Source organism: Ochlerotatus camptorhynchus, unplaced genomic scaffold (assembly GCF_037179485.1).
Source record: "Ochlerotatus camptorhynchus isolate MF236.1 unplaced genomic scaffold, CSIRO-AGI_Acam_v1.1 ptg000063l, whole genome shotgun sequence".
NCBI classification, from domain to species: domain Eukaryota; kingdom Metazoa; phylum Arthropoda; class Insecta; order Diptera; family Culicidae; genus Ochlerotatus; species Ochlerotatus camptorhynchus.
In genome coordinates, this window is record NW_027040553.1 from 464,072 (window position 1) to 597,796 (window position 133,725).

The 133,725-nt window shown below is 41.3% G+C and overlaps 4 protein-coding genes across 5 annotated transcripts; 1 reads left to right on the forward strand and 3 right to left on the reverse strand.

Annotated features, from left to right (window-relative positions):
* Positions 1-12,975: 12,975 nt before the first annotated feature.
* Gyf (Gigyf) lies at positions 12,976-102,189 on the reverse strand. Of its 2 annotated transcripts, none has more exons than XM_065216466.1 (8): positions 101,998-102,189; positions 21,352-22,210; positions 21,140-21,295; positions 18,879-21,075; positions 16,239-18,524; positions 16,100-16,174; positions 15,856-16,010; positions 12,976-15,655 (listed from the first exon to the last, which is right to left on the reverse strand). In XM_065216466.1, the coding sequence occupies exons 2-8, from the start codon at positions 21,829-21,831 to the stop codon at positions 15,542-15,544; spliced, it is 5,463 nt and encodes a 1,820-aa protein (XP_065072538.1). In that variant the 5' UTR covers positions 21,832-22,210; positions 101,998-102,189; the 3' UTR covers positions 12,976-15,541. The 2 variants fall into 2 exon arrangements, with proteins under 2 accessions (XP_065072538.1, XP_065072537.1); XM_065216465.1 differs by having other exon boundaries at positions 12,976-15,667.
* On the reverse strand, positions 45,436-48,697 carry LOC135696920 (organic cation transporter protein-like). The gene has a single exon (XM_065216454.1). It carries the CDS (start codon positions 47,675-47,677, stop codon positions 45,926-45,928), a length of 1,752 nt encoding a protein of 583 aa, XP_065072526.1. The 5' UTR covers positions 47,678-48,697; the 3' UTR covers positions 45,436-45,925.
* A 20,605-nt stretch (positions 102,190-122,794) lies between the features above and the next one.
* Positions 122,795-123,920, forward strand: LOC135696888 (transcriptional adapter 1-like). Its single transcript, XM_065216427.1, has 2 exons — positions 122,795-123,631; positions 123,697-123,920. The coding sequence occupies exons 1-2, from the start codon at positions 122,838-122,840 to the stop codon at positions 123,821-123,823; spliced, it is 921 nt and encodes a 306-aa protein (XP_065072499.1). The 5' UTR covers positions 122,795-122,837; the 3' UTR covers positions 123,824-123,920.
* Positions 123,921-123,974: 54 nt separating this feature from the next.
* LOC135696887 (delta(3,5)-Delta(2,4)-dienoyl-CoA isomerase, mitochondrial) lies at positions 123,975-126,393 on the reverse strand. The gene is made up of 3 exons (XM_065216426.1): positions 126,253-126,393; positions 126,135-126,179; positions 123,975-124,874 (listed from the first exon to the last, which is right to left on the reverse strand). The coding sequence occupies exons 1-3, from the start codon at positions 126,299-126,301 to the stop codon at positions 124,015-124,017; spliced, it is 954 nt and encodes a 317-aa protein (XP_065072498.1). The 5' UTR covers positions 126,302-126,393; the 3' UTR covers positions 123,975-124,014.
* Positions 126,394-133,725: the final 7,332 nt, after the last annotated feature.

The following is a 133,725-nucleotide window of genomic DNA, read 5'->3' on the forward strand; positions in this document are numbered from 1 at the left end:
CCGAACAATGCATTAGCTCTTAAGTAACATTGACCGATTCTCTTCGTAGATTTTCTCTTTGCATCCCCACGGCCATTTATAGACACTTCCAGCTATTTTCAGCACATAGTTCGATAAAATAAGCTAATATCTATCATCTAATATGGCAAACACGGCAAATAACAGTTATGTAGCCAATAATCGATCAATGTTAACTTAGTACCTAATGCATTGTTGGGCTTGATAGTTTATCGAATTTTTCGTGACATTTACTCATATACGTGTGACATCACTCATATTTAAGCAAAAAGAGTAAATTTTTACTCAAATATGAGTTATGTCACTCATATATGAGTAAATATCACTCAAAAATGAGTGAAATGTATTCATATTTGATAAAAATTTACTAATTCTATGAGTGGCCTACGCTTTTGCAAATATGAGTGAACGGTACTCAAATATGAGTCAGATTCATTTGCCTTTTAGTTTGTTTTCACGCTATTTCTAAGCAACCCAAATTTGAGTAGGATTTACTCATATCCGTCAAAAGTAGAGCTACTCAAAATTGAGTAAACAATATTGAAATTGACAAGATTACATTGTTCGAATCTAGGACGATGTTGTCCATTCGTCATCTTATCAGTCCCAACTTTGTTTACTCAATTTTTGGTTGATCTACTTTTGACGGATATGAGTATGGTTGGTATGGGTTGTTTAGAAATAGCGTGTGTACCGTTGCGACCAGTGATGCAAAATATCATAACACTCACGTGACACTCGTCTTCGCATCAACCGACTATCGCTGACAGATCGTTTTGTCACGCAGTGAGAGCTAGAGCCATGGCAAACAACAATCACCAGTAATGGTCGCTGCTCACAAGCAAACCGTTACACTCGCTGCTGATAATGAAAAGCACTACGAAAACAGTGAAGACTTCTGCAGTACGATCATGAGAAAAAGCGAAACGACAGAAGAAAATGAAAACAATGCCTACGCACTCCAAGTTCGTCTCGGCAGGCGCGACAGTGTGAGTTACAAACAAAGCAGGCAACATAAAACGGAAGCTGTTGGGCTCACTCACCAACACACTCACATATGCAAGCAAAGCAGCAACTGCTTCAAAACGAGCACAGATGAGTGTCGTGATTATCAGGAATGACCAGATCGGTGATGGATCACAACAGAAGACGACATTTACCAGTTGCTTTTTACTTCTTTCGTCAACTTGATGCATGGTCATGGAGAGAGCTTCGACGAGCAAATTGATAGGAATGTACAAAGCGTTACTACCATCAGCTGTTTGATGATCGTGATTGTGATAGGTCGCAACTCTGGTTGCGACCCGTCCTTTATTAAGAAGAAAATAGAAACGATGTGGTATGCCTCACGAATAAACTGACATTTACTTATGGCGTTTTCCTATAGGAGTTAAGAGTTGCAGTCGTCGTCAACGTGAATGGTTTTACCAACACCAATACAAAGTTATCAAATAAAGTTCTTAATTAAGGCCTTAATTAAGAACTCATCTCAAATTGACGTCCCTAATGTTCGGCCCATTTTTTTTTTAAATTATAGTCTCTTTAACGCTCTTGAGTCATTCGTGGCTTGTCCGGGGGTGAAATTTGAACTCGAGACTTTGGCGTGAGAGGTATGGATGCTAACCACTACGCCGGAGGCGCCCCCTCGGCCTATAATTATAAAGCGCAAATAGCGTTGAATCTTCTAAATGAATAATTACAGTGAAAACTGTGATATTTCTTTATTACGCTAGCATGTTACAAAAAGGTAAGTCCATACAATGCATACTATTATCAGGTTTTTTATGGCCACCGCATTGTAGATTTTTGTTAGTGCAATAATAAGGCAAGATAATGGCGCCTAGAATACGAAAAATATGGTAATTTCACTTAACTTTTTCCTTAAAAAAGAGCAGACTTGTTATTAGTTTTTCATTACTGTTCGGATGGTAGAACGATGCGATAAGGCCGAACTCCTGTCGTTCGATATGCGGTTCCCGATCATTTTACCAAGGGACAGTGCTGTAACCGAACTTCTAGTGCGACATTACCATCTTTAGACTCCACGTTACCAAAGTAGCAGCGTGGGATCTTCAAGTCGGCTATTTCTGGCAATGTTGTAATCCACGCTGTTCGTTTTCGACCAATTTGGGCCTATTGGCGCCATTCACAACGCTGGGGAAAATGCTGGTACAGGACCTCTGGCGTCCCGGATGCGACTGCGACGCAGAAAGCGACGATGAGTCGCACAAGAAATTGACAGCGTGGATTAGAACATTGCCATAAATAGCCGACTTGAAGATCCCATGCTGCTACTTTGGTAACGTAAGATTTTGAACCGGTGCAGTTGCGTATTGTAGTCGATGGATGTAGTGTTTGCTCGTGATGGCGCGCTCAAAGGTGGCCCCTTTGAAGCAGCTCACTATTCCCCGCCTAGAACTACAAGCACCTGTATGAACAATCAATACGAAACTAACGATTTTAAATTGGCTCACTACTTGACTAGCCTATTGATCCCAAGCAAACGATTAACTTACCCCATTCTAGTCGAAATGCTACTACTACACAATGTTTGTTTTGATTCGCTATGAAAGTTTGACAGATAAAATGAGGGGTTAGTAGATTTTTCCATGTTTCGAGGGGTGAATCGATTAGCTTGGGACCGAAGAGAGTACCAGAGCTGAGCCAAAAAGTTGATCACGTTATTTCGGGACCTTCTTGTCTTAGAGTTACCTCTATGCCTGTATTGGGCCGTCCTGTCATGGATAAGTTCAGACCGAAAGCGCTACAAACAGTTTGTCAGCTTCAGAAATCGGAGAGATACTAAGCCTGACGAAGCTGTCGGAATGGTGATGGGTACCCTCGAGGATGAATGTTGCGGACTATCTAACTAATTGGAGGACCGACTCCGGACTGTCTCCCGTGTGGTTCCACGGACCAAGTTTTCTTCCCCAGACAACTGGCCACAACAACAGTTTTCTCCTGCTAACACCGAATCCAAACTACGAGCCGTACACTTATTCCACGACGTGGCGCTTACAGCAAAGTTGATCGGTGAAAGCCGATTTTCCAAGTGGAATATTCTTGCGAGATCGGTGGCTTGCGTGCTTCGGTTTATCTCGAATTGTCAACGGAAGGTACGTGGAGAGCCCATCGAAACTCTCAAGCTCGGTTAATCAACGGAAGATGAGTAGGGTTAACTACCTGATTTCCGGCCTATTAAACACAACCCAATTTTAGTCTTTCTTAATCTAGCGCAGTTTAGCACCAAACGAAATGTTATTATTACTGATGGCTTCCAAATTTATTTAACTTTCCGTACGTACCGTAAGATTTGATAAAGAGAAACCAATCGTTGCGATATTGTCAAAAGTCTAACACTGCTTCTTGACGCCAAACTCGGCCTACGGATTCTAAACTCGGCCTATCGGATAATGATAAAAATTGATTCGGGCGCAGCGCTTCTTTTGTTTTTGGGAATAATAGGTGCAAACCTTCATACCACGCGTTCTTATTAACTTCGTTCGGTAGCATTTGATCTAAAGTATCGGACCAAACGCATAATTGACTTGTTCACGCTGAAATCATGGATTTAATTGATGTTTTCTGCTCGATAGGCCCAAAATGGGCGATTAGGCCGAAGTAGTTCTCTACCCTACCGACGAGCCGAAAACAGTCTGTTCAGTTCTGCGCAGAATGACACTTATAAAGATGAGATCAAGATTCTCAAGAAAAATCAGTAGTTGGAAGCATCGCGATGGATTCCCCTGGAGAAGGACAGCCAGCTCTATAGGCTGACGCCGCCTTTAGATGGTGGAGAGGTGCTACGGGTGGAAGGACGATGCGATAAGGCCGAACTCCTGCCGTTCGATATGCGGTTCTCAATCATTTTACCAAGGGACAGTGCTGTAACCGAACTTCTAGTGCGACATTACGAACGTGATCAAGCAACGGTTCCTCATCTTTAATCTGAGCTCAGTGGTAGCAAAGGTTGGACTAAGCTGCATTTGGTGTAAGGTACACAAGAATCGGCCAACGTTCCCCAGAATGGCCGGTACAAGAGTTGACCCCTTACCAGCGACGCTTCACATTCGTAGGTATTGATTACCTTGGACCTAGATCCATCGTTCTATTTACCTGCTTGGTTGTACGAGCAGTCCATCTCGAAGGCAATCCGACGATTCATCACTCGCTGGGGTCCGACCGCTGAATATTTCTCGGACAACGGAACTAACCTTAAAGCCGCGAGCAAGGAGTTTGTTCAGCAAGTGCAGAATATTGGATACAAGTGTGCAGATACATTCACAGATGCTCGGTCGAAGTGGCATTACAACCCTCCAGCGGCTCCCCATATGGGGGCATTTGGAGGTCCTGGACGACGGGCGTAAACTAACAGACGAGATCCTCTTGACCACCGTGGTTGAAATTGGGGACATGATTAACAGTCGCCCACTATTCTACGCTCCGCAAGGCTCACGTCAGGAAGGGCTTACTCCCAATCACTTTCTTCGGGGAATAGCTGCAAATGAACCTCAGGAAGTACTGCCCTCCACGAATCCTGCGCTGGCACTTTGTGACGCATATCAACGTTCAGTGGAGCTTGCGAACAACTTTTGGGATCGCTGGATAAAAGAATACGTTCCCAACATAAACCGCCGCAGTAAATGGCGAATCGACACCGCTGAAGAAGGGGGACTTAGTGTTGGGACCCATGGATATCCCTAGTCCACGAAACAGAATCCATCGACCAGCTGAGCTCACTGTTGGCAGACCACCCTGTCTCCAGTCGATGCTACCGAACAGCGAGAAACGTCATCGGCAGTTTTTATATTGAGAAATGAAACAGCGTGTTTTACACACGAAGCATAATTTGTGTTTTACATGCTAAAGTTTTATTTTAATTGTTTTTATCTCTCGCGCATTACATACATCCGATGTCACGGTCACCTAAGTGGCACGAGTCGTAAAAAAGATTTTGAAGGAGAAGATTTTGGTCAATATGTGGCAAACGGCGCACATCCCCCGACACCAGGATCACCTCTACCACCACCGGGAGGAAACAATCAACATATTCCGCCGCCAAATCCAGGAAATCCGCTTTTTCGTCCTCCAGTGCACCGGGGAAACCAACCTCAAATGCAGCAGCAACAATTGCCCATTCAAGCCGACCCGATGATGCTGCAGATCCTGTACCGCTGCACCAATTGCAGCAGCAGCAAGTAGCAATCAAGGAATCGGCACAGCAGCCGCAGCAGGCATTTTTAAAGCAGCACGAGCAGGTAATCCGGTCAACAATGTCAGCTTTCGGTCAGCCACCAACGCATCCGGAACAGATTCTCGACTCGCTCGCCAACAACATCGTCGAGTTTCGATGCGAACCGGATAGTGGCGTCACGTTCGCCGCCTGGTATACGCGGTACGATGGCCTGTTTTCGAACGATGCCGTTCGCCTGGATGATGAGGCGAAGGTCCGCCTACTACTTCGGGAACTAGGACCGTCGGAACATGAACGATACGTAAGCTACATTCTGCCGAAAACTACGAAGGAGGTGAATTTCACGGATACATTGGCGAAGCTGAAAAGCTTGTTTGGCACGGTGGAATCGCTCATCAGCCGGCGTTATCGTTGCCTCCAGATTCTCAAGCAGTCTGGCGAGGATTACAAGACGTACGCTTGCCGGTTGAATCGACTTTGCGTCGAGTTTGCGTTAGCGAAAATGAGCGAGGAGCAGTTTAAACGTTTGCTTTTCGTATGCGGTCTGGAATCGGAAGGAGATGGCAAGATCCGGACATGATTGTTGACCCAGCAGTCACACTGGAACAAATCTCCGACGAATGTCAACGACTGCTCACGATCAAGCACGATACAGCCATGATCGAATCGTCAGCAACCATCAAGGCACTCCGGCGTAAGCAGCCCTTCCGAAAGCAGCAGTTCAAGCAAGATATGGGGCACTCCGCGTCGAAACCAGGCAAGCCCGATGGAACTGGTCCAGCTACACCATGTTGGAACTGCGGTTCCATGCACTATGCACGGGATTGCACCTACGGCAAGCACAGGTGCCTCGAATGCGGCCAGTTTGGCCATTGGTCAGCCACCGTTGAAGCCAGCAACGATAAATGCGTCTACAGCATCCGGTCATCCACTGAGTCGGAGATTTCGTGTGAGGTCTCGATAGGCGGAGTCACTCGCAACGGTCGATTTAACGTCGTGAAGCAACGTTGCATCTGTTGGACATCGATCTTATCGACACATTCAATCTGTGGTCGGTCCCAGTCGGCCAGCAGTTCTCCGTCAAACATTGACGCCCTCAAGCAAGCGTTTCCCTCGACATTCTCCAATGCACCGGGGTTGTGCACGAAAGCGAAGATCCGGTGCAGCCTGAAGGAAGGCAACCTCCAACCGCATCAATATCCACTTCCTCTCCCACAGGACATCTTTGCAAAGCTGGCCAATTGCAAAATTTTCAGCCAAATCGACCTGTCATACGCCTACCTGCAAGTCGAAGTAGACGAAGCCTCAAGCATACCTCAGGTTACATTGATGACGTGATTGTAGGAGGAGTGGATGAAGCGGATCAACGAAACCTGCAAGCAGTTCTTCAGCGCATCCAAGAATATGGCTTCACCATCAAGATGGAGAAGTGTTATTTTCGGCAGCGACAAATAAAGTACCTTGGGCATTAGACTGATGCAAAATTTGAAATTTTCGCTCCACAGTGCTCAAATGGTTCCAAATTGGGCCCTGATTAGCCTCCCAAAATTTGAACTCATTTAGTTAGAAACTGACTTGGCACAAACCATTTGAAGTTTATATGGGAATAACTATGGAGAAACCATAATTTCAGTTCATGTCTATCTCAAAATTCACCAGTTCACTCTACTTTAGAAAATGGTAGCTGAGCTTGTTGAAAATTTTCTCAGCTACAACTTTGTTGAAAACCACTTTTCGATCAAATGTAAGGAACAAACATTATTAATGATTCAAGTCACTGATGTCTTATGATTATGCTCAATCAACTGTTCAGCAGGCAACATTGGTGTTTCTGGTGCGAGGAATAGAGCACAAATATCAAGGCTACTATGTCACACTGCAGAATACAGTGTTGCCCACAATATAGTTGCTTAATCTTGCCATAAGATTATCAATCTCTTAAACAATTAATAACTATTTAATTTGACGTTTAGCTGAAAAATGATCTCCTGCAAAGTTGTAACTGATAAAAATTCCCATAAGAATAGCAATAGAATTTGTTAACAGTACAATATGTAAAAAGGCTAGAAGACAATGAACAAAACGTTTTGTTTTCCCATATTAATTTCCATGTAAACTTCAAATGGTTTGTGCCAAGTCAGTTTCTTATCAAATGAGTTTTCACTTTTGGAGGCTAATCAGGACCCGATTTGGCACCGTTTGAGCACTGTGGAGCGAAAATTTCAAATTTTGCATCAGTCTATTGGGCATCTCATCGACGGACGAGGATTGCGACCGGATGCAGCCAAAATCCAAGCCATCCGGGAATTGCCAGCTCCTACGGATGTGTCCGGCGTTCGCTCATTCCTTGGGCGATCAACTATTACGGTAAATTCATCTCAGGAATGCGGACTTTGCGATATCCTCTCGATGAATTGTTGAAGGCCGGCAAGAAGTTTGAGCGTTCCAAATGCCAGAATGCCAAAAATCCTTCGACAAATTCAAGCAGCTTTTGTCATCTGATCTATTGTTGACGCACTACAAACCAGGACTGCCGATCATTGTTTCGGCTGATGCGTCTTCAGTGGGAGTTGGTAGCTACGCCTGATGGATCCGTCAAGGTCGTGCAGCACGCTTCTCGTGCACGAGCACCGGCAGAGCAAGGGTACGGTCAACCAGATCGTTGAGGCCTTGCGATCGTGTCGGTCACCTAAGTCGCGCGAGTCCTAAAACATAGTTTACGTCGTCTGTGGTGAGCGGCGTAAGGCATGGGTCAGAGGAGAAGAACCAATTGTGTCGAATCTAGCCAAATCTTTGTCGAAAGAGTGACGGAAGATAACTCTCGGTTTGAAAAAGGAGGGTGAAGAAAAACTTGTTGTAAATTTATTAAACTAATATAAAATCTAAACCAATCTGAATTGTTATAATAAAACCTATTTCAGTTTCAAGCTGTCCAAAACAAGACTGCTCTGAGGAAGTTGCTTTCATTTATCCGAACAATTTCTGTTGTGTATTATTGCAGAATAAATGATTTATTTGCACCGAAGTGAGGAGCTAGGCTGACATTACATCCCGTAACCCTATTTGATATTTTACAAACACATTCAATACTGATCTGATTCTACCTCTATTCAGTATATGACATTTTTTTTTCAATTGATAAAGTCTGTTCCAATTAGTATTTGACCGCTTCATTTTAATTACTGTAGTGCCTCTAGTTGTCGTGGCAAGAAACTATTGACAGTGTTTTAATCCGACAGGATTGTTTATATGGTAGTGAAATCATCAGGATTCATATACCGTATGCGTGATAATGTTTGCACCATTGAGCAATGCCAAAATTAAAAAAAAATTCTCAAAAATTTCGTTTTTGAGTTTTTTTTTATTTATTTAAAGGGGGATGTTTCTCAGAGTCTTAAACTATGTTAATCATCGATCGAGTTTCCACTTGCTGCAATTACGGCCTCCACACGCTTCCGGAATGCACGGCAGGTTCTAATAATGTAGTCTGGATCCATTTCTCTCCAGGTACGGGTCAACGTTTGTCTGAGGCTTGCTGTACTCGGGTGGCGTTTAGAACAGGCCTTGGCCTTCATGACGCGCCATATTGAGTAATCCAGCGGATTAAGATCGGGGCTGGATGGCGGCCACATATCCTTCGCTCAGAACGGAAGATGTTCCTGACCACCACTTCTGAGTGCGGTTCGAGGTGTGGCACGGAGCCCCATCTTGTTGAAATACAACATTTGGCTTCGGACCGTACTGTTCTTTGATCCTTGGAAGAACATACTTACTTAAAATCCCGGTGTAGACCTCCGTGTTGACCTTGTCGCCTTCTGGAATGAACACTGGGTCAATTTTTTTGCCATCGGAAGCCACCAATCCAAACACCATAACGCTAGCAGGATGCTTGGTCAGATACACGTTCTTGTGCTCGTCGGCCACGTCTTTTACCGGAAGAGAACTAATATACCGGTTGGTTCTGGAATTTGATACGGGATCGACGGTAAACTTGCTCTCGTCGGTGAACAGGATTACCGGATTTTTTTCGCTTAAGGAAGTTCAATATTTTCTTGCATCGTTCGACTCGTAGCTCCCGGATGCGGTTGGTAATCATGTGAGTTTTTTTCCGTGCCCTCGACTTCGCCCCGCAATTTTCCTTTACGATCTTCCGTGCCGTAAAGTCACTGATCCCGTGTTCCTTTGCCATTTCCTTATTGAACGCACTGGATTCACCCGAATCTTCCTTTTGATAGCAGACAGACAGCTGACCTCGGACGACCTGTGGCCACCTTCGCAGATAGTTGTCCCTTTCTTTTCTCGGTCTAAAACCCTTTTGACGGTCCACCGGGACACTCCCACGGCGATTGAAATACCTTTTTGCGACATTTGCGCGTGGGACAAATCACGAATACGCTGCCACTTCGTCATGGTGTGACTGTCAAACTAAGTAAATCATTTTTTTTTATACACAGCCTACTACGGTGTGAGCTATAGGTTACGTGCATGCAAAGAAAACCAAGGCATTGTATGCACAGGTTAAACGGGAACCTTATTTGTACGATGGTGCAAACATTATCACGCATACGTTACTTGTTCAAAAGTTATCGAAGATGGAACGTGACAGACGTGAAAAAATTCTGCACACTCACATTTTGATGGACGATGAAACTTACGTAAAAATAGACCAAAAATTTTACTTTGCTAAGCGTAAGGAGGATGCTCCGGATAAATTCAAATTTCATCACTGGAGCGACTATGAATGGACAACTTTACAAGGAGGAGTGTCTCCAGAACATAATTTTGCCGTTCATTCAAAGATCCCGTAAAGTTCTGGCCTGACTTAGCCAGCTGCCATTACAGCCACTATGTCATAGAATGGTATAAGCAGAATAATGTCGATTTTATTGAGAAAAGTATCAATCCACCAAATTGTACAGATTTTCGTCCCATTGAAAAAATTTGGGCAATTATCAAGCGCAAATTGAAGAAATGTGGCAAAACAATCAAAACACCATCTGATTTGGAGAAGTGGTGGAAAAGGATGGTAGATGAGGTTGACAGTACTACTGTGCAAGACATGAAGAGAGGTATTCCGCGAAAAGTTCGAAAATTCATCCGAAAAGCTGACGAATACATTTTGTTGTATTTTTCCCTTAAAACTAAATAAAAATCCTACGAAATGATACCTTTAGCTTTTTTGTACATTATTTCCCCTTGGAGAAATAACCTATTTTGTGCGGCCTAATTCTAAATGGAACAGACTTTAGCTGTTGATAAACTAGACTGTTTTTAGAAGTTTTAAACCCCCTCCCCTCCTCCTGCGTAGACGATTGCCCGTAAAAAATTTTGGAAATGTAAGTGTAGACAATCGTCAACTCGCTCCATTAGAACATGTTTGACTATGTTCTCTACGGACGCTGTCTTGCTCGTGTAGAGCACATAAAGGATCTCGGCGGTACCTTGGACTGCAGACTCACTTTCAGAATCCACTACAAGGACATCATCTCCAGAGCTAATCGACAATTGGGATTTATTTTCAAAATTGCTGACGAGTTCCGTGACCCGCTATGCCTCAGGTCACTCTTCTACTGCTCGCTTGTGCGATCCTTATTCGAGTCAAGTTTGGTTGTTTGGTGCCCTTTCCATGCTAGCTGGATCACTAGAATTGAATCCGTTCAACGCAAGTTTGTGAGATATGCTCTTCGTTTCGTCAACTGGCGTGACCCAGTAAACTTGCCACCGCAAGAGGAGCGTTGCCGTCTCCTGGGAATCGAACCAACGCGACTTTCTGTTTTTGGAACCACGGCGCCGAAATTATACACAACACGAGCCAATTCGAGCAATCAGCCGGCAATTAAACAACTTCTTTTATATGTTCGACTTAAATGTATCAGCTGACGTGTTTCGTCATCGGTTACTTGGCCTTTTCCGTACCGTTGACCGTAACTATTTAGTTTAAGTTTTATTCATTTAGACAATAATTGTCAGTTGAATTTTTCAATATACAAATAAACAAATGAGACTGTACCGCCCTACAGAAGTGTATGGAATCAACGAGCCCACCGCCTTGGTTATGTAAGCTGGGCAGGACTGACTTCGAAGAGACCAGAGCTAGGATTCGCATTACATCTTGAACCATAACGCACCACTACAAGGTGATCTACCCACGTTACGGGCGACCTTTTCAATCGTCTACAAATAATTAAGTGAACGTATTTGGCTGAAGCAGCATTCCTTGTCGCCATGGTAGAATTTATCACATTAAATTCAGAGCACTGACGTACTTCCTGTGTAGCGTAGTAGCTAAATTAAGCTATTGCTGCTCGTAATTTCGATTTGTAAAATAGATCTAAGGTTCAAGCAAGCGCGGGAGCGGTTTATTCTCAATGGAATAGCTGTTTACGAGACGATTTGACGAATGAATGAAAGCACCATTACCTACCGGACAAAGGACCAATTTAACGCGGCATTTTCATTTGCGATATCATCTCGTTCGAATCGTCTGTTTGGCTGGCTTGCTAGACGATGAGTACAAATGCACTCCAACTGGGTCAAGTTTAGCAGGGCGTTTCTTTCGTTTCCATCCTCGAATCAGCTGCCCAATAGAAATATGTTTGTTTTAATTTTCCAAGGATATATAACTTCTAATTTTTATTCCTTTTTTATATACGAAATTATGTAAATTATCATTTTCTGTTGTTCCTCTTCTTCTCGGTTTTCTGTCTCTTAATTACAGTGTTTCTTTTTCTTACTTTTCTCTGTTTTTTTTTGTGTTCTCCTCAAGTTTTTGCGCTTTCCGTGCGCTGCTTGTTCTTCTTCTCTTTTTTTTTCGCTTCTTAACGCGAGCCCTTCCGCATCGCCGCCTCTAAAGAAACATCATTTCAATAGAAAGGAAAGTGGTCGGTGTATAATAAGGGTAATATTTTCTTTTTTTAAACAAATACAGTAAAACGATCAATCATCAGCATCAGTATCAATCATCATAGTCGTCGCCGTCATAATCATCAGCGTTGTAATAAGTGTTATGTTTCAATGTAATATAATAGAATAATTCATCAGCTTTCCTCGCATTCGGGATTGAACAATAAGATTCCTTTCTGTCTAATTTAAATGTCTCTGATGCAGCAGCCCCCCCGCCGTTTCCCTAGTAGAGTTTCGAATGATCGAATGAAAAGAAAAGAAAACAATAGTTTTTTCATTCGTCGTCAGGGGTGTGTCAACCAACGTGTAACGCCTTCTTCTTCTTCTTTTGCCCTGCTGTTTAACGAGTTTCGCAACGCCGCCCTTTGTTCTTCATCGATCTCTCTCTGTGTGTGTGTGTGTGTGTGGAAGCTCATCATATTTGGTTTTTAGCTGCTACTGCTGATGCCTTCGCTTCTCACTGGTGCAACTCGTTCAATTCTCTCTCTCTCTCTACGGTAAGGGTCCGGAGCGGTCCATTTGAAGTGTGGTTTCCGGACCAGGCCCAAACCGCTCAGAAGGTGCAGCTCGATTGAATGGCTAGGCTAGTTTTCCAGAGTGCTTGCCGCATCGCATTGTCTTAAGACTTAACTATGATTTTCTGTTGTTTTCCTTTAGAGCTAGGTTTAGGTTTTCTGTTTGTTGGTTTGTTTGTGTTTAACAGCTTATTGTTTTCAATGTTTATTTACTTATCGAAACTGGGTTCTATGATTTTCTTCCACTTACCTAACAATAGTTGTAGTAGACCGCCTCCTGGCGGCGGATGGGAAAACACACAATCCGCAGTTTTTCTCTCTGTTCGACCGGTAGATGGGTGTTTATTTTTCTGCTAGCATTTTAACAGTAATTTGGTAGGTTCATGTATTCTAATTTTGGATACGATACTTGTGGTTTTTTGTTTTGCTAAATTTTGACTATAGTCTGACTTATGGTTTCTCTTGATTTATCTGTTATATATGCTGATTATTTATCAGTGTTATGAATTCTATATAATTTTAAAACATAATTTACACACACAAATTAATTTACTTTAAAAAAAACACACAGGCGTTTGATGATCATCTTAAAATTCATACTATGTAGTAACGAAGACAGCATATTAAGAACACTGGTCAATCGCAAGCATTCGGTACACAATCCCGCCATCTACAACTCAGAGGAAAAAGCTCCGAACGAATTTGATAGCGAAGCAGTCAACCAAAGTAGAAAGGTTTACGTCTTCGCTTATGTTTGTATGCGGTGGTTCTATCTTTGCTCGAGTGCAGCGCACCTGCATTTGACGCTGTGGATTCTGGCAGGCTTGCCAGAAGTTTTCTTGATATATTGTCTTCGGTAGTAACTTGAATTCGTTCGTTTGGAAGTTATGTGTTTCGTCAAACTAATTAGAAGTGGTTTCACTTTTAGCAAAGAGTTGGTCAATCGGAAATTCCATAAGTGGGCTGCGTTTTGCTTTCTTAAATTCTTCCACTTTTAAAGATAAAATCTGGTTATTTTCAGAAAAAATTATAGAAATCCATCCTAGCTTCTGGACACCAGCTTAGAGAAGTCTCTTAATACATTCACAGGAAAAACTTTGGATGCCTCCAGAGGAAAAACTCTGACTACCCCCAGAAGATAGCTTCTGGAGACCACTTGAAGATAACTTCTAGATACCTGGTGGTTCTTGAAAAATACTTTTGGACACCTGTAGATCCCACTAAGATTTATCATATAAGACTTCTTCCAGTAACTATCCCAGAGCATAAGCTAGGTTTATGACTCATCCCGGGGGACCTTGAAAGGAGGTCTTCGTGCAGGAATTTTTGGATCATACTCATTGGTGTTACAAATATTTCTTGAAAAGGTCCGCTTTTTTTAATCTATTTGGGACCCCGGCAGATTTCTCCCTATGAACTTATGGAGATAGTTTCAACGCTTATTTTTCACTCATTATTGGAAGTCTTGAGTTATAAAAAAGAACTGTGCATTTGGGTAATCCACTTGTGCCTTCGGAATCCTATCTGGACCTAACCTGACGATAGGAGACACTCAATTGACCCCTCATTTTAATTTAACATTTCTCGATTACTTTTTCGAATGGACGTATCTGCTTTTGTAAACAATGCATTTGATGATCCGTTTGGCGTAACCCCTATTTGATGGTAGTGTTAGAGCTACCAGTTACGCCAAATCAACGATCAAATGCATTGCTTACAAAACCTGATACGTCCATTCGAAAAAGTAATCCAAAATTGCTTTTGAGAAAATGGTTTTTGGAATATTAAAATGATGAAATGCTTCGTAAACTTCGGAAAAATGCTCCTTTACTAATGCTACTCAGATTTACTGTTCTGCCTGCGTAATTAGTCAGGGAAGCAGAGCGACGGACAAGCGTCGATAATGAGCTTCTAATAGAAGCTTCTTCTGGAAGCTCATTCTCGACGCTTGCCCGTCGCTCTGCTCCTCTGATCAAGACAAAAACACGGACAGGACAGTAAATCTGAGTAGCTACGCATTAAAGGAGCATTTTTCCAAGGTTTAAGAAGCATTTATCGCTTAAATATTACGTTCCCTTAGCTGCCCTTTTGGTTTAACATACCTGATATACGATTACGATAGTTCTTAGAAGTCCCCGCAGATCAGATTAATACAGCAGTTGGCAAGCTTCAACAACAGTCCTTTCTCGTTTCATACATATTTATATACATAATCACAAATCTTACATCATACCGGCTTCCGGTTTTTTGCTAACAATTCGAAATCAATTCACAATTCCATTCAGAACGAATATTAATTCAGAAAACGTAGCAAGAAGTAGCGACCAAATCACCTTCGCTTCGATGAACAGTGAAACAGTAATAATGGGTGCAAGGGCAATAACGGGGTAACGAAACACACAAAACTTTTCCTAAACTCATCTACACACCACATCCTTTTGTCGGCTACTAACTTTCTCAAAACGCAGTTCCGCAGTGGATCCTCCTCGTAAATCGGCTGCGTGTGCATCTGGCGGTGTCCTCCTATTGTAATTCCGATTAATTTTCTGATATTCGCGTGGTTAAATGTGTGTATGTTATGATCTATCATGTGTTCTTATGCAACAAGGAACGCCAAAAATGTATGTTTTTCATCATTTTCCTATAGTACTTGCTTGTAGAATGAAAACCACCGCAAATCGGTTATACTTGCTTGCCTATCTTGTCGTGCCATCGAAAGCGCACCGTTTTGCACTTTTCGGAGAAAACCAAAATCCTATGCTTCCTCTAAACCTGTACGCGTGTATGTATATATGTGTGTGTGTGGGTGTGTGTTTCAAAATGTGTGTTCTCACCACCATCCAGGCCAAGAGCAATGTGTGTTTTCCCATCAACGTCGGTCCTACCTTTGCGAGTTTCTTCTGCCTGCCGATTAGGCATTGTCGCCGTAGTCGCGGTCGCCAACGTTTAGACGGTCCGGGGCAGCGGTCACCGAGAAGCCCAGGCAGCGATTGTCGAGCTTGGTCATCTTGTTTTTCTTCACCTTCTTATTTTTGCCCTGTTAAGAAGGTGGACAAATTTTTAAGGATGGGAAATCGGAAAGAAATGACCTGGGTTTGCCGTAACGTAGGACTACGACGCATTGGTTCAACTCCGAAAAATATCTTCTACGACAGCTTTAAAAACAAGTGCTTCATATATAGCCGACGTGTAGTCCTACGTTAGAACAAAATCAGAAAAAAATACCTTGATCTCCATGAAGTCATTCGACGACGGATTGATGGCCGGAGCCGGCTTGCACATGTCGTCGATGTGGGCATTCTTCTGGCGCATCTGGTTCTTGTACTTGGAGCGTCTTTCCAGGAACTGTTTGGCAAATTCAGCGCATTCCTTCGTTTCACCTACGTAAATTGATCGCACACACACACACACACGCACGCACACATAGTTCAGTTTGAGGCAAAATTTTCCATCGAACAATCACACTTACCGAGATAGAGCCGGATGTAGTCCTTCACCTCGAACGGGGATTCAATGTCCTGCAAGAAGCCAACGAACGTCGGAACTGAAATTTGGGGGGAAACGTGAAATTGAAACTGCTTTCGCACACTAATTTACCCCGCACTCACTATCAACATTGCTGTTCAGCGAGGTCAGCGCACGGGTACACCAACTGGTGAACTCGTTGGTTGGCTCGCCGCCGTGGCCACGTTCCTTTCGATCGCCACCAGCGCCGGAAGCTCCGCCCGAGTTCTTGCCAGCACCAGCACCGGAAGAACCCTTGGCAGTGTTCTTATTCTGTGGGTGCTGTTGTTGGTGCATCTGGTTCTTCTGCTGCTGCTGCTGTTGCTTGGCAGCGGCAACGGCATTCGAAGACGAAGTAGTCGAAATGCTACCCATTGTCTTGCTCTTGCTCAGCAGCTGCTTCTGATTCTGTGCCTGCTGATGCTGTTGCTGCTGTTGGGCAGATTGCTGATGGTTCTGCTTATGACGGCCGTTCTTGTTCGAGGGATTTGGTTCCTCCCAGAAACCTCCGGAGCTAACATTGTTCTGCTCATCGCCCGAATTGGCCCACAGTTTGGCCGTGTTCCAGGTCAGGACGCTGCCTTGGCTCTGCCAAACGGCTGTTCCGAGCAGATCTTCCTTCTTTGGAGCTTTCGCAACGGAAGCAGCAATGGAAGCCGCAGTCAGAGCAGCGACATTCTTCTCGCGAGTACGTTCCGCGGATGCCGCTTCTTCGGCCTGGATTTCCGCCAGGGATTTCACATTCTGCGGACCCAGGTTCTGGGCATTCCACTTGAGCTTGCTATCCAGGTGCGATTGCAGCTCTATGATCTCCTGCTGCTGCTGTTGCTCTCGGAGTGATTGCTCCTGGCGAACCAAGGCAGCACGCCGTTCGCGCTCGGCTTTCTGAATCTCGTCCAGACTGGGTCCGCTGTTGACCGTTTCGGCAACCGAAGCGGACCACGGAGCAACCTTCGTAGCGGGACGCGGCTGTTGCTGCTGTTCTTGAATCTTGATCGCTTCGCGACGCTGCACCTCCAAAAGTTTGGCCTTCTTCTGTGCTTCCATCTCCTCTTGCTTCTTCTTCTCCTCGAGCTGCTTGCGCTTCAGCTCCTCTTGCTGTTGCTTTTTCAGCTCCTTTTGGCGCTTCTTCTCCTCCATCTCTTTCTTCACGTTGATGAACTCACCTTGATCGTCGTCGGGATGCTGCTGCTTATGCTGTTGATTCGACTGCTGTTGCTTCTTGTTACCCTTTTGCTGTGGAAATTTACCAGCTGGCTGTTGTTGTTGTTGCTGTTGTTGTTGCTGCTGTTGTTGCTGTTGAGCTTGTTGCTCTTCAACGTCAATGTTGTTGACTGCCTTCGGCTGGCTTGGTTTCGGTTGTTTTTCCTGTTTGGTTGACTGTTGGAAATGCCGTTGTTGCATTTGTTGTTGTTGTTGTTGTTGTTGCTGCTGCTGCTGCTGCTGTTGCAGTTGCTGTTGAGCAAGATGCTCCAGCTCCTTTCTATCTTCTTTCGAAGGTTTCTGGGCAAATTGCTGCTGCTGCTGTTGTTGTTGTTGTTGTTGCTGCTGCTGCTGCTGCTGTTGTTGCTGAGTAACGGCATTCTCAATCTGCTGCTGCTTCTGGTGAGTACGTTCGAAAAGTTGTTGCTGATGATTGCCTTGCTGTGGCTGTTGTTGCTGATGATTATGATGCTGAGTTTGTTGTTGTTGTTGTTGCTGCAATTGTTGTTGATGTTGCAGTTGTTGTAAATGTTGCTGCTGTTGATGAGATTCAGGAACCAGTTTCTCCTGGTTCTGCTTCTCGGTCTGCTGATGATGCTTGAACAGCGATACAACCGACGGTGCCTGGGGCTCGCTGGCAGCAGAGCTGGCATTGACCAGTGGATGACCACCTAGATGCTGTGGCTGTGGCTGAGATGACGGTGGCTGTTGTTGTTGCAGAAGCGAGCCAAAAGAGGCACTCGTTGGAGGCAGATCGCCCCAACCGCTGATCAACGGACGCAGGCCCGGTTGCAGCGGTTGTTGCGGTGGCATCGATTGCGTTTGCAACCACGGAGACATTAGCTCCACCGGTGTTTTCGATGGCTGTGGCGGTTGCTGTTGCTGTTGTTTATGCATCGACAGCTGCATCAACAACGACTGGATTGGATCGCTTTCAATGTTCGGTTTTGGTACTTGCGGCTGTTGCGATGGCTGTTGTTGATGTTGCTGTTGTTGTTGTTGCTGCTGCTGTTGTTGTTGTTGCTGCTGCTGTTGCTGCGGCGTCAGATTGCCTATTAGGTTATGCTTCAACAACATATTGGAGCCGAGTGGAAGGTTTTGTACTGGAGGTTGATGATTAAAGTTAATGTTGTGGATCAGTTGCCCCAGGTGGTCGTGACCGGCAGTGGGATCGACGTTCAGATTGCCTGAAATTTGAAAGAGGAAGGTTGTACATCTGCGATTACCCTCACCTAAGAGCAGGGACACTTTGCGATTTTGATAAAACTTTGCGGATACGTTTGTAATGCCGGTGCTGAATATCGGCCTAATATATGAATGCATTGAATACCAGCCATAAGAATATCTTTCTCCCAAAAACAGCGAAAAAACTAATTGAATTTTTGAATCAACCTTCTCCGGTTTGTATGAAACTATACGTTATTGTTTGTTATGGGCAATGATTCATAGTTTTGTTAAAATTCACAAAGAGAATAAAGAAGACAAACGTCCGTCGATATGGCCTGCAAGCAAACCTATTCAAATTACCATTATAAACTTACCAAGCATCGGTCGTCCGGGTTGCGGCTGTCCAAAGTCGGACAGTTGCATCTTCTGGAACGCATTGCTAAGACTGTTGGACTTTTGCAGCTGTTCCAACACCGGATGCTGACCAGGCTGCGACTGTTGCTGCTGCTGAGCTTGAACCTGTTGTGCTTGCTGTTGCTGCTGATGCTGCGCCTGTTTGAGATTGACTAGCGAATCCTGCGGTGGCACGACACCACCGAAAATACTTGCCGGGTTCGGCGGATTCGATGAGCTGGTAGGCGTCGGAAGCGAGGGTGATATCAACATACTGTCGGTCAGCTGCAACTGCGCCATATGCTGGGCAATGATGGCATTCTGTTGTTCCTGCGAGAGCAGTGGCCAACCGTCGGTCGAGCTCAGCTTCTGCATGATCAGGCTGTGTTGGCGCAACTGGTGGAGCTTTTTGGTAAACTGCAACTGAACCGACAGATCCGAATCCAGAGGCGGAGCTTGCTGCTGCTGCTGCTGCTGAAGATGCTGTAGAGTGGAGGCAGGTTTCTGTTGTTGGAATGAGCTAGTTGGAGCTTGAGGAGGCTGAGGTTGCTGCTGCTGCTGTTGCTGTTGCTTCGCGTTAATACTACTACTCTTAATCGGTGGTATACTCATCGAGTTCAAAAATGGAATGGCACCGCCGCAGAGAGCTACAAGCGTCCCCAAGGTCGTGTAGATTTCATCGCATGCCCGACGCACCGAGAGGGAGTCATCGAAGTAACCGGCTCGATACCACTCGGTCATCTCCGAAGCCGGGAACGGACCTTGAACCTTGCCCTGTGGATCCCTGTAGTACCAGATATCCGTCCCCGGATGGTGGATCGGTGGTATTTGAGGACCCACACCATGCAACATCGATCGATTAACATCCGAGAGAAGCATGTTCCGATTGCCACTACCTGCGCTGCTGTTTCCAAACAGTTGCTGCATCGCGACGGGTTCCTTCGAAAGCAGTAAGTTGATTGGAATTTGAGCACCCAGTACGGGAGACTTGTCCAGAGATCGCGGCACTGGTGTGGGATCAGCTTCACCAGTGCCCGTATATTCGTCGTCCATGATCAACTGAGCCACCATATCGTCAGCAACTTCCTGCATACGATCCACACTCGAACTGGAAGCAGACTTCTTCGGCATATCCCTGGACTGCGTATCACGACCCCTGCTTGGACTCTCGCTAGGCTTAGCACTCGTGTCAATGGTACTGCTGTTGGCGGCCGGTTTCGGGATCTCAATTTCAGCCGCCATTTCATGCGTTGTCTTTGGAGGATCTACCGAAGAAGGATGTGAACTAATGGACTCTCGCGACGATGACAGTACCTTTACGCTAACACAATCCTCTTTCGGTTTACTGGACTCAGTTTCCTCTTTTTGGTCGAGCACTTTCTGCTCTTCACGCTTACCACCTTTCTGGGAGTCATTTACCGGCTCTTGCTTTTCCAACAAATGATTCGGCAGCACCTCTTTTGTCGCACTTCCTTCTTTCGAAGAAGTACTCTTCCTGGAACTCGCTGTTGACCCTTCCTTTCTGTCCACATGATTCTGCTTGACGCCGTCGTCGTCCAGCCGACCATCGACGTCGTTATCGGAGTCATGGAACGCTCCACTGGCATCGAAACTTCCTCCGTAATCGGAAGGATTCTCCGTCGCCCACTCAGGAAGTTGGTCTTCCGTATCCCAGTTGCGCCTCAGTGCACTCATCGGTCCGGTACCACCGGAACCTCCACTGGAACTCATATCCCCAGCGCCACCAGCCCCACTCAGCGCCGACAGACGAGGCTTGTAGGCACCCGAAGTCGATATCATCCGTTCGCTGCTAGACGACGGATGTAAGCCACCCAACCCAGGCCGACCTAAACCGGAGCCATCGTTTGTACCACCGTCCTCTTCGCGCCAGCTGGTAGAACGGGACCACTTGTCCCGCAAGCCTGACCCGGACAGACCACCACTACCACCAGCACCACCACTGGTGTTCAGGCTGCCACTGCGCCAGTCCGTAGCGCTCGGTTCGTCATCCGGACGGGCCCGACGCCAACTTTCCATGTTGGCCGTCCTAGCCCGTACCCCGAACTCCTTCCGGGGTGACGAAGAGGAACTGTTCCAATCCACCTCGCCACCGCCGGCACCCCCGCTGCCACCGAGGGGTCCACCGGTACCGTTGCGTTCCAGCCATGGTCGTTCACCCTACGAGATATTCAAGTTTTTACTCCTGAATACCACCACTCATACTAGCGCTATCGATACTTACTCTCCCCACGCTTCTGGACTCGTCGTCGTAGAAAGAGGTTGACCGTTGATAACCGAGATAGATGCCTCTACCACGACCTCTTCCTCGATCAACGGAACCACCACGGGCGCCACGCCCTGGCACACCCAACGAAATGCTCCTCGTTTGCCATGTACGCTGAAAGAGAGATCATTTTTCATTTCCTCGGAACCGGAAAGTAAACCCACACTTACCCTAGTATCTGGTTCCGGTACCACGTCATCGTCGGTGCAAGGGGTCAATGCCAGAGGACACTGCACCTTGTCAACGAACAAGTTTTTGAAGTTGACCAGTATCTCTGGCGTTTTGACCGCTTTCACGTCGAATAGTGCCAACATCTCCTCCCGCCCATACCGGAACTCGGCCAGTGCGTAACGGGTGGTCGTGGAAGCTGCCGCCGCCGCTGCTGCTGCTGCTGCCGCTGCGTTGGCAGCCGCCAGGGCTGCCGAACTGCCACCACCACCCCCACCACCGCCGCCAGCTGAACCGGAGCTGCTGCTGTTGTTATTGTTGTTACTGTTGGTCTGATTATTGCTGGTGCTGGAGCTGCTGCTGCTACTGGTGTTGTTGTTGTTATTACTATGGGGGGGTCCACCAATGCTGCTCACAGCGTTACTATCGAAGGTAGCAACTTTGCGCAGCCACGCAGGTCCAAAGTTGATAGCGTCACCCATGCTGCTGTTGTTGTTGTTGCTGCTGCTGATGTTCTTCTTGTTACTGTGTTTACAAAGCACCACACGGTATTACGATTACTGATTTGTTGCAGAGTAGTACTCGCTCTGATTTTTTGTCTGATCTTCCTTTTTTTTGTCAGGAGTTGACACTCCTACCTCTTATTACACGTCCGCTCTTCCGAGGCTCTGTGCTCAGACCTCAGAAGGTAGGTACCGCTTCTTCCGCACTTGGGACAACTACGAAAACGACGACACGACGAATGCCCTGCACTAGGAAGCTTGCGCCCACAACCAAACCGCAATGGTTCTACTTCTTCTTCTTCTTCCGGACCGGTGAAATCCGGTGAGAAACGAATCGAACACACCCTCAGCTGGAAATCTGAAATTGAGAGAAGTAGGCACAAATTAGAACTTGATTAATTACGATTCCATCCGTAACTAGCTGGTTTGAATATTCAAAAAGACTCAACCGAAGCATGAACGGTCGCTGTAACTTCGTAACCCTTCTGACGGCGGGGGGTTCATATTTTCTGTTTATTAAACGATTGTCGGACGATGCGTTTTGCCGGTGGTCAGCAAAAAAAAATGCATTCTAATAAAAATGTGTCCACGGTGGCCGGCCGTCGAGTTGTGTTGAGTTTGTTGTTTTTTTTTTTTTCGTTCGATTGGATCGCGTGCTGGTCTACATCGGGTCTAGTCGATTGGTTGATGGGTGGTGTTTGCTTTGTTCAATTGGGTTCAATTGCTGCTGGTCGAACCACCAAAGATGAGAGAAGTAACCGACAAGTGGTGGCGTGATTTCATCATAGAAACCGATCTGTTGACCAATGTTGAAGAAGGCATCGTATGATGTCGAACCACTAAATAATACTAAACCGGGAGTGCCTGTTTCATGATGTTCGGATGTCTATAATTTCGGTGGGGTATTGCAGCATTTGAGTGGATTACTGTATTGTATGACATTCGCCCTATAGTCGTGCACCAGAATGTCATTCCCCAGAATGGACTGTTTCCCAGAAAATCGCTCTCCAGAAAACCATTTAAAAAGAATGGCACTTTCAGGTCTGAATGCTACTAAACCATGCAGCGCCCATTACGGAACCATTAAAGTAACCTACTTTATACAGTCAAGATTCCTATAGTACGGTTAATAGGGACCGCACTATAGGAACCGGCAATAACGAATACACGTAGCATATAGGATTAGAGCTAATTGGGGACAAACGTTTATTGTAGGGTAATTTGAAGAGATAACTTCCTGGTGTCTCCTGCATAGTTATTAAACATAAAACCTTTTGGGAACATTTAGCATCTGGAAAGTCACGAGTCTGATCCTCCGAAAGACCCGGGAAATCCGTAAAAGTGCTCAATTCATGAATCTGATCCTGGAGCTCCGCGGTTTTTTCGAAACAGCTCATAGACGTCTTACCAGAATTAATTTGGAGTTGTGACCTGAATATGGACCCAAAGGACCACGGGATGGACAACGCGAAGATCCGGAATTAATCTGATCCTAGAGGTCAGCAGATTTTTCGAAATCACTCCTAGACGTCTTATCAGAATGAATTCAAAGTTTTGACATGAATATGGATCCAGGGGACCACGGGATGGTCCACCGGAAGATCCGGAACATCCGTTAAAGTGGTCAATTCATGAATCTGATCCTAGAGCTCAGCAGTTTTTTTGAAATCACTCCTAGACGTTTTATCAGACTGAATTCGAAGTTGTGACTGGAATATGGACACTGGAGACCACGGGATGGTCCACCGGAAGATCCGGAACATCCGTTAAAGTGGTCAATTCATGAATCTGATCCTAGAGCTCAGCAGTTTTTTTGAAATCACTCCTAGACGTTTTATCAGACTGAATTCGAAGTTGTGACTGGAATATGGACACTGGAGACCACGAGATGGTCCACCGGAAGATCCGGAACATCGGTAAAAGTGGTCAAGATGCCTATAGTACGGTTAATAGATACCGCACTTTAGGAACCGGTATTAACAAGTACACGGGTACACGAGTACACCATATGGGATTAAAGCTAATTGGGGACAAACTATTATTGTAGGGTAATTTGAAGAGATAACTTCCTGGTGTCTTCTGAAAAGTTAGTAACAAGATAGATGACCACCTTTTGGGAAAACTTTGCATCCGAAAAGTCACAAGTTTGGTCCCCAGGAAGACCCGGAACATCCGTAAAAAGGTCATTTAATGAAACTGATCCTAGAGCTGCGTGGTTTTGTAGAAACCACTCATAAACGTCTTATTAGAATAAATTCGGAGTTGTGACTGAAATATTACCCTGGGGATCACGTAATGGTCCTCTGGAAAATCCAAAACATCCGTGGAAGTGGTCAATTCACGAAACTGATCCTAGCGCTCAGTGTTTTTTTTTCGAAACCACTCATAAACGTCTTATCATAATGAATTCGAAGTTGTGACCGAAATCTGAAACCAGGGGATCACGGTATGGTGGACCAATTTTGCATCCGAAAATCCACAAGTCTCGTCCCCAGGAAAACCTAGAACATCAGTAAAAGTGATCAATTTATGACTTTTCCTAGAACTCCGCGGTTTTTTTGAAACCACTCATTAACGTCTTATCAGAATGCTTGGGGACCACGGTATGGTCCATCGGAAGATCCGGAACATCCGTAAAAGTGGTAAATCAATTAAACTGATCGTAGAGCTCCGTGTTGGTTTCAAAATCACTCAAAGACGCCTAATCAGAATTAATTCAGAGTTGTGACTAGAACTTTAGATGATCCACCGAAAGATCCGGAACATCCGTAAAAACTGCCAATTCATGAAACTGATCTTAGGACTCCGTGTTTTTTTTTTTTATAAACCTTTCATAGATGTCTTATTAGAATGAATTCGGAATTGTGACCAGAATATGACCCTGGGAATCACGTAATGGTCCTCCGGAAAATCCGAAACATCAGTAGAAGTGGTCAATTCTTGAAACTGAGCCTAAAGCATCTGGGTTTTTTCGAAACCACTCATAAACATTTTATCGGAATAAATTCAGAGTTGTGACCGGAATCTGAACCCTCGGAACCATGGGATGGTCAATTAGAAGATCTGGAACATTCGTAAAAGTGACCAATTAATGAAACTCATCCTAGAGCTCTGTGGGTTTTTCCAAACCACTCATAAACGTCTTAACAGAATGAATTCAGAGTTGTGTTTGGACCCTGAGGACTGCAAGATTCTAAATTTGAAAAAAAAATAATAATTCGGGACTCATTTTGAGGAAAAAAAAAACTAAGACCTATTGAAGCAACTGAGATACTGTAACAAAGAACTCATTGAAATTCTGGGACTTGGAAGAAATCTGTGAAACTCTTGATTCTTTTTTTTTTTGTAGTCATCCAGTGGCAGCACTTGCTTAAACTCTACAATGGACCCCTTTTATTGATAAATTTTGCTTCTATGAGCCTCTATTTTAAATCAACACACAGACGTTCCTAGGCTATGGTGCCCGTTTGGTCACTGTTGTTTTTGTGCTGATCCAAATAGTTTTGATAATATAATTGCGAATTCTTTTTTTTAAGGTTGATTTTGTCCCAGTCTTGTCTTCTGTCGTCACTTATTTTGTCATTTTGTCTTGTGTATTAACCCCCACTTGTCTTGTTTATTGTGTCAACTTGTGTCTATTGTCCTTCCCCATCTGTTACTCTGTCATGACTAATTTCATTGATATATAAAAATAGTAATATCAATTACAGGATAATATGGTTATTTCTTGATTACTTTTTCAAAGGGAAGCACCAGCTCCTGCAAACAATGCATCCGATCGTCGATCCGGCACAACTTTCCTAAAACTTCACTTGTTCGTAAGCGCCTGGTTGAAGATATGACTTTCGCTATTGACATTGTCTGTAATTAACAAATACACTAAATATGAAGATTTATTATACAACTTCATAGGCTAGTCGCCTCCCTAAGCGGTCCCCCCGCGTCCTATCTCTTATGTTAATTAACTTTCTGAATTCTATAATTGAAGTTTATTTAATAAATAACTGAAATCTCTAATCTACCTACACAATCATAACCCATGCTTTTAAACTACAATTTAACGTGTTTCAAGTACTTCTGGCTTTTACATATATTAATTATATCTTTGTTCGTCCCAGATGACACCTTCAAGTGACTCAAATGCTTCACTTTGAAGTTAGTTTCCAAGCTAATTTTAAATTGTATATTGTATAGGGTAAATGTTCCAACTACGCTCTCACGCTTCCACTATGTGGCACCACAAAAATACATATGGGTATGTCACAATAGAAGCACACCACAGTGGAAATCCCGAGCCATAGTTCAAACACTTATCCCAAATCAAAATGAAGCACATATAAGATTAGTTACAATACCATGTACAAAAATGATGTTTAACATTGTTTCCTGAGTAATAATTCAATGAAAACAACAATGAGCTTGTCACGCAAATAGAAGGAGCACTGTTGGGCACTTTCTGAAATATTTCAATAGTATAATTCCCTTGCAAACCCAAATGAATCTATCTGCGTAAAAAATAAATAAAATAAGAGTGATTTGCGGCAAAACCCGCCAGTATCACACCCAACGTCAGTGCCTATACGTAAGCGTACTACGACGCGGCTCTCAATTAAAGGAGTAACAAGTGTGATACTATCACTGCTAGACTAGATCTTTGGTTCTCTCATGCAGTGGTTTATCAGAGAGGGGAAGCTCAGTAATCTCCATTGCCTGCCCATGACGCCATTCTATCGCGGCATGAGCCAGCAACGTCGACCATAAACCCACCGTCTCCAACAGTCCACTAGCATGAAATTAAGCCCGCCCACCAACAGCAAGGTGCAAAAACTAGCCAAGGGGAGGGCAAATCTGTGAAACTCTTGATTCTGAACACAAATTTTGCGAAATATCGAACACATACAACATTTTAAGAATCCGAACCTGAAAAAAAAATAGTTCAGTTCAAGTATCATAATTCCAATTTATCTCAGTGAATCCAAACACATAAAGCAATCACGATACAGAAAAAAAAAAACGTTTGCTACGACTACCACGATAAACTCAAACTTTCTCTGCAACACAGCTCAATCGGAATGGTAACAGGATAATGATGTATTGCTTGCCTGCTTTGTTGCATTATACACGGATGAGGACATAGTTTGATCAGAATCGCGAAAAGACAACAACAAAATTCCCATTAACACACGTGTATCATCTTCGGCCTTACTTCGTGAAGCAGCTTGCCAACAATTTGGTCGTTTCCTTCTACCGACCCGAGTGAGCTTTGTTGCAGAAATTGTTTGTCATGAACAACAAGGAAGAAGATTCATTATACTGCTTTCCATTTCTGACAAAGCTTTAGCATTCGGCTCGTTGATCGCTTGTCATTTTGTCATTTGGAGATATTTTTGATTCCTTGGCTTTGACTATGTCGAAGAACAAATGCAATGGGATATAAGTGTCTGCATCTGCATCAATCAATTCATCTTTGGATCCCAGAATGTTTATACAAACAATTCTAGTGAGCATTGGATTACATTGTGGTCGAATTATTGTATTTGCCGCCTTCGGTGGCGGTAAAACATTGAAGATAGTTTAGGCGCGTCCTTTCCGGACGTGGTTGATGAATACATCCCATAGGCCACCACCACACACACCAACCAACCAACCAACCAACCAGTAGGCCTCAAATAATGTGCAGTCCCCCTAAATTTAAGCATGATTCCCTGAGCTGCGAGCGAAACGGCAAGAGCTCAGCACGCAGAGGTGATGTACTTGCGCATCTACCTGGTTCCGTGTACAGGGCTGGTAGCGGATAAGTAATATAATAGTAGTGACTTTAGTGACTAAAATAATGAAAATAGTGACCAAATAGTGACTTTAAAGCAATAAAAAAGTGACTAATAGTGACATTTATTGATCGGAAAAAACGGTTACAAAATTTCATTGACTGCGACACACTTCGAGAAATTTTATAAAGTCACAATCGCAAGTCTCTTAAAATCCGGGAAAAAGGCGCCAATTGGAAATTGCCGGGAAAAATCGGGAAAAGCCAGTGAATTTCGATGACAAACCGGAGAAAATAAGATTCTGGACCTTTAAACATTAAAAATAAGATTCGGACTTCAACCATTGGAAAAAATAAGATTCGGACTTAAACAATTGCAAGACCCCTGGACTGGAAAATATTTTGAGGATACAGTCACTTTAATGAACTAAACCTTATGATAATTTTGAATTGATTTTAGGATGATTCTGCAGATAACAACACTGTTTTTCAGAGAAAAATACCAACAGATCTTTTTTCAAGACCTCTAAGATAGATTTGACTTGAACTCCAAGTCAATTGTGAGACTTCAAACGTTCCGAGTAGAATCTCTTTAGGTAGTTCTTTTGGAAAATTCATGACAATTGTGAAGCGGATTCCAGATACATTTCAAATGAATATTCAAAATGAGTTCTTAGAAGAATTGTGATGACCATTCGGAGGAAATTCTTACAGATAATATCAATGTGTACAAAATGTAGATAATATAAAGAGAGTTCCAATGATCTCACGATAAATACCAAGTAAATAGAATAATTCTAAAGAATTCTGATATGAGATTCCAAGAGCATCTCGAGAAGAATTTCAAGGGTATTCTGAGGAAGATTCCAAGCGAATTTTCAGAAGAATTTAGCTCCAAGATAATTATGAGCAATTCTTAGGAGAATTGCATGCAAATTATAAGGAATATTCAAACTAATTATAAATAGTATGTAAGAAGCATGTAAGAATTTTCAGTAAGTTTTTTCCGAAGCGAATCTGTGAAGCGGTTGTGAAGTATAGGGGAAATGGATGTAATGTCGGCCTAAAAGCCCCTAATTTGGGTCCATACATAAATTCAACAATCGACTAAATTTTCAATAGCGACCAAAAATATCCATTAGTACCGTCCCAATGACGCGTTCATCTAGATAAAATTGATAAATAGCAGATTTTTAGCGATGGACCCAATCTTAGATCCATAGGCCAACATTAGAGCAATATCTCCTACATTTAATTTAAGCATATAACTGGATGCGATTGAACCGAAGAGATCATTCGGCTAAATGGGTTATAATTTAGATAGCAGAAATTTCCCATGGCTCAAAACCAACGGGGAAAGTCACCAAAATTCCGGGAAAACCCCGAAAAATTACAAATTGGGATTTGCTGGTCACCCTGATTATGACTAATACAAATTTGATTTTTGATGTTTGTCACTCAAAATTTGAAAATTTAGCTCTTTTTAAAATCGTTTTCCACTTTACGCTTTATCCTAAAGATACACAAAATTTGTTTTTTTTTTATTAATTTATGAATTTATCATTAAATGAGTTGCTTGTACGTAAATTTATTTGTATATGTTGAAATCATCAGTTCTTTAGATTTAAGTAAGTGTTTTAGAAAAAAATACCATATCAAAACAAATGAAACGGCGCCGGTGGTGTAGTGGTAAGCGTGATTACCTCTCACCCCAGCAGGCCTGGGTTCAATCCCAGTCGGCGCCGCCGGGATGTTCTGAGGCATAACATCTCTGATCACGCCTTCCTTCGGATGGGAAGTAAAGCCGTTGGTCCCCGGTTCATGAGTTGATGGGTCGATAGGTAGGGTCCAGGTGTGGGAGCTGCCTTCCTGGCACGTCGGTAGCATTGGTGCTCAGCACGGAAAACAAGATCGACGGAAAAAACAAACCAAAGGGAAAAAAAAATCGATACCTCAGAAAGTTTGCGGTTAAATTTTCTTTGGCTATTTCGAGATCAAAAGACAAAGGAAAAACTTAGAAATTTTATAATCTGGTCTGGAAAAAAATCGAAGATAACGGACCCGAATGTCTAGATCACGGAGATGAAAAAAAAAAAAAAAATATTAGTGATTCTATCAGCACCAATTGGACAGTTCTGGTCTGTTCGCAATTCTTTTTTGCCGGACTTTACACGCTGATTTTTAATTAATCTTTTTAACACAAATTTGTTACCAAATCAAGGTGTTACTTGATTTGATTTTATAAAGGCAAATCATTTACTCTTGACACCAGGGCTGTAAATTTTCATATCATTCGATTGAAGATGAACCACTACAACCATTCAATCAATTCTGTGTAAACGAATTCTCACATGACCATAATTTGAAGAGCCCCTTTCTCATTCGAAGCTCATTTTTTTTTTTTAATAATTCGTTTATTTTTCCAGGCTCATTTGCTGTAGCTTTGCGGAGCCGATATTCATTGTTTAGATAACAAAATTACTTAAAACTAACGTTAGTAAAGCGGGGGCCGATTACTCGCGGCTATCTCGAGGTTAGAGGTAACAAATTGTAACAAATGGATGGCAGGGTAGGGATTGTGAACACAAGGTTTGGAGAGCAATGTGCTCTTGATCTCGAACTAGGCGACACTCTGATGAAAAAGACAAACATGGGGGTACACCGATGGGTAGCTAACAACTTGGGAGAACACAAGATGACACTAACTTCTAAATCCTCAAATCTATCCGCTTTAAAAACACATAAATTAAATTCAAATAGTCAAGGTCTCGGTTCGCCAAGACATCTCTAACGGGTATCGTGGGTTGTTTTCCTCGGGCCCTGAGGGATGTGGATAACTCAGATCTGGCAACACGGTGTAAGGTACACGACCAAACAACATGCTCGATATTGTGATAACCACTGCCACACGCACATAAATTGCTGCCTGAGAGCCCAATTCGATAGAAGTGCGAGTCTAACGAGCAGTGATTGGACATAAGCCTTGATATAACGCGTATAAAGTCGCGGCTCATGTCCAACCCTTTGAACCATGGTTTGTTCGACACCTGTGGGAGAATAGAATGTAACCATCTTCCCAATTCACCATCATTCCATTTTTGTTGCCAACTGATGAGGACTTGCTGGCGAGCAATGGAGAAAAATTCGTTGAAGGCGATTTGTCGCTCAAAAAAATCGCCTTCCATAGCGCCCACCTTAGCCAATGAGTCCGCTTTCTCATTACCCGGAATTGAGCAATGAGATGGGACCCAAACTAAGGTGATAGTATAGGAGCAGTTAGATAAAGCACTCAGTTTAGTTCGTATTTCAGGCAGGAAATACGTGGAGTGCTTCATCGGCCTCATTGAACGAATAGCCTCCAATGAGCTAAGACTATCCGTAAAAATCGACAGTGAGCATGCAAAAGGGCCTATACGCGATGATCGATTCTCTTCGTCGATTTTCTCTTTTGTTAATAACTCGCTAGATTTAACGTTTCTCGGTGCGTTTGCTGTTGATTTTGATAGCCAATACAACCTGTTACTACTCTGCATTGAACAAATTCTAGAAAATTGTTTCGCTTAGCTGTAGTAATGCAAAGAGAAAATCGGTGAAGAGAATCGATCATCGCGTATTCGCCCTTATGCATGCTCACTGTCGAAATGAAATAATGGTCAGAAGGTAGTGAGGCAATTCGCTCTACTGCGTAAAATATAGCTGCGAGTTCCGCAACGTATACGGAGCATGGTTTCTGCAGTTTATAGGAGGCGCTATGAAATTGATTAAATACACCAAATCCAGTGGAAGCATTTATGGTTGACCCATCTGTGAAAAATCTTTTATCGTTACTTACATGGTGGTACTTGATTGCAAAAATTGAGGGAACAACCATCGACCGATGGTGATCTGGTATTCCATGGATTTCTTGCATCATGGTCAGATCAAAATTTACAGAGGAACTATAGAAGGCTTGAAAAGCAATCACGATTGGAGATTAATGAAGAAGGACCAACCTCCAGCGTCATGTACTCATAGTACAAACTCATGAATCTTGTTTGAGGATTTTGATCGAGCAGCTTCTCAAAGTGTTCTATTACCAAAGGATTCAATACTTCACAACGGATGAGAAACCGGAAAGACAGCTCAGCGAAACGATCTGTCAGTGGTAGAACACCCGCGAGTACTTCGAGGCTCATCGTATGAGTCGAGTGCATACAGCCTAGCGCAATACGAAGGCAACGGTATTGAATCCGTTGCAGCTTAAGAATGTGTGTTTTTGCTGCGGATTGGAAGCAAAAGCTGCCGTACTCTAAAACCGAAACGATGGTTGTTCGGTACAACCTGATAAGATCTTCCGGGTGTGCTCCCCACCAAGTTCCGGTAATTGTACGAAGAAAATTGATTCTTTGTTGGCATTTTTGTTTCAGATACGCAATATGTTTTCCCCATGTGCATTTGGAATCGAACCAGACACCTAAATACTTGAAAGATATACTTTGAGTGATTGTTCTACCCTTTAGTTGAAGCTGTAACTGTGCAGGATGATGCTTCCTAGAAAAAACAACCAACTCAGTTTTCTCCGGAGAGAATTCGATACCCAGCTTCATAGCCCAAGTAGACAAATTGTCTAAGGTATCTTGCAATGGTCCTTGCAGGTCCGGTGCACTTGGCCCTATAACGGACACAACGCCGTCATCTGCAAGCTGCCTTAGCGAGCAATTTTCATCAAGACAACCATCAATGTCTTTTACATAAAAATTATAAAGAAGGGGGCTTAAACATGAGCCCTGGGGGAGACCCATGTAACCAAGGTTACTGAAATTCGCATCTTTTCTCTCATATTCGTTCATCGTGTGCGACGGTACTCGAAGCATCGGTATTTCAGCAAAACTCTAGAATGATGTGGATGCCCACATAAAAGCAAATCGTAAAGAATGCTCGATGAGAGAGGAGTGTGAGTGCCGATGCACCACTCAAATCTTCGTGCAGCGTGCTCTTCTTCGCTTCATCGTTCACAACGCGAGCGGTGGAGAGCGTGCTTCGTATGCTTTAGTCTTCATGACGATGCGAACGGTTTTTCGCATCATCGCGATGCTCATGCTTTGATCCTCACGAAGATGCGTTTAGTTTATTCTTCAACGCGAACGGGAATAGTTTATTCAACACGATGAGTCGTGAAGGCCGTGAATCGTTGTGGAAAAAAATTAGTGACGCGGTGGAAGAAGTGGCGGGAGCGGATAAAAAAGTAAAATACAAGTGTCTGGTGGAAATCGATAGCGATAAACGGTATCCGTATGAACAAGCAACGCTTATTCCCTCAAATTTCAAACGACATTTCCTCACAATCCACCCGGATGTGGCTCGTCGATTGCGGCTTTCGCAAAGTGAACGTAGTGCTAGTGCAAGTGGGGATGGGCAACCGAGTCCCGCTAAGCGAGCAAAAAGTGCCAAAGTTTTGGTGGACACCGAAAGGAAGAGAGTTCTTCTTGGAACACTAATGTTGGTTGCTGAGAACAATTTGCCTTTTTGTTATCCGGAATGGAAGGCAATTAAATTGTTAAATGAACCAACATGGGATGCAGTGAAATTAAAAATTACACGGAATACTCTGCCGCCTCTCGTTAGTCGGGCAGCGGATATAATGAGAAATGAACTTATCGGGTTACTCCGTAATAAGCTCATTTGCTTGAAAATGGACTCTGCAACGCGTCACGGCAAATCGGTTTTCGCGATAAACGTGACTGTATCAGACGATGAAGGAGACGGTCACATTTACCATCTTGGTAAGTAAATCATTATTAATGTATACAACTGAAAAAGAAAACGATTCCAAAATGGTTATTGTGAAAGAAAACACATTATCCCACCGTTAATCCGCGCCTAGTTAATCCAACGCCTCGATAATCCAACTACACGAAGGAATTGAAAAAGTACCGTGCAATTCTCGTAAAAATGTAGTGCATGCCACATGAAAAGCATTCAACAAATAATTAAAATTATTTATCATTGTTGATTGCAATTCAATTGAGTGACGGCTTATTTTTTTATGTTGATTAACCAACGCGCACCTCCAAATCACGTACAGAAGTTTTTTTATAGCACTCTCTTAAATCTTTTGCCATAATTCTAATTGTTCTCAAATTATTGTAATTTTGAAAACTTATAATTTGACTATATTTTCGACCCATCTCTTTCAATGAAAAACTATAATTGAAGCAAGCTACCAGACAACACTCTATACTGAAAAGTTCCACACAGATTCGCAAATCGTTTCGGATCGATGTTTTTTTGAATTACTTGTTATTTTACACAGGTGTTTGTTGTTGTCCAACATGCCATTTTACATATTTGGTACCCTAATTTTGTTCACGACTAACACTTGAAAAGAGCTTATGTAAAAATGATACGCATCAAAAGAAAAATATACATCTCGTGAACGATTTGTTTGATCGAGATGGTGTGTTCGAAGAAGTTGTGCCTTTCAAGAAAAAATATACACTATAAAAAAATATTTGATTTTTTACAAAAAAAAAAATCAAAATTATCAAACAAAATTAAAATTACCCAAATTGCATATTGTTCTAAAATATTTTTTATATAACACTATTGTAGTTTAGATAAAGCGCTACCTAGTGACAATGTGTATTTGCTGGGCAATTCATAAACAAAAAAGTTGTGGATTATTTTAAAAATTAGTATTTTTCAAAATACTACCTACAGTTATCGAATATCTTTGAAATAGTGTTAATATTAAACAACACTAAATTTACAACAAAAAAGCTCATACTGCTTAAATTGCCAATTTTTGCCCTTTTGAGATGTTATTGGCGAGTGTTCAATATTGTAAATATTTTTAACGAAAAGCCCAATTAATTTCCTTAAACTTTGCACTACACAGTTTTTCAATCATACGCATGAGTTAAGATAGAACTAATTATGAGGCCGTTCGCAATGCTGAGTTTCAAAATTGTTTTAAACTCCTCGACAATTCTATAATTTGAAACTGTCAAAAATAAAACTGCAACACGATCAGCGCAACGCACAGTTCTAAAAGATGTTTGTAATCATCAAGTTCCATAAACTTTACTGTTTTCTATGAAGTTCATAGAGTTGTTTGTGAAGCTCTTCGAAACATCTTTAAATACATACAAAGAAATTTGAAACAGAGTTCCATTCGTGTTTCAAACTCGCTCAGAAATAAAACAGAATAGTCGAGCAGTTGCAAATCTGGTGCAAAATAGTGCTCGAATAATGAAACTGCAACTCAGCATTGCGAGAGGTGCGTTTCTGTTCTAGTTTCAAATTGAAACAATTCTTATAAAATACAACAGCATTGCGAACGGCCTGAGTAAGAGACCGTATATGGGAAAAGTGTATTTTTCTAATCGGGCCCATATACGGCTAGCTAGTTTCGAATACCACAGTGGAATAGAAAATAACCATAAGAAGTGTTTGACAGCCTTTTCGGGTCACCGTTAGTGCTGTAGCTATACAATAGGAATGAGCAAAGCGGACAGACCCCCTCCAGAATTGTCCAGGACCGACCACCTCAGATTTTTTAAAGTTTTTTTTTGCTCGTATTGCGTTTTGTAGCATAACTAGCTTTGACAATAAACTTTATTTTTCAATATAGTGTAACAACCCCGCCCGAGCTACTTTAAAAAAATACTTATCTGCTTTTGTAAACAATGCGTACGATCGTCGATTTGACGCAACTGAGAGCGCGTCCACGCATACTAACACCACGATCAGTAGGGGAAACCTTCCCCAACTTAATACTGGTGTTAGTGTGCATGGGTGAGTCCCCAGTTGCGTCAAATCGAGTTTCCGAGATTTATAATACCATTCGCAAATTATGGCATTCATCTCATAAATAAAAATGTATTAAATAAAATGGCGTTCTTAGGTATTTATTTAGTTCACATTATATAATTACATTAATACTTAATATGTCTATTTAAACAAATTAAAAACCTTTGCATCATGATATGAACATTTTGAAAACAATTTTGTTTTAATGTTATTTTCAGATATAGGAATAAATGAGTGAAATTTTTGCGTTCCTTGAATTGTTCTTGCTTCACAATTGCTTCAAGGTTAAATTTACTTTGATACATTTTCGAAAAATTCAATAGCAGTTTTTATCGACGTATTATTTCAGATTGCAAAAAAACTCACGTCATTTTGTGTAAAAAAGCAAAAGGAATCGAGCGACGCAAGCTTTTTGGAATCTGAAATAATGCGTTGAAAAAAAACTGCTATTGAATTTTTTGAAAATGTATCAAAGTAAATTACACCTTAGCTTTATATTCTTCTGATTTTACAAAACCAAATGATAAACTCGTCAACTCTTACTCCTTTCGATTATTTTCCCAGTTATATAATTCTTTGACATTTTTTATTGGATGTTCACGTTCTCTGGTTAAACTGGCTCGTGTAGCCATGCGCTTTATCGTACCTCCAATATCATCATGGTATTTTGCCATGGGACGTCGCAAAGAAATGCCATTCAACTTATATTTCATACTTAGACTTGAACTTGCAGAGACTAGAAAAATTCTTACGGTTTTGTACTGTGAAGCATAAAATTAATCTTCTTCATTATTTTGCTCTGATCTGTACGTAAAAAACTATTCATTTTGGAAATAAACAGGTTAACAACAACTGCAGCATTTGTCAACTCTTCTGAGATAATTATGAAACTAAAATGAAGCACTTGCCAGTTTCCTTTAAAGTATATAACGCATAGAAGGATAGCAGCTTGCAGTGGCGTCGCCCTAACCTCAATCTACCTGTTCAGCAACTCTCAAAACGTAAACAAACAAAACAATATTGGTTCCAATGGATACAAATCAGTGAAACTAGAAGACGCCATGCCTTTTGAAACTGCATTGAATGTAAACATGACCCTAAATAACGTTCTCAAAGTTGTTGAACAGGTAATAAGTGAGGTTACGCGACGCCACTGGTAGCTTGTTGTACATTCCAATGATGAGATTGTGCTTCATTCTGCAGTACAAAGGAGTAATTTTCAGAAAAATCACAAATGACTAAAAATTCACCGACTTGCAAATTATTTTTCGTTGTTTTAAAGAATTTAGATTGTTCTGTTTTAATGAAATCGTGCGGTATCAATTTAAGTAATTTTTCACAAAAATATGAAACAAAGCCTTCAGGCTCTTTTACAATAGTTTGTATATCACATCTATTAGTGGTTACCCCCTGTTCGAACGACAGTTGATCAATCATATTTTCTTCCAATTGTTGTGACTTTGTTGTTACTTTCTAATTGTTGTAAATTTGAGTAATTTTAATTTTGTTTAATAATTTTGATTTTTTTTTTGTAAAAAATCAAATAATTTTTATAGTGTATATTTTTCTTAAAAGGCACAATACTTGTCCACAACTTCACCAAGGCACCATCTCGATCAAACAAACCGTTCGTGAGATATATGTTTTTCAATTTATGCGTATCATTTTTGCATAAGCCCTTTTCGAGTGTTAGTCGTGTACAAAACTAGTGTACCAAATATGTAAAATGGCATGTTGGGCAATAACAAACAACTGTGCAAAGTTTGAACATAATCATAGAAGGTCGATCAAAAAATTAAAAAAAAAAAATCCTAATTAGAAATGGAACTGCTGTACTTTGGCTTGGAGTGTAGCTTCAACTTTCTTCACAAAAAAGGATGAATGATCTATAAATCTATAAAAAAAAACTAAATCAAAATGCATTCAGTAATTAAGAGCTAATTCCTAATGATTTGCGGACTAGTGGACTTTTTCCAGTAGAGATTTAACAAGACATCATATTTATTCCCTTATTTGAATTAAGCGGCACATGAAATGACGGAGCGTCAGACAAAAGAAAATCGTAAAAACATTATTGAGCAGGAGATGGCATCATTTGGCATCGACTACAAACAAGTTCTCGCGATTACTTCAGACAATGGCCAAAATATGTTAGCCACGGTCCTAGAGTTGAAGAAATGTTTTGGGCCAGCTGTTACGGGTTCGCTGGCGGTAATGCTTGAAAAGGAAAACGCATTCCTCGGTACTTTGGCAGCAGACGACGAACTAGATAGCGACACAGTGGAGACGGAGAAGGATGAAGACGAACAGGAACATTGTGACTGTTTTTTATGGTTGCTTTTTCTCTTTCGTTAATTTGATATTCTTATAAATAAAAAAAATTAAAACTAAGCAAATAACAGTATTTGAAAGTTATTGCACTACACATACAAAGAAATTTTTATCCTCAGCATATATCCCTGACTTCTTTAAATGCAGCATTAAACCCTCCACTTCAACGTCGTTTTGTAAGCGTTTTCAAAATGAAACGATGCCTTTCAGAAGCAACAACTTATCGCATGTTGAAGACAGAAGAAAGACAAAAAAAAAAACCATAATTCTTGAGCGATTTTTCAATCCGATGTAAGTGCTTTTAAAAACAAATCTTCAATCGTCGATTTCACGAAATTCTCAGCAATCCTACGCAAATTAACAAGATGACATTGAAGTGGAAACATTCCCTTTCTGTGTAACTAGTTTACGTGGGAGTGCTGAAAGTTTCATCGAATCGAAGTACGAAAACGTAAGTTATTCGCCCCTGAATTGTTTATAATTTAAGTGTATTTAATAAAATGTTGCGTTATTTAGAATACGCTTTTGAAGAAACCATAAAACAGCTTGGTAAAAATTAGGATTTCTTTGTCCTCTTCTTTGTAATGCAATAAACATGTTTAAATGGGTGACTTAGAATTGTTTATTATGTCAATTTTCCGAATAAATGAAGTTCTCAGCAGCATGTGCAATATTTGAATATGCCCTAATGATATCGCACGAAGCGTATTGACGCTGACGACGTCTCTCCGTCGGGATGCTATTTTTACTCTTAAGCTTATCCCACACGTTTCAATATATAGACGCGAAGGGGAATTATTGACAATACTATTGATGATGTGAATACAGAAATATTGTCAATATCGATGTTTTGACGTCAATATTGAATGTATTGACAATACGATTATTGTCAATAAAAGCGATCGTGTAGGGGTCACTTAAGGCCGATAGCATAATGATAGCGAAGAGTAGTGAAGGGGCGAGCAAAGCGTACAAACGTATGGAAATTCCCATTATTGATATTATTCCTTATATTCGTTTCGACGCTTTGCTCGCCTCTTCGCTTCTCTTCGCTCTTACTATGTAATCGGCCTAACGGTGTTTCTCATTAACAAAAAATAGTCCCCCTTCCCCCTGCGTAGACAATTGTCCATACATTTTTTTTAAATTTGTATGGGCCATGGATAATTCCCAACCGCCCTCAACATGTCTACGTACTTTATGGACAGACCCTAATCAGTTAATTGATTTCGTTAGCGCGCGCAGCGCAAGCTAAAGAAACGACACAAGCAACCACATAAAGCTTCGTTCATGAACGATAATAGCAATGATGCTCTTCATGAAGATGATCAATCCGGTGTATTCTTCTACGAGTGGCATCGCTCGCGAAGAACGATTGCTGTGATCGTGTTGCTGGAAATTTGAGAGTGAGTGACCCATGCTCAATGGGTGCATGTGGTCACTCAGCGAATGAAGGGAAGGTGGTAGAAACAAAATAACACAAATTGCTTCGTCAACATAAGCGATCGCACACGAAGAATGAACTCCGAACGCATTGTTGCTGTTCTTCTACCGCGATGGGAAAATAGTCCGACCATCGCTTCAGTGCAATAATCAGTAACCTTGCATGTAACTAATTCGTAAAGTTGTCGAGTTTCCATGAGAAAAGCTCATATATTTCTCAGACAACAAGTTGCTCAAATAGTTGTTCATAATTGGTGAAAGCCCACTATCGTGGAGTTTATCCGAACGAAGCTCATTGTCACTGTCAATTGAGTCACTCAGTATCATTTGATATACGACAGTGGAGTATGGAAGAAATCCAGGAAAATGGTCCCGAACAGACAAGTCGACCCGATGTCGGATCAATGTAAGGCTAATTTAAGGTCGATGTCGACCCAATGTCGTGTTAATGTCGGGTCAATTTTGGGTTTATGTCGGGTCAACATTGGGTTGGGGTTTGATAGAAGTCAGGTTGGTGTCGGGTTGGCTTAGCTTTTTCGCCGGAATGTCAACCAGAGCTCCGTTTGTGTGTAGGTTACACTCAATCGAATGATATATAGCGTTTCTCAAATGAGAATGATCCATGCCTTCGTCAAATGACTAAGCAACTGATATCACCCATTCGGAGGAGGTCCCCTTTGATAGCGAATAGCTACTTTTCTCATTTTCATCAAAAATGTTCAAATGATTTTGAGAATTTACAGCACTGCTTGACACTATTAGTCGTAAAAAAGTGACATTAATGACTAAATTTTAAGAAATAGTGACTTTAGTGACTTTTAGGTGAAAAAAGTGACTTTTTAGTGACTGACTTGAAAATAGTGACCAAGTCACTAAAAAGTAACCTGCTACCAGCCCTGCGTGCACTGGAGATTTCTTCATCTGCCGTAACCAGCGGTTACCAGTTCAAGTTCAAGTTCAACTAGAATGTGACTTTTACTCCCAGAGAGGGTGATAGGCCCGTAAACATATATTGATACTGAACGCTGGTGGCGCTGCTCAGCATAAATATATGATTTCGACACCTGAGACATCCTACAAACGATAGGTTTACAGACTGGGAGTTGCGAGTTGCAGAGAGCTGTAAATTTCGATCCTCTCAGACTACCCTTGCTTGAAGGTTGCCCCACAACTGTGCTGTGTGTGTTGCTGGGGTGGTGCGCGGTGCGGCCGCGAGCTCATCATCATCTCATCATGGTGGTGAGCGCGCATCCGTCGAGACGTGTGTATGCAGAGAGGCAAGAGAAGTCCCCATCATGGCCATGGATCAGCACACATCGCAATGCCTTTCCACAAAATATTCAGCCAGCGTTCACACATTCCGACCGCCGCGCATACCAAAACCAGGGCAATCGCTCAAATGATCAAGAACAGGTGACTACGAACTCATTCCCGGAAGGTCAATAATAAAACCAAAATATTCTGGCTATCAGGACCAGGACTAGGATGTTCCGAGCTGTTTGTCATGTAGCCGAGCTTTTATTATCCGTCTGATCATTTATAAGCCAACTTTACCGCTTCCTCCCATTTAATTGACCACCTCGAACAGTGTATCCAGCGATGCAAAATATCATGACACTCACGTGACACTCGTCTTCGCATCAACCGACTATCGCTGGCAGATCGTTTTGTCACGCAGTGAGAGTTAGAGCCATGGCAAACAACAATCACCAGTAATGGATGATGAAAAGCACAACGAAAACAGTGAAGACTTCTGCAGTACGATCATGAGAAAAAGCGAAACGACAGAATAAAATGAAAACAATGCCTACACATTCCAAGTTCGTCTCGGTAGGCGCGACTGTGTGAGTTTCAAACAAAGCAGGCAACATGAAACGGAAGCTGTTGGGCTCACTTACCAACAAGCAAAGCAGCAACTGCTTCAAAACGAGCACAGATGAGTGTCGTGATTGTCAGGAATGACCAGATCGGTGATGGATCACAACAGAAGACGACATTCACCAGTTGCTTTTTACTTCTTTCGTCAACTTGATGGATGGTCATGGAGAGAGCTTCGACGAGCACATTGATAGGAATGTACAAAGCGTTACTACCATCAGCTGTTTGGCGATCGTGATTGTGATAGGTCGCAACTCTGAGTGCATCTGTCTTGTCCTGGTTCACCATCGTTGATCTTCGCAACCAATTTCGATCCCGGACGAGCTTCTCCCGTGCCCGATAGCGTGAGTGAGTTCCAATGGCTCCAACATCAACAATTTCCCCGGCGGCTGTAAAATTCGAATTCCATCAGATGCGTTTCAATGCTGTTTTTTCCGAGTATCTGCAGCAGTCGGTGAAACTTTATCGCCAGCACGAGGGGATCTTCCGATCGAATAAGTTTATCTTGTATTAGCTTCTCCCACAAAGGTGCCTCTGGATCACCGTCTTGGTTCAGATTCCACTACTTTTGTTCTCACAAACCAATGCCACTACTTGAGATTTTTTTTCTTTCTTCAAAACAAAACATTGACACTGTCAAAATACCGGGTTGCCAAGCATGCCATTATTCACCACCCCTTGTGATGGCCATGGATTTCAGGGAAAAAAAATGCCAAATACTCTGCAATAAGGGTATTTTCGGAACAGGGATGACATGTAGATGTAGAAAATGTATGTCTGCTTCCATTTTGAAATCCAATACGGCGGCCATTGGTTTTAGAAAAAAAAACTGTACCTGCAAAATAATGGATATGTTTGGAACTGGAATGACGCGTAGATGTCGAAAAGCGATGTTCGCCGTCATTTTGATTAGTTTATTTTACAGTTTTTTTTCTTCGATTCCAAAATGGCGGCGAACATCGATTTAAGGCCTATACACGTCGTCCCAGTTTTAAAAATACCCATATTGTAAGGTATTTGACAGTTTTTATGAAACCAATCGACGCCGTCTTGGATTTCAAAATGGCGGCGAACATCGATTTTCGACTCCCTATAATCGCATATCCGTCCTATATGGAAAAAGTATACAATTGGGAATTGCTGTGATAGGAATAAATGAGTAAACCGAATATCCAATAGTTCTACAGAAAATTTGTTTTATTTCTACTGATTTCAGCAAAACATGTCTGAAAGCGAAGGTTTTTTCCCGCTGCTCAGTGTTACCTACTTTGTTTAGTATATAAGAGAAGTACGTTACAATATTTAACGGCTATTGAAATTAGTGCTTTTCTGCTTTTTAGGGCATTACAATTACATGATGTGGTTGATACTGATGATTTACTCGTACAAGGTTTACGGCCTTACAAAAAATTAAGTTTTTCGATTGCTGCGACTGTTGACAAGTAAGATTGTATGGAGCTGGATTGGCCTTTGATTTGGTTCCTTCTGTTCCTTTGATTTATTATTATCGTCTAGCCATACTGGCATGACTTTACACTTATCAGCACTTGATTTCAAATATCATGCCCGAATTTGATAGTGATGTCTGCGGTGTTGACGCCCTGAAGTACATATACAGCATTCCATGTTTCTGCGTTAGCTTTATAATCTAAGTACTGTGTTGCTTCATCTTTTGAGACTTAGACATCGATCGTGATATAGAGTGAAGGCGAGAGCTCAGTTTGAGTATTCAAAATGACCGTAACGCGGTCTCCGTATCGTTTGCTAGGCAACAAACTCATCCACGCCTACTTTAATCAAGCGTAGTATTGTGACGTTTGACAATACCGGTGATAAGCGCTGCGGATCGATCAAAACAATCAACCCGATATGCTCGACCAGCGAGTGTATTGACCTACGTCTACTTCACAGTATCAGTCAAGACGTACGCAGCCAGTAAGTGGTGGCCTGATTTCTCCAAACGCCCATTACGACCATTACGAGCTAATAAAAACAATCACTTAAAGCACTAATTGGAATGCATGACATTTGAGTTGGTCGTAGTAGGCGCGCAAAGTAATATCAAGACGATGGAGTCCATCCGCACTCAAAACTCTTTCTCTCGCTCTTGGTATATAACAATATGGCGCTCAGGTTGAGCGGCGAGTAAAGCAGGCATCGGTTGATTCAGAACGAATCCGATTAGCCAAATTCTATTACGACATTTGTAAGTGCTCTCTCGCGCACATTTTTGGGTTTTATAAAGGCCAAAAATAGGTGAAACAAAAAAAAACGTGCTTTCTTCTTCTTAATTTCGTTGTTTTCGTGCATGCCATAACATTTCAGTAGCAGAGCGGCTACCACGTGGGGCTGTCTGTCATACGGCACTCAGCAGGAGATAAGGCGAAGGCGAGGGGAAGTGCGACCTTTCTTGAGAATTCATCCGCTGAAAAGAGCAGCAATTTCGTTCGGGAAGAGCAAAAAGTGCATCTTCTCTTTGCGTTTCGTAAATTTATGGACATGCGCAGCACCTGGGGGTCGCTCCTTTAATGAACGTTGACAACACGCTCATCATAATTTATGATTATAGAGCTCTTGACGTTCGTTTTTCCTTGCGCTGAAATTGACCAGTTCCGAGAAACGATTCGGCGACCGTGGTGTGATTCCACCACAGGTGGTATTAAGGGAATAATGGCCTTCCAAATATGCATGCATGGCCCTTTAATCGTAAGATGTTGTATCTTCTACACCTTCTTCTTTGGACAAATTTTCGGGCACTAAAGTAACTTATTTTGCGTGCTATTATTAATTCACCTTGAGAATCGTATCCCCGCCCGGTAGTGGTGTGCTTTGTTTGCTGGTAATATAAGCTTAAAACATATTCTTTGAAGTCACGCGATAAGCGATCGGTAGTTCAATGATTGTTTGTCTTCCCAAATGGCGATTGATAACGAACGGTCTCTGCTACTGTAATCAGGGCTGCCAGATGATTTTAGAAAAAGTCCAACAAAATTGAAAGATATTCAAATTTCTGCACCGCCACGTTTTTACTTGGTGAGTCCCAGATGTGGCAAGGATAGGAGAATACCCCCTCCCCTCCACCTAATGTTCAGGATTTTGAAATTTTTATAAGATCCTGAATCTTGAGTAAGGGGCTGTCCATAAACCACGTAGACAGCTTAGGAGGGAGGGGGCGGGCGGTTGACTGGCAAATTTTTATTTGTTTTGCATGAACGACTATTTAAGCAGGGCAGTGTTGCCAGATATACCGATTTTTCGAAATTCGTTCCGATTTTAGAACATGATACCGATATACAAATAAGTCTCATCAGAATACAGAATTTTATTATTTTCTACCGATTTTTTTAAATAATCAAAATGGTTATTGCCTGCCGTCAGAAAAAAATCTATTCCGAGATACTTTAATATTTTTGAATAGGTTAGAAACCTACTTCGGTCGAGTAGAAAACATCGAATAAATCCATGATTTCGGCGTTAACACCTTTGGTACGATTCTTTAGTTCAAAAGATACCGAACGAAGTCAATAAAAACGCGTGATATGAATGTTTGCACCCCTTATTCTCAAAAACAAAAGAAGCGCCCGAACGAATCAATTTGTATCTTCTTCCGATAGGCCGAAGTGAATTCAATAGCGATTCAATGACGTTTTAACGCGTTAGACTGAATTTAGAATCCAAGAAGCAGTGTTAGATTTTTAACAATATCTCAAACATTTGATTCTCTTTATCAAATCTTAAGGTACGTTCGGAAAGATAAATCAATTTTCAAGTCATCTGCAGTGAAACATTCAATTTTGTGGAAAAAATCCACTTGAAAAATAGAGGTAAAGGGCGGGTTGTGCTTAGTAGGCCCAAAATTAGATCTGAGCCCTATACAAATTTCGGTGGTTGCCACTTGAAACACAGCGCTGCTTGGAGTTTGCCAGAGTTGCCAGTCTTCTTCGAAATAACTCAAAAGATTTCGTAAAAATTGGAACACATTCCAAAAACGGGTAAATTTTTAACGAGTCAACTACCACTCTGAATTCAGTTTTCTCGATCAACTCGACTGACTAAATCTTTGGTTATTTCCGAAAATGATTGATCATACATTTTCGACTAGTTCCGACTAGGCTTCTTGTATTTCTGATGAAACCGGTTTCGTAGATCATAGAATCTGTATTAACCTTGGTTCATTACACATTTTGCATGATTTCGGTAAGCGTATGGCATGAAACCATCATTTTTCTCATCTTGCCTCAAACTTGCAGCGATTCCCTCTTTCCCAGGTGCAGCCACACACACACACACACACCCAGTAATTACTCAGCCCAATTTCCGCACAACAACCGGCGAAAGAGAAACGCGAAAACTCGTGCTTTTCCTCGGTGGTACAATTATCGTGCCAGAATGCAGCAACAATTCAAAAGAAGGCCGGTGGTCACTCTTCTCTTCTCAGTTCCATATTTTCCTCCTCACCTATTATTCCAACAACGTCACTAACCGACCGACCGAGCGCATGTTTGCTGACTTGCTCGCTCGCAACTACCATCATTTGGCATCAGATGATGGCAGCCGAGCAGCATCGTACGATATGCTTGGCAACCAATCAAAACTACAAGAAAAGGGGAAACTCAATTCCCCTCTCCTCTTCCCGCCTTCTCCCCGGTCCAGTCGTTCAGACAGATTCCTTCGATTGAGATTTATGGGAAATCAAATACTCGGAGCTTCATGCCTTCACTCAACAGGGGCGATCTGATCGTCGTTTGATTGAATTTTAGTTTACATAAATAATCTACACCTAACTATCTTCCTAATACACAGACAGACACACACATATCAGTTACTAAGAGATACGTAATACTCGTCATTCTAACACACTCGTTACTTCTCATCGTATTCCTCCTCCTCCGCCTCCGGGATTTGTTTCTCATTAGCACGCTTCACCAGCGTCGAGTGCGGAAGGTCCCCATTAAGGGTGGCCGCATTCAGCACCTGCATCTCTTCGGCAGTCTTGTTCTCCACATCCCGACGGCTGTCTTCGCCGGGCACGACTTTCACCTTGCCAAAGTTTTCCCCATCGGCAATCGTTTCCGGCAGCTTTTGGTTATGTGTCTCCGGTAAGAGCAGCGATAGAAGACCACCGGTAAATGACATCGCACCGAAGATCAACAGAGGAAGCGGCGTCCAGTAGTCTCCCAGAAGATTGAAGTACGGAGCAAGGATGCCACCTACACGGGCCGAAGTCGACGCAGCTCCAAGGGCCACGTTCCGGATGACGGTGGGGAACTGTTCGGCGGAGAAGACGTACACCGTGCCGTAGCTGGAAGTGATGGCTAGTTTGCCGAGCATGGCAAGCACTATGATCAGCACGGGTAGATCACTCGGGACGAACATCGTAGATAGCAGCATTACACCGGCGAAGATCATACAACCGCACAGGATAGTGCGGCGACCCCAGCGATTCAGGGTAAACAACAGGAACGTATAGGCAGGAATTTCCACGGCTCCACTGATGACAAAGTTTAACAATTGGTTACCACCGAGATTGTTGGTGTTCCAGGACAGCCCATAGTAGGTTCCGCTATTGACGAACCAATCGAAGAAGATCAACAGGGCTTTCTGTCGTAGATTTGGGTGCTTGAAGATATCGATCAGTGAAGGTTTGGGTTCATTCTTGTCCGTTTCCAGAGCGGCTTTGTCCTCTTCGACCAGTTTATCCAGCACATCTTCCGGGACGGTAACCCTGTTCGATTTGGCAACCTTCTTTATCAGAGCGATAGCTTCCGATGGGCGATTGTTGGAGATGAGCCATCGCGAAGACTCCGGAATGAACCACCAATAGCTGAGGAACAGAATTCCCGGCAACGTCAGGGCAATCTGCAGCGCACGCCAGTCGTTGATGAAGTAAGCGAATACCGACGTCAACATATAGCCCACCGAGAAGAACATCATGCATACAACTCCGGCGTACAGACGATCACTAGGTCCAACCATTTCCATAGCTATGACGTAGGCCACCAGGAAGACACCGGAGGTCGTAGCTCCAACCAACATTCGCGCTATCGTATAGGTGAAGAATTCCGGCGCTATTGCGGCCAGCACTCCAAATATCAATTGGGCCACCAATGATGCGAAGAATATCGGCTTACGTCCGTACTTGTCCGATAGCCAACCGAACACAATACTGCCCAACATGACGCCAACCATAAAAAGAGAATCCGCCGACGCTCGGAGCCAACTCCGGTCACACACTATGTCCCAATCCGTTACCACACTGCTCTCGAACTTTGATCGATCATAGATCCAACTATTGCAGCTAACCACTTCCTTAGCCGGTGTTCCTCCGTTCAGATAATCGTCGGTAAAATTTGCATCGAAGTACGTGCACGTGGAGTACTTTCCAGTGGATGACTCCATCGGATAGGCCATCGATAGCACATCCGGTGGAAGTTCGAACGTGGCATTATCCGCCTCGAACGGCAATTTGCACCGGTAATCCGGCGTCGCCAGCAGAAACACGCCGGCCAGCTTATGAAATGCACAGCTTATTGCCGGCAGGCATAGTAGGACGTAGATTTTCTTCTGGTACCGGCCGAAGCCGCCCAGATGCGTTAGCACCTCGTCGTATCCCATTTTTTCGAAATATCGATTGGTTCACGTTCCGTCACAGATGCGCACACTCTTGCTTTGAATGTTTGCCGTCACACAACTTTTGCCACCGCACCCGTTCGTCAGTTTCGGTTTTCTTAACTGCACACGCACTTGTCCTCTTCTGCCTCTGTCTAGTATCGGTTCAAGTCTTTTCTAGGGCAACCGACGATCACTAAAAAAAAAGGCACCTAAAATAGTCAGCAAATGCGTACGTCACAGTCGTTGCCCAACATTTTGTATCTTCCTTCTAAAGCACTGCTTGTGAATGGGCACTAAAAATAAGTCCCGCTCCGTTTTCCTTTACAACGTGCACACAACTCCAACACGAATTCTCTCTTCTATGTTCTCTAGGAGCCAGGCGGGCTGCTGTCCCTGGTAGCCGGAGGAACCGCGATAAAGGTCCGAACCGAACGCGTGTTGACGGAAGAATGCTGGCAGGCGCTCTCGCGAATCGGTCTGCACGTCCCGACCCGAGCCTCACTAGACAAGACTGAGGGCAAAGCGGAAAACAGCGGAACGGGTGTGAGAAGTGCACATATTGCGCCGTCGCCGCTTCCGCCGCTGCCGCTTCTAATACATGGGAGACGATAGTCGCTCTTCGCGGCTGAATCGACATGGGGAAAATTTATTACACATGCAGCAAGCTCAGTTTGGAGATGTAGTGTAAACAAAAAGAGAGCCACATCGCGGTTGCTTGAGTGCGTATGAGTGACGCACGTTGTTAAGGTGGGTGATTCCGGCTGGTCACTCGATTGATGCAGCGTTGCCAGTGATGGTAGTTAATTTGATTGTTCATTTTCGATGCTCTTAAATGGGCTGGAGTGTGTTGTGACGCAACGCCCAGGTAACAATTTGATGCTTAACAAGTGTTGTTCAATCGATTTTAATTCAGCCTTAGTTTGAATAATTGTTGTACTTAAATCACGTTAACCTTTGTTCAGCTTTTAAACATCTAAATCTGATGATTTTAATCAGCCAAAAGCTTAACAGTTATATAAGTTATAAGCATTAAATGCATTAAACAACAGTCTTTTCCAACCCTTGTTTAGACTTCTAGTTTTATTTAGAAAAAAAAAATATTGAAGACCGCTTCATATCTTATACTTTTTTATGGTACTTATATTGTTACTATAAGTCTTAAAATTTTCTTTGCATTTCGGGATTCGAACCGGCAGTCGCTGATTCACAGGAATCAATACCTATTGAACCACTTAAACATATGTTTGGAAAAAGCTATGATCATTAACTTGAAACACTTCAAATTTAAGTTGAATAACAGCAACCGGAAGAGTATTATACAGCAATGCAGAATTGTAAACAACAACTGGTGACAGTAAAACATTCCTCTCATTTTCAAGTGCAGTTAACACAATGTGGACACAAGTGCGCGATTTATTTCGATCGTCATGTGGAAGCTGTTTTAGTGCCATAATTGAGTTATATTGTTCGAATTCTGTCTGAAAATTCAGTGCAATATAGCAGTCAAAACACAGAAATACAAATCTAGATAGAGCTGGAATTAGGGCGAAACAGCTTTTGTAAACAATGTCTTCTCTCGATGATTTCTCGAAAGTCATGGCTCTCCCTGGCAAATCGACATCCCCATCGAGTAGGGGAAGACTTCCCCTACTCGATGGATATGTTGCTTTATGTAGGCGTGCCTTGAATTCCTAGAAATCATCGAGAGAAGTCATTGTTTACAAAGGCTGTTACGCCCTAATTCCAGCTCTATCTAGAAATGTTAATGCTTCCGACGTCGTCACAGTCCACTTCTGCCTGGAGCTATTCCTAAAAAGCTCCTCTACCTTGTCTCTACTGTTGCCGCTGCTTGGGATTAGAAAGGTAGGCAGAAGAACTAAAATGCCGGAAATGCAACGAGTGACACTGACTACATTTAACAAATCAGGCTATTTGTGGTGCATTGCTGATTTGTGGAGTAATGTTAAGCTAAAATAAGGCTTGTTCAATCTTTAGATCAGCTAAATTATTGAGGTTGAATTATGGAGATACAATTAGCTTCACGCACTACCAATCAACTACATATTCAGCCTGCTGGTTATCAGCTTTGTACACCTTAAATCAACCAATAATCAGCTTCTGTTCTTACTGTTGTGACTATGGCATGACCAAACACTCCCGGGTAACTTGCTCAGTAGCATGAGACCCCTCAACTGTGTCGCAGGGCCGGCATGTTACTGGGTATTCGGAGGGGCTCCGCGGACAAAGTATGAAAACAAAGGAACATTCACATTTTCTATAATATTTATTGCCCTATTCTGTGGCGTTCTGTGGGTTTTCACAAATATGTGGCGTGTATCCGAGGGCTTAGAAAATTTAATACTGTACTCACACTGCTGCAGCGGGATCTCCTCCGTCGTCGCAATTCTGACGTTAAACCACACGGCTGCTCATGCACTACCTTGTGGTCGGAAACTTGTGTTACAGTGTTGTTGCAGCTTTGGCGGATCTGGTGGCGTTCATCAGCCACATACGGCTCAGCAGACGTTGCTGGCTCGTTTAGCTGGCAGGCGTCTTCCTTCGTTGACGGCATCGGCTAACCGTGGCATGGCCACCTTGGTCGAGCCGAGACGGGACCCTTCTTGGCAATTAAGGCCATCTTGACTTCCGAGCCGAGCCGTGTGAGACCGTTTTATTAACAGTACGAGGTCCTGAACGGAGGCAATCCAACATCCCAGAAACCCCACAGGGGGGGGGGGGGGACATTAAATGGCACTGCACTTTACGATACCGGTCTACACGGACACCTGATTACTTCTGCTCATTAGAAGGTTTTTGTTTTAGAAGATGGCCACTCGTATGCCTTTTGTCGATCATTCTCCATTTTTAGCTTAAGGCTACGATTTTCCTCCCTTTAGTATCGCGTTCGAGTGTTTTTGCAGCGGTACTAACCCTCTCGCTGCTGCGTGTTGCCTTCTGTCTTTGATATTAAAATACGTGAATTTTCCAAACAACAACAACTCATACAGACGAAAATCCGAGGATTGTAACCAACTGTTCAGCTTGAATTGTTACTTGGGCGTGTATAACTTTATGTTTACCTCTTCATTTCACTATGCTAGAGCAATTTCTCTGCTCTTTATTAAGTCTTAAATCTAAAATTAAAGGATTTGACCGATTACTCGCGGTCTTCTCGAGGTTAGTGGATGACAATTGTTTGGATCGGGAGAGGGAAAAAGAGATTTGGACTATGATTTATGATTAAAATTTTTCACTATTTCTAATTTCAGAACTAGTTGCAGCCTACATTTTTGCAGAAGACAAGGGCGTTTCTGAATTAAACGTAATTTTCGAATTATTGTTGGGTATTGTTAAAGCTTATTTCGGCTGAAAATCACTTTAATATAGTTTATTCATTCCATTAAAAAAGTGTTTTTTTCACAGTTCGAACCTTGAATGTATCGTTATCTGTGACTTTTCAGATGCCGCTTCAAAAATCTATGTAGGGGAAATGGCTCTAATGTTGGGCCTATGGATTTAAGATTGGGTCCATCGTTAAAAATTTATCAATTTTATCTAGATTAACGCGTCATTGGGACGGTAACTTATTGATATTTTTGGTTGCTATTGAAAATGTAGTCGATTGCTGAATTTATGTGGGCCCAAATTAGGGGAACTTAGGCCGACATTGGGCCTTATTACGGGTGTCACTACACGGTGATAAGGAAGTGATACTCAGAATAAGAGCCGTGATTGCCGTACAAATCAAATGGGAACTACTTCACCGTGACGAAAAGTGACAAGTTTTCGACGTGAAGTGACATCCGTAATAAACCCCATTACATCCATTTTCCCTACCTATTTGAAATAAATTTCTGTCTGTCCGTCTGTCTGCCTGACCATTATAGACTCGGAAACTACTGAACCGATCGGCGTGAAAATTAATATGCAGGGGTTCTCCTCTGTAAGGGGGGGCGCATAAACTCAAGCTAATATTGAATCCCGAGCTAGTAAAAAATAAAAACAAATAGAAAAACAAACGGATTTTTTTAGGGGCACCCTCATTTAAAGCCACGGTGATATTACCAATTCTGCTTTGCTCTCTCATTTGAACTAACAGTCATCGTCAACGCAAACTTTGTCAACTGTCAATGAAAATGCTGTCAGTGACGAAAATGGGTAGATTTTTTACTATCTAAATTTGTAACGAAATTAAATGACTTGAGCAAGACAATCACATGGAGCCGTCAAAGTGAACTAGCATCTACGTCCTGAACTGCTTGAGTAACAATAAAGTGATTCAGAATGCACGAAATTACACTTTTTGTTACCAGGTGAATCTTTGTCATTGACGAAAAAATTAAGGAGATTTTAACAAATGTTTTTTTTTTGAGGATCAAGTCTGCCGTGACTATGTGATTTTTTTTATCAATATCGTGCCAAAGTCTGTCAATGACAAATCTCAGCACAAAAAACACTATTGTCGCATTAATGGCCCATCGCTTATTTTCAACTTCTATTCAATTTCCATACTGCCGTACTTTAACGGAACTATCCACCTACCCTCTTCTACGATCATTCTCTAGCTAATAAATTATCACACTAAAGCTTCATGTTAGATAGCATTTCCAACCAACTCTGAAAATCGCAAACTTCGCGTATGAAGTAACATAAAAAAACACTTTGAATGTAACAACTTAAGGCGGGAGTAGCCGTCAACAATGCTGATGATGGTACAGCACGCAACAACCACCCTACTGCTTTCTCTCTTAAATGACTACGTTGGTCATGACGAGAGGAGCAACACAATAGTTGGGTAAAGAAGAATTCGACAGTGAGCATGCATAAGGGCGAATACGCGATGATCGATTCTCTTCATCGATTTTCTCTTTGCATTGCTACAGCTAAGCGAAACAATTTTCTAGAATTTGTTCAATGCAGAGTAGTAACAGGTTGTATTGGCTATAAAAAGCAACAGCAAACGCACCGAGAAACGTTAAATCTAGCGATTTATTAACAAAAGAGAAAATCGACGAAGAGAATCGATCATCGCGTATAGACCCTTATGCATGCTCACTGTCGAATTGGATTATAACACACCATCGACTGGAAATGCTTTCGGCAACGTGGGGCTTTAGGTAGTGATGAAACGTCGCTAGAACTATTCCACAGCCGCAGACAGTAATGAGCAAAGGCGCGCGCACATTTTTTGCCTGTAGATTTGAAGACATACTTCAAATCTCCGTGTACATCGTACGGGTTAGGCAAAAGGTGTGCGTTTGACTTTGTACTGTCGCATTAATGACCCTTCGCTTATTTTCAACTTCTATTCAATTTTCATACTGCCGTACTCTAACGGAACTATCTACCTATCCTCTCCTAAAGACCATTCTCTAGCTAATAAATTATCACACTAAAGCTTCATGTTAGATAGCATTTCCAACAAACTCTGAAAATTGCAAACTTCGCATAAGAAGTAACTTAAAAACACTTTGAATGTATTTTTTCCCGATAAATTGCCGTTGCGGACCACATTTTTGACATCCATTTTTTTGACGTAGGATTACGTCTTTTGGCAACACGTTGGGGGTGCAATTTAAAAAAAAAAATGACCGCATTACGAAAAGTGGTCAGATTTTGACCACATATAATTCTGTCAATAACGGATGCATTTTTATTCTTAACAAGCCAATCGATTAGAAATTTAATTTAATTTAACACTTAATTAATTTTCAATAGTTGATTATTAAAAAAAAATGCACAAATGTTTAACTGTTGCAATGGTGATCAAAATTATCACAGAATGCCTGCAAACAGCGCTTTCTCTAACACAGATTTCAAAATCTGGAGGAAGGAGGAAGAAGCCTCACCGCTACTGATCGGAATCCATCCTCGTGAGTCTCTGTGGGTCATCTATGCCAAGCACGTCACCCTCGTTCCAAACAACATACAGCTCGTCAGCCTCATCCGTGTTCAACACCCTAATAGCTCAGCATTACTTAACCAATACGACAAAACGGTTCTTTTTAGGATCACCATAGATTATTGTTGTTTAAGACTTACCGAACACCACATGACCATGTCAATTAACCAGATACGCTTCGTTAGGTTTTCTCCAGGATGATAGAAAAAGCAAAAAAATCTCGAATTTATATGATTGATCGCGAATATCTCGCGATTGGACAAATTTGAGCAAGAAGTTCCTCCAATCAATATTTGCGTTTTTTTTTATTGTCTATTGAATAAATCAAAAATTCTGTGCGTTTTGTGCACGTAAGTGCGTAGTTTTGTCATCAGAAAACGAGGCGTTTCCGTGGTGGGAAAAGTGGTCCGCCGAGAATTGTCTTCAAATTTTGCTCAAAATTATCTTGGAGTTCTCCTCTCTAAATTCTTCTGGAGATGGAATTCTTATTGAAATTCTCTAGAAATTCCGTTCGATATGCGCGTGAAATTATCATTGGAATTTCCCGCATAATTATTTTGGAATTGTACCCTTTTCACTCTTGGGAGTTCTAGCAAAAACTCTCTGATGTGGTAAGCTCCAATCGGTATTATCTCCGATCAAGTATACCCAACTGCTTTGATGTCGACATCAGAGTTAATCACCGCGAATTTAAGCAAATATTTTGCAGATCATCTAAACAGGGACGGTATTAAAAATCAATTCGAGTTGGAGCTTACCGCCATTAGAAATTTTCCTAAAGCTCCCCAGAAAATATTCTCTGAAATACCTTGGTGTTATCTCTAGAATTCATTCTAAAATCTGCTCAAATTTGTTTTGGAATAAAATTCTCTAAATAGCTCTTCAAAGTGACTGTATCCTGAAAATAGTCCAGTCCAAGGGTCTTAAAATCTTATTGTTTTCGAAAAGAGCACGAGGTATATTTTTCCAAATCTGCAATTTTACGGTTTTTTTTTCCCGGTGACTTCAAATTCCCAGTTTTGACGTAGGACTACGTCTTTGATTTCTATATGGGGGTACACTTTGTGAAAACCGAAAATGGAACATGTAACAAATTAAGAAAGATTTTGAACGTTAGTAACTCAGCTGCCCCTGGTACAATTTCAATAATTTTATCACCAATCGATCAGAAATATGGCTACGCATCGATAATAATGCTTCCGAATATTGATTTTCAACAAGAAACTATTGAAAAACTGGTAAATGTCCAGCATTGTCCAAAAGTGTCGACTTAACTAACAAATCCACCAATTACCTACATGCATATGCTGCTTCCCCAGCACAGTCGTCAGAGAGTAGTAAGTAGATGAAACAAGTCGAAGTGGCATTCGCCTCCGATCCTCGGCGTGCGAATAGGGAGGATGGAATTGCGTAATATTTTGCACACTCATCGCCATACTCAGAACCACACGCTTCCAACAACCACACCACTGTGTGGTGGTGTTCGGTCGTCGAAATTAGTAGCAACAGTAGCAGTGCTTTCGGCGTGTGGCGTTGAAAATTGTTCTCCTGTAACAACGAAAGGCTGCCTGCAAGCAGCGAGCTGCAGAGCCCACATAAGCAACCATCAAAGGAGGGAAAAGCTGCGGGTCGGTCATCTATGCCAAGCGTGTCACCCTCGCTACAAACGACATACAGCTCGACAGCCTCATCCGTGTTGAACACCCAGCTCAGAATTACTCAACCATCACTACAAAACGGTCCTTTTCAGGGCCACCAAAAATTTGTTAAAGAGTATTATTTGAACATTGGTCAAGGTCATCAGCTCCCGCAAGCAGCTAGCTATCAAGGCTCAACCTGTCAATAGAAGGTATGGAATTGTAGGCCAGAATATATTGGTGCAATTAGTTTTTCCTCGGCTTTCATTCCGCACGATTCGTTTCTTTCGTTTAATCAATCACCCTTGTAGTGACGTCGAAAAGATTGTTTCAATCGGCGCTTACATATGGAATTTAATGTGGGTTATAGAATTTTTGGTATGTTACCAACATTTATGAATGGTTTGCCACTAAATGTTGAGATAATTTATTGATTATTGAATTATCACATTGTATACCATGAAAAAGTAGCCTGTTTGTGAGTTTTTGCCTGTTTTCAAGTAAGGAGTTATCATAAAAAACAAATCGCCCGCTGGTATTTACCGGCGGCTTTACACATAAATAAAATCAAACAACATCATCATGCAGAACTAGCTAGGATTTGTTTTACTTCATATTTCACAAAATTGCTTTCGAGTGTTAAGACATCGTCTCCCGCAAAGTTTACATTTACAGGATCTATAGAATCCACGCAATTTAAAAAAAAACCAAAATGCACAGCATTACGTCAGGTTTCGACCAATAGCAGATAAATTTTAATTCTAAACAAGCAAAACGATTGGAAATGTATCTACCAATCTGTTAAAATGAACACTTAGTTAATTTGAAATACCAAATGTCCAACTGTTGCAATGGTGATCAAAATTATCACCGAATGTCTGAAAACAGCGTATTCCCTAACACAGACTTAAAAATCGAATTCGATGCGGTCCCACTGAACGGTGCTCATTCAATCACCGTAAGTGGTGGTGACCAGTCCAGCAGCAACAGCAGGAATGCTTTCAACAACAACAACGAAAAGGTGTCTGCAAGCAGCGAGCTGCAGAGCTCATATGAGCAACCATAGAGAAGGAGGAAATTTGTTCCGTCCACTAGCGGTCCTACGTCAAACTTCCGTTCGTGCCCCTAGGCACAGACCCTTCTACTTTTTTTTCCAGTTTTTTCGATTCACTGGTCACTCTGCATTTTACATATGAAACACTTGTTTTTAATCCCATTATGTTTGTTTTGCCTTGAGCACTTATAGTGATGGCTTTTAGTGATCTCAATCGACAAATGTGATTGTAATTAAGCCAAAGAAGAAGAAGAAGTTGAACTAGGACATTTTTCCAACTAATATCAGATATTTTTTTTTTTTCGGAACTAGTATGAACTTGCAAACAACATACGTTTTTTTTTTTTTTTTTAAATAATTCGTTTATTTTTCCAGGCTCATTTGCTGTAGCTTTGCGGAGCCGATATTCATTGTTTAGATAACAAAATTACTTAAAACTAACGTTAGTAAAGCGGGGGCCGATTACTCGCGGCTATCTCGAGGTTAGGGGTAACAAATTGTAACAAATGGATGGCAGGGTAGGGATTGTGAACACAAGGTTTGGAGAGCAATGTGCTCTTGATCTCGAACTAGGCGACACTCTGATGAAAAAGACAAACATGGGGGTACACCGATGGGTAGCTAACAACTTGGGAGAACACAAGATGACACTAACTTCTAAATCCTCAAATCTATCCGTTTTAAAAACACATAAATTAAATTCAAATAGTCAAGGTCTCGGCTCGCCAAGACATCTCTAACGGGTATCGCGGGTTGTTTTCCTCGGGCCCTGAGGGATGTGGATAACTCAGATCTGGCAACACGGTGTAAGGTACACGACCAAACAACATGCTCGATATCGTGATAACCACTGCCACACGCACATAAATTGCTGCCTGAGAGCCCAATTCGATAGAAGTGCGAGTCTAACGAGCAGTGATTGGCCATAAGCCTTGAAATAACGCGTATAAAGTCGCGGCTCATGTCCAACCCTTTGAACCATGGTTTGTTCGACACCTGTGGGAGAATAGAATGTAACCATCTTCCCAATTCACCATCATTCCATTTTTGTTGCCAACTGATGAGGACTTGCTGGCGAGCAATGGAGAAAAATTCGTTGAAGGCGATTTGTCGCTCAAAAATATCGCCTTCCATAGCGCCCACCTTAGCCAATGAGTCCGCTTTCTCATTACCCGGAATTGAGCAATGAGATGGGACCCAAGCTAAGGTGATAGTATAGGAGCAGTTAGATAAAGCACTCAGTTTAGATCGTATTTCAGGCAGGAAATACGAGGAGTGCTTCATCGGCCTCATTGAACGAATAGCCTCCAATGAGCTAAGACTATCCGTAAAAATGAAATAATGGTCAGAAGGTAGTGAGGCAATTCGCTCTACTGCGTAAAATATAGCTGCGAGTTCCGCAACGTATACGGAGCATGGTTTCTGCAGTTTATAGGAGGCGCTATGAAATTGATTAAATACACCAAATCCAGTGGAAGCATTTATGGTTGACCCATCTGTGAAAAATCTTTTATCGTTACTTACATGGTGGTACTTGATTGCAAAAATTGAGGGAACAACCATCGACCGATGGTGATCTGGTATTCCATGGATTTCTTGCATCATGGTCAGATCAAAATTTACAGAGGAACTATAGAAGGCTTGGAAGCAATCACGATTGGAGATTAATGAAGAAGGACCAACCTCCAGCGTCATGTACTCATAGTACAAACTCATGAATCTTGTTTGAGGATTTTGGTCGAGTAGCTTCTCAAAGTGTTCTATTACCAAAGGATTCAATACTTCACAACGGATGAGGAACCAGAAAGACAGCTCAGCGAAACGGTCTGTCAGTGGGAGAACACCCGCGAGTACTTCGAGGCTCATCGTATGCGTCGAGTGCATACAGCCAAGCGCGATTCGGAGGCAACGGTATTGAACTCGTTGCAGCTTCAAGATATGTGTTTTCGCCGCGGATTGAAAGCAGAAGCTACCGTACTCTAGAACCGACAAGATGGTTGTTCGATACAACCTGATAAGATCTTCCGGGTGTGCTCCCCACCAAGTTCCGGTAATTGTACGAAGAAAATTGATTCTTTGTTGGCATTTTTGTTTTAGATACGCAATATGTTTTCCCCATGTGCATTTGGAATCGAACCAGACACCTAAATACTTGAAAGATATACTTTGAGTGATTGTTCTACCCTTTAGTTGAAGCTGTAACTGTGCAGGATGATGCTTCCTAGAAAAAACAACCAACTCAGTTTTCTCCGGAGAGAATTCGATACCCAGCTTCATAGCCCAAGTAGACAAATTGTCTAAGGTATCTTGCAATGGTCCTTGCAGGTCCGGTGCACTTGGTCCTATAACGGACACAACGCCGTCATCTGCAAGCTGCCTTAGCGAGCAATTTTCACCAAGACAACCATCAATGTCTTTTACATAAAAATTATAAAGAAGAGGGCTTAAACATGAGCCCTGGGGGAGACCCATGTAACTAATTCGTGAAGTTGTCGAGTTTCCATGAGAAAAGCTCATATATTTCTCAGACAACAAGTTGCTCAAATAGTTGTTCATAATTGGTGAAAGCCCACTATCGTGGAGTTTATCCGAAAGGACATCGATACAAACAGAATCAAAAGCCCCCTTAATATCCAAGAAAACTGAACCCATTTGCTGTTTTTGCGCATAGGCCAGTTGAATTTCAGTTGAAAGCAACGCAAGACAGTCGCTCGTTCCTTTGCCTCTCCGAAATCCAAATTGCGTATCTGAAAGTAAACCATTCGACTCGACCCATTTGTCTAGACGAAAAAGAATCATTTTCTCCAACAATTTCCGTATACAGGACAGCATCGCGATGGGACGGTACGAGTTATAATCCGACGCGGGTTTACCGGGTTTTCGAATGGCGATAACTCTTACTTGCCTCCAATCATCCGGAACAATGTTGTGCTCCAGAAATTGATTGAATAAGTTCAACAAGCGTCTCTTCGCGACGTCTGGGAGATTTTTGAGCAAGTTGAACTTGATTCTATCCATTCCTGGAGCTGAGTTGTTACATGAGAGGAGAGCAAGTGAGAATTCCACCATCGAAAACGGAGAATCTATTTCGTTACTACCCGACGGACTATCACGAACGTTGGTTTGAACCGACACCGAATCCGGGCAAACTTTCTGCGCGAAGCTGAATATCCAACTGTCTGAGTACTCCTTGTCTTCGTTGACCGGTGATGACGCGTTGCGCATTCTCTTGCCGACATTCCAGAGTGTTCTCATCGAAGTCTCTCTCGACAAACCATCGACGAACCGACGCCAGTAACCGCGTTTTTTGGCTTTAATCAAGCTCTTAAAAGTTTTCTCGAGGTCGGTGTACCGCTCGAAATCCTCGACCTTACCGTGTTTGCGGAAGCGTTTAAACGCGGCGGACTTCTCGCTGTTCGCGTCGGTGCAATCCTTATCCCACCACGGAGTGAGAGGTCGTTTGCGAACGAAAACACCCGGAACGCGTTTCGTCTGTGCTTGAAGAGCGCAGTCAACGATAAGTCGCGATAAAAAGGAGTACTCATCCAGCGGAGGGAGTATGTCAACCGAATCAGTACCACCGAGAACCGCGGACGCAAATTTTTGCCAGTCGATGTTTTTCGTGAGGTCGTACGCGATGTCAACCGAGCGAGTGGAAGATGAACCATTGGTAATAGAAATTTTGATTGGCAAGTGGTCACTACCGTAGGGATCTTGAATTACTTTCCACGAGCAATCCAACGATAGTGAACTCGAACTGAGGGAGAGGTCTAATCTACTTTCTCTTGCTGGAGGTTTGGCCACTCGTGTTACTTCCCCAGTGTTTAGAATTGTCATATTGAAGTTATCGCAAAGGTCGTATATCAACGTTGAGCGGTTGTCATCGTACAGTTCCCCCCAGCCTGTACCGTGGGAGTTAAAATCTCCTAATATCAACCGAGGCTCAGATAAAGCTGAGCAGATATCTGAGAGACCTTGGCGAGAAATCGCAGTTCTTGGAGGAAGATATACTGAGGCAATACTGAGGCTTTTACCTCGAATATTTACCTGACATGCGACAACTTCAATGCCTGTCACGGAAGGCAGATCGATTCTATGAAAGGAATGGAGCTTATGAATCCCGAGAAGCACCCCTCCATACGAATCTGCTCGATCAAGGCGAATAATGTTAAAATCGTGGAAAGGGAGATCGGTGTCTGAAGAAAGCCATGTTTCACAAAGAGCAAATGCATCACAAAGTGAGTTGTGAACTAAAAATTTGAATGTGTCAAGTTTCGGTATAAGACTTCTACAGTTCCACTGAAGAACAGAGATCATATCCCCGACCTCATTCGGAAAATTATCCATCAAAGGATATGATCGATGCAAGGAAGGACCACCTAGAAGCTAGTTGCTTCAAAAGAGTTTTCACGAATGGAAGCACTAAATTAATAATGTTCCGAGTTGAGTCAGAGACGTTGAATATATTGAAGATGCTCTCCACAATTTCAGAAAACGTGAACATGGCATCATGTTCTTGCTGATTATTCAGCTGTTTTTCTGGCTGAAAAACTGGGATATCTGGGGTTTTAGATGATCCCGGAAGTGGCGGAAAGTCCTTGTTAAAATTACAAGATTTAAATCCCGGTGGTGGGGGTTTCGGTACATTTCCGCTACCTCTTAAATTTGTCAAGGTAGGTTGGTAGTCCATACGAGAGGCCTTACGAGGTTTTTGGGTGACGTTTATTTTGGACCGCTTCCTCGTGTTGCCATTAAAGACAAAAGGACTACTCTCACCCACCTCTGAGTCAGAGCCCTGATCATCATCTGGCAGGAGGTGGAATGTGTTGTTGCTTTTAGGGGTGGTTTGGGAAGATGAAGCGGTCGTTTTTAAAATTTCTGCTAACGAGCGCTTAGAGCGAGCTTGCAAAGACCGCTTTAGTTTTTCTCCCTGCTGTTTGTACTTCGGGCAATCACTCAGAGCATGCGGAGCATCCTTACAGTAAACGCATTTTGGGGTAGCATGACAAGGACCCTCCGTATGCTCCTCCCCACATTGATCGCACCGCGGTTTGTTGGAACAAAAGTCCGCGGTGTGACCTAGTTGTTTGCATTTCAAGCAATTCATTACCCTCGGTACAAACAAGCGTACAGGTAGTCGAACCTTCCCAATTGTGACGTAGTCAGGTAATGCCGATCCTGAAAAGGTCACACGAAACGAATCTGAGAGGGTATACTTTTTTTTTGTGCCTATGTGCGACACTGACTGCAGTTGAATGCAGTCCAGTATCTTGACTTTCGGGAGGGCACGGTTTTTGAAAATGCCGAAAGATTCGACTTGCAGGAAATCCTCACAAGTCAGACTCGATTCGGTGACCACTCCTTCAATTTCTACGTCACAACTGGGGACGTAGACTCGATATTCGATCGAAAAAAGCTCACAGGCAACAATCCGGTTTGCCTGTTTCAGGTCATCAACGGTAACGCGCAGTTTGTTTGACGTTACCTTAAAGATATCGGTTACGGCCGAAAAATGTTTTGTCAGATCCTTCGAAATCCGAGAAATATTCAAAGGTTTTTGTTTGGGCCGGAAAAAAACAACCCACGGACCTTTTGAGTCGCTTGGGTAAGCTTTATGGCGGGGGGTCGCAGAAATTTTTAAGGGAACGGTTGGAGTAGGGGGAACAGGTGGACGAGGGGGCGATGGTGGAGAAGGGGGGGCAGGGGGTGAAGGAGGTTGTTGTTTAGACATCACCTTTGGGTAAGCTCCAGTGCTCGTTTTGGGGTCCGAAGTAGAATCCCCTGAGGTATCCATTTCCTCTTCAGTGAGAAGCAGATTTTCGAATGATGGAGATTTAACAGACTCATCATCGGAGATATCTGCTAGCGAAATACCCCCGCCATCATTGGTTTCATCCATTGCGGGGTCTTAAGTACCTCCGCAACAGATTTCGACATAAAAAAGGAAATATATATATATATTTATATATATATATATATATATATATATATATATATATATATATATATATATATATATATGCGTTGAGAAAAAAAAAATAATAAATAAAAAAAAAATAAGAAAAAAAATAAACTTATCCAAAAAATATAACGGTAAAAATAATACTTAATCCAACAAAGCAAAAAAAAAAAAACTTTAAAATGGAAAAAAATAATGCCAGGAAAGTTAATCAACACTATAGGGAGATTAATCAACTTGCAAAAAAAAAAAAAAAACAGTAAATGAAAAAAAGAGAAAAAAAAAATGAAAAATTTTTCAGGAAAAAACAAAAAGGTGTCAGAAAAGTTAATCAACACTGTATGGAGATTAATCAGGTTGCGGAGAACGGAAGATAACCGTTTGTTACTTAACTCTCCACACAAGCGCACGGAGTGTGGCTGATGACGATGATCTATCCTGATGTGAGAATGATGGTGATGATCGTTCTATTGTTGCCCTCGAGTGTTTGCAACAAAGCACCGGCTGGCTCGCCGGCTGGTGAACTCGATGACCTTGAGTTTGCCGTTTCGTGATGCGATGAAACTTGTTGGTTAGAGATGTACAGCTCATCTGCCGGACTCGGCCGGAAATGACTGCTTCCTTTCTCGAACGATTGAGCGGCAATTACAATTCCGCGATGCTCACTGCACTGTTGTATACTACAACACCACTCAGTATGAAAGCGGATTGAAAAAAAACCTCAATAGGGGAAAAAAACTAGTACCGATTACGGAGTGCAAGCAATACTTGACCGAAACAGTCGAGCGTTCGATGTGGAATGAACAACATACGTTCAACAAGTATGAAAAGGAAAACTAGCAACAATGCCTAGCAAATTGCTTTCCGATTCTCTTCTCCACCACATTCAACACCACGACACTAATGAAAAAAAAGGTTCGACAGATTGCGAGAGAACGAGAGCGCGATTGGAGAGCACGACCACATGGCCAGCCGTCAGTGGAAGTGCCTGTAGCAGCAGTGTGTATGGACAACATTTTGCGCAATCGAATATGTAGCTATTACACAAGACGTACACCTCACGACGAAAGCGTAGTTAGGCCAATACGGAACGCGAAAAAAAACGTGGACGTGGATCAGTCAGCCGAGTCGTACGGTCGTGTGATATGAATCATCTTGGTGCGGACTTTAGCAGAGATTGATTTCATTGCTTCAACCATGTGCCTCATCTCTTCTCTGCGTTCGTTCGTTAGTCATCGTGTGCATTAATTCAGCGAAAGCTGCTGCATTGCTAACGGTGATTGTGACTGCATACGATTTTATGCTGTTTTCATCGCACATGTGTATGGGCCAAGTGTCGAACTAACACCCATGACAGTCATTCGTACATACAACCACACATATATATGGTAGACAATTTAAGCATTAGTACATCATCACATGTTGCCGCCTAGGGCCGATGGTCTTCGGCTACATAGTGGGAAATGAGAAAATGTGATTGGAATAATGTTAGCTTCTTGGTATGGGTGAAAGCCTTTGTTTACATCATGTTGGTACAACTACGAGTGGCAATAGGTGAGCGTAAAGCTTTTCGGAACATTAAAGGCGAAAGCACAAATTACTAATTCATTAGTGTGCTAGGGAAAATATTTGCTTCAATTTGAGCTTTGGGGATAAAACAAAATATCAAAACGATTTAAATCATTTGGAAACTATAACCCGGTTGAAAAGACAGTTCCTTGGAATTCGATTGAAAATCTCCTAATAATTCCTTTGGAATTATCCACAGAACTTTCATTGCATTTTTTTTTAATTCGCTTCAGATCCTTCTTCCCTTGAAATTCTATTGGTGTTCTGCTTGGAATTCATGCAGTGCTCGAGAACAAACATCTACAAAATTCTTCTCAAAATTAACCTGGAAATTTAGTCAGAACTCTCCAGGAATTGCCCTTCTCAGAGTTTTCTTGATTTTTTTTCAGGATTCCCCTGAATTTTACTCCAAACTATTTTGGAAATTTACTTAGGTTTCATCTGGAATCCTTCCTCAGAACTTCTTTGAAAGCAATTTTCAAGTTTCAATTTAAGTTTACATTTGAAATTACCCTACACGGTCAATGAAAACGACCGAAATTTGAATTAAGTTTACTGATAAATCACATAAAGTGCAGGAACTCAGCGATGAGTGTGCCTCATGTTTGTCCAGGAAACAAATCCCGAATATGAGAAAGGTAAAGATTGCATTCACTTAGTCTATTGGTACTACTCCTAGATTGAGTAAAAATGTCGTCAATTTACCTAGTTTTCCGGCAGATTTTTGAGGTTTTCCACAGGAAAACTTGAGGTAAATTTACTCATCACTGAGTTCCTGCACTTTAGGCGATTATGAGTGAACTAAACTCAAATTTGGATCGTTCTCATTGGCCGTGTGGAAACGTCAAAGTGATCCGATGCCAGCGATTCGCGATTCGCGAAACTAATAATATTTAAATTGAACGTTAAATACGTGTACGACGATTGAGGAGAAAGAGTTACGTCTTTTTGTCTGTGTTGGAATTATCCTTAAAATTCCCTTGAAACTCTTAACTGAATCGCTTAGGAATTGCACGCTCAACAGTTATTTTTCTTGGTACAGGGTGTCTACTACCTCGAGAAAGCTGGAAATCCGGGATTTTTTTTCCTCCTGGAAAAACCTGTAATTCTCAGGGAATTTTCAAATCTTCGTATCAGAGCCAAATGACGATTCGGAAAAACTCGACCTTCTCCGATTTGTACGATACTTTGCGTAATTGTTTGACATGGGCAATGATTTACATTTTAACTAAAATTCGGCCATTTTGGATCTGGTAAAATTTCCAAAATAGCGTCTAGGAATTTTTGAAAAACTTTAGGCACGGAAACGACACTTCTAATCGAAATGACGTCTAAAACATAATTGTAGAGAAACATAATGTTTTTAATTTCAAGCAAAAATTAAAAAAAAAATGATAAAAACCTGAGTATCTCAAAATATACATGAAGATTTCTGAAAAAAAAAATAAAAAGCTCGTAGAACTGTTCTAGGATAATAAAAAAAAATCAGAGGAGAATTCCAAAAGAAGATTTTTAGGAAAACTTGAAGTGAAATCTGAGGATCCCTTTCAAGTTAGTTCTGTTGAACTCCAATTTCCTAGTCTAGTCTACAGTCTAGTCTACACATACACAGCCAGTACTTGAAAGAATCCTGGAAAATGATACATCTATCATTTTTCTTGTCATTATTAATGCCTGCTGCACATCAAGGATGTGAAACAAACAATAAAGCGGCCAGGCCTACTGTGTAGCGTTTAGTTAATTTTTGTGGAAGTGAATGTTTACCATGTCTACTTAATAAGTATAGACAGTGGTTAACATTTAATCCACAGGTAATCAAAGAGCGGGGACATACCGTACCAACCGCTCCGTATGCAGGATTTGAAAATAGGCTATATAAATCGTTGGGAGTGACAGAGCTAAGAAAGTTAATGTACACTCCTTGGTTGTCCGATCTCCTGGGATGGAACACAGGTATTTACCCCTTGTGTTCGAGCGTACAGTCCTCCCTCCGTACAAGCGTGGACGGCACCGCCAACCCACTGCCATCCCTCAATCGATCCAGCCGACCTCAGTCGAAGGACAACAGAGAGCGGTGTGCGGACGTAACCTATACGGAGGGAATGCTGTATTCGCCTAGGTTATAGCGCCCTTGCTCGCTACCATTTTCTTCTAGCGGTTGGGACCTGAGCACTAACTCTTGTCCTAGCCCTATATGGCATATGGTTATAGCGCCATTACTCGCTTTCTGAAAAGAGAAGAAGGGAAGGGAAGGAGAGGAAAAGGACTTGGGAAAAGGAAATGCGGAATTCCTTTCCTCATTAGTATTTGTATCGTCAACTTTTATGAAAACCATAAACCATATAAATCATTTTTCCTTGGTCAGAGGTATTATTACGACATTTGAATAAGATTGTCTTATCATTTGTTATTCAAAATTTAATGTTATAATGATCAACATAGCTTTGGATTATCCAATATAAATCGGTAACACTGTCCTGCAACCAATGATTTTTCTAATCCGAAAACTAAAAGTTACGACAAAGCACTTAGGCCTTCATTAAGTTCCACTTTCACGCGACGTTCAATGTTTCGCGGTTTGCTCTTTACGCATTGTTCAGGCTATCATAACAAGCTATGACCGACGTGACGATTGCTTAAGCCCTGGTTAAACAAGTAAACAAGTTATTAAAATGAAATCATGTTCCCGAAAGCAGTCAACAATGTATCTTAAACCAGATCAAGCGTGCGCCCTATTTTTCTAAACATTCCGACGCGTTCCGCCCAATATCTATCAATTACGTTTTTCCAGAATAGTAGCCTGGGATAAATCCTAATTCGACCGACACGTGTTTGTTGAAAAATTATATTCTGCCTAATATCAGTAGTCAGTAGTCATTAGGAAACCTGTTACTATATTACCACATATGTATCCTTCTTTCATGAATTTGTTTTACGAATATGATCTAACACAACCTTTTTCTATGACAAAACTATATTCTGATAAAATTGGATCATTGCCTAGACCAACTATTGAAACTAAAGAACAAAACAATTGGCCACGTGTCTGGAATAATATTAAGTTAAAGAACCTGAACTCAAATAAAAATCTATTCCTAATTTACTTTATAATAGGAAAATTGATCACAGAGCTCATTTGTATCGCATAGGTATTGCTGACAACCCTAATTGCTTATCATGCGGATTCCTCGAAGATCTTGAGCATATATTTTGTAAACGTTTTTCGGTCAATCAGTCATGGAACTATTTTATTAGACATTTACTAAACAGATTTGATCCTCGTTTAATGCGCTTCTTAACCTTTTCCAGTTTGATAGCTCCAACCTTAGAAGAGTTTAGCAGGGATGACAAAATTATGATTCTAAGAAAATTTGTTCAGTTTAGTCAATATATTTTGGAAACAGAATGACATATGATCTCCTTGCCTAGCTTCAAATTCTTCTTAGAAATAAATGCCTGTAATTAGTTTAGAATAGCTTAGCTTGTAAGACATGTTTATATGTTAGGATTAGAATAAAGATTTTATAAAAAAAAAACAGACTAATTTTGACACATTTGACTGATGCAATTTTTCATTCGTTCATTTATTGTATGTACTGTATGTATCTACAATCACACTCGTGTCTGGCAGTGGTCTGGCAGTGGTATTATGTATAAAATCTACCTGTATACGAGAAGAAGCGAATTTTGAGTTTGCTTAAACGGTTGTGCAGTTTACTCATAAATCGGAAATAGTTCAGGAACTCAGCGATGAGTAAATTTGCTCATGTTTTTGCAGGATTTCCAGGAAAAAAAAAATTCCCGAATATGAGAAAAGTAAAGATTGGATTCTCTCAGTCTTCATAGACTAAGAAAAACTTTGCCATTTTTTTTTTTTTAGTTTTTCCAACGGAAAACATGAGGCAAATTTACTCATCGCTGAGTTTCTGCACTCTTTGCGATTATGAGCAAACTGAACTCAAATTTAAGTTGATCTCATTGGCCGTGCGGGATAGTCCTGAGAATCCAAGAAATCATGGAAAAGCTCGCTCCTTAATTCTGGCGGAATATTTCCCCGTTTGAATTGGTCAATGACATTTCAAACGGCTGCCATGCCATGTGTGTTTGTTTACAATCTAACTCCCACTGTCTGGCAGTGGCATTATGTATGAAATAAGTTCTTATGAACGCAAGAAGCTTGGACCCGGGAGTTAGACCGTAGCTCAAATAGCCTCTAGATAAAAGATTGACGGGTATTTAGTAATTTAAATGATCGTCTCAATTTAGAGGGATAAGTCCTGTCCAATCTTCCTAATCTTGTATTTTTTAAATGGCTGCATCTTTGAATATTTCTGATTCCTCCTGGGCTAAAACTCATAATGATGAACAAAATTCCACTAGAGTTATATCATTGCTGAGATCCAGAGACCACGTCCGGGCCGCAGGCCACACGCTGGGAAGTGCTGTTATAGAGGAAAGAGGAACTAAAAGGCAAATAAACTTAGCTGAACGTTGCTGCGCTTTATTCGGAACGGAGGGCACCTCATGCAATGGAAAGGGAAGGATTTGATGATTTTAACTTAATGCACTTTTCAACACAACTTCTGTACATTCAATTAACACTTTTTAACACTGAAATTGTAAATTTTCCACATTTTCACAAGAACGAAAACGACGCAGCAAAACAAAACACGTCATTTTCGCAGCGCTGCCTACTTCGAATCAGTTCTGTTGAACTCCAATTTCCAAGCGAAAAGTAAACAGGTAGTTCTGAGCAGGATTCCGAAGTCATTCCAAAGATAATTCCTAAAGAGTTTAGACTAAAATTTGTAAAGTAATTTTGAGAAGAATTCTAAGGTATTTGTAAGCAGATCTCCAAGGTACTTGTGAGTAGAATTCCAAGAGAAGATGGAGAATCCAAAATAATTCAATGAAAATTTGGAGGATAATTTCAAAATATTTCTATGGAAATTTCCAACGAAGTTTTGAGGCAAACTTAAAAGGAATGCTTAGGAGATTTTGAAGACTTTTCCTGAAATCATTTTTAGATAACTAAAAGATAAGTTTCTAGGGAGTTAGCAGGAGCATTTCAAGAAATTTACGGAACTACTTCAAAAGAATTCTGAGTAGAATTTCGGAGAAAATTCCGTAAGAATTTCAGAACTTAGTGAATACTGAGGAGAGTTTATTTCAGGAGATTTCTTAGGTAATACAGCAAACCCAATTAAGAGAATTGCAAAGTGAATCAAAGACCCTTCTCTAGAGATTTTTTGAGTATTATGAGGCAAATTGTAAGGGAATACGAGAGAGACAGAGAGAGTTCTAAGACGAACTCTGAGGAAATTAAGATAATTCAAAGGAAATTCTTGAGATAATTCTAAAGAAATCCTTTGAAGAGTTCCAACTCTAATGGTATCAAGATGATTCAAACATAGAACTTTTTTCGAGATCATAGATAAAACAATACGATATTGGATTTAAAAAAAAAAACAATCAAAATTCTGAAGCTTCAAAATCTTTTATTTGATATATTATGCTTAGAAAAGTTCTCTTGATTCAGGATTAAGAAAATTCTTCAAGATTACGGGAGTTTTTTTTTCATAAATTGACGGCTTTTATCATTTGAGTCCTCAGACCAATATTCCGGGCACGGAGAAGTTTCGCAGGATTCTGCACCATGAGAAGCTTTCAAGATACAAAACGAACAGAAATATTCGAAATGCCAGACTTTGAAATGTTTTTAAGATTGCAATCTTCAATAAACCAAGTGTCGGAGACTTATTTCTTTTAGATTTCTGGCACTTATTTTTAAAAGCTTTGATATGACGTTTTTGTTTGTTTATACAGGGTGGTCAGCGATTTTTCTTTTTCCCGATTCAAATCTTTAAAAAAAATCGATTTATAATATTCAGCAAAAAACGGAAGAATTTCATAAATTTTTTAATCGTGACCAAGTGCAAATTTGCCAGTCCCATGACCCAGTTGCTCAGTAAGTTCTCGAGCTTTGCAAACATAAGAAGTATCAAGCTTAGTAAAGTGATGCAAATTGAATTTTCCTAGTACCTATCTCGATAGTATGATTAACTTTTTACATTTACCAATATTTGTAAGGTCACTAGGCCGAACGCTATCACGCTGAATGGGTCATTAAACCAAATTGTTAAGAGTGAGATATCGAATTAAGACATTGTTTAAAACGTCTTTAACTTGATACAAATGAGATCTAGGGAAATTTGTTGAAGATCTCGGAGTAAGAAAATATTTGATCATTATTCAATCTTAAAAAAAAATTAGCTTTAAGATTTGCTAGAAGCTTAAATTGGGTTTTTTTTTTCATTTGTTAAATATGTATAAAAACTGACTGATCTTAGATTTATAAAACAAAAATAATTGTTTGTTTGTTTAATATGGGATAGAGAAAATTACTCAAATTACATTGAAACATCCACAGATTTAAAAAAAAAATATTTCGGTCCTGTAAAGTTTTCATGACTCTACAAATTGGAAGAAGGTTCAGGACTCCAGTAACTAGAAAAATATACCATAGAATTGTGAGGATAATACCTATGGATTTTTTAGGAGAATTTAAAAGGCATTGAAGTGTTAATTCAAGAGAAATGTTCAGCAGAATAACTATAAAATTCTCATAAACATCCTAAGGAAGTTCTGACCAGAAATCCAAAATTAATCTGAAATAATGTCCTAAGGAATTCTGAGATGAATTCCATGGAATTTATGAAATTCTGAATTGAATTCCTACATAATTCTAAACATAATTCCATCTTCTTCTTCCTCCTCGCATTTCAAGCTTATTGCATATCGCATATTAGCTTATTGTGTGCTCTCAACTTAGTGTTCTAGATGCAGTTCCACAGTTATTAATTGAGAGCTTTCGATGCCTGTACCATTTTTGCATTAGTATAATTGTGTGGGAAGTACAATCATACTCTATGAAAAAATCTAATCGGTTGAGACAACTATATGTACTTTGAACTTTTGTTGTTTAATCTATCTTATGTAAAAAAATACTGAGGCATGCGATGGTGCTAACAATTAAAATATTTAAATCAAATATATTCACAAAAAATCCCAATAATGTTTTTAATAGAAAAATTAAACATAAATTTGGCAACACTGAAAATTATGTTTCTAGATTTCATGTTTCTTTTAACATAAAAAAACAGTTGGAACAGTAGGCGACTGAAATGAGTTCTCTTACTAAGAAGAGCGACGAAAAAAATATATAGAAAAACATGTTTTTTCCATATAATTGTTGACATTCTTTGCTGCAAAATGCTGTATCTCAGGAAATACGCAAATTACTTTAAGTCGATCAGGGTTTCTTACGTAAAAAAGGATGGGAAACATGATGGTGCTGTCAGTTTGGAAATCTAAATATACTCATCCCGGGAAAATTGCGCTTTGAGTTTTAAAACGCAAATATACGCAAGCTTTATATGTTCCGGAGATATAGATAAAATAAAGTAGTACTTTCTTGAAATTCACGAAAAATATAAAATGCTCCACTGGACCGAGTGTGTTTCGATCGTCCCAAAATTTGGTTGATTGCCTTTATTAAGGAGATTTTCAGCCAGACGCTGGTTCATCTCCGGGAACCCCTGAAGAGGTTTCCCCAAATTACAGAATTGAAAATTAAAAGGAGTGTCCGGAGGAGGCACTTCTGAAAGATGGGAAAGACTCCATAGGGGAGTCCCTTTAGAATGGAATACTTAAATGATACATGGTGATATCTAAGGTACGGTTGTTGTTTTTTGATGCTGACTCATTTTACCCCGGCGGAGGGTTTCCTGGGATGGCTGGCGGAGAGGAAGCCCTTGTTGTTAGCTGTGGTCGTGGTTGTTGAAAGTGTTCGGACGGGTCGTGGTGTGGTGTACAGGTAGTTTTCCTCATGGTCGGAGTTGAGGGGCATGAAGTAGTTCGCCTCCTCGTGGTGTGCCCTGGAAACGCTAATTATCGAACCCAAGGGAGAGATATTGCGGCTAAACGAACTACCGCAGAGAAGCCCTGCACAAACCCTCGTTGTGCAAAGGCAGGAGTGACGCCGGGTTCTTAGTGCTTAGCACACGCAGCTGGTAAGCGGTCACATCTGTCCTAAGCTACCCTGTAGGACAGTTGGGTGGCTATCACGTCTGCTTAGAACCGAGGCGAACAACGAACAGCGAACAACAAGAGGAGGTTGAAAAGCCCTGCACAAACCCTCGTTGTGCAAAGGCAGGAGTGATGCCGGGTTCCTAGAGTGCTTAGCACACGCAGCTGGTAAGCGGTCACATCTGTCCTGTATGGGTCCTGGACAGTTGGCTGGCTATCACGTCCGCTCTAGAACTCAGGCGAACAACGAACAGCGAACAACAAGAGGAAGGCCCTGCACAGCTGCTCACTGTGCAGTAGCGAGTGTCACGTCGGACACAACACCTAGTGATGTGCCATAGCGCAACCGGCCCCCTCCCATGACGTAATGCTTTCGGGCGGTTCCGGGGAGGGCAAGGGCCTAGAGCACAGGGTAAGCTTTCGGCGGTAATGTCTCGGTCGGCTGTAGTCATATTTGGGAGAACAGGCCTGCCTCGCGGAGGAAAGCCAGTAGTGCCGCTGAGTGGCAAGGATGTTCACTGAGGGCGTCTCGGATGCTGCCGGGGATGTCGCACAGGTTTCTAGCTCCTTGATATTGCGGCCGTTTCCCATTATGTTGTGTGATATACGGGTGTGTCCTGACCTAAGCCTGAAGACCATCACTTGAGAGCGGTGGTCAGATAGGTCCTCCCAGCGGCGTGTCTCATTTCGTGAGTCCTGTCTGTACCATGTGATTTTGGAAAGCCAGGTTTTCAGATCCGGGCCTGGAACTTTTCTTGTTAATTTGCTCATTTGTCGACCTGAAGATGCAAGGTGGTCAGCTTCGACGTTACCCTGGATCCCGCAGTGACCGGGTATCCAGGCGACGGTGGTGTTGGGTGGAGCAGACCGGATGATGGCTTGGATCCACGGGTGTGTGGGATGCATGGATGTGTGAACAGGACGATGGGTTTGCTGGACGGTGTGGTGATGGCAACGTAGGCGGCGGCTGCCTCGGCTGCAGAGCGGGCAAAGGCAAGCTCTCTAAGGTCGAAGGGTTGAATAATGGTGGATTCCGTGACGTCGTCGGGGATGGTGATGTTGGAGATGGAGTCACTGGTCACATTGTGTTTACGGCGAAATTCCTATTGCTGACAGGGAGTGGAAGTACGTGCCAAGCTGGTCGGCGACGATGACGGGATCGGTCGTTGTTATTCCGTCGATCTCTAGGGCTATCCCTTGATATCTCTTCTTTCCGCTGAGGGAGTTCGAATCAGTTCGGAGGCTGATTGGTTGATACTTTTTAGGAACTCAGTCCAGCTGGTAACCTTGGCGACACGGACGACGTCTCGGCATTCGTTTCGTTTGCGCCGGTAGGGCTGGATGGCCTTCTCCCGGTCTGGATGATCGGAGGATAGTCTCTTTGCCACTCGAAGGGTCCTGCTGTTTTTGTTTCAGGTGACCACCAGTGGAGAGCTTTTCTGCCGGGGTTGGAACTGGTCTTGGGAATAGATGTTGTGGCTGCTCCAACGATAGCTGCCATGAGCTCGCCAATGGATGATGGTCTTGTCTCTTCACACAACGTTTCGATTGTGCCTTGCAAAGCCGTCCAGTCGGCCTGCTTATAAAGCCATCGTGGTCTGCGGGTTGTAGCAGCCTCCTGGTCGTTGGGCCAGATGGTGTCCCAAAATTTGGATTTTTAAAATTCAAACATCTTCTCCAAATTCAGTCGAATAAGAAGAGGTAAATTTTACTTTCCTCGGACAGTTGGCGCTTGATCCAGTAAACAGATAGAAGAAGAAAATCCCCCTTATTGAACATATTTTACAAACAATCTGTTGCAGGCTTAATGCTTGAAGCCTACTTCAACTATCCATTTCATTTAAGTCTATCAAAATATTTTTCTCTAGAGCAAATATTCGAAAAATGTTAGACTAGCTCAAAATGTCTTTTATTTGTAAAAAAAAAACTCTTCTAAACCATCAAATAACTATACTAACTAGAATTGTTCAAAAATCCTTTGACGATAATGAAATATGTATCAACTTTCAAAGCAGAGAAAATGGGGGGAGGGGGGTCAAAAAGCCAGACCTGTTTCAAAGTTGGCACGGGGTGGTATACACTAGTTGCCTAGTGCAGCTCCACTAAAACCCATTCCTTACTCTCTCCTCTGTCTGGATCTCCCCGGGACCACAGTGAAGCGACTACTTCGAGGGGGGCACTTCTCATACTCTCAGTGCTAGCTAGATCGCTGCTCCTCTCTCCATTCCAAGTGCCTTCCTCTGGACACATATCATCGACAAAATTCTCCATGTTAAGGACAGGCATCTCCCTTCCCTGTACAGTCAAAGACCACATGCTCCGGCGTTTCATCCACGTTGAGACACTGCGACGCTGCGTGTCCGAACCGATGCAGGTATTTCCTGAGGCAGCGGAGGCCAGACATTTTTCCGTGTTTATGTTCATCAATGTCGAAAGAATCGGCAATAACCGATGTGTCCATCTACCGTTATCCACCATGTTCCACTCCTATTGCCACTTTGTCAAAGACTCCACTTTCACCACTTTCCGTACTCTACCGGCTTCTCTCCGACTGTAGCACTCGCTGTTCTCCGCCGGGTGATACCGATAGGGATCATTCCGGCGATAGCGCATACTGCTTCCGATGAGATGGTTATGTATGCACTCACGACTCGCATGGCCATTAGAGTGATGCAAAATTTGAAATTTTCGCTCCACAATACTTAAACGATTCCAAATCGGATCTTGACTAAGCTCTCAAAATTTGAACCCATTTGGTGAGAAACTGAGATGGCACAAACCATTTGAAGTTTGTATGGGAATTACTATGGTAAAACCAAGATTTTTGTTCATATCTATCTAATAACACTAGTTTACAGCATTTTTGAACTCGGTAAGGTGATGATCATTTCCAATGCAAAATCCTACGCTGAATTCAATGCCGTGGTCAGAAAAAATTAAAGTAGAGCCATTTTTGAGATATACAAAAATTTTGGACAAAAGTACGATTACTAAAATGTCAATATCTTTGGAACTAGTGCACCAATTTTAAATCTTTTTTTATGAAAATGAAGCTAAATAAATTTGCTATCGTTCACTAGAATATTATGTCTAAATTAAAAATTTAATTTTGAAGTCATTTAAAAATTTACAGCATTTTTTTTTTATTTTTCCTGCGAATTTTCCATAAAAATCTCGTTTTAATCAACATTTTTAATGGGATAAAAAGATTCAAAAAATCATTCCATAATTTATTATTAAAGTCCATTCAAAACCGGAGAAAATGAGCCTTTAATGGATGAAATCGGTTGGAAATTGTTGAAGTTATGAAATTTTTTGTAAAATCATGGAAATTGAATGTTCCAAGATTGGCCGTTGTCCCACTCCTAGGTTCATGCACCACTGGCTCTACTTTATTTTTTTCTGACCACGGCATTGAATTCAGCGTAGGATTTTGCATTAGAAACGTTGGTCAACCACTAAAGTTCACACTTTTTATGTTGTTTTGTAAACTAGTGTAATTCACCATATCGGTCTGCTTCAAAAGTTTTCAACTGTACTTGTAGGAAATTTTCTCAGCTACAACTTTGCTGAAGATCACTTTTTGATTAAATGCAAGGATCGAAAGTAATCAATGGTCCAATGCGCTGATGTCTTATGATCATGCTCAATCAACTGCTCAGCAGGCAACATTGGTGTTTCTGGGGCGTTGAATAGGACACCAAATTCATGGCTACTATGTCACACTGCAAAATACAGTGTTGCCTACAGAGCAGCTGCTTGATCATGTCATAAGTTTACCAATCTCTTAAATAATTAATAACTTTTTCCTGTCTCGTTTTACATAGAAACGATCTTCAGCAAAGTTGTAGCTAAGAAAATTTTCTATAAGAATGGCTATCGAACTGTTTCGCAGCTCAATATTGAAAAAGACTAGAAGACAATGAACAAAAAGTTGAGATTTCCCATAGTATTTTACATGTAAACTTCAAATGGCTTGTGCGAAGTCTGTTTCCAACCAAATGAGTTGTAACTTTGGGAGGCTAATCAGGACCCGATTTGAAACCATTTAAGCACTGTGGAGCGAAAAAGTCAAATTTTGCATCAGTCTAATGGCCATGAGCCCAGGGCTGGTAGTGGGTATGTGATGTAATAGTAGTGACTTTAGTGACTAAAATTACGAAAATAGTGACCACATAGTGACTTTTAAACAAAAATAAAGTGACCAATAGTGACATTTATTGATCGGAAAGATATGGTTCCAATCATCCGTTATTCCGGTATTTTTCATGCTTTAAAAAAAAAATGATTTAAGGATCACATAAATTTGTTATCGAAACATACATATGAATTAAATAAGCAAGAGCACGTTCCAATTCTAACCTCCATTTCCTCACTCTGCAGAACACGAATTTGTTATAGGATCGCTAAATAGAGACACAGAGAAAAATGTTCAAAGTACCGATTTTAGACAACATTTTTTGAAGATATCAAGAACCACATGTGAAAAGGGCATACAAGCTTTGTAGGCCCTCTTCTTGCCAACCGAGGGTCGCCCACACAAACTAACAACATCATCGGAAAGTGGAAACCTTACCCTATCCGGCGATGTTGATGGTTTGCGTTGGTGTCATATGGGTGGCGAGAAAAGGACATGAGAATGCTTGTTTACAAAAAGCTTGTTGTTCTTGATATAGTTTACAAAAAGCACATGTTGTTCTTGATATAGGATATATATGAAGCGATGCATTTAGCAACATGAAGAACAGCAGTTTAGAATTAAATGTACATATATACACACCAACTAAAACAAACATCATGGATACTAAAGCTACCGGGGGTCAAAGATTATTCAAATTTCTGGCCTTTCAACAAATGTTGAGAGCTTGTTATACATTGAACCAACGAGAAAGGTAATTTTTACCTGAAAATTCAGGTAACCTCTCCAAGATAGGACTTCAACGACATGGCAATGAATTCCACTGGATTCACTGGTCCAGTCCACATATCATTTTTCGTGATTTCATAAAACGAAAATTTTCTCGTCGTATTCGTAATTCAAAAATGGCGAAGGAAGAAAGTGCACATTCGTCGTTGTTTTTAAATGTTTATAAATGAACACTCATTTATAAATTAAAAATAAAATTGCAGAAAATGAGTGAATTTCAATTTTTCTAGAATGCAATCATTTAATGACTCAAATAAATCGAAATATGTATCTATAGTCTGTCACCAATTCACTTTATCATTACTACAAAATCCAGTAACATCAACTTGCTAATTCCCGTAGCTTTTGAGTGATGCCAATTTGAAGATTATCGGAAAGTCCGATAAAATTTTCGTGAAAATCAATTGATTTCTATGTGAATTACTCAAATGTAATCTCTCCCCCAAAATACGTAATATTCACCTGAAAAGCATGCTTGGCATACACAGTTTTGGTCACGAACTGCTCATTTGCTAATAACTTGTTAACTTATGTACGTAAGAAAAAATAGATTTTAATTCTAGTAATAAACTGTATTTGTTTTTGCGTTGTAAAAATCAAGTGAGAAATGCTCACTGCACATCTCGGACTTTATGTGTAAAAATTCTTTGCTGTTTATTCAAATGTTAAGATTTACCTACTCTTTACATATCTATTGTAAGCTTTGATCCTTATCTATCAATTACTTTAAAGAAAATCAATTTTCAATAACTGAGTGAAAAGATATTAACAAATGAGCAGTTGGTGTGTACAACTGTGCATGCCAAGCATGCTGAAAAGTATGATGGAAAATATAAACGTGCCTATTCATTTGAATTTTATGTAACTTTAAGTTGCAGTGTAGGCTTGGATAACTTTCAAGATCTCCATGTAAAACAGCGAGAATATTGGGTCTAGAGCTTTTTTAGAAATCTCTGAAAATTTATGATAGGTCTATGACAATTTCAAGATAAAAATAAATAAAATATTAGATTTCGTGAACAGTAAACGTTTCCATATGTTCGCAACTCTTCTTGTCAGACTTTACTCTGAGTTTTTAAAGTCAAATTATTTACTCTCAACATTGGTCTAAAAAGTGACTTTAGTGACTAAATTTGAAGGAATAGTGACTTTAGTGACTCTTTGATGAAAAAAGTGACTTTTTAGTGACTGACTTGAAAATAGTGACCAAGTCACTAAAAAGTGACCTGCTACCAGCCCTGCATGAGCCGAAACGTACTGCTTAGTTTCCTTTGGGTCTGCATCGTTTCCAGTGCTGCAAACCAGGCTGGACCTCCATTCTAGCTATTGTGTTGATGGCCTTCGCAGCATTCTCACAGAAATATTCGACGTGGCTGATGAAGTTTAGATATTAAGTATTAGGTATCTCAAAACGCGCTTCGAGGCAAAGGCGTGCGTTGGACCAAGGATGGAACCTTGTGGACCTCCCGCTGTGAGTGATCCTTATCGATGTCTGTCTCGTAGACCAGAACCAGGTTCTGGAAGTAGCTCCTCAGAATCCTGCACAGGTAGTCAAGGACCATCATTCTATGCAGCGCTTTGACAATGGCTTTACAGCTGCGCTGTTGAACGCATTATTGACGTCGATCGTTATCAGCGCAAGATCGATCTACTGTTCGCTTCTTTTTGGACGCCTTCTAGGCTCTCTAGAGCATTGTCCGAATTGCATCCACCGTTGATCTCCCTTTCCGGAATCCAAACTGCCTCTTCGATAATCCAAAACAAAAGCTGATAGGGCTGATGAGGTTGAAGCATTGTCCCTTGCAATTGACTGTTATTTATCTCCGTTGAATTCGAGAATTTGGGATGACGAAATCTCTTGAAAATTGAAAGTCAATCAAAAGTTTTATGTACAATTCAATGAAATATATAATGCTCTTTTTTATTTTCTAAGAATAAATGTTGCTGACAATGAAGCAATGTTTTTATTACAATTGCAAAAAAAAAAGAAACAGGTTTTCCATGGCAAAAATAATTTGTCCAGCAAACAACAATTCAAAACTAATAATTCCTAGTAGGAGAATATTGAATTAATGTAAATGAATTAAAATTGAGAAGGTATATTGGATGAAAAGTGATCGATATATGAATGAAAAAGCACTTAAAAACGCCAATTGTTAATTTTAACCGGTATGTACATTTTACCCCCGCTTCCCCTAGCATTCACATTTCAGTAAAGTGAAAGAATAAAAATTATTCACAGCGTAAAATTTGAGAATTAATGTTAATAACTCAAAAATTTAGTGAAATCCGCAGGCTGACAAAATCGGGAAAGCACTGTGCCATCAAAAACACCTCAGGAACACACAAAATGTCATCTTGCCCCACAATCGCCTATGTAGCTGCTAGTGTTTCTTATCCCTAATAAAAATACCATAAACGAACGATAACCCAAATGATTGAACTATTCGACAAATGGTTTGGATGACACCCCGAACATGTCGTTAAGTAAATTAACCATAACATTTTTATTAGGGATAGCCAATCTATCATTCTAGAGGTGAGCAAGTTAAAATTCGACAAAAAGTTTGTTTTCGACCCACTTACATCAAATGTGATTGGAATAGTACATTAACAATAAAAATATATCCATAAATGGCGAAGTTGTAAGCGTTACAAACCTGACATGGGTCTGCCTATTTTCTTTCAAACGTCAGTTTGGACGTTTGTTTTTAAAACCTACCTCAGGTTGAGATTCGCACTGACAAAAAAAAATCGGTTTCGCATGGGTGGAACTGGTCCAACTCCGATAATAATCGAATTCCCTATAATTGACTATCCATGAAAGCCAGAATCTCCGATGCGATAACACCTTGCAGTTTGATGTAGTTTGATGATGTTGATTTTTTTAAACTGATTTGTCACTTTACACACGATGCTTGCAGTAATCCTGGGTTGATGTACAATTACACGACATTTTCGACAAGGTTGATGTGCATCGTTGGCACTGCTATATACCACACTGTGCATTACTATCACACATACCTTAACTTGACTCACGGGATCACTTAAATTCTGATGTGCACTTTTTTTTCTAAACAATCAATTTCACAATGAGCAACACTTTTGGTGTAATCTGTGACCACACCTTGTACAGTACTTCGTGTTTCAATTAATCAGTCTTGGACTTGCTTTAGTCGACAAAACAAAAACGATATAACACTGGAAAACCCACCTAAAAAGAAAGAGAAAAAGGCAGATATTAGTTTCAGTTGTTAAACAATCTTTGTCGAAGTTATATTATGCACGATATAATTTAATAAATGCTCAGCAACACTCACGAATATTTACTAATGCCGAATGAGACCAAGAAAATTAGTTTTTGTCCGTATTTACAGTCATTAAGTCCAACAAATACGGTTTACAGCTTTCACCGTCTACAAGCACAGAGCATCAACTATTGCGTTCATAGCAACATCTCAACCTAACAGATAGCTATTACCATTCGTCCTCCACTTTATTTTTTTTTTTTAGACAAAAAGTAAACACAAATTTCACAATCAACCGATCGTCGTCAGTCGACCTCAGGTCGCATTCGATGGGTCGTTGATCATTCCGAATAAATTTTCGATCTGAGGGGGTAGTGTGAAGCAAAGGTAAACAAACCCCGTCGGCGGTGCTTGGTTTCCGCATGCGTTGCTCAGCATAATATCTTCACAGGTGCCTGCCTCATCGGAGTTAAGACGAAGGCCTAGAATCGCAATATGTAGTACAAAGCACACGTTCCAATCCGAAATGGAACAAAAATAGCATAGCAATATTATATTCGGCACACTTTCAACACCCCACGAGAGGAGTACTAAGCAGGTGATGGAAAATATGCGTGCGTGCCAACCCAAGAGTCGTCACCGTCTGCTCTGTGTAGTGGTTTTCCCCATTATCGGTCGTCGTCGTTGTCATCCTGGGTGATTTTGCAGAGTGATATCCTATAAGAGATTCTTGCGGAAATGATGCTTAATGCTTACGGAAACGGAACAGAAGAGATGCACTATGAAATCATCACGAGATGGAGCACTGTGAAGTACCTAGCTGTGTGTATGGCTTATGTCATAAAATCCACACCAGACCAGGCAGCAGTCGGATCGGAGTCGAGTCAAGTGAGGTGTACCCTATGCTCTTTCCTGTTGTGGTTCTTCACTTCATTCGTAGCTGTATCGGTGAATGTGCTTGCGTGCATGTACGACACAAGATTCACAACGACGACCACGATCAGTGGCTGATAGGGAACAGTGAGTGATTAACTGGTGTTAGGTGGTCAAAAAGATGGAATCCCTTCATGCATCTTCTTAATATATCTTCTTGCAGCGATTTGCTACTTTTGAACTGAATATTTCAAATTTGTAGAAAAGAATTACATTCATAAACACCATTTCGAAGAATTTACTTAACCAGGGTGTCCCGTCAGGCACCATTAACATTTCTTGGGAAAACATCCTGGAATTCTCAGAGTATTTTCAAATTGTAGCTGTCGACGTTCCAAGCGGCCATCATCTTCGGTCTGGTTGATCACCAGGTAACTTAGACTGGTATATGTCTAGTCGAAGCCGCCAGTGATACTACGCCCCTAATGGTTTGTAAAACAAATGGTTCCAGATCAGCAATATCTGCTTCTCGGTGACATCGATAACTTGTCATTTATGGCATCCTACGATTTCGACGCCTAGTGGAGTCGACGCTCCCACCAGTTCTCATCTGTCCTTCGATCGATTTGAATATCAGCTCCCTGTCAGCAACATTTATAGCATGGCATCCTACGCCCCGACACGTTACTGAGTCATGGTACTACTTTCTTTTATCAATATCTCCGGAACAAATATAACTACAACTAACATTTTAGAGTGTTTGTTGGTTGCGCTACTTTGACGAGCTCGTCAAACCCCACGCTCCCCGAACGGTCGACGTAGACAGCCGAATCCATCCACACCCATCGTTCGAACAGAGGATTGTTGGAATACGGGACAATAGGAAGGTTACGGCAGATAAACAACAAATGCTTTTGTTCAAAGTTTCGTCTGGCTCATCTTGGCATACAAAACAATTATTAAGAACTAAATTTACTCTAATTGAACTCTTAAACTACAGGTATAACCACAAAATTAGTCTATCTAAAACTTAATTAAAAATTTAATCTAAAAATTTATTAATGATAGTGCGAGTGCGATACGGTCGACGGAAAAGAAGGAGAAAGGTTTTTAAAACTACTATATAAGCGAGCAGTGAAGGTGAGAATCGAACTTAAACTAAAATTTAGAGCTAATAATGGACTAAAGTAAAAACCTAATCAGAAATAGGACATAGATCGGACGGTAAAGTTGTTGTGGACAACCAAGCAGTAGAGAATCACAACAAGTAAGTTACTTTACGATGAGATTCAATGATAGACATTTATAAATAAGTTAAATTGCAGGATTTTGTAATTCTTTATTAACCACCCAATAAATTCACGAAATCACGATTCATCTGCTACCGCACAACATCTTACAAAATCTTGTTTGCACGTCGAGGATGTCTCGCAAATCGTCAACCAGATCCAGGTCGGAATTGAGTTCTGCCTTGGGTGCGGTAAGCCAACTTTTCGGTACAGGCGATGTGGGTAGCGCAGCAGACAAGGACACGGGAACTCCAATAACCGATGCAGATGTAGTTGCCGGGATCAACAGTCTCACTATCGTGACCAACGCGAAACGCGGAGCGAAGGACTCGATGAAATCGGCAACAGGCGCAAAGAGCGATGCAGCTGTGGTAAAAGTAGTTCCTCCCCCTCCTAGTCCTCAGGTAAATCTTGACGTTGCCAATACCAGACAGGCCCATGTAAAGGGATCCATACCCAAAATAAAGGCTAGTGCTAATACTAAAGTCAATCCCGTCCGGTCGTCAAATATTGTCGTTAACGCGAGACCCAACGCGCGACTTGATCTGAACCAACGCGTTCATATAACTCGGTACAGTCATTGCGAGTTGTGTAGTGAACGTGATACTAGTAGAATGGTGCAGTGTGATGGTTGCGATAAGTGGTATCATTTCTCTTGTGTAGAAGTGACTAGTGGCATAGCGGACTACAGCTGGATTTGTCCAAAGTGTCCATACATGCATTTCGGCGCAAGTCATCAAGAGCAGCAGACACCAATGCTCCAGCAGATTCAACCGGTAGATCCACCCCCCAACTCTGTAAGTTCAAAGAAGTCCACCGGAAAGGCAAGCAGTAACCGGAGCAATCAACGGAAGGTCGATCGACTATTGCAGAAGCTGGAAGAGCAGAAGCAGTTGGAACAAAAGTTTTTGGATGAAAAATACCGCATTTTGGATGAAGAGGACGCTGACGATGAAACTGTCGCCAGTGATGATGATGTAGGATCCGAGGAGATGTCCAAAGTGAGAGGATGGCTGAGAGATACGGAAAAGTGTGGTGAAGATTCTGATTCCGGTCTGGTGGAAGAAGAGTTGAACGATGATCAACTGCAAGCTGTCATTCAGCTGGCACCGACTATGGGGCAGACGGAACCGCAATCATCTCTACATGGTTTCGTTCCTAACCAACGTTCAACGCCTCAAGAGACCGTTCGTATGGATCCGAGGTTGAGGAGCCGTGTAATGCAACCTTCCGTTCCAGCACCGATCCCTGAAAGCCTGTTCCGCCGACCACCGGCACCAGTTCCAGAGGAGCCATTTCGTCAGCCTGTTGTTCCAGATACCCAGTTCCGTCAACCACCAGCCACAGCTCCAGGAGTCCTGTTCCGTCAACCACCAGCCACAGCTCCAGGAGTCCAGTTCCGTCAACCATCAGCTACAGCTCCAGGAGTCCTGTTCCGTCAACCATCAGCTACAGCTCCAGGAGTCCTGTTCCGTCAACCACCAGCCACAGCTCCAGGAGTCCAGTTCCGTCAACCATCAGCCATAGCTCCAGAAGTCCAGTTCCGTCGACCACCGGCACCTGTTCCAGAAGGCCTGCTCCGAAGGTCGCCTTTGCACACGCTTCCAGAAGACCAGTTCTACCGACCACAAGTACTTCGGTCAGCTGCAGCTTTAGAAACACATAACTACCTGCCACAGGATCTTCGGCCTGCTCCAGCTCCAGGAATCCAGTTCCATCATTCGCAAGTCCCTCGAGTGGCTCCAGCTCCAGGAGTTCAGGGCATTCGGCCGCCACCTGCTGCACCAAATGAACACTTCTGGCCAGAACCAACAATCGTCCCGGAAAGCCAGTATCGTCAACCTTCAGGGTCAAGGAATGAAATGCTTCAAGGAGATTCAACATCCCGAGGTTTCGGAAATCCGGAACCAGCTGCTCGCAATGTCGAAGAGAACGTGTGCATCCTCAACCGAAGCCAGTTAGCAGCACGTCAGGCTGTATCCAAGGAGTTACCGGAGTTTTACGGAAATCCTGAAGATTGGCCGCTGTTCTTCTCCATGTACAACTCTTCAACGAAGATGTGTGGCTTCTCCAACGAAGAAAACATGCTTCGGCTTCGAAAATGCTTGAAGGGCAAGGCTCTAGATGCTGTACGATGCCGGCTACTCCACCCATCCAACGTTATCGGTGTAATTTCTACGTTGAAAATGCTATATGGAAGACCAGAAGCAATCGTTCAGGCATCAGTTAGGAAGATTCGGTCATTACCATCGCCACAAGTGGAAAAACTCGACACTCTTGTCAATTTTGCATTGACGGTCGAAAACCTGGTAGCTACGATAGAGGCATGCGGCGTCGAAGATTTCGTATACAATGCGTCTTTGAAATGTGAGCTAGTGGATCGTCTTCCTCCTGGGCTGAAGCTGGATTGGGCGAAGTATTCCAGAAATAATGCAGCACCAAATCTGCTTGATTTCAGTTATTGGCTGTACTCGATCGCGGAAGATGCTAGTTCAGTTATGCAAACTTCGTTCAGCACGCAAAGAATTCGTGGAGCAAAGAATGATGGATTTATCAATGTCCACTCTGAAGCAGAATCAGAACTGTCCCGATCAGCAGCTGCAAAGACTCGGGGTATCCATGCAAAGTGGGCTGTTGTACGAGAGAGAAAGCTGTGTCGCAAATGTCTGCGTAAGCACAATGGATCATGCAGGCAGCAAAAACCGTGTGGGATCAAAGGATGCATCTTTTTGCATCATCCGTTGTTGCACAATGACCACCAGGAGGTTGAAAAGGAACGTTCTGGCCAAACCTTTGCTACCGGAAGTTGCAATATTCACCAACTTCAAACTAGCGAAGTCCTGTTCAGGATTGTTCCCGTGCTAATCCACGGTCCATCAAAATCCATCCAGACATACGCGTTCATAGACGACGGTTCAGAGCTGACACTGATGGAAGATAGCCTTGCAGAGGAGCTTGGCGTAAAGGGGCCTCGAACACCGCTGTGCTTAAAATGGACGGGTGGTACCAAGAGAGTGGAGAATGAATCCCAGAAGGTAGATGTGGAAATATCAGCCATCGGAAATACCTCGAAGTCGCACAGGATGTCCAACGTACATACGATTCAGAACCTACAACTTCGGCCGCAAACGTTAGTGTATTCTGAGTTACTGCAACGGTATCAACACCTCGGTGGACTACCTGTCGAATCCTACAGTAACGTATGCCCTCGAATCCTGATTGGGCTTGACCATGCGTCGCTTGGGCATGCTATGAAAAGTCGAGAAGGAAAGCCATACGAACCTATCGCCGTCAAAACACGCTTGGGATGGATAATCTACGGGAGTTGTTCACGAACACAGCGAAACCAAAACTACGTGAATGTCCATACGATTAAAGTATGTGAGTGCAATCTTGATTCCGACGATAACCTGCACACCGCAATGAAGAACTACTTCACTCTAGATAGCCTTGGAGTGGCAAAACCAGAAAAGATTTTGCGGTCAACGGAAGAACAACGTGCCTTGGAAATGCTCGAAAAGCTGACAATCCCAAAAGAAGGGCGGTACGAAACGGGACTCCTCTGGAAGTACGATGATGTTCGCTTTCCAAGTAGCAATGAATGGCTTACAGAAGATGGCAGTGTTTAGACCGGCGCATGAAGCGGGATGAGGAGTTTGCAAAAACCGTGACGACGAAGATGGATGAATACGTGGATAAACGCTACGTTCGGAAGTTGTCGGATGATGAACTCAATATGCATCAGTCTAAGGAATGGTACTTACCCGTGTTCCCTGTTGTGAACCCCAACAAACCGGGTAAGGTACGGCTAGTCTGGGACGCAGCTGCTCCTGCTTATGGCGTTTCACTCAATTCGCTGTTACTCAAAGGCCCTGACCTTTTGACGTCGCTACTTGCAGTTCTCGTCCAGTTTCGTGAATTCCGGATCGCAATTTGCGGGGATATCCGGGAGATGTATCTGCAAGTTCTACTGAGGCAAGATATTCGATTGTGCTTCTTCTGGAAGGGCGATGAAGGCAACGCGGATCCTAAGGTGTACATCATGTTGGTGTTACCGTTCGGAGTGTCGTGTGCTCCAAGCATTGCGCAGTACGTCAAAAACACCAACGCCCAACGGTTTGAGAAGGACCATCCCACCGCTGTTCAAGCTATCGTCGACCAGCATTACGTAGATGACATGCTTGTAAGCGTGGAAAGCGAGCAAGAAGCAGTGGACCTCGCACGGGATGTAAAGAAAATTCACCATGAAGCCGGCTTTGAAATGAGGAACTGGATCTCAAATAGCCCGGATGTTTTGGAGGCGTTACATGAACGAAATACGGAAGAGAAGGACCTTAATATGGCAGAAGGAGTGATAACCGAGAAAGTGCTCGGAATGTGGTGGAATACGTCCACTGATTGTTTCACCTTCAAGGTTTCTCCACGGTACGATCCTGAGCTAATGTCGGGGCAGCGGACACCAACGAAGCGCGAAGTGCTCAGAACCTTGATGATGATCTTCGATCCTTTAGGACTCATTGGCCACTTCTTGATGTTCCTGAAGGTGGTACTGCAGGAAATTTGGAGAACATCCGTCGGATGGGATGACCCGATCGAAGAAAAACAGTTTGAGATGTGGATGCAATGGCTGAAGGTCCTTCCTGAAGTGGCAAAGGTAGAAATCCCGCGGTGCTACAGGACGGCTACATCTGTTGGAGGTTCCAACGAAGTACAAATGCACATCTTCGTCGATGCTAGCGAGAAGGGTTTCGCGGCGGTGGTGTATCTGCGATTCAAGGAGGGGCCCATTATCGAAACTGCGCTGGTTGGATCGAAGACTCGTGTTGCACCAATCAAATTTCTGTCGATTCCGCGCTCGGAGCTTCAAGCTTGCGTTATCGGAGTCAGGTTTGCGAACAGCATAGCACAGTCACTGTCTATCAAGGTGAATAGACGCTACTTCTGGACGGATTCCAGTGACGTCATCAGCTGGCTCAAATCCGATCATCGTCGGTATAGCCAATTTGTTGCTTTCCGAGTGAGTGAGATACTAGAAGCTTCGGAAGTTTACGAGTGGCAATGGATCCAAACTAAAAAGAACGTTGCTGATGATGGCACGAAGTGGAAACGGGTGCCTGACATGACTAGAACTAGCCGATGGTTTAACGGACCGGAATTTCTCAAGAACATTGAAGAAGAATGGCCTGTGGAACTACACATCGAAGGACCTACTACGGAGGAACTGCGCCCACATTTGCTCGTTCACGTCAAATTACCGGAGCCAATCATTGACCTCCAAAACTGCTCTAAATGGACTCCACTTGTCCATCGAACTGCATACGTGTTTCGATTCATCGGGAACTTGAGGACATCCAGACCCGAAGAAAGAACTATTGGAGTGTTGACGAGTTCAGAGCTAGCTACGGCTGAAAACTATTTGTACCGGCTTGCTCAGGGAAGTTCTTACCCAGATGAGGTAGCAGTACTATCGGGCATACGAGCGTCGGAAAACTTCACATTAACGATACCGAAGAACAGTTCAATCTATCATCTTTGTCCGTTTCTAGACGAACATGATGTACTCCGCGTTCGTGATAGAACCATCAGTTGTCCGTTTGTTAATCAGGATGCGGTGAATCCTGTTATTCTTCCACGAGACCACCACATCACCCGTCTCGTCATATCCCACTACCACAGCAAATATCATCATCAAAACCATAACACAGTTATCAACGAGCTGCGGCAGCGATACAGCATCCCTCGTCTGAAGGCTGCCTACAACAGGATCCGTCAATGCTGTCAGCAATGCAAGAACGACCGTGCACGACCGCAACCACCGGCTATGAGCGACTTGCCACTACCTCGCCTAGCTGCCTATGCTCGTCCGTTTACTTATATGGGGGTGGACTACTTTGGTCCAATTGTGATCATCCTTGGGCGTCGTCTCGAGAAGCGTTGGGTACTTCTCGCCACTTGTCTTACCACTCGCGCCATCCACTTGCAAATCGTTCAGTCAATGACTACCGATTCTTGTATTATGGCACTACGAAACGTCATGGCTAGGAGGGGTGTACCTGCAGTCATATATAGTGATAGAGGTACGAACTTCCAGGAAGCTAGTAGGGAACTCGAAGAAGTTATGGTGAATTTGGATCGAGAGCGTCTTGCAGCGGAGTTCACCACTTCACATACTACCTGGAGCTTCATTCCTCCCGCTTCGCCGCATATGGGAGGAGCGTGGGAACGACTCGTTCGAACCGTCAAACAGAACCTTGCCAAACTGAAACCCAACAGAACGCTGTCCCATGAAGTCCTCGAAAACATGCTTGCAGAGGTAGAGAATATTGTGAATTCTCGCCCATTAACCAGTATTCCTCTCGATGATGACCAGTCACCGGTGCTAACGCCCAATCATTTTTTGCTGGGATCAAGCAACGGATTAAAACCTTGGGTTCCGTTTGACGACAGCTCAGAAGTGCTCAAAAACTGCTGGGAGCTTTCTCAAACCTTAGCCAATCAATTCTGGAAACAATGGCTACACGACTATCTTCCTTCCATCACTCGTCGCACGAAATGGTTTATGGAGGTGAAACCCATCAGAGTCAACGATATCGTCGTCATCGTGGACCCGAAACTTCCTCGGAACACCTGGCCCAAAGGCCGAGTTATTGGGATCAAGCAGGGATCGGACGGGCAGGTGCGAAGTGCTACTGTGCAGACTTCTGGTGGCATCTACGAGCGACCAACTGTGAAGCTTGCCGTGCTCGACGTAGGCGTTGAAAGCAATGCGCATCAGGACGACCAGAAGCCCATTCCGGGGGGGAGTGTTGGTTGCGCTACTTTGACGAGCTCGTCAAACCCCACGCTCCCCGAACGGTCGACGTAGACAGCCGAATCCATCCACACCCATCGTTCGAACAGAGGATTGTTGGAATACGGGACAATAGGAAGGTTACGGCAGATAAACAACAAATGCTTTTGTTCAAAGTTTCGTCTGGCTCATCTTGGCATACAAAACAATTATTAAGAACTAAATTTACTCTAATTGAACTCTTAAACTACAGGTATAACCACAAAATTAGTCTATCTAAAACTTAATTAAAAATTTAATCTAAAAATTTATTAATGATAGTGCGAGTGCGATACGGTCGACGGAAAAGAAGGAGAAAGGTTTTTAAAACTACTATATAAGCGAGCAGTGAAGGTGAGAATCGAACTTAAACTAAAATTTAGAGCTAATAATGGACTAAAGTAAAAACCTAATCAGAAATAGGACATAGATCGGACGGTAAAGTTGTTGTGGACAACCAAGCAGTAGAGAATCACAACAAGTAAGTTACTTTACGATGAGATTCAATGATAGACATTTATAAATAAGTTAAATTGCAGGATTTTGTAATTCTTTATTAACCACCCAATAAATTCACGAAATCACGATTCATCTGCTACCGCACAACAGTGTTTTTATGAAAAAAAGTAGAAGGGTCTATGCCTAGGGGCACGAACGGAAGCTTGACGTAGGACCGCTAGTGGACGGAATAAATGTGAAGCGCATTTAGTTCTTTTAATTGATCAATCATCTAGGGGAATTTACGTATTCTCGTCAATCTAAGCAGCGTCCGAACTTCTATTAGCGATTTCTCAGCGTCACACACATACATGACGGTTTTGTTTGTTGACATTTATCTGCTGCTTGCTGTTCTACCAATTCCAATCTACAGAATTGATCAAAACGGGTTGAACATGTTTTTACAACGCTCCAAACTTCTCAGGTGAGTGACTATTGTCGGCAGTCTCTTTTTCTTCGGCACCCTTTCCATTTGAACTGCGTGTTAACCAGCTGTTCTATTATCGGCAACTCGAAATCAGTCGTATTTTGTAGTATGTATATTTCATTTAAAGAAAAATATGGTATAACAGGAATTCACAGCCGTAAAAATGTAATCAGATTGAAGCTGAAAAGGTAAGGAATCGGCTTAATACATTCAGCGAAGAGTTTTGATGGGAAAATACAGTGAAATAAACGTTTCAATTTCGGTTGCCGAAAACAGTCAATGAGTGCCGAAGCCATAATTTACCCTATTATCTTAGCTCTTTCTGTTTTTGAATTGTAGCAGGGCTGGTAGTGAGGATGTGATTTAATAGTAGTGACTTTACACTGATACAAAATCCATTGGCAAAAATACTATATTGCTGGTTTAAATTAAATACCCTTACCAATAGATTTGTGCAGAAAACAATTTCATTTAATTTTACTATTATTTCTATCAAAATTACTATGCATTTTGAGCAAGCATAGTAGTTTCGCCAGAATCATAGTAAATTGTTTTACATTCGTAGTCAACTATACTGAATTCATAGTAGATTTAACAGTAATAAGCGTGGTTATATTGATAATAAGTGTTTTCTGCAAAATAGTATTCCTTACTATGATCCTTGTTTCAGTGTAGTGACTAAAATAACGAAAATAGTGACCAAATTATGACTTTTAAACAATAAAAAGTGACCAATAGTGACATTTATTAATCGGAAAGATATGGTTTCAATCTTCCGTTGATTGCGATTGCCACTTCGAAAAATTTTATAAACTCACAAACCCATCATGCGCATTTTTTATGTTTCTAAAAAATAAAACAAACAGTTTAAGGATCCCATTGTCCTCAAAAAATAAGTATGAATTAAATAAGCTATTTTTTCGAACAAACTATCTACTAGGTTGATATTAAATCCAAATCACACTTTGATGATTAGATCGCAAAATTGAGGCACAGACAAAAATGTTCAAATTCAAAGATTTAGACAGATTTTGACAATTTTAGGACAGACAATTTTAAATATCTAGCATATAGAAGAAGCGATGCGATTACCGATAAGTATTTTAATTTAAAAAAATCGTTCTCCTCTTTGTAGCCGCTATAGCGCACTGGTCGTCACTATTCCTTCCAAGAAGATAATCTTCTGTAACACATAGAAACAAATTCATAACTGTGGGACTTAGACTTGGACCTAGACAACTTTTCTAGATCGCAACTTAAAAAACATCTCATTAGTATGGAACGAAGAAAATTATCCCAGATGGAAAGATCACGGACATAAAACAACATTTGAATGCGTCTAGGACTAAAAATCTCGATCGAGAAAAATTAGGGATTTAGGGATGCATTTTAGAGTTTTGGACATTATGCCGAAATTAAATTCGGCACAACTTGGGCACATTCATCGGCACATCTTCGGCACAATTTCGTAGGTATTTGTATATTTAAAATAAAATGGAAGCACTGCTGGACAACTGTCATTACGTGCTGTTTGACTGTATATTCAGTAACAGAGGAACTCAGACCAGCAGTTAACTTATAGATCTAAATACGAAATGTAGGTTCTAGAGTGGGCTCAAAAGACAGAGGCAGTTAATCAGACCTCATTAATACCCTTAATTCGAATAATGCTGCAACTCACACCAAACAAACTACAGAAGTCTATTCATCATCATCTAGAGTCGATCTTGAATTATGTTCCCAACCGATTCCAAATCTTTCCGGCCGCTAATAGACCGTTGCTTTTCACATCACGAAAGGCTAGGTTTCTGATCTGCCTTTAAGGGCATTATAAAACCCTAAAACACAGGACTTTTATTATCCTATGAACACAAAACACCATAATTTCGCACACCCGCGCCACTTCCCGCGTCATCCTCAATCCGATTTATCCCTGCGATTTCAAACCAAAACATTCAAGGTGTCAGAAATACCGGGTTGCCGGGATGTGTATTTTACAAACAATCGCAGCTTGCTCTATGACCGGCACAATTGGCACACTTGTGGCACACTGACAAATAAGATGACCTAAGATTGGTGTGCTGAGTGACCTATCCCTTGGTTTTGGGCCATTTTTTTGGCTTCAAAATTCGAGATCACTAAGACAACCGAATTGAGAAAATTGCAATGCCTGACATAATTTTCTATATTTTTTACATATAGAATGTAAGTCCTTGAACAATTTAAATGCTTCTGAAACATATAAAATAATATGTTATTATCATGGACTCCTGATTCTGTGACATGATTTTTTCTCGGTTTTTGGACAAATGCTAAAGCTACCGGGTGTCAGAGATTATTCAAATTCTGACCTTTGAGATTTCGAGAGCTTGAACACTTTCCTAGACTACTTTTTGAAATTTTAGGCTTGGAAAACATGCAAGATCTCGAAGGAAAATAGCCAGGCTACTGGGTCTAGAGTTTTTTCGGAACCTCTGACAATTTGTGATAGGTCTAAAACCAATTCGAGATCAAACAAATAATCTTTCTAACACACATTTGTTACCAAATAAATCTGTGATTTGATGTAAGTTTTTAAAGTTTGTTTTTACTCTCAACATGGTAGTAAAAAGTGACTTTAGTGACTAAATTTTAAGGAATAGTGACTTTAGTGACCTTTTGATGAAAAAAGTGACTTTTTAGTTACTGGCTTGAAAATAGTGACCAAGTCACTAAAAAGTGACCTGCTACCAGCCCTGTTGTAGGCGTATCAAATTTGTAGTAATTTTTTTCAAAGAGAAAGTTGATGAAGAGAATAAATCAAAACCACTTGCACCCCTGCTTCCAAGTTTGGTTACAAGATTACAGCTTTGGAGAGCATTTTGTGTGGTCGTTGGGGGCCTGTGGTTCTGAATATGGACAAACAGGCACAGATAAATTCTATACCAACTCTTTACTGTTATAAGCTTGATGGCCCTGAAAAGGCCCGTTTTATTGTAGAGAACATCCATGGCCACTTACGTTTGGCGTGTTTAGTGTAGGTGACAGCATCACGGACCTCATTTTCCAGGAACACCTTCAGTACACTTCGTAGATCAGACCGGAGATACGTTTGACACCACCACGGCGAGCCAGACGACGGATGGCGGTTATCTCGAAGAACTTTGAGATGACGCTTAGCGCCTCTTTAACCAAAACCTTTTCCTCCTTTGACACGACCAGTCAATTGTTGCTTGTTGGATGTAGAAGATTGGACTAGCCACCACCTTCCTACTGCTGCTATTGCTGTTCACCACGCCGTCCGAAGCGAAAATGAGCTAATGCCATACAGCAGCGCTCTTTTATATCTTTTCAGGTTAAAACAGAATGATGTGCAACCAAGTGGTACTCGACTATGAGGACTGGGTTTGGGAAGAACGTTTATTTCATGAAAACAGTGATAAAATTATAACTTATTATTCGTACATTGGACTATGCTTGACATTACCACTTTTTCAATAGCTTCACGTTAAAAATCATCAGTCAGAAGCAATGATATAGGGGAATTTACGTATTCTCGGCAACCTAAGCAGCAACCTTCTCTCTATAGCCTTTTTCTCTAAGGAACGCACACATATGCAGTATTGGTTTGTTTACAATCTTTTGCTGCCAGCTGCTCTAACAATTTCAGTCGAAAGAATTGTCAAAAACTGTTTTGAAACGCTTTTACAAAGCTCCAATCTTCTCTAGTGAGAGCGAGTATTGTCGGCAACCAGTTTTTCTTCGGCAACCGTTCCATTTGAACTGCATGTAAATCTGCTGTTCTATTATCGGCAACTCGAAATCAGCTACAATTTGTAGTGCGTGTGTTTCATTTCAAGAAAACCCTGCTAGATTGCTTTTTCTCAGTGGTAAAAATATAGTCAAATTGAAGCTGAAAGCATAAAGAATCGTTTGCATGCATTCAGCGAAGTGTTTTCGTAAGAAAATCCAGTGAAAATAGTGTTTCAATTTGGGTTGCCGAAAATAATCTGGCATGCCGAAGCCGTCATTTCCCCTAGATGCGTAGAAAGATTTTTGATCGATTGGTGTTAAAATTATTGAAATTGTTCTAGGAGCAAAGTGCAAAATCTTTCATAACTTTGTTTCACAAAGTGTACCCCCAGTATTGTTAAAAGGCAAGGAATCTAAATACAAGGGGAAACTTCTGAAATAAAGCTCACTAAAAATCGTTGCAAAATTTCAAACAAGTTTGAAGATAATTTCAAGGGACTTCGTGAGAATCTTGCGGGAATTTCAATGAATTTGCCAGAGGGTTCCAAAGTGGAGAATTCACAGGGAATTTCGAGTATATTTTCAAAGAAAATCGGATCTCAAGGAGAGGAGACTATCAAGGGCTTTCCAAAGAAAATTCTCAAGGGTATTTTGAGAACAATTTCAACTAAATTCTAAGGAACATTCCCATGGAATTCTGAGATGAAATCCAAAGAAAATTTGGGATAATATTGTCTAAATTCTAAAGGACATACCAAGAGATTTCTGAACAATATCCCAAGGGAATTTTAAAGAGAATTATGGACTGAAATTTAGGTTAACCCTCACGAGAATCATTCTTAATACGAAGATTAGAGTGAATTTCAAGCATTCTGAACGGATTTTATAAGCACAGAATTCCATCACTGTTATGGAGAATAGCGAAGAGAACAATAAGAATATTGACGAGAATACTGAAAATAACTGTGAAGACATTTTGGAATGATCCTAAGGAAATCCTTAAGAGATTTTTAACTTGAGATAAGTTCCATGTAATTAATTTAGTTGAATCAAACATTGTCCATTTTTCAAGATCCCATGTGATCAGAAGAGCTTGGATAGACACGAGTGACACGATCTTCAGGAAGTCCATCCAGCTTCTTGGTTTCGCCGATGACATCGACATCATGGCACGGAACTTTGAGACGATGGCGGAAACGTACATAAGACTGCAGGCTGCAGCTAGGCGGATTGAACTTGCTATCAATGCATCGAAGACAAAATACATAAGAGGAAGAGGCCACCCACCCCGAGTTCAGATTGGCCGTGACGAAATAGAGGTGGTCGATGAGTTCGTGTATTTGGGTTCACTGGTGACCGCCGAAAATAATACCAGCAGAGAAAGTCAAACACGCATTAAGGCAGGGAATCGTGTCTACTTTGGACTCCGGACGACGCTCAGGTCGAATAAAATTCGCCATCGCACAAAGTTGACCATCTACAAGACGCTGATTAGACCGGTGGTTCTCTACGGCCACGAGACGTGAACTATGCTCGTGGAGGACCAACGCGCCCTTGGTGTTTTCGAACGGTGGACTGGAGATAGATGACAGAACGTGGAGAAGGCAAATGAACCATGAGAAAATCATTTGCATTCATTTCGTGCATTCGTTTACATTCATTTGCCTCTAACTTTTTTCATCAACAGAATTCCGTAAAATGATGTATTAAGCTTTTGTAGGTTTTATAATTAGCTACAACTTTTGCCAGAAACTCAAATCTGTATCTTTTATGCATGACGAACTAGAGCGGGCAAAACTTGTCATTGTTTTTCAGTGAATGTAATTTACATTCACTAAAAAAGAATGGTGGGTTCTGTTTGCTCTGGTGCATCATGCATATGAGATACAGATTTTAAATACTCACAAAACTTGTAGCTAATTATTGTAGTTGATGAAAAAATTTAGAGACAAATGAATGTAAATGAATGCACGAAATGAATGTAAATGATTTTCCATGCCTGGTTGGGAGAACCATTCATCGTCCACATTGCGAAAATTGGGCGACTACGGTGGGCTGGGCACGTCGTAAGAATGCCGCACGACGATGCAGTGAAAATGGTTCTCGAAAGTGACCCAACAGGAACGAGAAGAAGGTGGATCAACCAAGTAGAAGGCGACCTGCGGACCCTTCGCAGACTACGAGGCTGGCGAAGTGTGGCCATGGATCGAGTAGTGTGGAGACGAATTCTTTGCACAGCAGTGACAACAAGGCCTTAACCTGATTGGTAAGGTAAGTAAGGGATGGTTAGTGTTTTGCATTGTTATTTATCATCCCCTATACTAGGAATATTTTTTGTAAAGCGGATTGATGCACATAGACCAGGATGGCCGTCTTGCTACACTTTCCCCCTGTTTTTTTCCTTGATCCTGACACCAGGGAGGCTGAACTTCTTCATTGATGCATAATTTTTTTAGGGCTCTCATAATTCTACCAACATCTCAAAATATTCATGAATTTCTCCAAATTTTCGCGAAGATCCTAGACCATTTATTTGAATTTTGCTGAACATCTTTCCAAAACGAAGTTGGCTAAAACATTTTTGAAATCAATTCTCTGACAAAGTGTTACGAAGATCGATAAACTAATACGCTCTGAGGTTTTAGAGAAGTTTGCTGAACTGTCCACCGTTTGCTAAAACCGGATGGAATTCAACTTTGAAATATGTTTTAGGGAAATCGCTTTTCGCAGGCAATCGGTGATAATTTTAATTATCATAGTAACAGTTCGTGCACATTCGTGCAATTTTCAATAGTGACATTTTGAAAAATGATAAAGTCTTAAATTTAACAGAACCGTAGAAATATATATGATCGATTGGTGATAAAATTATTGAAATTGGTCCAGGGGGAGCTGAGTTATTAACGTTCAAAATCTTTCATAATTTTGTTTTCATGTTCCATTTTCGGATTTCACAAAGTGTACTCTCATAAAGAAATCACAGACGTAGTCTTACGTCAAAAATCCCAGCACTTCTATGAAGTTTAACGAAGCTCATGGAATCCCTACAAAGCTCGCTGAACTACTATGAAGTTCGCTGCACATCTACGAAGAACCTAGAATATTTAAGAATTTTGTTGACTTTCTGCAAAGTCCTCTTACGTTTTACTAAAATTTCCTGAGCTTCCACGGAAGTCGCTGAACTATGTCGAGTCCATTAATCTTTAACGACATGCCTTGAGCTTTAAGGAAATTTACTGAAATTAAACCCCTTACAAAAGGCACTGAAACTAACACAAGATCCCGGAACTTTTAATATGTGCCCGAAATGAAAAAGAGCTTCAGTACACTGTGCAAATTGACAGAACTCATTGAAAATAAAGAAAAACTTTGCAGAGGTGGGTACTTTGTAATAGTTTTAAAAACTTCGTTGATTTACATCAAGACACTTCATTAAACTTAACTTTTATGAAGTTTCTTGATATAAATCCTCTTGTTTTATAATGCGCTTATTTTTACAGGCTCATTTTCTGTAGCTTTGCGGAGCCGATATTCTTTGTTTAGATCACAAAATTACTTAAAACTAACGTTAGTAAAGCGGGGGCTCGCGGCTGTCTCGAGGTTAGGGGTAATAAATTGTAACAAATGGATGGCAGGGTAGGCATTGAGAACACAAGGTTTGGAGAGCAATGTGCTCTTGATCTCGAACTAAGCGACATACTGCTCTCCGTACCTTAGTAACAAAAATTGAAAAATCTCGTTCAGTTAAAGAAATTGCACTCTGCTCTTTCTTGGATATTGAAGGAGCTTTTGATAACGCATCCTATTCCTCTATGGTTTACGCCATGAAGGCAAGGCAACGAAAGGTTGTCCTCAAGGAGGAGTTCTTTCACCACTGCTGTGGTCTTTAGTTGTAGATGATCTTCTAAGAAGCCTGGAAGCAAAAGGTTTCGAAGTTGTGAGCTTTGCGGATGACATAGTCATTATAGTAAGAGGAAAGTTAGACGTTATCATTTCTGATCCATCAAAAGTCGTAATCATCCCCTTTACTAGAAAGAGGAAGATTAACCTAAATATACTTAAATATATATCCAAATACCTAGGAGTTATTTTGGACGTCAAGTTGAATTGGAATGCTCAGCTTGGTTCTGTGATTAACAAAGCAACCAGTGCCCTGTGGGCATGCTACAAAACTATTGGAAGAAAGTGGGGTTTGAAACCAAAAATGACAATGTGGATTTACACATCAATAATCCGTCCGAAAGTAGCGTATGCTTCGTTAGTGTGGTGGCCAAAATCAAAAGAGGCTACTGCACAGAGGAAACTAGCAAAACTTCAACGTCTAGCATGCATTGGAATAACGGGTGCGGTGCGTAGCACCCCATCAAAGGCATTAGAAGCAATCCCCAATCTGCTGCCCTTGCATGAACATTAGACTAATGCAAAATTTGACTTTTTCGCTCCACAGTGCTTAAATGGTTTCAAATCGGGTCGTGATTAGCCTCCAAAAGTTACAACTCATTTGGTTAGAAATAGACTTCGCACAAACCATTTGAAGTTTACATGTAAATTACTATGGGAAATCTCAACTTTTTGTTCATTGCCTTCTAGTCTTTTTCCATATTGAGCTGCAAAACAGTTTGATAGCTATTCTTATAGAAAATTTTCTCAGCTACAACTTTGCTGAAAATTGTTTCTATGTAAAACGAGACAGGAAATAGTTATTAATTATTTAAGAGATTTGTAAACTTATGACATGATCAAGCAGCTGCTCTGTAGGCAACACTGTATTTTGCAGTGTGACATAGTAGCCATGATTTTTGTGTCCTATTCAACGCCCCAGAAACACCAATGTTGCCTGCTGAGCAGTTGATTGAGCATGATCATAAGACATCAGCGCATTGAACCATTTATAACTTTCGATCCTTGCATTTAATCAAAATGTGATCTTCAGCAAAGTTGTAGCTGGGAAAATTTCCTACAAGTACAGTGAAAGTTTTTGAAGCAGGCCGATATGGTGAATTATTAGATAGACATGAACAAAAATCTTGGTTTTACCATAGTAATTCCCATACAAACTTCAAATGGTTTGTGCCATCTCAGTTTCTCACCAAATGGGTTCAAATTTTGAGAGGTTAGTCAGGATCCGATTTGGAATCGTTTAAGTATTGTGGAGCGAAAATTTCAAATTTTGCATCACTCTAATGAACATGTGCAACTAGAAGCATAAAGAAGTGCTGGTCTTGTTGGTCATCTAATCACAAAGCTCCTTCAATTTGCACAGTTCACTGAAGCTCTACAACTCGTTCTGCAATCCATGAGCTTCAACTAAGTTTCACAAAGTTTTCTGAACTTCTGCTAAATTTAATAAAACTATCTGCACTGCAACGATTTTTAAGTTATACGAGGTTCGTTGAGCCTTTACAATGTAAGCTGAACTCCTAAGAGTTCCCTGAGCTTCAATGAAGATTCCTGAACATCTACACCGTTCCCTGACCTTTGAAATCTAAAATCAAATGATACTCTCTTAACCTTTACGTATTTTCCTTGATTCCTATGAAGCTTTCGTGACTTCCCTGAACTTCTGTAAAGATTCGATTTAACAACATCATCGGGTAGGGGCAACCATCACCTTTCCGAAAGTGGTTTGCGTGGGCGTACTTTGGTTCGCGTGTAAAGGACGTTAGAAAGTTTGTTTACAAATGCTTTTGTGCCGTTATCAAATGTTATGCCTGACATTAAGAGACCCCAAGTGCCTGAAACTAAGACTTTTTATGATTCTCTATCCCTGACCAAAGAAAATTACGTCGGTTAAATAAGTGTTTCACATTTGAAATATAAAAATCAGTTTGATATACAAGTAGAGCAAAGCTTAGTAGTGAAGCCTATTCTGCGCCGCGAGTGAGGTGAGGTGACTCGCTGTCACTAGTGAGGTGATTCTCCATTTGATTTATACGGAGAGTCACCTCACTCGCGGCGCAGAATAAGGGGGAGTATGTATTTTGAGAATGCAACGAAATTCACGGTAGTTTTCCGACTGACTTCAATTCCCGATTCATATTTCCTGGTTGAGTGGCTACCCTAAATTAGTTCCGATCTCCAAACCTAAATTCAAACAATTAAATGCATTAAAATTAAAACCAACCACCGTGGTCATGGCCTTGAATTCCATTTCTATTGGTCCATATAAGTCTAAGTGTTATATCCGTAATCAAGGCCAACAAGTAAAACTAGGTGTTGTTAGAAGCTACTGTTTATTACGTCTAAGTTGGTTGATGGTTGGAATACGAATGACAACCTTTCTACTATCATTCAGGCATGGCCTACTACATCTCCCCATTTAGAAAATATTAAAGAGGGTTTAGTATAAGAGAGGAGCGGATTGGCTGGTTTTGAGCCAAACGAACTGTCAAAGCCAGAGCTAATCGAGCAGCGCCTATCTTGATTGCATTGGCAGTGTTGCTAGAATTCACCTCAGCATAGGTTGCTAAGGCAGTTTGTTTTGAATCCGCTCCTCTCTTATACTAGACCCTCTCTAGAAAATATCATAGGAAGAGAGCTATCTTGGAATTCTTGATTCACGTACGGAACGTCGTAGGAATTCTCCAACTGGTTCAGATGGCACGGGTATTTGTGAGGACTGCATTTCGAGCAGCAGCTTCATGAATGACCATCGGATTCGTGCCGGATGTACTTGCTACTGGATCATCAGCTTCGAGTGACATGGAACCAACAGGAATAGGAACATCGGGATTGACGGACACTTCTGGATCATTCGGTACAGCTATGGCATCTTGAACCTCATCGCATACTCATGGTAGCTGCTGCGTCGATTGCTCTGGGATATCAGAGTTGTGACGAGGGCGCATTTGGTTGACATGCGACCTCACCAGCTTCGGTCTTCCGTTTATCTCCAGGGAAACGATATAGTTGACAGAACCTTTCCTAGAACACTACGTTGAGAGCAGGCGAAACTCATATAAGAACATCAAAACCGGGAAAAAGATGTTTGAAATAATGTCTGAAAACTGTGCCAAAGGCTTTCTTGACCAGTTATCCGATAGGCACAACTAATTAATTTAAAAGTGGTGTTGAAGCTTAAAAATCAAAAAAAAAGGTTGAGACAATAAAGAAATAATCAAGTATTGGAAATTGAGATTCCAGAAAGTCCGAATCGAATTCGACAGTGAGCTTTCATAAGGCCGCAAGTCTCAAACGTACTCTTTTTTTCCTCAAATTTCTCGAGGATGAGAAAAACTCACCCAAGCAAACCAACGAGATATTTGTATACGGAAAGATTTGCTATTTTCGAAAGGATTCGTGACTCAAGGATAAACTACCTTAAAGCATTCAAGTCAATTTAACCATTACATTTAATTCAATCTCATAGATTAGATAAACATACGCACTAAGTCTTATCAAAAACTTCTCCCAACACTTTTGACCACACTTCATCACCCATCTTCCCACCGTGCCCTCTGAACACCAATACATTGCGTGACGTCACAGTCCATTCGTGTGCGATTTGCGATTCGATGGTGTTGTCTCGCACTTCTATAGGTACACGAACTGTCAAACTTTTCGTCCACGTCCTAAATTTTCCCTGCACTGGTTCTGCCCACGGTCCCATCCGGACACTGTCCTTAGCCACTTTCCCACTGCAGGAATCACCCCCAGCAACGTAGCCATCCTCTCGATCCCACCCATCGAAGAAAATCTTATTTTCATCTTCACTAAACGAGAATCTTTCGCGGATCTGACATTTGCCTAACCTAGAAAATAATAGAAAAAGAGAATGCACAAAAACCAAACCGAGTCTCGCTCGGTTCCCTCGGTCGCAATCCCCGAATGTAAATCGCGTCGATGACCCGCAAACTTCCGGGCGGAGAATTGCGATTCACCCGCAAACACCAGACAAACCGGAAGTGGCGAAAAAAAAATTCCCTTACGAAAGATCCTCCCGACCACCCCCGAAAGGGGAACCAGAGGAGCAGCAAGAAGAAAAAGCCATCGGCACACATTCTCGCAGTTCGCATTTATCAGAGCCAGGAAGGTCCAATCCGCACCAAGAAGTAGCCCCCGTGTGTAGTCTTGGTCTTCGTCGTCACACTAGTTTCTTGTCCACCACGCACACATACATACACCCAAGGCGGGTGCTCGATGAGGAAGAACAAGGAGGTAATGGAAGCACAGCAGTCGTAGAAAATTTTTCTCCTCGCAGCTCTTGGCTGACTGACTGTGGCTGGCTGCCTTTTCGGAAGCACCGTCCATTTTCGCGATCAATTTGGGCAAGTTTTGCGACCGCCGCTTACCTGAATTCCACGCGTAAACTATGCACCGCTCGCTGGAGAACACTTTCCGTACGGAATCGCACCCGTTTGATCGGTCGCACTACCGAGAAAATCGGAATAATATTTCGGAATTAAACCCCGAGGAGAGCCAAAATACCGCCGCCTGCGTGTTTGAGAGACAACAAAAACACCATGAATGGAAAATTTAGTACTAACGTTGGACGGAGAAGTCGCGAGTCTCGAAGCTGGCGAGTTTTTGATCAGGTTTTGATGGTGCGGGAGAGCGCCGAGAGCAATTTCGGAAGATTTTCTCTCGCCCTCTCCGGGATGGGGTGCAGGAAAGTGGTTGTACGAAAAAATGGTGATGGCGTCGTGATTTGACAACTGTCAACGGGAGAGCGGTACGAGGGGCTGAAGATTTTCAATACAGTCAACTCATTCTAAATCGATATTGCCTATTAAGAAAAAAAAACTGCCACGTTTAGGGAAGATGCATAAATGACGTAGCATTTTAGGGGGACCAGCCATGTAGAATAATACGCAACAAGAGGAAGATATAATAAATTTAGAGCTTCATGAAAAGTAAACAATCGTTAAACATTTCAAGCATAACTTTTCAAAAGGACGCAAGTCGCAAAAATAAACAAATCGATATTTTGCATCTAACCGAATATAAAATACATGCTTTTCCTACGAGTTAATGAAAAACAAGGTTTGAAATTGTAATGCATTATGGAAAATATATTCAATGAACGCCCTATGTGACCTTCTTTCATTGTTTTTTAAAATGGTATTGATACACCATTTTATTGTCAACATGACTTAACTGTTAAAATTTGATGATAACACAAAAACTGCAGATACGCTCACAGTGAAGCGTCGTATGTGAAAAAATAAAGCAACCACTATCAATCAGCAAATGCGTCAAGTTTGTATGTTTGTTTTTGTATTTGCGGGTGCAACATGTTTATTATTTCAAAAGTATTCTAATAAAATTGCACTTTAATCTTGACTTTAATATTTAACTTCACATACCAATCTGACCAGCGCTTTCTTAATACGAAAAACACAAAACGTATAACATCTGACTGCAAATAATGCGGTGACCCTCTCATCTCCGCTTTTAACATCGATTATTTCACAACTCTGGGTAGTTATGTAAATAAACCAACCAACCGACAATTCTTGAATGCTTTTCGAGCTGCCGACGTATCTTCACTGCAAAACAAAAACCGGTGTATCTGATTTGACGTATGTGAAAACCTTTCTGTCAAATAGACGAATCATGCAGGGTGTATGTAACAATCAAGGTGTGATACCGACGAATCAATCAGGGTGTATGTGAGTAGTACACAAGTAAAAGGTGTATGATTTTGTTTTATCAAAAGTCTTGTCCGTGTTTGCAAAACTCGACATTTTTCACAATTCTTTTAAACGCTATCCCTTTATCCAACGAATAGCATAAACAGATTAAAAAAAATAGCATTAACTTTTAAATAGCATTTAATAATCTCATATAGACATTGTTATCCAATGTTTCTAATTTCCTATCCAATGTTACATACGTCCTTTTGAAAAGTTATGCTTGATTTGTTTAAGCACCAATCAAGGGGCTGCACATAGAACAAACATTGTTGCTATACAAAATTCTAATTGCGAGTGCATCCAACAACAGCAAAACAAAATCATTCCTGCATTTTAGATAGAGTCAACCATCTTGGCCCAATCATAATTAAAAATATAAATAAACTTCAATAAATTGAATTAAATAAAACTGTGGTTCATTTTATTAAAGCATAACACAATTGAAGAATCAAAGTGACGATTGACTCACAGATGGCGAGCGGGTATAATGTTTTTTTTTGGCACATCATCATTTTTGTAATTGCGGATCTTATTTTTTGTAATTGCGGCGTTATTTTTTGACTAGCTACGAGTAACTCACAGTTACTCAATGTTAATATATTAACTCAGAGTACAGTTGTCAATCCTTAACTGCACATTTCCCATGCGAGAGCATCTCAACCTTGTACCACTCTGGACTGTAGCCACATTTACCTGTTGCCTAACTCCCACAGCTCGTTGAAAATTTGCATTTCGCGCAACATGTGGTTCAAAGCTCCACTGTCCAGGGTCATTGAATGATTGGGAATCCCCACTGGTAGTTTATTGATCCTGGATCCTAGGAATGATCGGACTGGAGCGTAGTACTGCCTCTCCTGTTCTTGCCTGATGAATATGGCATCCCTTAAATTTGCACTAAATGGCAAGCCTGCCTCATGGCGCAAATGTCCGAGTCTTGGTAGATCCAGTCGGGCCAACGGTAGAGACACCTTGAACTGACCGTTCTGCCGTTCCACCTCCACGGTATCGGTGGTCTCGGTCGATAGTTTCGCTTTGGCCAACGCTGCCAACAAAGCTACATTAGCCTTATCTCCCCTTTTCTTGTACTTTTCAGCCAAGCAGATCCTCTTCACGTGGCCCATCTTGCCGCAGCCATAGCACCTGCAGTTCGTAAAATCCCGTTTGATGTTGGGTTGTTTACGATTTGTATTTCTTCGTCCAACGAAAGCAACCTGTTTGCGCTCCATGTTTTCCGCGCCTCGGTCCGTAAAGGATGACGATTTATCTGCGTCAAGAAAAAATCGTGTTACTTGATCTAATGACATTTGGTTTAGATCATCCTTTCGGATGACAGAGAGGGCACCAATTAGGTGATTGAACTGTTCAGGAATAGCAACTAATAATGTATTTAGCTGAACCGCTTGTGAAATGACCTGACCCATACAGTTCAATCAACCAGTGGAAACTATCAATTTTATATTGGCTCACTACTTGACTAGCCAATTGGTCCCACGCAAATCGATTAACGTACCCCATTCTAGTCAAAAATCTAGTACTACACAATGTTTGCTTTGATTCACTATGAAAGTTTGACAGATAAAATGAGGGGTTCGTGGATTTTCCTTGGGACCGAAGATAGTATCAGCTAAAGAGCCTGAATTTATAAAGAGACGACATGTCAAAATTGGAACTATCGATTGTCTGTCAAAGTCATAGGAAAAGTCATTCCATTCGAGCAGAAGACCTGTCAAATGGATAAGATGCCGACTCTTTATAAATTCAGGCTCTTTAGTACCAGCAACAATCAATTCGAAACTATCGATTTTTAATTGGCTCACTACTTGACTAGCCTATTGGTCCCAAGCAAACGATTAACGTACCCCATTCTAGTCGAAATTCTAGTACTACGCAATGTTTGTTTTGATTCGCTTTGAAAGTTTTACAGATAAAATTAGGGGTTATTGGTTTTTCCTATGTTTCGAGGGGTGAATCGATTAGCTTGGGACCAGAGCTGAGCCAAAAAGTTGAGCACGTTATTTCGGGACCTTCTAGTCTTAGAGTTACCTCTATGGTAGTACCATAGAGGTAACTCTAAGACCAGAAGGTCCCGAAGAAACGAGCTAAACTTTTTGGCTCAGCTCTGGTCCCAAGCTAATCGATTCACCCCTCGAAACATAGGAAAAACCAATAACCCCTAATTTTATCTGTCAAACTTTCATAGCGAATCAAAACAAACATTGCGTAGTACTAGAATTTCGACTAGAATAGGGTACGTTAATCGTTTGCTTGGGACCAATAGGCTACTAAAGTAGTGAGCCAATTTAAAATCGTTAGTTTCGTATTGATTGTTGGTAGTACTGCCTCTCCTGTTCTTGCCTGATGAATATGACATCCCTTAAATTTGCACTAAATGGCAAGCCTGCCTCATGGCGCAAATGTCCGAGTCTTGGTAGATCCACTCGGGCCAACGGTAGAGACACCTTGAACTGACCGTTCTGCCGTTCCACCTCCACGGTATCGGTGGTCTCGGTCGATAGTTTCGCTTTGGCCAACGCTGCCAACAAAGCTACATTAGCCTTATCTCCCCTTTTCTTGTACTTTTCAGCCAAGCAGATCCTCTTCACGTGGCCCATCTTGCCGCAGCCATAGCACCTGCAGTTCGTAAAATCCCGTTTGATGTTGGGTTGTTTGCGATTTGTATTTCTTCGTCCAACGAAAGCAACCTGTTTGCGCTCCATGTTTTCCGCGCCTCGGTCCGTAAAGGATGGCGATTTATCTGCGTTAAGAAAAAAATCGTGTTACTTGATCTAATGACATTTGGTTTAGATCATTCTTTCGGATGACAGAGAGGGCACCAATTAGGTGATTGAACCATAGAGGTAACTCTAAGACCAGAAGGTACCGAAGAAACGTGCTCAACTTTTTGGCTCAGCTCTGGTACTCTCTTCGGTCCCAAGCTAATCGATTCACCCCTCGAAACATAGGAAAATCCACTAACCCCTAATTTTATCTGTCAAACTTTCATAGCGAATCAAAACAAACCTTGTGTAGTACTAGAATTTCGACTAGAATGGGATACGTTAATCGTTTGCTTGGGACCAATAGGCTAGTCAAGTAGTGAGCCAATTTAAAATCGTTAGTTTCGTATTGATTGTTGATTGAACTGTTCAGGAATAGCAGCAATGACCTGACCCATACAGTTCAATCAACCGGTGGAAACTATCGATTTTATATTGGCTCACTACTTGACTAGCCTATTGGTCCCAAGCAAATCGATTAACGTACCCAATTCTGGTCAAAATTCCAGTACTACACTATGTTTGTTTTGATTTGCCATAAAAGTTTGACAGATAAAATGAGGGGCTCGTGGATTTTCCTATGTTTCGAAGGGTGAGTGAGCGCTCAACTTCCGAGCTGAACAGATGTATTTTTGCTACAGTTCTGTGGAAGTCGAACACAAGCTAATTACCAGTGCCAACTGTGTTTTTTTTTTTCTCTTTCTCCGCATCGCTGAGCCGTTACGTGTCGCTGCGCGTCTAAACGACTTCACGATGGGCCGTCGAGAAAACACCTTTCGCATAGATTTTGCGATCGTGCCGAAGAAACCGGACAATGCCAAAGTTCACAAATTCCGTGCGACCATATTGGGTCTGAAGCAAGGCTACACATCCAGAACAGCAGAACCCTCGGAGTTTGTTTCGTGAAAGTCTTCGATCTAGCGTTGCCACTATGGGCAAAAATGGATCCAAAATTACCCAAAATTCAATATCTCAACAGCACGCTGAATTCCGGCCATGAAAAACGACTTTTCCGAAGGGAAATCGTCCGGGGAATCGATTGCACGTGATCCCATGGACCGGAGAGCCTTGTAGGTATATGTTTTGGACCATTTTACCCCATTTTCCCCTACTTTTTGGAGGAAATGTTTTTTACAGCTCTATTTTTCGTAAAACATAAGCACTTTATGCATGGTTTTAGAATACTATGTCTTCAAACAACAGTTCATGAGATATTAGGGGAATACGGGGTACACTTTATAGGGGAGTAAGGGGTTCAGCGTGCTGTTGAGATATTGAATTTTGGGTAATTTTGGACCCATTTTTACCCATAGTGCGTTGGCGCAAAAAATATCCGTTGAAAATCACACTGGAGGAGGGAGCAGTGGAGGTGAGGCTCTACGATTTGTCCGAGGACGTGTCGGATCAAAAAATCACTGATTTTCTAGGAAGATACGATGACGTAACCGCAATACGGGAACAACGATGCGGAACCGATATCGATTTCCCTGGCATTTCGACCGGCGTTCGTATAACAAAAATGACGGTGAAACGAAACATCGAGTCGTGGGTCACGATCGACGGCGAAGTGACGAATGTCTCGTATTTCGGGCAGCTACAAACATACCGACACTGCCGCGAATACATGCACATCGGGGCTACTTGTGTGCAAAATAAAAAAAAGTTGGAAGGGTTGTATACTAGATACGACCACTTGGATAACGTCTGTTATGTGTTGTACTTAATTGTGTATATTATATTTTAGGAATATTCCTTAATAACTCTTTTGCGAAAGTTTGGTGGCCCTGAAAAGGGCCGTTTTGTTGGGCTGATGTTGTTGACAATGATGGAACGGGCGACCTTGTTGGACACTTATATAGTAGAACAGAAAATATCAGTGGAAAATTCCTCTTCGATCCTTCAGATTCTTATAGTAATCTGCTTGGAAGTCGATTTGGATAAAAATTTACTGCCGCCACGCCGCCTAAACGCAAAAGAAAGGGGCAAACTCTTGACCCCCCTTCTGATGAAATTAATTTGAGTAATCAATTTGATTTGCTCACGGATGATGAGAATGATCCATCATCCAAGAAAAATTCTAGTAAACTTTCCCGGCTTAATGCCAAGAAGGAAAAGATTCCCCCTATTGTGATAACCACTTCCGATTTCCATGCTCTTCGCATGGAACTTCTGAATTTCGTGAAAGTTAAGTTTTCACTACAAATTGGACGTCGGGGTGAATGCCGTGTATTGGCTGAAACCTTGGACGGCTTTAAATGTCTTCTCAAGTATCTTACTGAGAAGAAACACAATTTTTTTACTTACGACACCAAAACTGAACGTGTGTTCAAGGTTGTTATGAAAGGACTGCCCAGTGGTGAATCCCTGGATCGTATCAAAGATGAACTGGCAAAATTACTTGGAGTATTGCCACTGAAATCCCGTCCTGGCGATTCGCGCAACGGGATTTCTAATGATTTTTATTTAGTTCACTTCAAGTCTAGTGAATTAAACAACCTTAAGGCCTTCGAAAAAGCTAGCCTTATGCTCCATGTCCGAGTGAAGTGGGAACACTTCAGGAAGACTGGAGGAAATTTCCAAAATCTCACTCAGTGCCGTAAGTGCCAGGGATGGGGTCACGGAACTAAAAATTGCTACATGCCAGATTAAATGCATGAATTGTGGTGATTCCTTTCACGCAAAGGACGACTGTCCTGTGAAGGAAGATCCTAAGAAATTTAAATGTTCAAATTTGTAGAGTCCATGATTACCAGTTGTTTCTTAAACTAAGTGTCACACCCCTTGGTGATGATAGAGAGAAAGAGAGAGAGAGAGAGAAAGAGGAAAACAGAGCAAAGGAGTACACCGACAGGATAGGTGAGTGGGGCACAGGGTAGGAAGAGGCAGTTGAATGTGAATGGTGATCAGTATCGGACGAATAAAAGTAAAGTTGAAGCGTGAGATTGGTGGAGTAAATTAGAAATATTTTGGAGGAATATCACGGACCGGGAGAGGATTTTACAAATTGGCGCAGCCGGTACGATTTTGAAGTGAGTAGGTGAAAGTGTGAAGGGCTTGGATTTATAATCCGTTCAACATCTAGATCAATCAATTTTTTTTTTTTTGTATGGGAGTGGGAAATGGAGGCTGAGAGTGAAGAGTTGTAGTGATGTGAGGATCAAATCGAGGCAACCATAGAGGTTTTGAACGTTAAATTGAGAAGGCTGAATTGATATGAGGATGTGAATGTGATGCTGGTTAATAGCCACGGTGCTTGCAAAGGAAGATTAATAAAGCTAACTTAGAGTTCACAGTAAACAAAAAAAAAATAATAAAATTTGAAAAAAGATTATTGTTCACGATGGAAAAATATGCTCCACGTTTCCGACCAGGTACAAATCCCTCTGCTGTTAACAACGGTCAGCGAGGATCAAATTCTACATTCGTACCCGTAGGTACAAAAATCACCCCTGCTTCTAATGTTTCATCTGTACCTACTCCCCTCGCTGCTAACAATGTTCAGCGAGTTAATGGAGCTACCTATGCTGCTATTGCAGCGGGTAGAAATCAAAATACTAACCAACGTTCTAACGGAAATTTTGACAATTTTGACTTAGGATGCATTACTGCCCCTAAAATAGATTTTTTACAGAAATCATTTCTGATATGCTTAAATCTAACTCCATGTTTGATGCTATCCAAACTGGAGTAAAATTTGCTAATAATATTGTCATGACTTTAAAATTCAGTAATGGATTTTAAAGCATTAAATATTGTAAATTGGAATGCTCGATCTCTTAAAGATAATGAAGACGAGCTATTTAACTTTTTGAGAGTTCATAACGTGCATATTGCCGTTATAACTGAAACGTTCCTTAAACCTGACCATAAGGTTAAGAAGGACGCAAATTACTTGATTTATAGAAATGATCGTCTTGATGGACCCTGTGGTGGCGTTGCCATCATTATTCATAGACGAATCAAACATAAAATTCTTTCTTCATTTGAAACCAAAGTTTTTGAAACTTTGGGAGTTTCTGTTGAAACAAAATTTGGACAACTTACGTTTATAGCTGCCTATTTGCCATTCCAATGCGTAGGCCAGCAAAAGAATTTTCTCAAGGGTGACCTCCAGAAACTTACCCGTCATAGGTCTAAATTCTTCATTATTGGTGATTTTAATGCAAAACACCACTCATGGAATAATGCTCAAAGCAATTCCAATGGTAATATCATAGAGGTAACTCTAAGACCAGAAGGTCCCGAAGAAACGAGCTCAACTTTTGGGCTCAGCTCTGGTACTATCTTCTGTCCCAAGCTAATCGATGCACCCCTCGAAACATAGGAAAATCCAAGAACCCCTCGTTTTATCTGTCAAACTTTCATAGTGAATCAAAACAAACATAGTGTAGTACTGGAATTTATACTAGAATGGGGTACGTTAGTCGATTTGCTTGGGACCAATAGGCTAGTCAAGTAGTGAGCCAATTTAAAATCGTTAGTTTCGTATTGATTGTTGGTAATATTCTGTTTGATGATTGTTCTGCAGGTTATTACACTATTCAATATCCAAACAGTCCAACATGCTTTTCTTCTGCAAGAAATCCCTCAACTATTGATTTGGTCTTAACTGATTCATGTCAACTTTGTAGCCAATTGGTTACCCAAGTAACAATTTCCAGTTGAAGAAACGCTTTCGTTTTGATTTTGTTCAGCTGCATGTTGAATAATAATTGCACAATGTGTTCACCACAACTTTTATAAAACCCTTGTTTACACTCGTTTGGAGAACCTATACAACTGCAACACAAAGGTGTTGTCTAACGTATTCAGTAAAACGTTTGCCCAAAATCAATTTCTTGTTGAAGAAACGCTTCCATTGTGATTTTATTCAACTGCATGCTGAATAATAACTGTACAATTTGTTTATTACAACTTCTGTAAAACTCTTGTTTACACTGGTTTGGAGAACCTGTTCAACTACAGCATTATATGTCTACGCGGTATAGGAGTAGAAGCAACTTTTATACAACGTTTATAGATACATATTTAAACTCAAGCTTTATTATTTTGGTGAAAGCTCTCATACAACGTTTGTAGACACTTCTTGACAGCTGCTTTGAAATTTAGTAGAGAGTAAACCTGAGAGGCGTTTGTTGCACTCTTTTATGACTCCTAAATAATCATTGTACAGCAAGCGGTGAAAAGCGTTTACAGCACTTTTCAATGACTCCTTAACAACCGGATAGAAGCAACTTTTATACAACGTTTATAGATACATATTTAAACTCAAGCTTTATTATTTTGGTGAAAGCTCTTATACAACGTTTGTAGACACTTCTTGACAGCTGCTTTGAAATTTAGTAGAGAGTGAACCTGAGAGGCATTTGTTGCACTCTTTTATGACTCCTAAATAATCATTGTACAGCAAGCGGTGAAAAGCGTTTATAGCACTTTTTAATGACTCCTTAATAACCGTTGTGTAAGTACTCACAATATTCACAGATTAAAATTAATTTAACAATTGTTGTGGTACGCCAAAATAATTGCTTGTACAGTTTTTATTAATTTAATTTATTTGTGCACATTGAAAAAATATGTAATTATGCCATAATAAACATTCTGTGATCATGGAGGAAGTAGTAACTAGCATCGGTTTAATCTTTGATTGATATTCTTTCGATTAATCTCCCTAATAATTAATTGAGAGAATTTATCTAGAAATGTTATCGTTGATTATATGATATATGTCTTAAATTAATGTTTGCATTTATTAATAAACACCTATATATATAATTTACCTCTACTCCACCGAGGGTTTCTCCAAGCAAGATTCGAACTCATGATCCCGGATTGCCAGCCGCTTCTGTTTCCATCTGCTCTATTCTTGAATACATATTTTGATCATATGAGAGAAGTATATGAAGCTCATCTTGAGTGACTTCTCTTGCAGTCGAATAATCATTGCCTTATGGTCATATAAACGTGCCTATCACTTGTGCTATTTTTAGCAACAAAATTGTGGTTGGTGGTTGGTCGAACGTAAACAATCATTTAAGAGTGCTCCAAGCAGCTTTTGAAGCTTTTAAGCAAATGGCAATACAACTACATTCTTGTTCAACTCTGGAAGCTATTATTCAACGTTTGATCAACTCAGGTGTTGTATAAGAGCTCCCAATGGTTTGTTTTGATGCGTTTATTCCACTTTCTATATAGCTCTTGTCAATCGGTTTAACTAAGGTGCTATAAAAGTTATCGTAGGTCTTATAAAGCATATAGTTAAACCAAACGTAAACAATCATTTAAGAGTGCTCCAAGCAGCTTTTGAAGCGTTTAACCAAAAAGGCAATACAACTACATTCTTGTACAACTCTGGAAGCTATTATTCAACGTTTGATCAACTCAGGTGTTGTATAAGAGCTCCCAATGGTTTGTTTTGATGCGTTTATTCCACATCCTTTATGGCTCCTGTCAAACAGTTTAACCGAACGTAAACAATCATTTAAGAGTGCTCCAAGCAGTTTTTGAAGCTTTTAACCAAATGGCAATACAACTACATTCTTGTACAACTCTGGAAGCTATTATTCAACGTTTGATCAACTCAGGTGTTGTATAAGAGCTCCCAATGGTTTGTTTTGATGCGTTTATTCCACATCCTATAGAAGCTCCTTTCAAACAGTTTAACCGACCGTAAACAATCATTTAAGAGTGCTCCAAGCAGTTTTTGAAGCTTTTAACCAAATGGCAATACAACTACATTCTTGTACAACTCTGGAAGCTATTATTCAACGTTTGATCAACTCAGGTGTTGTATAAGAGCTCCCAATGGTTTGTTTTGATGCGTTTATTCCACATCCTATAGAAGCTCCTTTCAAACAGTTTAACCGACCGTAAACAATCATTTAAGAGTGCTCCAAGCAGTTTTTGAAGCTTTTAACCAAATGGCAATACAACTACATTCTTGTACAACTCTGGAAGCTATTATTCAACGTTTGATCAACTCAGGTGTTGTATAAGAGCTCCCAATGGTTTGTTTTGATGGGTTTATTCCACATCCTTTATGGCTCCTGTCAAACAGTTTAACCGAACGTAAACAATCATTTAAGAGTGCTCCAAGCAGTTTTTGAAGCTTTTAACCAAATGGCAATACAACTACATTCTTGTACAACTCTGGAAGCTATTATTCAACGTTTGATCAACTCAGGTGTTGTATGAGAGCTCCCAATGGTTTGTTGTGATGCGTTTATTCCACGTTCTGTATAGCTTTTGTGAATCAGTTTAACTAAGGTGCTATAAAAGTTATCGTAGGTCTTATAAAGCATATAGTTAAACCGAACGTAAATAATCATTTAGGAGTGCTCCAATAGCTTTTAAAACTTTTAATCAAATGGCAATACAACTACATTCTTGTTCAACTCTGGAAGCTATTATTCAACGTTTGATCAACTCAGGTGTTTTATAAGAGCTCTCAATTGTTTGTTGGGTACCCATGCTGACTTCGGTTCTGATCACCTTCCAGTAACTTTTGAAATATCCCAAGAAATTATTTCTAATCCCAACAGCTCTACTTTCAATTACCATAGAGCTGATTGGGAGCAGTATCGAACATTTATGGAATATAACTTCGATCCACACATTCCTTTGCAAACCAAAGATGAAATTAATTATGCTCTTGAATCTCTGACTACTTCTATAGTTGAAGCAAGAGCTGCCTCAGTACCAAAATGCGAGGTTAAATTCGATTCAATTATAATAGACGACGATCTTCAGCTCTTGATCCGTCTTAAAAATGTCCGTAGGAGACAATATCAAAGAACACGCGATCCTGCCATGAAAGTTATCTGGCGGGATTTACAAAAACAAATTAAAAAACGATTATCTGCCCTGAGGAACAAAACTTTTGAAAATAATGTTTCTAAATTAGACCCGAGTTCCAAACCCTTTTGGAAACTCACAAAAATTCTGAAAAAACCTCAAAAGCCAATTCCAGCGCTTAAAGAAGGTGGTAAAATTTTGATCACAAATTTGGAAAAAGCTCAGAAACTTGCTAAGCAATTTGAGAGTTCCCATAATTTCAGTTTGGGTCTTACTAGTCCTATTGAGAATCAGGTTGCTCGGGATTTTCTGAATATTTTCTCTCGGGAAAATATTTTTGATGATTCCTGGGGGACTGATTTGGACGAAGTAAGGTCTATAACTAAAAAGTTTCAAAATATGAAAGCTCCAGGTGATGATGGAATTTTCTATATCCTCATCAAAAAACTCCCAGAGAGTACCTTGTCTTTGTTGGTAAAATTATTTAACAGATGTTTCCATTTGGCATACTTTCCTGATAAATGGAAAAATGCAAAAGTTGTTCCAATTTTGAAGCCGGATAAAAATTCAGCTGAAGCTTCTAGCTACCGTCCAATAAGTTTGCTTTCTTCAATAAGTAAACTGTTTGAAAAGATAATTTTGAATAGAATTATGCTTCACATCAATACGACCTCAATTTTTGCAGATGAGCAGTTTGGATTTCGCCATGGGCATTCAACTACTCATCAACTCTTAAGAGTTACCAATTTAATTCGTTCAAACAAATCTGAAGGCCACTCAACTGGAGTTGCTCTTCTAGACATAGAAAAAGCATTCGACAGTGTTTGGCATGAAGGTTTGATTGCTAAATTGAAAAAGTTTAATTTTCCACTTTATATTATGAAATTAGTTCAAAATTATTTAACTGACAGAACTCTGCAGGTAAATTATCAAAATTCCAAATCTAATCTACTACCTGTTAGAGCAGGAGTTCCTCAGGGTAGCATTCTTGGGCCTATATTGTATAACATTTTCACTTCGGACCTCCCTGATTTGCCTCAGGGTTGCCACAAATTTTTGTTCGCTGATGACACAGGCATTTCCGCTAAAGGAAGAAGTCTTCGTGTTATTTGCAGCAGACTGCAGAAAAGTTTAGCTATTTTCTCTTCTTATTTACAAAAATGGAAGATTTCTCCCAACGCTTCCAAAACTCAACTTATAATATTTCCACACAAGCCTAGAGCTTTCTTTTTGAAACCTAGTAGTAGTCACATAGTCACTATGAACGGAGTTCCAATTTCCTGGTCAAACCAAGTGAAATATCTTGGATTAGTACTTGACCAAAAATTAACTTTTAAAGACCACATTGAGGGCATTCAAGCCAAATTTAACAAATATATAAAATGTTTGTATCCTCTTATAAACAGGAAATCCAAACTTTGCCAGACGAATAAACTTCTCGTATTTAAACAAGTTTTTAGACCGGCCATGCTTTACGCTGTGCCAATATGGTCTAGTTGTTGCACTACCAGGAAAAAAGCACTTCAAAGGATTCAGAACAAAGTTCTAAAGATGATTTTGAAGTTGCCTCCCTGGTACAGTACTGCCGAAGTACATAGAATTTCGAATGTTGAGACTTTAGCACAAATTTCCAACAAAATAATTAATAATTTCCAGAAAAAATCGTTGCAATCCTCAATTGCAACGATTAATTCCCTTATACTTAGATAAGATTTAGTTTTAGTTTTTAGTTTTAAGATTTCAATTGTTATACTGACATGCAGGTTTAAAAAAAACCTGTTTAAAATACTGAATTGCCAAGACAGGAACAATGCAAAAACACTTATAGCGAATTCGTTTATTATCGGGGTTGGAACCAGTTCCAACCCAGTGCGAAACCGAACTTTTTGTCAGTGCGAACCTCAACCTGAGCTAGGTTTTAAAAACAAACGAGCAAACTGACGTTTGTCAGAAAACAAGCAGACCCAATCTTGATACCCGATCCAGGTTGGAACTGAATAATAAACGAATTCGCTATTAGATATATATCATAACAATTAAGGCTGGTAAGTTACTGTAGTAACTGGAGCACCTAGGTTAAAAATGAAATGTAATTTATTTTGAATTTGGAACAAATAAAGAGTTAAAAAAAAAAACCATGCTAGTGAACATCAACCGCGTAAAAGCACAAATGCTCACGTTGCAGCGGCAGTTTGCGCAAAGCTTCATCCGCATCAATGTTCACATTTTGGTTCAAAGGTTTGGAGGTGGGGTCGAGAATTCATTCGTGTGATGTCTCGCCTCATGTCCAATCACTATTGTCTAAACGCTCACTTGTTCCGTGTGGGGTTGGGAGACAGCAATCTCTGTGAATGTGGACAAGGTTACCAGGACGCTGATCACATCCTTTGGTCTTGTGCGGAGTATCGTGGGGTCAGATCACATTTTTATGATTCCCTTCGGGCTCGAGGTAGACAACCTAACGTTCCAGTTCGGGATATTTTGGCTAGACGCGATCTGGAGTTTATGAAACTCATATATGTTTACTTTAAGGATATTAACCTTAGATTGTAAGTTTGATTAACCTTGTGTTTAGTTTGTATTTTGTGCGTGTGTGTGCGTTTTTTTTTTGTATATTTGTTTCTGTAATAATTGTATAATTACAGAGTTGATATAACGTCGATAGGATTAAGTATAAGTTTTAGAAAAAGTGAATTCTTTGAATCATAAATCATAATCCAAATCTCCTTTTCCCTCTCCCGATCCAAACAATTGTCATCCACTAACCTCGAGAAGACCGCGAGTAATCGGTCAAATCCTTTAATTTTAGATTTAAGACATTTATAATGTATAAAGAAAATGATAACTTGGCTCTGTAAAGTTTATTTGATTGAGCCTGTACAAATAAAGTAATTAACAAAAACAAAAAAAAATCAACGTTCATAGCCGGCGAGAGCATATTCACTTTCCAGTTGGGTGACGTAAAAAACAACCATAACAGGACTGCAGAACAAACGAGGAGAACAAATACAAGGCTCTCTGGAGATCGAGCAACACGTGTTTCGATACTTCAGGGACCTGTATGCGGCGGAAGAGACGAGGCAGGTGGGGGAAGAAATGTTCGAAACTGAGAGAGCCATACCCGAGAACGACGAAGCCAACGCCGCTCGCCAACGTGAATCACCGGAGATCGATGGTTTGCCGGTAGAGTTCTACCTACGAACATTTGACGTCATCTATCGGGAGCTGTACTTCGTTATTAATGAAGCTATGACGAATGAGCTCCCATCTGAATTCACCGATGGCACTACATATTGTGTTGGTTAAAAAGCGAGGTGGGGATGGGACAGCAAGAGCATACCGTCCGATCAGCCTGCTCAACGTCGATTTTAAAATCCTCTCCCGCGTGATGAAGGCCCGCCTGGAACGAGTACTGCGGATCCATCGAGTCCTGAGTGACTCTCAAAAATGCGCAAATACCGACTGTTCTATTTTCCAAGCTACACTCTCGCTCAAAGATAGTATTGCGCAGCTAATCGCGAGGAAGCAGAAGGGGATCGTATCCGGTGCAAAGCTAAATCAGCTGAAAACAGTGGCGATCGATGTTGGTTTCATCAATGGAGATCCACTGACGATACCAGGGCTGCAGACAAAGGAGAATGTCAAGGTACTGGGCGTTATTTTTACCAACTCAGTGCGACTGATGGTAAAACTAAACTGGGACGCTTTAGTATCGAGGATCTCGCAACTCATATTTTTGCATAACATGCGCTCCCTTTCCCTGCAGCAGAAAGTGCTATAGCTGAACATCTTCATTACAGCGAAGGTGTGGTACCTCTCGTCTGTTATTCCACCGCAATGTGCTCACACGGCGAAGCTGACATCAACGATGGGGACTTTCCTTTTTCGTGGGCTACCCGCACGAGCCCCAATGCAGCAGTTGGCGCGCAGCAGAGAGCAGGGTGGAATGAAACTGCAACTGCCGGCGATCAAATGCAAAGCACTTCTAGTCAATCGTCACCTGCAGGAGATCGTTTCCCTTCCCTATTATCAGTCCCTTCTCGCCCAAAACATTCCTGCCCCCGCCGATCTTCCTTGCCTAAAACTTCTCTCACAGCAAATTCCCTTATTTCCACACCACATCCAACAAAACACCTCCAGCGATCACATCCATCGTTTCTACTTGGAACAAACTGAGCTGGAACCCGTGTAAAAAAAAAACCGCGTAAAAAAAAACCGAGTAAAAAAGACTTCAGTGTACTTTGGAAATCTCCAACCGAGTTGTTAAATATCCAATTAGATTCTATTCGGAAATCTCCAACTAATGTCTTTATGTTACACAGGACTGCGGCACTACCTTTATATGTAAGTGAGATGGTTTTAACAAATGTTGTCGAAGACTCGATCACTCGATTCACACTATTTCGCAATACACGGAATAAACTATCTGACACCAACTTTATCTTTCCTACTCTATCGGTTCCAATTGCGATACATACGTTACCCGCCTTTTTTTCTGTCTATGTTCTTTCTGACGCGGTGCTCCGCTTCTAAGCTCCTGTCTAATCCAGCACACCCAGTGCAAAAACAATGTGCCCTATAGTTTATTGCGCATTTCACACACAATTGGACTAATAAGCGCGTTTTCACTTATTAAAAAGTGTGATAAAATTGCAAGTTTACGTCTAATTGTCTTGGTGTCCTTGGTGCACTTATTCCTTATGATGCAAGCAATAAGTGCTCCGAAGACATCAAAACGATTTGACGGAAACGTGCACTTTTATCACACTTTTTGCATTTTTGGGACAGTCCAGTTTCAGAGGCAATCAGCAATATACACTCGCGTAAATTGTCACTTTCAATATTGTTTCAGCCTCTGTCGGTGAATAAGAAAACCCTCAAAAGAGTGATGAGGGTGGAAATGTTCACCGTGAACGATAGCAAGAGGACAATATTTTCTCCTTTCTTGATTAATTAATCCACCGCAGGTGCTTGAAATCATCATCCGCGTGGAATATTTTGTTTTCTGTACCGGCTGGTGCTTCCATATATTTTTGATGAGAAAAATTGAGGTTTATATAATTGTACCAGAGGTTATCTTGATTTTTATTTGACAAGTTGTGCAATGGAATGTACATTATTTTGAGTTTTTAAAATCGTGATGAAGATGTAAACAAAAAGAATTGGATGACATTTCCTCTCAAAATCGGCTAGCGCACTCTACATTGCTGGTGCATGAAAAGAGCCTAATACTACGTTCACATTACAGCGTATATCACGTGATATACGATATCTTGCAATGAGCACTCATACATCTAGTTTTCACTGGAAATCCTATGTATGAGTGCTCATTGCAAGACAGCCTATATTACGTGATATAGGCTGTAATGTGAACGGGGTATAAACTTGATAGGATTGGTTCCGCTATTTGACAGCTCAATTGGTTCACGAAATTCTATCCGCCAGACTATGAATATAGCGACTATAGTCTCATAGCGTTTGTATGAGAAAATGGAAGAGTTGCCAGTCTTTTTTATTTGTTCTCTTCGGTTATAACCACTAAGGCACTTTTCTAATTTTCACTTTATTTCGACACGAATATTTCTGAACCCCAGCAGGATCCTTACAGAAACGATACAGAATTTGACAGAATTAATTTTTTTTTTAACTGGATTGCATTTTGGAGCATCTCACATGAATAAATTTATCAGTAAAAATATAAAAGTGTTCCGCTTCCTATGTCTCACGGCAAACAAACCTGCATACAACATAACCACCAGATGTTGAATCGATTGCGAAGCTTCTATTGGCAAATTAATGTTGGTTTCCATGGAGAATAGAAGAACTATGAAAGTGATGATGATTTCAATATTTTCCACGTAGAGAAATTCTTCTATTTTGCAAATGGAGCATTCTTTTTAAACCTGGTTTCTGATACAGTGGTAGGAAGGCTGAAATCTACATTTGTATACAACTAAAAATCTGAAAAAAAAATGTCTCTATTACATGTCTATTGAGTAGCCCTTGAGTTTTCTACTAACGTAGCCGAACGTAGCATTAACCAGATTTTATTAGAATACCCGCATAAACAATAACCATAAGGGGATGGTACCCGTTTATTAGGGTAATTTGTTCGCAAAACAAATGCATTTTAAAATTGCACTCGCGTACCAACTTTTATTTGTTAATAAAGCTTCTTTAATTTCTGTGTGTACACTCTAAGCTACGATTACCTAAAATTATCGGTAAAAAAATATCGTTACTTCGTTATTGGCAAATCAAAGTTGGCACTCGTGGAGAATAGACGAACTATGAAAGTGATGATGGTTTCAAAATTTTCCACGGAGAGGTATAGGAGTGCAATTTTAAAATGCTTTTATTTTGCAAATGGAGCATTTTATTTAAATCTGGTTTCTGCTATAGTGGTAGAAAAGCTGAAATCTATGTATACACTTAAAAATTAGAAAAGAAATTATTTTTTCTATATTATATGTTTATTGAGTAGTCCTTATGTTTTCTACTAACGTAGCACCAACCAGATTTAAATAAAATGCCCTATTTGCAAAATAGAAGCATTTTAAGATTGTACTCGTATACCTCACCGTGTAAAAGTTTGAAACCATCATCACTTTCATAGTTCTTCTATTCTCCACGAATGCCAACTTTGATTTGCCAATTCTTTACCGACTTTTAGGTATGTGCATCTTAGCGTGTAACATTCGTCGCTTTCCTATCCCCTCAATTTGTGTACTAAAATGTACTTTCGCTATTCACCACCAGGGTGCCCTAAAGCCCTCTAGTTAAAGTATGGACGACTGTCACAACAAAACTGAAAAAAGCTGTGCTACAGTTGTAGAAAAGCTGAAATCTATGTATACACCCAAACATCTGAAAAGAAATTATTGTAATCTATTGGCAAATCAAAGTTGGCACTCGTGGAGAATAGAAGAACTATGAAAGTGATGATGGTTTCAAAATTTTCCACGGGGAAGTATACGAGTGCAATCTTAAAATGCTTTTATTTTGAAAATGGAGCATTTTATTTAAATCTGGTTACTGCTACAGTGGAAGAAAAGCGGAAGTCTATGTTTACACCTAAAAATCTGAAAATAAATTATGTTTTCTGTATTATATGTCTATTGAGTAGTCCTGAAGTTTTCTACTAACGTAGCACTAACCAGATTTAAATAAAATGCTCCATTCACAAAATAAAAGCATTTTAAGATTGCACTCGTATACCTCCCTGTGGAAAATTTTGAAACCATCATCACTTTCATAGTTCTTCTATTCTCCACGAGAGCCAACTTTGATTTGCCAATATATGTCTATTGGCAAATCAAAGTTGGCTCTCGTGGAGAATAGAAGAACTATGAAAGTGATGATGGTTCCAAAATTTTCCACGGTGAAGTATACGAGTGCAATCTTAAAATGCTTTTATTTTGTGAATGGAGCATTTTATTTAAATCTGATTAGTGCTACGGTAGTAGAAAACTTCAGAACTATTCAATTGGCAAATCAAAGTTGGCACTCGTGGAGAATAGAAGAACTATGAGAGTGATGATGGTTTCAAAATTTTCCACGGGGAGGTATACGAGTGCAATCTTAAAATGCTTTTATTTTGAAAATGGAGCATTTTATTTAAATCTGGTTACTGCTACAGTGGTAGAAAAGCGGAAGTCTATGTTTAACCTAAAAATCTGAAAAGAAATTAAGTTTTCTGTATTATATGTCTATTGAGTAGTCCTGAAGTTTTCTACTAACGTAGCACTAACCAGATTTAAATAAAATGCTCCATTCACAAAATAAAATCATTTTGAGATTGCACTCCTATACCTCTCCGTGGAAAATTTTGAAACCATCATCACTTTCATAGTTCTTCTATTCTCCACGCGTGCCAACTTTGATTTGCCAATAGACATAAAATACAGAAAACATAATTTCTTTTCAGATTTTTAGGTGTAAACATAGATTTCCGCTTTTCTACCACTGTAGCAGTAACCAGATTTAAATAAAATGCTCCATTTTCAAAATAAAAGCATTTTAAGATTGCACTCGTATACTTCCCCGTGGAAAATTTTGAAACCATCATCACTTTCATAGTTCTTCTATTCTCCACGAGTGCCAACTTTGATTTGCCAATTGGCAAATCCAAGTTGGCACTCGTGGAGAATAGAATAACTATGAAAGTGATGATGGTTTCAAAATTTTCCAACGGGGAAGTATACGAGTGCAATCTTAAAATGCTTCTATTTTGCAAATGGAGCATTTTATTTAAATCTGGTTGCTGCTATAGTTGTAGAAAAGCTGAAATCTATGTCTACACATAAAAATCTGAAAAGAAAATATTTTTTCTATATTATATGTCTATTTGGTAGTCCTTAAGTTTTCTACTAGCGTAGCATTAACCAGATTTAAATAAAATATTCCATTTGCAAAATACAAGCATTTAAAGATTGCACTCGTATACCTCACCGTGTAAAATTTTGAAACCATCATCACTCTCATAGTTCTTCTATTCTCCACGAGTGCCAACTTTGATTTGCCAATTGAGTAGTACACTTTCGATTGGAACAACTTTTGACAGACGTCCATACTTTTGCTGTAGGGCTTTAGAGTGCACTCATAGCAATGGGTACAGAGAGAGGTGAAGCAGATCGTGAAATATCGTTGGATTAGTAAACCAAAAAATCAACGTAAACGCAATTAGTGACGTCACTAATTGCTTGTATCGTACAGTGGTTTCACTCACACAATTTAATAGATTGTTCACCTCGGAAACAATCATTGCCTTCATAGTGCTGCCGCATTAAAATTCGCCTGCTTTGTTTTTTGTTTAACTCGTGTTTTTCGCTCACAAAAATCCTCAAAAGTAAACAAAAGGTGTTTATTCCTAGTGTTCCGTTGTTTGGAATTTTGCGCTGCTTCTCCGGTTAAATTTCGTCCGAAATGACTTCAGCCGAGGAAGTGGACCCGGTGCTCACGGCCAAGCAGACCCTCATGTTGGCCCTGGGTGAAAAGTGGCCCCTCTATTTGGCCAACATGAAGCTGTGGTTTCGCAAAAAATCCTCCAAGGAAGAATTCGATCTCGAGTGCCGCAAGCTATTTAGCTCGGATCAGATGCACCTGCATAACAAGTTCCTGTTGGCGATCCTGAACAAAATCGATGCCGTTTCACCTCCGCAAAGTGTCAGCAGCTACGGAACCGAGTCCAGCCACGGTAAGAGTGGCAGCTCCAAGAAGCGCAAGCGATCATCCAAGTCTTCGTCGGATCGTGCCACTTTCGAACCGGCAACGGTGCACGACTTCATCCCGAAGGAACTGGTCGACTACGAACAGATGGCGAGTCAGAGCGCAACGATTCCGACGATTCGGTATGCGGTTCAGGAGCTGTTCCTGCCGGACAATGGGCTCGTTTTGGGACGATTGCTGGTGGGAGCGTGGGAGAACGGTCTGCTGAATGTGGATGAAAATGCGGTGGAGCTGATTGTCCACGCAGTCCAGGTACTGCTGAAGAACATCCTGATGGCGGTCATCACCAAGAGGAAGCACTTCAGGACGACGGCAAATGGGACCTTTGCGTACGACATTGGCCATCAGTTGGTCCATCCGTTCAATAGGAATACCGTTACCAAGGCCAAAATCGACGACGAACCGATGGAGCTGGACAAGGAAATAACGACCGTTTGCTACCTGAAGCCACCGCCCGGAGAGTCGATGTTTTTGGCGTCCTGTGGGGAACCGTGAGTTGAAATGGGTTTGAGCTCGGTACGGGGAGACTAATGATAGGATTTTAATTTGATTGTAGCTATCCAAATCAGAATAAGAGGATTTCGGTTTACGATGTGTACAGGACATTGCTGAACCGGAGCGTCATTCCGTCGCATTCGGTCTACTCGATGAACATGGAGCGGATATCGAGTCTGTTGTCCTGAGCGCTTCAGGCGACGAAGTTTAGGTAAGTTTGATGGATCTTCTCGCTTTAGTTGTTTAATTTGTTTAGAAGAGTAGATATACCTATGTGTAATATAGCAAACGAAGGAATTGATTGCATTCGAATATGACAGAAAAGAAAGCCGTTAACCATAGAAATTGAACTGTAATTTTACAAAATTGACCTACAAAATTACAATTTAGAAAAGACCGGCATCTCATCCTTGCTCTGCTGTGCCATCACAGCGTTGATGAAGTCCTCACTCTGCATATTGACCATGTTCATCTCCCTAATCTGATCCAGTCCTTCCTGGTTTGTGTGATCCAGTGAATAGACCATATTCTTTTTGGTTCCCTGAACCGCAATGGGGCTCTTGCTGGCAATTTCCTTCGCCAGTTCGATCGCCTGCCTCAGCATATCCTCGCGCGATTCAAACACGTGAGAAACAAGACCGCAGTCATAGGCTTCATCGCTCTTGAACTTCCTAGCCGTGAAGCATAGCTCCCTGGCCAAGCTTTGGCTGCCGATCGCCTTGGGCAGTCGCTGCAGAGTTCCCACATCCGCTGCCATTCCGATGTCCACCTCCTTCACCTGGAACCAGGCATCCCGGGTGCAGTACCGCACGTCAGCGGCCGTAATCAGATCCACCCCGGCACCGACGCACGCTGCATGAACTGCCGCTATGACCGGTTTGTAGCATCGTTCCAGCGAACTGATCGAGTCCTGGTACAGCTTGATGAAGCCCTCGAACATACGCCCCTTTCTGCCGACGTCATCGATCTCTCCCAACTGCTGGCCGAGTTTCATCATGTCCAGGAGGTCAATTCCGGCGGTAAAGTGCTTCGCACTTCCACCGGACAGGACGATGACCCGGCAGTCCTGATCGTCGTGTAGTTGGCTGAAGCACTGGCCCAGCTCGATCCACATGCGCTTGTTGAAGGCATTCAACCGTTCCGGACGGGACAGTTCTACGTGCACCACGAACGGCTGCGGGGTGGACAGCTTTAGGGTTTCGAAGTTGTACTTGGTTGCGGCGGAACACAGCGAGCGGGCTGAAAGGAAAAAGGGAAATTTCTGGGTTTACTTATGTGGTTCCGTGTGTTGATGGAGACCCACTTTGAGACATACAGTCGTGACCCACTACAATATTGAAGCACAGAAAACAGACGTCCAACTTTGGTCAGGAACTTGTGTAAAGATAAGTGGGAACGTCGCCGTTACGTGGCGCTAGCATCTTCTGATTTTCTGTATAAATTTTCCATTTTCGACCAATTTGGCGCTAGTATCGATAAATTTTCTGTTGAAAATTGCCACTTGGCGCTACCAGCACTTAGTGTCTAGTGTAAATTGTGAAACGCCAGCGCCATCAGGCTGTCAACGAGGGTTTTTAAGTGGGGAAGTCGCAGTTAGTGGCGCTTAAGTCGAATAGGAATCTTTACACTAGTTTTTAGATAAATTTTGTTCGAGCCTCAACGTCTGTTCTCTATGGCTAGTGTGAGATTCTAGAATTGAAATTTAGACACAGAGAACAGACGTTGAGGCTCGAACAAAATTTATCTAAAAACGAGTGTAAAGATTCCTATTCGGCTTAAGCGCCACTGACTGCGACTTCCCCACTTAAAAAGCCTCGTTGACAACCTGATGGCGCTGGCGTTGCACAACTTATACTAGACACTAAGTGCTGGTAGCGCCAAGTGGCAATTTTCAACAGAAAATTAATCGATACTAGCGCCAAATTGGTCGAAAGTTGACAATGTATAGAGGAAAATCAGGAGATGTTCTCACTTATCTTTACACAAGTTTTTGACCGAAGTTTTATGTCTTGCACTAGCGAATCAATTTTCGAAAAATCTTCAATTTCTTAATGCAGGAAATCTTCAGAATCGTCATCAATCTTCTTTCTATCTACACAGCGTGCGCGCCAGCAAGCCACAGCAAAACGCAATCTTTCCTGCAGCGTAGATAGAATCGTCTCCTTAGAAAATTTGTGACTTTCATAATAAAATAGTAATTTTTTGGTCCAGTTTTCTGGAATCGCTGTTAGAAAGGTCAAAACTGCTTGAAAAAGTTTTACTCCGGGGATGAAATTTGAACTAGGTCACGATGCATGGATGCTAACTACTAAGCCGGGCCCGCCCCCTTTCAGATTTTTGTTATGATTGATAAACTTCTCCGTAATCTATGACTATACTAAGTTGTTGAGAGCAGCCATTCTGAGAAGACGACAATAGCTGGCTCTATTAAACCAACTTTCTTTAGTCTTGTTTAAAATTGACAACACTTCGCTACTTACAGCCTATAAAACTACTCACCGGCCTGATTCGTTGCCATTGCGGACATGGAACTAGTTGAAAGACCTAGAAATGAATACCACATCTGTATCAGAATATAAACTTTGGACTCTTAAACATTGATAGGAAACCAACTTACTTAAAATCTTTGCAGATTTTTGGATCGCCGACAAACCATTCTTCATCATGTTGACTTAAAACAGATAACTCTTTGGGTACACTTTTAAAGCTTGGAAACAAATGCAACAGGTCCGAAATGCAATGTAATTAACATAGATGGGTACCTAATAATGGACTTTGAGCCGTGAGTCGTCTCTCGCGTAACTGGCTGAAGAGAAGATGATAATAAAGTGATGTATGAAGGCTGAACGGCAGGAGAAAAACAAAAAACAACACGAGTATACACGGTAACTTGAAAATACCCATTAATGAGTAAAATTTCAACCATTTTGAAAAAAAATGCTTAACCAAATTTGTTTATCCATTTAATGAGTATCTGCTAACTATTAAATAACAGTAATGGGTAACAGTTTCTCATGAAATAGGTAAATTGTTTACCCATTAATAGGTTAAGCCACTTTACTTAAAAATGGGTGAAATTTTACTCAATAATGGATACTTTCAAGTTAACGTGTAGGGTAGATAGCGGATTCGAAAATATGACAAGAACATATCGGGCGAACTCTGACCGACAACGATTGAATATTAAATAGGGTACATTTTTTGGAAAGTGTTATTCGAACAAGTTAAATAATTTGAATTTACAAAAAAATAGCTTGCTTTTAATAGGCCTTTAAATAAAAATTATTAAAAAATATCTGTTTCTGCAACAAGTCGTATTTTATCCAACGCGGCTTGCCGAGTTGGATAATTACGACGAGTGCTGGAAAATACACAATGAAGAGATATCTTCAAATCTAGCGTTCTCTGTCTTTGACAGATTCTAGATAGAGCTGGAATTAGGACGTAACAGCTTTTGTAAACCATGACTTTTCTCGATGATTTGCCAAGTCCTTGCACATATCGGCTTGCGGCACGTAGCCTTTGCGCGAGCTATTTAGCATCTCGTAGAACTTCCGTGTGTCGTTTACGCGGTACAGATTTTCCATCGCCTCGCGATCTCGGTCTTCCTGCTGACGCTTCTTCTTTCGGAAAACCGAGTTTTGTCTGTTCCGCCCTTGTCTGTATCGCTCCACATTCAATCTCGTGCGGTGTTGCAGCATTCTCGTCCGTACTGCATTCTTCTCCTCTACTAACAGTTTGCATTCGCCGTCAAACCAGTCATTTCTTCGGTCTCTACGACAAAGCTGCGAACTAATTAAGTTATTCAAAAGAAGCGCTTAACTAATACAAACAACTTTACTGAAAACAGTATTCTGATTGGATGCAACGTTCAAAAGTTATTAAGTTTTTCCGAGAAAATCACTGATCTGCCCCAGTGTGTGACGTGGGGGAATTTCCTTGTTGACGCGAGATGATCGACGAAGATTTTTGTCTCCTTCAAACTCCTCGAATGCAAGTTCATTCTCGACGAAACTGTGAAACGAATTGCTGTCATCGGTTCCATCCTCTTGCTCCGAAACTACTTCAGGATCTTCGAACATCGGTTCATCAACGACTTCTTCTGTTTCAAGCTGCTCGCGCGTACCATTAGTTAGTTCAAGGAACTTTGCGTCCCTACTAATAGTGACACGGTTCGTAGTGGAGTCCAAAAAACGATACGCCTTCCTGCCATCAGCATATCCTACAAACACCATCTTTCTTGCCTTCGGATCAAGCTTTCGTCTTCTCTCATCCGGTACGTGAACGTACGCTTCACTCCCAAACACTCGGAGGAAAGAATAGTTTGGTTTTCTTCCCCCACCAAAGTTCAAACGGTGTAGCTTCGATCGCAGCAGTCGGTAGTAAGTTTTGCAGAAAATAAGCAGTTGACACTGCCTCCCCCCAATATTGTTTACCAAGTCGAGCTTCCATCAAAAGACATCGCATCATCTCTTGCAAAGTGCGATTCTTTCGTTCAGCCGTGCCATTCTGTTGAGGGCTGTAGGGTGCTGTTTGCTCCAATCGGATTCCATTTCCAGTCAAAAATGTGTTCAACTCAGTACAGGAGTACTCTCCTCCTCCATCCGAGCGTATTATTTTCGGCAACCTACCAAACTGATTCTGCATCATTTTTGAGTACTCGACTATCTTTGCAGCCGCCTCCGACTTGTGCTTCAGCAGATATAGAACGCAATACCGGCTGTAATCGTCCACCATAGTCATCAGGAAACGATTTCCTCGAGTATGGACAAGATCTCCTACAGCGCTAGAAGAGGACACGGACTTGTTTGGAAATGGTGCACGACACATTTTTCCTTCATAGCACACTCCGCAATCAGCTTTAACATCACACTCCTGCAAATTTAGTTTAGTGAACTTAACTCAAATTTGGGTCGTTCTCATTCGCTGTGTACGCAAAAGGAAAGAGCCAGTATCGCTACTTGATAGCAAACTACTCATAATGGGAGGAGTCTTTGTAGCTTTTATACCACTTGGTTGCACATCATTCTGCTTTAACCTGAAAAGATATAAAAGAGCGCTGATGTATGGCATTAGTTCATTTTCGCTTCGGACGGCGTGGTGAAGAGCAATAGCAGCAGTAGGAACAAGCAACAATTGACTGGTCGTGGCAAAGGAGGAAAAGATCTTGGTTAAAGAGGCGCCAAGCGTCATCGCAAAGTTCTTCGAGATAACCGCCATCGGTCGTCTGGCTCGCCGTGGTGGTGTCAAACGTATCTCCCGTCTGATCTACGAGGTGTGCTGAAGGTGTTCCTGGAAAATGAGGTCCGTGATGCTTTCACCTACAATAAACACGCCAAGCGTAAGTGGTAGGGTTACCATATGGTATCCTAAAGGAGGACATGTCCTCCTTTTTCAATAATGTTTCTACATCCTCCTTTTGCCTGAAAATGTCTTCCTTTTTAGTACTTTCATTTTTTCCAGTAATATATTCATAAAATTGTTTTCAAAGAGCGTTGTTTACAGAGCTTATATGTTTAATTTTGTCACAACCTAATCTTATCTAGCAAATGCCATTCGAAGGTGGGACTAGGAGCAACTACAGTTGTCAACCCCCCTGCATTTTGGGTGCGGTTCATTTGGTGAATTTAAGTTATATTTGACAGATGGAAAATTTTCAAATAAACCTGCTATTGTACCAGACTTATTTCAGACAAACCAGGAATCAATTTTGACAAATAATTTCTTGAAAATCGGACAACAACAGATAGATTTGTGAACATTATAATTTATTTTACTAAAATTTGACATTTCAAAAATACATTATAATGTTCGAAAATCTCTCTGTTGTTGATCGTGTGATTTTTGAGAAGTTGTTTGTCAAATTTGATTCCTGGATTGCCAGAAATAAGCCTGGTACAATAGCAGGTTTATTCGAAAATTTCATATCTGTCAAATTTAAGTTAAAATTCACCAAGTGGAATACAGCCACACATATTGAATCTAACCTGTGTTCGATTTTGACGTTCTGGTTCTATAAATAGTACGCTAATCACGCCTCTTCGCTCCCACTATGACAGCGGCCTATGCTGAATCAATTGTAAAATTAACAGGTTGCTTAGATGTTCCATGTTGGTTTCAATCATCGATGAATTATGAAGGCTAGATTGATGCTTTTTTCAGAAGTATAACGAGAAGATTAATTGAATTGGTAACGACTACAAATCAATCTCAATTGAACCTTTGCAAATCATGAATTATGTGATAGCGCACATATTTTTAAAACGTTTTATAAAAACTCATTGTCCTCATTTAATTTTAAGAAAAGGAATCATTGTCCTCCTTAGTCTCCAAACCTCAAATGAAATGTCCTCCTTTTCATTTTTTGATATGGTAACCCTAGTAAGTGGCCATGGATGTTCTCTTCAATAAAACGGCCCTTTTCAGGGCTATCAAGCTTACATCAGTAAAGAGTTGGAATAGAATTTATCTGTGCTTGTTTGTCCATATTCAGAACCACAAGCCCCCAACGACAACACAAAATGCTCTCTAGAGTTTTAATCTTGTAACCAAACTTGGAAGCAGGGATACAAGTGATTTTAATTGATTCTCTTAATCAACTTTCTCTTTGTAAAAAATTACTACAAATTTGGTACGCCTACAATTTAAGAACGGAAAGAGCTGATCAATTAAAAGAACTAAATGCTCTTCACATTTATTCCGTCCACTAACGGTCCTACGTCAAGCTTCCGTTCGTGCCCCTAGGCACAGACCCAAGTGCTGCCACTGGATCACTACAATTTTTTTTTTTTTTTGTAGTGATCCAGTGGCAGCACTTGCTTAAACTCTACACTGGACCCCTTTTATTGATAAATTTTGCTTCTATGAGCCTCTATTTTAAATCAACACACAGACGTTCCTAGGCTATGGTGCCCGTATGGTCACTGTTGTTTTTGTGCTGATCCAAATAGTTTTGATAATATAATTGCGCATTCTTTTTTTTTTAAAGGTTGATTTTTGTCCCAGTCTTGTCTTCTGTCGTCACTTATTTTGTCATTTTGTCTTGTGTATTAACCCCCACTTGTCTTGTTGTTCCATAGTTCAAACATTTATCCCAAATCAAAATGAAGCACATATAAGATTAGTTACAATACCATGTACAAAAATGGTGTTTAACATTGTTTCCTGAGTAATACTTCAATCAAAACAACAATGAAAGCTTGTCACGCAAATAGAAGGAGCACCGATGGGCACTTTCTGAAATATTTCAATAGTATAATTCCCTTGCAAACCCAAATAAATCTATCTGCGTAAAAATAAATAAATTAAGAGTGATTTGCGGCAAAACCCGCCAGTATCACACCCAACGTCAGTGCCTATACGTAAGCGTACTACGACGCGGCTCTCAATTAAAGGAGTAACAAGTGTGATACTATCACTGCTAGACTAGATCTTTGGTTCTCTCATGCAGTGGTTTATCAGAGAGGGGAAGCTTAGTAATCCCCATTGTCTGCCCATGACGCCATTCTGTCGCGGCATGAGCCAGCAACGCCGACCATAAACCTACCGTCTCCAACACTCCACTAGCATGAAATTAAGCCCGCCCACCAACATCAAGGTGCAAAAACTAGCCAAGGGGAGGGAGTTGTAAGTTGTAATCTTGTAACCAAACTGGGAAGCAGGGGTGCAAGTGATTTTGATTTATTCTCTACAACAACTTTCTCTTTGAAAAAATTACTACAAATTTGGTACGCCTACAATTAAAAAACGGAAAGAGTTAAGATAATAGATGATTGATCAATTAATAGAACTAAATGCTCTTTACTTTTATTCCGTCCGCTAGCGGTCCTACGCCAAGATTCCGTCCGTGCCCCTAGGCACAGACCGTTCTACTTTTTTTTTATAGTAAGGTTTAGGAAAGCTTCACGAAGCCTGGCCTGTAGTGAAGTTGGCACGGTGTGGTATCCACTAGTTGCCCAGTGCAGCTCCACTAAAACCCATTCCTTACTCTCTCTCCTCTGCCTGGATCCCCCCTGGGACCACTGTGAAGCGACTACTTCGGATGTATGCATCACCATTATCAAATGGATGTTATACCTCGGGTTATACATACACACTTCCAGGTTCGAAAATATTATTTTCAACCCTAGCATGTATTTAGCTTAATTTTGATATTTAATTTGTAAACAATAATTTGGACAGCTCTCACCATATTCTGCTCTTTCGCCGCCGTTAATTGCTTCCTTTGGAATCTCTTGGACTTTTTCTCTAACGCTTCGTATTTCATTCGGTGCATCACCGGCAATTTCCTTCGTCGTTGGTCGGTTTTGACATGATTCCACCTTTTCCGGGTTTTTTTTGTTTTCCGAGGGAGATAAATCCGTACTAATTTCCGTTCCTGGGGTTCGATGTTGACTCCTTCCACGCTGGTTGGTTGGTGTGGTCGGTTTCATGTCCACCATCTGTCACTGTATTGCCATGGTGATCTGGGACGAGGGTCCCGACTACATGGTTACTTGGGTGCTTTTAAAGTTACTTAAACTCTACATAGAACAATATTTCTACAATGTTATTTGTTCTAGAGAGAGACGCTTGAAGTTGCCTGGAATTATGGCTCAACCAATGGGAGCTCAGTAAGAAGTTTTACTAACGCAAAGTAAGAAAGAGAGTCCGGCACCAGCCGGTCGAACATATCGGTGCGTATGCAATAAATATTGATTGGCTATTAGTCGGGTATGGGAACAAATGTGGTTCGGAGAAGGCAGAGCCAGATTACGTCTGTGTGGGAATCTGGATTTGGTTTTGTATTGAAGTGACGGGGGTCGTCATTATGTGTTACATGGGAAAATGCTTTAGCAATAATTTTAGTTTGAAGTGGTATTTTGCTAAGCAATCAATTGTAAAACACCACGTAGGTAATGGTTAGTAGCACTTTACTGGCCTGGGCGATGTACTCCAAGAGGCGATGGATGAGGAACTCCATGTCGACATAGCGGCCCTGGATTTAGCTAAGGCGTATAACCGCGCCTGGACCCCCCAAGTCATCAAACAGTTGGCTGACTGGGGTCTGGGTGGCCACATTCTACACTTTTTAAAAAAATTCCTTTGCGGCAGAAGCTTACAGGTGATGATCGGGAACCACCGCTCCTCAACCCGGGCGGAAGTCCCACAGGGATCCGTCATAGCGGTCACCATCTTCTTGGTCGCCATGGATGGAGTCTTTGGGGTCCTACCAAAAGGAATATACATATTTGTATATGCAGATGACATCGTCCTGCTGGCTTTAGGACGCACCCTCAAGGCTCTGCAAAGGAAATTACAAGCTGCTGTATCAGCCACCACAAGATGGGCCAGTAGGGTCGGCTTTGAATTATCCGCAGAAAAGAGCGTATTATTATTATTATTATTATCTCTATTTAGGAGATGCCACTTCCGTCATCGCCCGCTACCAACAGCCATCGTTGCGAACAATATTCCAATACCCAACAAGAAGACCATCCAGGTTCTCGGTGTACGCTTGGACCGGGAGCTGAGGTTCGACGCACATTTCAATGAAATCAAAGCCAACTGCCGCACGCGGCTAAACCTCCTCCGAACACTTTCCAAACCACACCGGAGCAGTAACAGAGAGATTCTACTAAAAGTGGCCAAAGCCACTGTAAACAGTACATTATTCTACGGGATCGAACTGTTCTGCCTTTCCAACGACTCTCTTACCGCACGACTAGCCCCAACGTATAACCAGGCAATCAGAATCGTCGCAGGACTTCTGCCTTCAACACCGGCTAAATCGGCATGCGTCGAACTCGGTGTACTACCGTTTCAATACCAAGTCACCGAAACGCTGAGCTGCAGAACGACCAGCTACCTGGAAAAGACCACCAGGAACCACGAGGTCTTTCTCCTCAGGGAGGGGAACAGAGCTCTAGGAAACTTGGTCCATCAGGAGCTCCCACCCGTGTCCAGGGTACACTGGAACGGAGCCAGAGGATGGACAGAACCAACCATACGCGTTGACCACGTAGCGGAGCTGCTGAGAACTAAATACGCAAATTTTCAAGACAGTTACACGGACGGCTCTAAGGCCATGGGAAAGGTCGGATTCGGAGTA

Excerpts from the sequence above, each read along its gene's own strand:
- Gyf (XM_065216465.1), bottom strand. The coding sequence starts at position 21,831 with ATGGGTGACGCTATCAACTTTGGACCTGCGTGGCTGCGCAAAGTTGCT. Across the intron at positions 21,296-21,351 it reads TACCGGAACCAGATACTAGG|CGTACATGGCAAACGAGGAG; the intron begins GTAAGTGTGGGT and ends TCTCTCTTTCAG. Across the intron at positions 16,175-16,238 it reads GCTGAACAGCAATGTTGATA|TTCCGACGTTCGTTGGCTTC; the intron begins GTGAGTGCGGGG and ends CCCAAATTTCAG.
- LOC135696920 (XM_065216454.1), bottom strand. The coding sequence starts at position 47,677 with ATGGGATACGACGAGGTGCTAACGCATCTGGGCGGCTTCGGCCGGTAC.
- LOC135696888 (XM_065216427.1), top strand. The coding sequence starts at position 122,838 with ATGACTTCAGCCGAGGAAGTGGACCCGGTGCTCACGGCCAAGCAGACC. Across the intron at positions 123,632-123,696 it reads TTGGCGTCCTGTGGGGAACC|CTATCCAAATCAGAATAAGA; the intron begins GTGAGTTGAAAT and ends ATTTGATTGTAG.
- LOC135696887 (XM_065216426.1), bottom strand. The coding sequence starts at position 126,301 with ATGATGAAGAATGGTTTGTCGGCGATCCAAAAATCTGCAAAGATTTTA. Across the intron at positions 126,180-126,252 it reads AAAATCTGCAAAGATTTTAA|GTCTTTCAACTAGTTCCATG; the intron begins GTAAGTTGGTTT and ends ATTCATTTCTAG. Across the intron at positions 124,875-126,134 it reads AATGGCAACGAATCAGGCCG|CCCGCTCGCTGTGTTCCGCC; the intron begins GTGAGTAGTTTT and ends TTTTCCTTTCAG.